This window comes from Hetaerina americana, unplaced genomic scaffold (assembly GCF_022747635.1).
Source record: "Hetaerina americana unplaced genomic scaffold, ioHetAmer1.1.p SCAF_5, whole genome shotgun sequence".
Classification (NCBI taxonomy): domain Eukaryota; kingdom Metazoa; phylum Arthropoda; class Insecta; order Odonata; family Calopterygidae; genus Hetaerina; species Hetaerina americana.
The window spans coordinates 38,338,597-38,462,737 of record NW_027287095.1 but is presented as its reverse complement, the minus strand read 5'-3'; the positions used below and the strand labels follow the sequence as shown (position 1 = coordinate 38,462,737).

General features: G+C 37.4%; 4 protein-coding genes and 1 long non-coding RNA gene across 5 annotated transcripts in view; 3 read left to right on the top strand and 2 right to left on the bottom strand.

The window, feature by feature from the left end:
* The window catches only part of Ir25a (ionotropic receptor 25a), a 25,969-nt gene extending 13,018 nt beyond the window's left edge, over positions 1–12,951 (top strand). Inside the window, exons 8-15 of the mRNA XM_071591858.1 lie at positions 1,848–2,075; positions 4,017–4,268; positions 6,263–6,601; positions 7,357–7,607; positions 9,423–9,622; positions 10,170–10,302; positions 10,626–10,753; positions 12,614–12,951. Coding sequence (XP_071447959.1) covers positions 1,848–2,075; positions 4,017–4,268; positions 6,263–6,601; positions 7,357–7,607; positions 9,423–9,622; positions 10,170–10,302; positions 10,626–10,753; positions 12,614–12,951 — 1,869 coding nt within the window. The remainder of the gene's footprint in view (positions 1–1,847; positions 2,076–4,016; positions 4,269–6,262; positions 6,602–7,356; positions 7,608–9,422; positions 9,623–10,169; positions 10,303–10,625; positions 10,754–12,613) is intronic.
* A 61,315-nt stretch (positions 12,952–74,266) lies between these two features.
* LOC139693765 (uncharacterized) lies at positions 74,267–91,267 on the bottom strand. Its single transcript, XR_011702068.1, has 3 exons — positions 91,211–91,267; positions 77,421–77,546; positions 74,267–74,347 (listed from the first exon to the last, which is right to left on the bottom strand). It is a non-coding gene; the product is annotated as an uncharacterized lncRNA (long non-coding RNA).
* A 225-nt stretch (positions 91,268–91,492) lies between these two features.
* Positions 91,493–94,919, top strand: LOC139693764 (nuclear receptor-binding factor 2). The gene is made up of 5 exons (XM_071592037.1): positions 91,493–91,651; positions 91,776–91,960; positions 92,423–92,548; positions 92,735–92,972; positions 94,352–94,919. Exons 1-5 carry the CDS (start codon positions 91,628–91,630, stop codon positions 94,730–94,732), a joined length of 954 nt encoding a protein of 317 aa, XP_071448138.1. The 5' UTR covers positions 91,493–91,627; the 3' UTR covers positions 94,733–94,919.
* A 4,049-nt stretch (positions 94,920–98,968) lies between these two features.
* Positions 98,969–106,872, bottom strand: LOC139694028 (transmembrane protein 127-like). The gene is made up of 4 exons (XM_071592420.1): positions 106,192–106,872; positions 105,951–106,118; positions 105,722–105,856; positions 98,969–101,690 (listed from the first exon to the last, which is right to left on the bottom strand). The coding sequence occupies exons 1-4, from the start codon at positions 106,481–106,483 to the stop codon at positions 101,491–101,493; spliced, it is 795 nt and encodes a 264-aa protein (XP_071448521.1). The 5' UTR covers positions 106,484–106,872; the 3' UTR covers positions 98,969–101,490.
* Positions 106,873–106,985: 113 nt separating this feature from the next.
* Positions 106,986–113,505, top strand: MED28 (mediator complex subunit 28). The gene is made up of 4 exons (XM_071592199.1): positions 106,986–107,059; positions 108,157–108,336; positions 110,936–111,352; positions 111,799–113,505. The coding sequence occupies exons 1-4, from the start codon at positions 107,000–107,002 to the stop codon at positions 112,078–112,080; spliced, it is 939 nt and encodes a 312-aa protein (XP_071448300.1). The 5' UTR covers positions 106,986–106,999; the 3' UTR covers positions 112,081–113,505.
* The last annotated feature ends 10,636 nt before the right edge of the window (positions 113,506–124,141 follow it).

Genomic DNA, 124,141 nt, shown 5'->3' with positions numbered 1-124,141 from the left:
CAATCCGAATATAGTAGGCAGAACTGTATTCCCTAAGTTTTTATTACACATTTGTTTGTTGGCCACCGAGTCATTACGAAATTACGGTATCTCATGATAATAGCGATTCTTTTTCACTACTTATTCAAATTCCTTTTCCGCTTTCTTTAACCCTGCACTCTTCCTCCTATCGATTACTTTTTGTTTTCCAATCCGCACATTAGTAATAGTCTGGGACATATTAAAATATTACAATAATGTATTGTAATATTTTAAATGTTCTTAAATACTGTGTAAATTAATGCAACTCTAGCTACCTTAAGAATTCAAAAGGGAAGTGAGCATTTTGTAGGTATCCCCAAAACGACCTATTGTATAAATAACTCTTGTCAATAAAGAAATTACTGTTCAAGGTAAAAAAAAATCCAAACACCTACTTATTCTACTCCTCCCATATCATTCTCCTCTCTCGATTACCCTCCCTATCGCATTTACAGCGGATAGGACGAGCATTGAGAAAGTAGAGGAAACTACTTCATTCAACAGGTCCAATAATTACTGCATCCTAAAACGCCACCAAATCTAATAACGAATCACTCGGGTTGGAAGCACGGCAGAGATATTCCTGTAAACACACACAAACAAAAAGCGCTCTACTCTCGTAACCTTAAGAATAAAATACTGGGCGGTATTATAGATGACAACCCCATTGCATTTTTTGTCTTACGCTGTGGAGTTACAAGGCAAACACCTCTCCGTAGAGTAATTAGATGGCATGATTGGCGAAGCAGTTACAGACAGTGTAGCCAAAGCTGCTGTTGTCCAGAGCAAACATTTTTAATGTGCGTACAATGACGAAAACCAATCGAAAATCGCCCTAGCATCAATGAACGGATGGATGACGCAAATATGCATGGCAAGCAATCAATAAAACAACTGCCTAAAGATAACTAATCCCCAGAATCGGCATGGATTCCAGTGCGATTACTGTTAGTTGGCACCAGCAATTACACCCTTCCTATAAAATGTAATCAATAAGTCCTTAGCGGAAGATAAAAGGCCGCAATACTGCATTTCTGGAAGATAGCCCACACCTTTTCCATTTCTAAAAGCGGAAATAAACGGGAATCCGGAAATAATAGAACGATATAATTAACATCCCCCTCATGTACGATTCTAGAGTATACGATATACTCGTATACTTGTGAGCAACCTCATTTTTATTCATATACTACATGCTTTACTAGGAGGAATTACGTGAATAGGTACGCTTATCCTTCTCTTTTTATTACGTATCTTTCCTAATCTTTAAAAACTACCTTCGGTTAATATTTTATTACACGATCAGCTAAAATAGAAACTGCAATGACGTTGGATATCATGAATCATTTAACCCTTAGAAATCCGTTACAAAAACACGATCAAGTATCACGCGCAACACTTTGAAGAATTGGATAATAAAGTGCATGTCTAATAATGCCATGACACCTCGAAACTGGCACTGCACCTAAATAAATGACATGGGAAATTATTGTCTTTTTAATCCTAAAATTATGTAAATTATAGGATAATTTCAACCCTACAAAGTTACATTGGAATCAACTTAATTAATTCAAATGTTTACAAAATCAATAGCATGTGCAAAATATCGTACAACTTATACTCGGATTCCAATATCTTATGCGACTTGTTCAAGCTAAGTCAATGCTAATTACCTAAACGTGCCTCAGTCTTTACATTAAATATATATCCAGAACGTTTCTAAAAAATAAACTAAAATGAATTATTAAATCACTTTTCTCAATAATTTTATTTCTTATCATATGAATGAAATCTTTGTGATAATTTTCATGTGTCTCCATTTCTAGGCGGAAATCAGTCCATCTTATGCTCCCATGTCAATTGAAGGCAACGGTCAATCCCTAATGGAATTCTCAATGAAGCTGGAAAAGGTTTCCATAATCAACAGCATGGCAGTGAGTGCGGAGAGTGTCGGCTCTTGGAAAGCCGGACTTAACAGCCCAGTCAACATCAAAAACGCCAAGAGCCTTACAAATTTCAGTTCTGTCAAGGTCTACCGCGTAGTCACCGTGGTGGTAAGGCTACTATTGTTTCTCTTTTTGTCGCACTGAGTGAACAGCAATATTGAAGTCCATTAATCTAACCAATTGCAAATGACATGCAAATAATTCAAAATTCTCACTCAATCATCACACTTCAAGCACGGTGTGAAACATGAGCATGGTTGTTTTTTGCCAAACTGTGAATCATACCTCTCAAGTGTACGGGAATGAATTAAACGCATTTCCATTACCTGTCATATGTCACGGGCGTAGGTTCTGCTGACGATTGTAGTACGAGGGTGATTCGAAAAGTAAGGTCTCCTATTTTTTTCATGAAAAATCGAATTTATTCTCAACTTTTCGTACAGCGTTGGAAAGGTTAAGCATTTAGCTATTTTTCTACATAGTTGCCTTGACGATCAATCACTCTTTGCATCCTTGTAAGCAGCTTTTTAATACCTGCGTCGTACCTTTCTCCCGCCGTGTTGCGAAGCCGACTGACGACTGCTTTTCCGATATAAATTCGTCGCCATTAAGTGTAAGTGCACGGTGAGAAGTGCATGGACATCAAAAACGTGCGGAAGTGGCGCAGGGAGTTTTACGGTAGCCGGGAAAACGTCCACGGTGAGCAGCGGTCGGGGCGGCCGAGTTTGCTGGAATCAACGGTGGCTCCAATTGACGAGATGGTGCGCAATAACCGTAGAATTACCCTTCATGAGACAAAGGAAGGCCTTAATGAAGAGAGTGGCTACTTCTCCGTGCAGAATATGGTGTCGGAGGTCCTCGGCTAAAACAAGGTGTCTCATCAAAGGAGTATGTTTGCATCATGACAATGCACGTCACATGCCATATGTGTCACATCAAACGAACACCCTACTCAATGAATTCGGCTGGGATATCATCAGCCATCCTCCTTACAGCCCGGACGTTGCCCCCAGCGACTACCACTTGTCTCTCTCTCTCTCAAAAACACCTTGGAGGATAGAAATTCAAGTCAGACGAGGAAGGGCAAGAAGCAGTCGTCAGTTGGCTTCGTGACTCGGCGGGAGAGATGTACGACGCCGGTATTAAAAAGCTGCTTACAGGGATGATAAGAGTGATTGATCGTCAAGGCGACTATGTAGAAAAATAGCTAAATGCTTAGCCTTCCTACGGTGTACACAAATTTGAGAATAAATTTGATTTTTCATGAAAAAAATAGGAGACCTTACTTTTCGAATAGTCCTCGTTTTTTGCAGATTTGTTGTTTTAAATGACATTGTAAATAATATGACAGCACTTGTTACCATAGCTCTAGAAATATCATATTTTGAATTGAAGTCCACTCATAAATATAATTTACTGATAATAAAATTTCGGCTGTTATTGTATTTCCTTCGCAGAGTTTTGATATGCTCAACTAATTATAAAATGAATTATAACATGTGCGCCACGAAGATGGAGTTACAGGTGCATGGGCTTACTCCACTCTTAAACGAAACTCCAATTAGAAATGTATTCTCTGACTAAAGGAAAAAATAGAGAAGGGAACTGAGCTGAAATGACAAAATTGGAATAACTTAAGTAATACCGACATTTCATTAAAATTTAACAAACAACATAGCTGATGTAAAAAAAATATTATGCACTCGGAGGATACCCTTTTTACAGTACATTCTCTAAAAGTACTTTAGCCGGTAGCCGCCAAAACAATTAAAAATGCATTAACAATGAATATTAGTAACTAAATTGTTCCAAACAATATCCAAAATTGTTATTTTGTGGCTAAGACAAATAATAGTGTTCTCTGAATCTTTATCTTTAGACCCGTCTGGAACATAAAGTTGGTATTTAAGCAACTGCTGCAAATTCATCCACGATGCCCAACAAAAACTGAATAATCTACTAACTCATTCAGAGCATCCCTCTGCAAGGGTGAAAAGGAAACAATTAATATTCTCTCCCACATAATCCTTGCCCACATTTACACTTCAGCAACATCCATTCGTCATGCTCAACGAAGACGGGGATAGACTGGCGGACGACCAGGGCGCGAAACCCCACGAAGTGGAGGGAAAGCCAGCTGTTGGACAGCGCAAGTATAAAGGATATTGCATAGACCTTTTAGAGGAAATCAGAGCGATAGTTGGATTCGAGTACGAAATATACGAAGCCCCGGATAAAAAGTTCGGTTTCATGGACGAGCAGGGCCAATGGAATGGAATGGTTAAGGAACTCGTCGAAAAGGTAATGAAAAAATAGTCCAACAAAAATAAGTATGCTTTTTGTATAGTGAATACAGCTATTTATAGTGAACATATAGTATAAAAGCTTATGACACCCTCGAATGTTTTTAGACAAATGCTTGCACATACTACCTTGATCAAAAAGTTCCCGGAATAACCACCGTGTGGCGCTTCCATCGTTCCGATTTGAGTTCTGTTTTTTTTGTTAAGTTGGTACATCTGTTGTTGATATTCCCTTTAAATCTTAGTGTCATAACTTGACATTTGCAAAAGTTACGTAGCCAAGAGTACATCTATCTCTGTGTGTGTTGGCGATTTTTTTACAATTTCAGAAATGGATTTAAATTTGCAACAACGAACTTGTATTAAATTTTGCGTAAAAAACGGATTTAGTGGCGCACGGACGTTGGAAATGTTGGAAAAGTGTTTCGGCAACGATTCTCTAAAAAAAACGGTCGTTTACCAGTGGCACGAGCGGTTCAGAAGTGGTCGTGAGTCAATCGAAGATGATGAACGCAGTGGCAGACCATCGACATCGAAAGTCGGTGAAAAAATTGATAAAGTAAAAGAAATGTTGGTCAATAACCGCAAATTAACCATCAGAGAAATAGCGGAGGACTTGAACATTGCCTATGGATCCGCCCAAGACATTGTGGTTAATGATTTGGGTTTCCGTCGTGTAGCAGCAAAGTTGGTGCCGAAAGACCTCAATTTCATGCAAAAAAGAGACCGTGTTGACGTCGCAAAAGACATGATTTGCGAGGCTGAATCCGATCCCACATTCATCAAAAGGATCATTACTGGAGACGAGACGTGGGTTTATGAGTACGACACGCAATCCAGACATCAGGCAAGTGAATGGCGTTCACCAAATGAGCCGAGACCAAAAAAACCACGTCGTTTTCAGTCAAAAAAGAAGGCAATGCTGATGGTTTTCATGGATTACAACGGTGTAGTGCATCATGAATTTTTGCCAGAAGGCCAGACAGTAAACAAAGAGTATTATTTGGGCGTTATGAGACATTTGCGTGAAGCAATTCGCCGAAAGAGACCAGAAATGTGGGCAGAAAACTCGTGGATTTTGCACCATGATAACGCAACGTCGCACAGTGCTATCATTATTCGTAATTTTTTGACGAAAAATGCAACAAATACCATCCAACAGCCACCGAATTCACCTGATTTGGCTCCCTGTGACTTCTTTCTATTCAATCGAGTTAAAAAACCATTACGGGGAACGCGTTTTAGCAGCCGAGAAGAAGTAATGGAAAAATCGCAGGAAGCACTGATGGACATACCGAAAACCGACCGTAACTTTTGCAAATGTCAAGTTATGACACTAAGATTTAAAGGGAATATCAACAACAGATGTACCAATTTAACAAAAAAACAGAACTCAAATCGGAACGATGGGAGCGCCACACGGTGGTTATTCCGGGAACTTTTTGATCAAGGTAGTATGCCAAAAAAGTGTATAAGTTACATAGAATTATTGTCTTACCCAGGGAACACCACAGGGTGTACTCCCTGGTTTTACCCATTTACAGGTATATGTCTAATTACTAAATATTTTATGGTAAATATTAAACTGGACTAAGGTCTGGGCTATTTATTCGTAATAAGTTGCATATTAAACATTTAATTAAATTATTTAAAAATGTAAAAACAAATTTTTAGTTTCACGCCAAAATATAAAATTAAATTTGAAAATTGTTTTGCTGATGTGGAGGGAAACGGGTAGTACGATCGTGAAAATATTCATATTAACAATAGAAAACCAAACTGGATTCTGGAGCAAAAAAATTTAATACCTATGTAATTTGAAATAGCTTGAAAACCACCGTTTATAGGATTTTTTAAGCACCACCAACGTCACTTAACATATTAATATATGCTTTCAAATTATACATGATATCGCTTGAAGTTTGAAAAGAACGTTCTTTAATACATCGCTAAGTCTTGCGGGTGATTTCTAATGAAACTAATGCCTTACAGAGGGCAGATATCGCTTTGTCATCGATGGCTGTGATGGCGGAGCGGGAGAACGCTGTTGACTTCACCGTCCCGTATTACGACCAAGTTGGTATTACGATACTCATGAAGAAGCCTCAAACAGAGACGTCCCTGTTCAAGTTCCTCACCGTCCTCGAGAAAGATGTGTGGCTGTGCATACTCGCAGCCTACTTCTTCACCAGCTTCCTCATGTGGATATTCGATCGATGGAGCCCTTACAGCTATCAAAACAACAAAGATAAATACAAGGATGACGAAGAGAAAAGGATGTTCGATCTCAAAGAATGTTTGTGGTTCTGCATGACATCGCTGACGCCGCAGGTCAGAGTCGTTTTCAAAGTTAATCAATTAATTTTTCACCATTTAACATTTTGACATTTAACGTGTTGTTAAAAAACGGAGAAAGATTTGGCGAGGCACTTTTGATATTTTCTCATAATATCAAGGATTGCACAGGCATAAAATTATTTCCGGCAGGAATATTTGCATTTGCAATACGGAGGACTTCCGCATTTGAACAAATAACTCTGCTACCTAAAAACTCCCCACAAATATCCTTTTCAAATCTGCGAGATTTGGTTTCTGCTAGTTGCCCTTATATTTTTTTTATTATAGATTACTCGCCAAGTCAAGAGCGACAAGGCTCTGCCTTATGTTACACAAATGCATACTTTTTTCTTGCCGAAAGGGGTCTCCGATAATTATTGGAATCATAAAATTATTTTGAGAGAACGTAGGTCTTCCATTTTTACCTTGACCCCAATCTTAAAAACTTAACTTCTGCTTCCATTGGATTTGTTTATCCAAATAAAAGTGTACGGCATTCATGCAATTCCCTGAAAGTCACCGCAAGAACGTTTGAACCTACGCAAGTTAATATTGAAATGATTGTAAAGGTAAAATATTGACATTCTTAAAAAAAATCCTTAATGATTTAATAGATAGATCAATGCAGTAGATCCTCAAAAAGCTAAAGCAACAAAAAACCAAAAAGTGAACGACCACAATAATTACATTTCATTCTGAACTTACACCATTTCTCCTATCAAATAATACTTCCTCCGACGATTTTACAGGGGGGTGGAGAAGCACCGAAGAACTTGTCTGGACGCCTCGTAGCTGCGACGTGGTGGCTCTTCGGCTTCATCATCATCGCGTCTTACACTGCTAACCTGGCCGCCTTCCTCACCGTTTCTCGACTCGACACCCCCATCGAATCACTCGACGACCTGGCAAAGCAATACAAGATACAATATGCTCCAGTGAATGGCTCTGCTGCGATGACGTACTTCCAAAGGATGGCGGATATAGAAAATAGATTTTACGAGTAAGACAATGGCAAAGTAAACCCTATTAGTCATAAGTGCGGGACTTGATGCACTGAATGGTTGAGGCCTTAACTTTGTAGAATTCCATTTTTAACTTAGGAAAAATAATAATATTATCTTTGCTTTCAACAGAATATATTCTGTAGAAAGCAAAGATAATATTATTATTTTTCCTAAGTTATAAGTGCGGGAGTTAAAAAATAAAAAAATATATACTACAGGCAGAAGCTAATGGTAAAAGAAAATTATTCCTATCTTTCTAATACCTGTACTCCTACTAATTTGATGCCAACCTATGAGATAAGTTGTTTTAACCATACAATATGCTCTGTCCATCGCCAAAGTAGTTAGTTATGAAACCAATATGTAACTTCTTAGCCCATTAGCCCTGAATGAAAAACATCATTTGATATTCGTATTTTTCTCAATGACAATTCGAATCTGCTAACATAGAATAAATTTGGAACAAAATTTTGAAATGTAAAGAAATAGCTGTGAAATTCATCCTTTATATTCAACCAAAATATTTTGACGATACATTATGATTCAAAGAGCTCATAAAAACAGCACAATGTTACTTTAATTGTGCCTTATATTTCCGAGCACTTAATTTTATTTCGAACTTATTCACACCTTCAGTGCATAGAACTCTAAGGCTACCTTTTCATTTTCTCAAAGATGTACCTCACCCACTTTACCTCTCGATCGAAAACTAGCCGATAAACGCAACAATTAATGCAATCATTATGAGCATTCCCGGAAGAGATTCTTCAAATATGGGAATTCATTAAAAAGCTTGTCATTTGTTAAATACACGAGAGCAAACTTTAAATTACTTTCCAAAGTTGCTGCTTTAACAATGTTGTCTCCTAATTTATTGGAGAATTTAAACATTCTTTTGTTTACAGAGACTCAGTGGTCTTGCCTGAGATAAATTTTTGTATTATTACATGAACAAAGTTTTAAAATAATGCGAGATAAGTGCGAGGGACCTTTCTTTGTGTGTACCTTTATGAATAAGATAAATATTCTCAAATTTTGCGCTCCAAAGCGCTTACTTTTAAATAGTTTTACGGTTAGAAAAAAAATCCTTAAAAGCGAATTTAATATTGCGCTCATTATTTCACTCTATTTCATTTCCAAGCTTCACATAAAGTGCATACAGAACAACGCAAAAATTATTTGAATCCAAATCAACAGCAATAAATATGAACCAATATAGAAACAGGTACGTTTGACATTCTCTCATCACAGTAAGTTGCGAAAAAGCCAGGAAAATACGGTATTCTTTTCGTCCAGAAAAACTGTTTAAAAATATTTCAATTATCAACCTTCAAGAAGTAAAAGTATAACGGATTTCAAGTTTTCAAAGTAGTTTTACTGCGTTATAACAAATTATTTTAAACAATATATCAGCAACTGATGCATAATTTTTGGTTTTATATTAATTTTTGTGGGTAAAACACTTCAGGTTATCCGAAATAGTTTCAGAAGACCTGGAATTTCCACTACATAACTATGTATTAAGTTTTCTACAGTTAAATTAGACAAAATTTTACTTGCACGCAGCTTCCTCAAACTTTACCGAAAATTTTCAGGATAAAATATGGTACAGTTTAGATAACTGGTGAAATACGTTGGGAATGGAACTATTTTTGAGATCTAAACTAAGCTAAGGTTTTAGAAGTGAGTTTCTGTTGTGTTGAGTTCGCATTTACACGAATGAGTTTGAATTAAGCTCGACAGACATTAAGGCCGTGTTTTTCCTCCTTCCCCTTTATTTCATCTCTTCCGTGCTTATGTCCTTCTTCCAGAATTTGGAAGGAGATGAGCCTGAATGACAGCCTTAGTGACGTGGAGAGGGCTAAGCTGGCTGTATGGGACTATCCCGTGAGCGACAAGTACACGAAAATGTGGCAAGCCATGGAAGAGGCGACCCTACCGGGCAGTACGGTGGAAGCAGTCTCCAGAGTGAGGGCATCCAAGTCGTCCAGCGAAGGATTCGCCTTTCTTGGTAATCAAACCAAATACTCGGCGCTCCTCAGAAACACACATATCCACAGAAAGGATACGGACACCATGTGATCCCGAACAATTACCAACGGATTCATGAAATCAGTCTAGAAAAATATTTACGTTAATATAATTTAATATAGAGGACTATGTAGATACGAATAAAAAAATTGGCTGGCCTCCATTTAAGTTAAAAAGGTCAAACATTTTCGTCGCACTCATGATTGCATGTTAGCCCCAGAACTGTCATTATAATATTTGCAAAAATGTTCACATTTTCCGTTCGGTTAGTGAATCGGCTCACATTCCAACAAAAATGACACTGGTTCAAATTTTGTAATGGCCATGAACTTGTCACAATGGTCATCGTGATCTCACAAGTCCACCAAAATAGGGAATACCATTATAATTATTAATATTTCTCAGATGATCAATAATTATTTTCTGTTGCAGGCTAAATGAAAACATAGTATAACCTAATTGAAAAAGCAAAAATATAAAGCATGTTTCATCACATGAAATATTAAGTTCAAATCTTTCTTTCGCAGGAGATGCCACCGATATTCGCTATCTTACCATGACAAACTGCGACCTATTTATGGTGGGTGAAGAATTTTCCCGAAAACCATATGCTATTGCTGTTCAGCAAGGATCTCCGCTCAAAGATCAGTTCAACAGCGCGTACGTAATTTTTTGATTTTAAGATAATACGGCTCTCCGTATTAATTTGAAATTGAAGTTTATTGTACGATGAGAATCTAAAATTCTTTTTAAGTAAAAACATTACAAATAATTCATTTATATAACTCCCTTACATAAATCACGTGCTGCCGAAAATCTTTCACTGCATTGACCTGGAGTAAAGGATTTCCTTTTGAGTTCATTCTTTAATTCATTATCACGTAAAGTAATAATAACAAACCACTTTTTTCATTATGGGGATGGAGTAATTAAAAATGTTTAATTTAAATAATCAAGGACACACATAAGATAATCTTTTTCAGGATCTTACAACTCTTGAACAAGAGAAAACTAGAAAAATTAAAAGAGCTTTGGTGGAATCAGAACCCCGAGAGAAAAGTTTGTGAAAAACAAGACGAACAATCGGAAGGAATCAGTGTACAGAACATAGGTAAGTCCAGGGGTTACTTTTTCAAAGTTTCCTATCAAATGCTATTCTATAATATGAAACGATTACTACTGCCCTCTTTCTTTGTTTTGATCGAAACATCGTTCTGTGATGTAAATGGCATTTTGTCTGTGCGTCACATTTACTGCATACCACATAACGTAGGAGAAGAGAAAGCACCGGTAAATTCCCGCAATGGGTACTTTTTAGCGACAGACAGTGCTTAATGGACATGTGTAAATGATATTATCAATCCAAAAGTACAGTTACCAACCCGAAGGTTGACTTGATAGACCTGGATAAAGCTCACCTAGTACTAAGCCCAACGGCGTGTGAAATTCGCACATCAGGATAGCGGAGCCAGTTCCTTGCCTTGTGCGACCTGTAATTTCCCAGAAAGATCTGCTGTCACACATTCCTCTCCGGGAATCAAACCCGGGTCGATCGGCCAGCAGCCCAGCGCTCTACCAACTGGACTGCCACGACCCCTGCCTTTATCAAGGTGAACAATATACAACAAGAACTCGCTATCGTATATGTATTGCTCACCTTGATAAGGAGATACTACGCTGGCAACCTTTACGGTAGCTAACAATGAATCATTGTGGAAATTTATTAGCGATTTCTATTCTCCTTGAACACGGATATAAGGTATGTTCTCAAAGTTACGTCTGTAACTGTTCCATACGTCATTGCATACCTTCACACGCGTAGGGCTTGGTAAGAGGTGAGCTCTATACTCACATACCAAACTAAATTTTGGGTTGATTCCCGAGGTTTTATGCACGAGACAAAAATTTTTTTTTTCGAAGTGAAACGGTGTAATGAGTTCATAAATTGTCAAAAATAAATCTTCTATCGTGAATACGGAATATTAAAATTTCGAACATTGACAAATTCTCTTAAAGGATAAACGTAAAACCTAACTTATTACTTCTTATCACGCCTGAAACGTCTCTTTTTTTTCTAACTTATTACGTGGAGATCATGTACTAATGGAGTGTATGATGTAAAAGTAAGAGGGATGGGGTGAGTAGGTCATGAATGGGTGTTGAAAGAATATGGATGGATGCTCCGGCAATAGATGAGTATTAAAGAAGTGTAATTCGCCGGCTTAGTCATATTGAGAATCAAATCACCAAACGGACACGAGAATTTGAGAGGAGGAAGTACAGAGAAAGTCACGCGAGAGTGCGTGATCTCAGACTCGAGATGAGGAATTTTAGAAGTCTCAGGGGAGTATGAGCATGCATGAAATGACGTATGAGTACAGCAGAGGCGAATGAAGCATGGAAGGACGGAGGGCAGTTTGAAGGAAATCATAAAACGTAATTAAGTGCTCTCACATTTAAACATGAACTTAGGCGTATTTCTTGGATGTGCCTACCCGGAAAGGAACTGCGTGAAAGGTATGTAGTATGCCACCATAGGGTATAGAAATCTAGCCATTCTTTGCTCTATGATGCTACTCATACATGCGAATCCAATTGCAAATACTGTTCGGTAAGCGACGTCCATCCATCCTGTCTCAAGTTCATACAAGTTTGAGGCTCGCCTAGGGCGCGGGTGGTCCTGCAAACTCTAATGATTCGCCCCTTGCAAAACTTATAAACAGCCTATGCCATTGATATGATTGACACAGTACAAGTGTAAAAGACTAGAAAACAACGTGAAATATATAAATTTTATTCGCTCTCAAAGCATATAAATTGGGTGAAAGCAGGACCGATCCTCATCACTCCTTTATGCCTTATGTCTTTTGGAATCAATTTCATGTTGAGAATTCAAAAACGCATGTTAGTCGCCGCCAATTCATATGGATTTCAGTGACTATTAGAAATTTATTTTCTTTCTTTGCCGCAGGTGGAGTCTTCATTGTCATCTTCGTGGGAATTGGTCTAGCGTGCGTGACCTTGGCCTTTGAGTACTGGTGGTATCGGAGGAAAAAGGAGGACGATGTGGACGACGTGGGGATTGAGGTGCCGGAGGTGGCCGAAGAGACTTCCGCGCAGCGGAAGGATAGGAGGGAGAACAAGAGAAAGAAGAAGCGGTCGTCTGGGGAGAACAGGAGGAGGGTGGCTCCCGAGAATCTGTTCAGGCATGCAAGGGAGTTCCGGGGAATTGAGGCACCGTCAAACGCAGCGAGCTTCAGGTACATACATCGCTTCGCAGATGCCAGCATGGATGGTTCTCATGGTTAGAACGTTCGATGCCCCGATTAATTGAATCTAGATCGATGATATATTTTCATCCCATATATGCGGAATGATTAGGTTGCCCAATAGTAGATTCAATTGATAGCGACAGCATGGATAACATAAAGGTTTTCTCCGTTTACCAACATGACTGAGTGCCTTCGATGATGATCTAATTGTTTTCGATTGAACGCAATCGAATTGTTTTCTTGGGCAAACGATCATCGAAGTTTGATATGAGGTTTATATCCTCGAAAAGATTTAGTCCTAGAAAGTTGATGATACTCATGGGGGATCTGTCGATTTTCCCCGAAAGATTATCCTAAAGTTGTCAGGACGAAAGTTGTCAGCATTAATTCTTTTAATTTAATATTCAAATGAGTCACGCGCCCGCCTGCCTACTCATAAGTCTCTGGAGCATGGGTATTTTGTTCCCTGGGTAAAACTAATACGAAGCCTTGGGTGTTTCATCTGATTCCGAGAGAGATAATGGAAAGGATGATAGGGAAAATAATGTGAACACCAAAAGAAACTAATAAAGCACTGCGATAAGTGCCCCACGGGATGGCCCCGAGTGACCGAGTCATCGAAAGATATTGAACTTGATACTAAAAAGTATTTATGGTTAACACATCATTATAGGGATTCTAGGTGAAATACATTAAACGCTTATGAGGGTTAAAAGAAACGTAACATTACCACCAAAAAGATTTAATATTTCACGACCATGGTTTCAATGCTGAGCATCATTATCAGGTGATGCGCAGCATCGAAACCATGGTCGTGAAATATTAAATCTTTTTGGTGGTAATGTTACGTTTCTTTTTACCTTTATAATGAAGGAATTCCACAAAGTTAAACCTGAAACTTTAACGTTTACATTAAAAGCTATCACTGGCGGTAGTCTAAAATAACATACACGTAAAATAGTCAAATCGCATGAGGATTTTGAACTCTCATTGCGCTCATTTTCATTTCTCTTGATCAGATGATGATAAATGGATCCGTTAACTGATGGGATAATTAGGGCGATGATAGAAATTCATTCAAAACAAACGCACAGAACTGGAAATCAAAATGTCTTCGTCTTTTTTGACCGAAGTTTATTGCTCCCGAAAATTAATACCAAGTTTTCTTTTACTTCTGGTTTCAAGATACTGAGTCAGTCCGATTTCCATTTTTTCCCCCATACGGAAATTATTATCGACTAGCGTAGAGCAGTATTCGGTTGAATTAATGCATTATTTTCATTATGTGCATTAATGCATTCATTAATGCACAAGGGCATTCTTTTCTTCGTTGCTTCTGGATTCTCAATATATTCCGCAATATAACACCATTGATACCCATTTAAGGCTTTCCCTGTAATTTGAAAAGATCTTCAGATTCCATGATTCTTAATTGCACGAATGACGAAAAATGCATCAATGGACACCAGTCCAGATTTTAGAAAAATAATGCCTCGACGCTTAGCATTTTTTTCCAGAAACGAACGACTGACATTTTTGACCCGCTAGTATTTCCACTCCTCCGACACGTATCTAAAGAATAATTAATTTCTCTTACAGATTCCACTCAAGAACTGGAGATACACTTGGGAAACCTACAGCAGAAGTAAATCGTTGGTGATGGCAGCATCACATAGGATTGAGATTATTTCAGGAATAGAAAAGTCGTTTTCACATTTTCACCAACCACTACGCTTGGTATCATGTGTACTCGCGAGGCTTTCAATGCATCTGGCTTATTTCATTCATGCTCCTGCATCACTCTGAACATTCACCACAGAGGAGCAGAATCTGGTGAAAAATATTGTAAATATATTAATTACACTAAGAAAAATTTATGCAAAATGGGATACTTTTCACCATGATTTCTCTCAATGTCCGCTTTCCACATATGTTACGATGAAAAGGAAAAAGGATTTTTGAAACAAGCTTTGAAAAATATTAGAACACTCTGTCAGAGAATATTCAACGAAATTGTGTACATTTTCATGCTTTTCACGATTATTTTCACATAAAGTTAGTGTTTCACACAGATATCTCACTGATGTGAGATAAATTTCATATAAAAAATTTCACATGTGTGGGAATGAAAATATGTGGTCAGCACTACTAATGGTGTAGAACCTGGTTCAAATACAATAGACTAAATAGCTACAGGTATAGATTATCACCAAGCTATGATGAATTTACGGTGTAGCCTCCAAGCCGTCTACTGTTAGGGCTGAAGCAAGGAACAAGATCTAATTGTAACATATCCACCATGAATGTAAGTACTGGTACCCCTTCTCTTGTAGAGAAGTGTAGTCATGAATCCATTAATGCAGCAAAGTAAACATTCACCACCTGCCCTATTACCAAGGGTCCAAATATGAAACGGCGACAACGGGGCAATAATACTTAGAATTGCTATGAATGATCAAAATGCCAACGGATACAGCAGATTGGAAAATAAATTGTTTCCAAAGGAGCACCTATTATATCCTAATCAGTTTTTCTACTTATCTCAATGTCGGTCAATTAAAAAAACGAGTTGTCGTTTCATCACATTATGGAATTATATGATGATTTTTGTCTGTGAAAAATTAAGATTGACACTTATGATTAATTATGCACTATTATAAAAACTAAACATTAAGAAAAATTTGAAATAAATTTCCTAAACGCTTTTCGAGCTTTAAATTCATTTGTAATAGCAATAATGAGGACATTAGAGGAAAGGTACAGAGTACAACAGATTTTATTCGTATAATTCGTGTATGTTGATAAGGCGCGCCACAGAGTAAACTGGGTACAATTAATGAATATTTTACACAAGAGAGGAATGGACTGAAGAGATGGACGATTTATCCGGAACCTTTACAAGTCTCTGCATGGGATGAACAGCTCTGGGCAAGGAAAGAAGATGGTGAAGTACATACACGGAGGAAATGGTAAGAGAGATATGGAGAGGGTTGAAGGGAAAGTAGGTGCGGAATTCTTCGAATCAATTACATTTGCGCATGAGTAAGCGTAATTTAGCCAGTCAGCCAAAGGAATACAATCATTACTTAGCGCATTGTAGAGTCAGCGATTGGTTGTACATGAGAATTAATCATACATGTAACAAAAAAAGGAGGGTAATGAGATTTTCCCGTAATAGAAAGGCTAAGATAAACATTAAAGATGGGGGACTGAAGAATTTCGCCGAAAAAGGAAGTGTTTTAAAGGTGGGTGGGCAGAAAGAAGTGGGGACAGTAAAAGTAGAATTGATCTGAGAGATGGTTGACATCGAAAATTTGTGGAAATCAATTGGTAAAGCACGAAGAAAGAATCAAACACTTTCTTTCCTGTGGAAACGCAAAGTCTTTGATTCTTTCCTCGTGCTTTGCAAAAGAAGAATTACGTTCGGTAAAGAAGCGTTTACAAAGAGGCCGCCTGCCGATGATGAAAGACACCGTCAGCAGAGATACATAGAAAATACTAGTGAACACTTTCATAGGGAGCGTAGATCTATATAGTTTAGAAACTGGTAGTTGGGGCAGGAGGATAATGGTGGATTGGAAGTCTTTGAAAATTGGTTTTGAAGAAGAATGGAAAAAATGAAATGGACGGAAAATCAATGAAGAAGGAGGAGAAAGGCACAGCTGTTGGGAGGCATTTGAAGAAGATAGGGCGAGTAGATGCAAGAGACCGAGATACAATGCTGACGCTACAGTCAATGATAGAGGTAGAGTGCTAGGAAAGCGCTGTCAAAGGAGGGAAAGAATACGTATTGGATTAAATCATGAGAGTAGAGAAAATATGCAGAAATTCAGAGTTATTGTAATATTTTGTATGGGGTTTTAGAATAGTTTTTCCATGTTTCTTAAGGCTTAGCAGTACAGAAATGCACAGTGCCAGGGTCCGTCAATAACTTACCCTAAGTCAGTAAACTACTACTAAATATTATTACTAAACATTATTTCATATAATATCACTTTGGATAAGGTTAGTGATATTAATTCAACATCTCCGTCACTTTGTGCACTTTAGGTCCATTTTTATATTGATTTTCATTGACTACTCTTAAAAGATCAAGCAGTAAGTAATGACACTGTGCTGTGGTAAGAATGACTCTATTACACGATGTAGGACAAGGAATGGATTGTTCAAATACCCATCAATATGCGTTGCAGCCTGGCAATCGGGAAATTGTTCTATAAAACACTGCATATTATTTGTAGGAGTGTTTTCTATTTATCATTTGATTACGTTGTAACTCATTTACAGCAAAATTCAATGAAAACCTTCCTTCGAGAGGATAAGGTTTTTTCAACTAGTAATACAGCTAAGGTACAAGTAGATTTTCGAAACTTGAATAGCGTGAGGTTCCTAGCCGATAGATAGGCCCTACTCCGTAAAATCTTTCAAGTATAAAGATATAAGTAAATTTTCAGATGAACAAAAAATGAGCGTTAAAGGTACCCGGAAACCCGTTTCATAGGTGAACAATAGTAAACTATAAGGTAAATTTCGTCGCTTAATTGAGTTAGTTCTATTAAACGATTAGGGAAAGAACAATTAGACTCGCACACCGGAATAAAACTACTACGGAAATGGAGCAGATATCATATCGTAAGAGTCACACGCATAAGAGTAATCAAATGGAAGTATTGGTCGTAAAAGAATTAGTCGGACGATAGGACCGACCGCTTGGGCCCAATGTCGACAGCATTAGCAACGGGGAGATTGTGAGTAGCTAGGGGAGACGTCTAAAATTGAGCTGGGGATGCTGTAAAAAAAAAGTGGTCACCGACGAAAAACAGGGACGGATTCCTAATCATATACTTAATTACATGGTATCAAAGTCCCAAATTAATTAAGTAATATATTAATGACAAAATATATTTTGATACGAAAAACTGAAGGTCACTTTAATCAAGGTACATGAATTCACAATATTTTCATTTTTCAAACAAAACGGAAGTAACGCGAGCTTTAAAATTTTCACCTAAATATTTGACCAAAATGAAATACGAAATTTTACCTAGATTTCCTTTTTTCAATAAAATAGAAATTTATAATTTCTTCCAGATAAATTTCGTGGGGAGCCGGGGGGAAGCATGAGATGCATGTACCTACGAATGCTCACCCGGAGGGAAATTGCAAAAAATAAATAAAACTCCAATCGTACGCAGTGAGAATACACTTCCTGAATACCGATTTCTTCAACTTCAAATAATAAATAACATTGAAAATATAAATGTAATTCGATTAGAGTTCATACGAGATTGAAACGATAATTCAGTCGATAAAAATGATTACAAAAACTATCACTAATACCGGAAAACAACGTTTCGCACGGCGCATCGAAGGGAGTAAATATCCTTACATCTAATTAGCGATTCAAATACATAGCAGATAAGTATACCAGTAAATCGAAATATCGGCACATTTCGTTCATCACTATAAATACCATACTTCATAATTTTTCAGGTCCCGATGCACGTGTGCGTGAAGTCGTGACTTGGAGAAAAACGTTTTTTTATATCCAACGAATATCACACAAGCCTCGTGAAGGTAAGCAAGTGGAACATTTTTTCCTCGGTGCACGGAAAGAAATTAATACTGAAAGTTGAAGCGCAGAAATCGATTTAATGCGGACGAGCAGCAATGTGTACAACATCCGTTTAAAGGACTTCGGTTTTGAAGACTGCTGAAATCCAACAACACCCCTTTCACTGTTTACAATGGAACTGTGTAGAAGTGGAAAAATAGTAAAAAAGTCATGAATGCAAACGTAGGAGCCAATAAATCCTCTCCAAAATTTGAATCACTACTTTGAAAAGATTTTCACCCGGTAAAATAATCTTTGAACAAAACAGTAACTATGGTAACTAAAAGCAATCAAACAACGCTGGTAAAATTAAGATCACTCCCAATTATTTCATGTTATTAAAACAATACTAACGAACTCAAGCGATATAGAAATTCGCAGTGGGTTAAAATTTCACGATCATGTTCGATTGAAGGCATTCAAAGTTCACATTTACCATGAAATTGAAGGATAATCCGATGGCAGCGATAAATGATAGACGAATTATTTTAGAGGTTCGCCAACAAAAACATTGACCGTAACTAGCGTAACAATATCAACTGAACCTACCAACAGAACCATCATGCATTCCAGCAATTGAGTATCACTGCACTTACAGTTCGAGCGTGAGTTCTGATATTTTAATTCCATTCAATTGAAAATCATAGACCCAGAAATTTTTTCAGCAGGGTCTCGAACTAGAGCTTTGATGAAAAATTATCCCTCCAAGTCGATTCAAGTGCAGCATGGCCGCGATCATTAGGGCAGTTGTATTTAAACCTATGATACAAGATTTCTTGAGTAAAATTTGAAAAAAAATTTCGCCTTGAGGAAGGGGGAAATTAGTCTGAAGCGATGTCGTCCAGGGTTTACGTACCTTGACGGCACCCGGGAGGGCAGGATAAACTGGAGAGACGCGGGATCCGAGGGAACCGCGGCCTTTGGATTGCACTGCGGAAAGATTATCGGAATCGGAAGCTCGGTGATAATAGAAGGTGGCCTGGCTCGAGGGTGAATTGCGAATTCCGACCAGTTCCCGAGGGTCGCGGATCGAAGGGTATCCGAGCTGAGGCGCGGCCGGTGGTAGCTGAGAAGGGGAAGGTGACCTCGCGCAGACCCAAGAAAAGCGAAGCCCGCGGCGGGAGTCGCGCCAGTGCTCCACAGCGGCAGTCTCCAGGAGGCATCCAGGTGCAATCCGCGGAGGGTATCCGGAGAGCAAGAGAGCTCCGTGGCTTAGAACGGAGAGATTTACACGGAAGAGAGACTCACAACTGCAAAGATGGGGATGAAATTCATAATGGTGAGTGTTCTCCGGAACGTATTGGGGAATCATATATATATATAAATATATATATATATATATATATATATATATATATATTTATTTATTTATTTATTTTTTTTTTGGACAAAGTTGAGTCGGAAAGTAACTTACCTCCGTGTTTGCAGCGGATGTTGATCCCCGAGATTATAAGGCTCCCAAAGGGCAAGGTCATTCACCAGACATATGGCCCTAATTTTTGAAATATTTGGATTTTTAAAAAGAACCACGTAAAATATTTAAATGAAGGTTCATCCATTAATTACATCACTCCGATGTTTCTTTAGAATTGTGTATGCCGCATATAAATATAACCGCGAGACGAAATGGGACTTAGCTCGCAGCCCACTGTAGGTAACATTTCGTTTCCCTTATCTGAGTGCTCACTCGTTTAACGCCTCCATCGCTTAATGGCAAGTAAATAAATTTTTTATATTTTTTCTTGTTTACTTCCTTGCGCGTTCCATACCCCCCTCGAACAATTATCCCGAAAGGTTAAAAATGGTCCAACATATCACCAATAGCTCTTCCCGTAGCTCTTATCTGGGACACTTACAATCCAAATATATGTAAAATTCATAGATTGAGGTATGTTTCCATCAGAAATGTATTCATTTCGAATAACTTCTTCATTTTTAATTGTAACTACCTTTATTTGACTCTTAGAGAAACTCGATAAAACGTAAAGGATAAGCCAGGCTGTGGTCGTTGATTGAACGGGACAAGGGCAACACGCCAACACACAAGCCTCCATTTATGTATTCGGCTTCATATGTGCCCTCTAGCACTACAGCGCAGCCAATAGTTGAAATTGCAATTCGTCCCACTCCCTATAATTTTGAATACAGACGTATCAAGGAACCAGGGCTATTCTGTTATTGTGTCCAAGCATTTCCATCATTGTACTATAAAGAGGAAAGGGGTAACTGTACATAGAGGGTGAATATAGCTCAATGGGTACGCTGGGTTAGGCTTCAAAAAATCTTAAAATCCTTAGTTAAAAATAAAGTGAAATTTTACGGATGGTACCAGACGTATAGTTTACTATATGGTATCCGTGGCCGAGGCTCAATTTCCCACAAGAATTTTTCAAGGGTATTTCTTACTAATATAACTGACCTTTTTTTTACTTGTTGTCTGGCCTAATTTATCATGGGCATCCATGGAGTAGAATGTTTAGTTATTAACATGAAAATTTATGAAATGTAATAAATATTCATAGAAAAATGTTCAACTTCGTCATAATCTCTGCATGTATTTTTTTCACCATGTATCGGGAATTACAGTCATCCCTCCACGACGGTTTAAATGACTTTTTGACAAATATAATAATAGTTGATTACTTTGTTTCATTATTTTAAATCTATGTATATTTCGTGTTTTTTCCTCGACAGATTCGAGGAATAAAGTGAAATCCTACGACACAGAACCTACCAATAAACCGAGATAATTATTAAGGGTAGCTGTGAGGAAGGATAATATAAATGTACCCCGAAATGAACAATAAAGTGATTGATTTATGAGGAAATGTTATCATACCGCAATGAAGTTTTTCTTAGTCACTGCTCTAAATTTGGCATAGGTTAGCCGTAGATATGGAAATAAATTTAGAAATTCCTAAACTGGAGCCATGTCATCGAGCGAGCGGTAATTCTTTCATACCCCCCGGGTGTAAAAACCTCACGCCATAATGACAGTTTAAAGTTGGACGCCTGAACTGAGACGGGTCGATAGAAAGAACTGTCAATTACTAACGCGTGATAGTTTTGGGTGAACGCAACAACTATCACCCAATCACAGTTTGTTCGATTGAAACAAATTATGGACCCTTACATTAGTTTCCTCTCATATGTTCTTCAGAAATGAGTAAGATATAGCGAGAAATTATCTTTCATAAAGGGGGTGTATGGTTGTTGTCCTTAAATACAAATAAATTATTAGTCTCCTATTTTTCCACCTTTGAGCTGAATAATATTAAAATGATACTTATGTATTATTGTTCAAATACATAAAATATGCTAAATACGCTATTTTACAGCTTTACTCTTTAGTTTCTCATACGGTATTTTACAGCTTTACTCTTAAAAATCTGATTCCTTGCAAGTAATTTTCCACCAATTATTTCTTAAATTAAAGCCAAATTGATCCTTCTACATCCTGTACATTGAACAGTTTCTTTTTCTAATACATTCACCGAGAAGCTATCAAACGCATACTAGTGGCCGTGGAGAGTTTATTCATAGTATTGACAGATAAACGGATGTATAGGATGATTATCTTTTAGATTATGTATATTTTATTCACGAAGGTGCGGAAGTCCGGCAGAGTTCCGTTTTTACCTATTCTGGCGCACTGGCAGAAATAGGAAGAGAACAGAAACCAGTCTTACTTGATGTGTCCTCCACCACCACTCAAGGCTTTGTGATCAACCCACTATAGTTTCTCTATTTATGAATTACTATTAGTTCCACCGTAAACTGCAATAATATACCTGCCCGATGTGGATAATATTCAAATGTCCCTATTGTCTTTCATAAGAAACAATAGTAGATTCAAATGACGGCTAAATTAACAGGAAGCACTTAATGATTAAAAGTAATTGATAACAAAAACACACTCATCAGTATGGACCCTCAGCTTTAGTTCAGCTTTCAGTATATTTCTCAAATTAATGTCTACATGCCCCGTTTTTCGATCCAGTGAGCAATATTGTTGACAATAAACAAAAATCTAACCTGAAAACAGAGTTGACAGAAGTTAATGCTTCTGAGTATAATAAGTCGGCCAAACATTTTGCCTATGAACTCCCGTGAAACAGCTGGAAAAGAAATAGTTTCAAGTTATTTCGATAACTCCCATTCTAAACATATAATAAACAATTAACGAATGAATTGGGAGATTCTCCAACCCCGAAAATATATTGGTGGTATTCCCAAGGGAGCCTAATATTGTATTTACTGAAAGTTTCAGAGAAATTATTCCACAAGGTCAAAATATTTCATTGATTTCGAAATAACTTCCTCTGTAGCGGCAAATAAAATTTGTAAAATAAAAATACATGAACTGCTGTTAGCAGTAGTAATCCCATTTATTTCAACGTTGCATAACATGGATAGTTCCTGATCGTGGATATTAATTATTTTTCCTTTAATACTTTTTATATTTTTCTTCCCTATATCATACCTAACGACGGAAGAACAAATGACATTGAGAGTCATAAAAAATGTTCCCACTCTTGACAAGACAAAATGAATTATCTTATTCTCATTACAAAAATACCGTCGAAAAGTTCGATATTACAACAAATGAAGCAAGGGTCGATGAATTATGGTCTGTATACATGTATACATTTGAAGTACATATCTCGCTATGATTTGGTTCAATAGATTAGAACGTGGTGGTTGAATTATTTCCAGAATAATGCCCATTAGTCGCTCATGTTATTATGCGCATGGAGACCACTTTTCCACCGTGAAGCTAGACAGGCCACTTTTAGGAATACATGCGGTGAAGGAATTTGACCATTTCTTCCCAGTTATACATACGCCATAAATGTATTTTTCATCCTTCCTTCGAGTGGATACTCGTAATTGGCGTCTTTAAGGACGCTTAGAAAACAAGTTTCCAAGAACTTGGCCCCGTTAGAGTTGAAGGTTGCGCGAGGCAAAGAGAGGGCTTAGAAGACTGAAAACACGGATGAATCGTTCGTATTAAGAATATTTTTATTTTATACTGAAATATTTTACGTTGCTACATCAACGTGTATTACTATCGAAAGTAGATGATATGGAATGAAAATAAAACTGGATGTTTAGAGTCTTTTCTTTTATTCTGTTTGCAACGCTTCGACCTATTGGCCACAACTTCCAGCTCTCATTTGTGGTGTTAATAGATATTCCTATTTAGGCATTACAATCTTCCGTGGCACTCAATTGTATTACCCGAGGTAGGACTTCTATTACCAAATTCTCATTTATATTTATTATTTGTAATATTGCAGAAAGCTACAATTGCGGATCAAATTAAACCTTATTTCCTTGGTGACTCTCGTGTAATGAATTTTGTTTATATAGGATGATGCCCACGCCCATTACTGATAAACGTTTGATAATGCCATTAGCATATTGGCAATACGTCAGTAGGGCACTTAAATGATCACTCTATAAGTAACTACCAGCGTTAATTATGCAAGGAAAGTAAAACTAAAATTAACGCTAACGAATTGGAAATACGGAAAACGTAAGAATTAAGTAAATATTTTATATAATGGTTAAATTTAAGTATACATAGCTGTGCAATTTCATTTTATTCCCAGCATAGTTCGAACCTCATCAGTCATAAAACATCACGTTATCAAGTTACTGCTGACTCTAGCTTGATGTAACATATCATTTTAATTATGATCTTATAGGTGTTTGAAATACCCAGTATGCCAGCAAATTATCTACAATAAATAATTCGATTGGAATGAAACATAGGCATTAAATATAGGATCAATGCATCGGCAATTCTTTTACAATTAGGGGCAGAATGTTAACTGCATAGCTGGGGAGCACTGTTATACCCATGCTTTCCAGGTTAGCCGAAAAGAGTAACTTATTTTATACTCTAGAACTTATAACACAGCAAAAACAACAGTGGGGATTCAAAACAATTCAATGCGGATACCACCATGTTCACATAAAAATGTCTTGCATTGACGGATGGTTTTCCATCTCCTATATTTAGTGCTAACAAGAGCTCATGTTTTGTGTAACGTCAAAAATTACCATGAAAGGTGACATGTAAACACTAAAATTCTACTCCCATAAATTTACTGTAAGCTATACCATCGCAATAAGCAGAAGAAACGTTTCCGCGAGTATGATAAACTCGAAGTCAATTTCGAGAAGAGATTTTTATTCATCTTGAAAAACAATTTTAGAATATTTATGTAATCAAGCAGGACAAAAATACTCTCGCTAGGGACTTATGCAAATATAGTAACAGATTTTATCTAAATCCGCCATTCAGTGTATGTTACAATGTTTCCTTGAGCGTAATAGTCAATTTGATCACGGAAAGCGGAAGCGAATACAGGTAACGACGGCATATAACACTAACCTAGACATTTCCATGCATGCAATCAGGATAGACTTATACTTGTATGTATACGTGTAATGCATGCGAAGACTACTTTTTACGGTTGCAAGACGTGAATAATGGTAGCAGTAGAGAGGGAAGATAGGAAACGATGGAATTTAGTTCTACAGAATAATCATGAGTATGGAGAGCCTTGCAATGAAGTCTGAAATGAAGCGATGAGGAACGGACCCATTTGAATGAAGGGTGAACAGAGAAGAACACGAAAGACCCTGAAAGAAGGAGATAGAAACTGATTCGATGCATGATGAGGCACAACAATTTAACTACCGTACATAAGGCTAAGAAAGGTAAGGTAACTTCGGAAGAAGGCCAAGGATGACTTGTAATAAACAAGCTATAGGAAACGTACATGTAATGGCATATAAAAAACCGAAGATATTTTCATGAACAAGATAAATTTCTTGGTAAGCTACGAAAAAAACTAATCATGGGTAGCCAATATATGATGACGCTTAATTTCAATGATGACGGTGTATTTCAATTTCATTTTGAAATCCTTACGCCGCTTAAGAACAAACTTAAAAATTTCATGAGCTGATTCGATTTTTTTCGTTGATTTTCACATGATACGAAAGATGTTAACGAGATCAGGTTCTTTTAAGAATAAGTACGAATGGTTGTGCGTAATAAAATCCACGAAATTCATTTCCTCAAGGTTACATGCAAGGTTACATTCGCAGACTATTTCATTCTTTGAAGTTTTATTTTCTTGAGAAATATTCTTGGAAGCCATTTACTATACGGCGCGTCAAGACTTCCCCCGGCTAGCCTTTATTTTGTTTTGCATTCATTATGCGTGGCGTGAGTAGAAAAAATAAGCTTTGATACCTTACCTTTTACTGCTTGAACGGAAATGATTTTGTAAAACTTCTGCTTTACAGAGTTCAAGTGAAACGAAATGTCAGGGTTATTCCAATAGTTTGAAGCCAACAACCCACTAAATATTGATTTCGAATGAAAGTGCACGCGGGGCAACGCTGCACGCGTGGATCGTCAACGCAATTTGCCCAATCTCAGTTTTGATGACTGATGATTTGCCAAGTAAACAAATTGCTTGAAACTGGTTCAGGGGCTAGCAGACAATCCGTTATGTAACATAATAATCACCAAACCCAGAAGCTTTACAGGGTCGCTAAGGTACGCCTTGGGCAAACAATACATGAGCTCAGACTTGGCAACTATTCCACATATCGAGACATGGCTAATTATATTCATCATCGAACTTTTACTCAACCTAACAGTTAAAAAATATCAGTTCCACTTGCTCACAGAAAAACCCTGAAAACAAACGAGTATGTTCATCGAAAGTTCTCAGACACCGAGACTATAATCACAACTAAAATCAGCGGTAATTGTTTTTCGAGTTTTTTTCCAACTTGAGAGTAAGTGGTAGAACAGACGATGTTGGGAGTTGGAGAACTGTGCAGAGAATCGCGTGTTCAACTCCAGTTTCACACTGAACGCCTAAAGCTTCACCCAAGCTGTTTTTTTTCTGTTTGCTATCAAACAGAGGGTGTCACGTGGAAAGAAACATGTCACCTTATCCTGAAGTGTGAGCATTACCTGCTCTTAACGCGAAGTGAACTAGATCCTCGCCTAATCATATCGTAGGCATCACTACGGTGGTCCGGGTTGAATCAACGTGGTTTCGTAATCGACATAAGACCGCGTTAGCGCAATGACCTCCCGCTAATATTCACGTAACAGTTTTATTGGCTTGCGATTCTTCTCACTTCCTCTACGGCGACTATGACCTTTCTTATGAGTGATTCGAACCTACACACCCGAGTCGCCAAAAGGCAAAAATTGTCTTTATCGACCTTCGGAGGGAGAAGGGGGTGAACCGGAAGGCCCACTGTGCCAACCTACCACCTCGCACGACTTCGCGAAAACGACATGTGATCTCTGGCAACAAGTTGTAGGGAAAGGAAAAGCGGTCTGAATGTAGGTCATTGAATTCCACCCGTTTACGGCGCACCGTAGCGGTGGAGAGGAAGAGACTCGAGGAGTGCCACGATAAGTCGGAAGGGCAAGGATGCGGAAGGAAGTGGTAGCGAGCAAGCAGCGGTGATTGTGGGTCGCAGTCTGGTGACGGAATCCCCAATCGCGGCGATTATAAGAGGTTAAATGCTCCCAGGCGGAAATCATGAAAAATTCAGCATTCCCGCATTGCATCCAACGCGACATTGAGACTGCTGCTTCTAATGAAATGCACCCATCAATGGATTCGATATGCACGCGTTAAGTTTACCATTTATCGTAAGAGAGGTCTTCCTCTTCGGTGGATGATACTGAATTTTAAAAAGCCCCGTAGGTTTTCGAAGGTTGGAAATAATCCATTCGCAGTGCTGACCCCTCGCACTCGGAAGGCTTAAGGTGCCCTCGCTAAATAACCTGAAGGCCGTGCGTTTGAACCTCGCAGCCTATTTTTGTGTAATGTATCCATCTGTCGGATTTTCTTTCACTAAATGACAAATCCATCGTGAAACTCAATCGCTGATAATAATACCAGTACCTTTGAATTAATCATCACGGAATTAGTGTAAGTTTTCACCGGGTTTATAAAATTACATTCGACTGAATATTAGGTTATATCGATATTTCAATACTATGGAATCAGCATGAGTTTCGAAAGAATGTCACACTCAGTTATTAATCAAGAATATAAGGGGAATTCACTCATGAAGAGTTACAAAATGCCACAGAATGGCGGTGAGATAAAAATTACTGAAGTAAAATGAATCGAAAGCTATGTATCACTTAATAAGTACATATTGTCCATAAGAATTCAGTGTATGCCGACCTTTTCAACTGTTATTAAATGCACGATTAAACAACGGGGTATTAATATAAGACTTCTGTATCCTTATTACGAACTCACGCGATAAATCTCAACTTTACACTTTCTCCCAATTCGTATTTTAATATATAAGCAAACAGATGTCGACACTCTTAAAGTCTTGGGTGTGTAAACAATGACACAAAAAAACTTTTTCATCCATATTAAGAAACAACTTGATTATATCGACTCCTCACTGCAGATGAAAAACTATCAGTATAATAATTAAATGGAAGCACAAAGGAAGCTAAACTTCGGGCAGTCCAATAAAACTAATAAAATATTATAAACCAAAATGAAAGCGCTGACAAAAAAGCCAGTTATGAATGAATGACATTTATGAATGAAGATTGGGATCATTAAGTGCTACTTCGGCTAAACTAGTTGTGGCAATTTTCAGCGCTTAAGATAAATATCTTGTGCATAAGGAAATTTTAAAACGTTACAATTGCTGCCAGGGTCGGAAGGTTTGATCATTTCACATATTAAAATTGCATTGTCTAATACGGTAGTTTACCAAAAGTCATGTTCATTCACGTAACTAGCGATAGGTTGTTAATTTAGAAGTTCGTGGAACTTTGGAATTAAATGTAGTATTGTGTCGTCATTAACCCGCTATAAAATACTCCATTAGAAACGAATAATATTATCCGATAGAACATAACTCTGAGTAGGTACTCTCTGACATTAGGAAGAACAGTACAGCAGGAAAATCCTCCAACGCCGAATTTCGAAGCCATACCACCGTCCTAGTACCACATACTAAATGTACCAACCCGATCTCCTCCTTAATCAGTCAAAGGACTCGGAAAGTGAACTAGGATTTGAAAAGGTCGCATTAATGGAACAGGCGGAACAAAACTCACTTCCTGTATTTTTTTTCTTTGCAGAAGGAAAACCGGAGGAGTAGTGCGTGGCCTTTGAGTAGCTGGGAAGCAGTTGCTGTCTTCGGCTTCAAACTAGTTGCCCTTTCGTGCCTAGCACAAAGTAAGGACATGGGACTTATTACCGATTTTATAGCAACATAAAACGAAGTCTACCGGATGAGAGGTTTTCTATGCTCCATCGTGATGGCATTGCTATATAATGGAACATGTTTTCATTACTTTCATTGAAATAAAATTAAACTAATGCATTATTCAAACGAGAGTTGGTTATTATTACAAATGTATGAATATGAGCAAATTTAAATGGTAAAATGAATACTGGTTGGATTTGAAAACATTAAAAATTGCAATTCAAACGTTTCGTATAACAAAAATGGATTATACTAAACAATTAAAACTCTTCCGGGCACAAATCAATTGATCCTCAAATGAAGGATTACATGAGGCACGCTTTGACTGATTCCGAGTTTACGATCTTTTCCTCCAGCTGCTCTGTGTGATAGCAGGCCTTCCCAAGATTCCAGTTCAATGCTTACGGATTTCTTCCTCACCACTACCGCCCCTTTTGATGCCTCACCAGATGCCAGTGAGGCTTGCAGGCGAGACGCCAAAATATTCCACAACAGTCTCGCGGACCTCGAAATGTGGGCCGTAAAAAGTAAGTTGAATGCACGAATAATTTTCCGAATCCCGAATAACGTGTATTTGTCATTTTGGAGTGACTTCAGTTATTAATTGTAGTCATATGAAGCACATTATCTAATTTTGTTAAATAATGTCCTCGGAGAAAATATCATATGCAGAATGTGCGCAGAGAAATTTGCAATACCCGCTGAGAGTTGCTCACACTTTAAAATATCCAAATTCGCGCTTTCCTCATACAATTATGTCATATTCAGGGTATTTTTACCAGTATCGTTTACACAGTTGAAGACGTTGCTAGCCAACTAAAACGAAATTCCCGTGTAAGTAAAAGCTGAAAGTTACCGAATTCATTTCTAGAATTTCGGTAGTTCATAATTCGGTTGCCGAAGATCGTTTCCTTACCGAGTGAGCATGTACTAGGAGCTAAATTGTAGCTTCATAAATTGGAGATGATATCCATAGGAACTATCAGTCAATATAAAAATTAAATATAATAGCCTGGAAAAATAAAATCGTTATAGGCAATCGGGAAGCCGATGGAAAATATATTGCCTAGTAAAGGCAAAATATACCAATCACTCGAGTATCATGAAAAAATAATACAAAAAGAAATTCTAAGAAAAGTACTACATTCAAATTTCCTTTATCTCTACTTTTTCTTCACCTTGAGGACTTTCAAAGAGTCAGCTACTCCAAGCGAGGAAAATCTATTTGGAACGATGGATCAAAATTCGATATTTCCAGATCAACCAGCATATTCCATAAGTTTCCCCTATTTTCAGAAGTCGGAGGACATATAAGGATTCAGTCGCTGAAAATCTTGAATACCCATAGTGATAATATTTCTAACTTATTATTTTTTCACATTGATATAAAAGTGAAAACCGGTCACGGTTTCCAAAGAATTTCATTTGCAAGGGCAAACATGACTTTCTTTATTCTGAATGTTTTCGTGTAATTTTCAAGTACGCATACGATTTTTTTTTAATAATCGTGATGATGTAGCGATTCAACGAAATCCTAAGTAATCGTAAATGAAGTATTAAACGTGAATTATTTCTATAATTTCGGAAGGATTTCATAGCTCGAGTCCCCGACAGTATTTTCTTCCTGGACCAATAAATAAGAATAGTGATTTTTTCGTCAATTAATCGCCAAATTAATATTTTAAAGAACTGCCTATTTTTCACACCGGTAGTCATTTAATCAAAAACTGACTTAATTTTGACATTAACTGTCAATATCAAGAAAATACCTACTAAATCATCATCTTTTTTTATATTAAATATCACCTGCCAAACTGACCTTCTGGTTGATAAATGTGTTTATGGTTAATGTAAAAACTACCCTCTCACGTTTAAATGTCTGGACCAGATATGACTCTTCAAGACTTGCTTCTATCACGAGGCAGCGGCTCAAAAACGGCTTACGATAACCCCCCACCGGGTGTTACAAACAGCTTCTATTACGTTGGTCATGTTTTTACGGATACAGATTTCAGTATGCAAGTACCAGATAAAGACGAGTACCGAGTATTTGACACTTTGCGACTGGGAAGTTATGCCGACAAAAGTTAGGCGTCTTCTTCGTTTTCATATGACCGTCTGATCTTATCCGGTGCTGACAAACATGATGCATTCACTGGTATGAAAGGATCTCCGCACTTCGACTAAAAGAGCGCGTTTTCAAGTTCCTTCAGTTTTCCTAAGCTGCCATAATGACAACTGGAGAACGGAGGCCGAAAAACTTGTCGATAGCCGAGAAAATCGCAGAGTTCAACAAAATTTCAAAAGGGATTAGACTTAAACATACTTTTAGAGTTGCTGCGGTAGAATTATTTCAGTGATGATTTGTAAAAATCAAATGATCTCGTTCATTTGAAATATTTGTATTTTCTCATTATTTGTATTTATCGTTCTAAGCCAGAGGCAAGGAAGTAGGGTCCACCTAGGGTTACAATTTATAATGCCATTAATTACAAAGTGTGTACAGTACGTGGGAATTGGGGCTCAGTTTACACAATTAAAAAATAATAAAATCGATACTTACCATGTAAACTCCAGTCACATGCCATAAAAGTATGAAGGCTAACTTATTTCGCAGTATTGGCATTGGTGAGATCCATTAAATCACAAAATCTCATGCAATAGACCACATTTTGTCGTTCTTTTATATTCACTAACTTTTCTCTTTCTTTTGAATGCAATGACGTTGGTCGTGTCCTAGGCAGGTGACATCATATGGCAGAAAAGCTCTGATACATTCATTTCGTAGCAATGGGCACTTTCGTTCGCTGAAAACAGAATAGAACGCTCAAACCAATACGCGGTTGCATTGCCTTTGGCATCAGACTCAAAGCGTGTGCATTACGTGAATCGAAAAAATATTATGAAAATGCACGCGGAAGATTTATTCAAATTCTTACGCAGCGCGGTAGTCGGCCTATTAAAAACCGTAGTGCAAAATCATCACCGGCAACTTGCTGCCCACCCCTATATCAAAGCAATGGCGAAAATATTTTGTTAAATTTGATACTGAATTAGTGCTGAGCATAATGAACGCATCGCAAATAATTACTCCACAAATAAGTTGAGTACTTGATATGTACTAGCATCTTTTATTATTGTTTACTTTTACGTCTACAATATCTCTTTGACCACAATCTGGATAAATGCTTAATTTGTTCATAATTTAATGACAATATTTAATTTCTTAAACATGAACCCATTAGGCAGGTAAAGACCTAGAAACAATTTATGATTTGCTTACTTCTCTTTACATTAGATGCATACAAACAATGAAAAGTATCTACCGCTAAATACTTCTCATATTTAGGGTGTGATCCAACATCAACAAATAATGCGTTAAGTCATTGAGTAAACACAAAATATTTTTGGTGACACCTTTTGAATTCTGGTTCACCCTTTCATGTTTTATTCAATTCGCATAACAATACGCTATAATATATAATAAGGGCGTTACTATACCACCATTTAGGACTAATCTACTTTCGTCATGATATCTCTTAATTCACAAATTCTTTCAAAGTTGTCATACTTCTTTTAGGAGAATATTGCAATATATTCCTAAAATTACTTGTATTATCATCCTTACAAATTTTTATCTCATGCGAAATTGTCCCACAGAGCTGTGATATTGTTATGAATTACTATTGTGAGAGACCAGTATCAGGATCAACATCTGAAACCCAACTTTTGCTTTTGCAGTGTATGATTCCGCTGGTAAGCCCCAATCCGGAATTATAAGAGGCAACACCCACCAATTTGGCGACTATGAAGAATGCATCGAGGTACAACGGTCAGGAGAAGCTCAGGGAAAACGTGAATCTTTATCAGGCCAATATTGCCTTGTTAACCTGTTCGTGGAGCAGGTCAACAAGAGGCCTACTGAAAGGTCGCGAAGGATTGAGACTCTCCTAGACAACGTCCTTTCGTATTCAGCCGTCAAAAGTACATATGAAGATGTGAGTATTGCCCATCCATATCATTCCTGAAAGAAGTTATCTAATATCGCGCCTTGGACGATTAGGCATCAATTAAAATAGCTTCAAAATGTTTAGATTTTTTTCACTGTACTTACAACATAAGTCTGGATATATTCGATATTTTCAGGCTTAACTTTGTGGAAATCCATTATCCATGAACTAAAAATGCCAACGTATCGTTCCACTGAATTTTATTGGGTAGAACTAGTTTTGACGCATCGGCGTCAGACTCAGATACAGAGTTACATATACAGGTCGGTTATATATATATGTATATGTATATATATATATATATATATATATATATATATATATATATAATTGGTGGGGGTGGTTGAGGGATTGTTGTATGTCTCCGTACCTGAGGATGACGCCGATGCGTCGAACTAGTTGTAACGAATAAAATTGAGTGGAAAGATACATTTTTATTTTTACTTCAGTGATAAGTTTGGAACATACATGTAACTGGATGGAGAAATCATATATCATTTATCCAATGATGCATAATAATATTATATCATCATGGTTTACGGTTGAAACTTAACATAACACTTCTTTTCAACTATCAAACAAAATGTAAAATCTTTCGGTATGGGAATCAAATAATGGACACATTGTCCAACGCAAATACAGAAATTCTGCACTAATGTAAAAGGTTTAAACAATTCTGGCGGTAGGTCAAATAGAACATAACATTATTGTATTAAACTTCCATAATTTTTCATAACAATTCCCATAATTTAAAACAGGATCAAATAAAATTTTACCGCATAATCATATACGTTTAACACACTCTTAGTAGCCTCTTCACAAGGCTCATTAAACCAACTGTACATCATAAACGACTTGAAATTGTTAATTGGACTAACATCTTTCTTTGCACGGCTGAAGACTCCGAGTTTCTTCCCATCCTTTACTCCCATGTCTTGGGGGTTATGCGTCCCGTCTTCGTGCTCAGAGTCAGACGTGGCAGCTTCCGTTGCCTACAGGCTGTCCGCCATTAACGCTTCTTCGGGTGGCAGTGATCTCAGCTTCCGAGTCAAGATCGAGAAGGGAGCCTGCGAAGTCAAGAAGGAGAGCAGCCTGCGGCCCGGATCTGTTTACGCACTGTGAGTTCTGTTCCAAAGGGGCCGCGTGGTTTTTCAAGGTCTCCACGGCATTTATAATGAACAACACTCGATACTTATTAGAATTTCCAACTAAGATCTAAAATACTATACGATTAAACTAAATTAAGACTCTCCTTCTTCCCGAAGAGCCCTCCTCACATTATTAGAATAATATAATGTTCAGTATTGCTGTCTACTTTTTTTATTTTAGCACGTTGTATCTTATAAAAAAATGGTTATTTTTATAATCGTCCAAAATCATGGGGATCGGGTTATTTCCAGATTTACTGGTCTAGAACGCTAGTGGTGCCAGAATTTTACAGTAGTATCCCGATACCTACTTAAGGTGCTATATGGAGAGAACTTAAAGTGGAGTGCACAGACAGTCTGATGATACGTTAAATGTGTGTCTTTTTGGAGCTTTTCGATAAGAGTAGGCTAATGCCGACACCGGGTTTCTCTTCACCTTTCCCCAATTCCTCGAGAAACCTACATACTATATACCACGTTACCCAACCATCCCTAATGTCGCAAATGACCTCAACTGTCGTTCACTTCCCATAATACGTGACTATTACAACTTCAAAAACGCCCTCTTTTAACACTTGTTCTGATAGTAGACGGTGCTTTTGAGACAAAATAAAATATGAGTGCGTCGCTGGATTAACCAAAGATATCTATTCTCTTTAGATGCACGGAACATATATTCGCATGGCTACATTCAACATAAGTGATTTCCGGAATTTCTCACACGTGGCTCCACGCTCCTCGGTTTGAATGTTCGCAAACAAGAAAAATGAAACCGTACGTTGGGAAACTATTCTCTTTGACACCACCGGTCCGCAAATGTCTTCATGACAACTTGAAAGGCTGCTGACAGAGTAAATATAAAAAAGCACATTTTTCTATCGTCAAAATTGAAACACTACCCGAAAACAAACTTTGAGTTATTGAAACTCAGAAGTTACTGAATTCACAGCATATTAAAAATGTTAAAAATATTATCAAATTAACGATACTGTCACTTACTCATTAGAGAAAAACAAATTATGATAAAAATACTTTCTACTCTTCGTTAGTTCCTAAAACACTGATCAATGCTAAATAATGAAGCAGTGAACACTCATGCAGTATTTATATTTGCTTTCAGGAGCTTGTTAGCTACAGTGCTATTATTTGCATGCGCTGGCACAGTTTATGACATAAAGACAACTAAAACAGGTAAGCTTCTGATAAAACCATGTCATATTATACGTATAAGATAGTATGAATCAACTCGAGAGTTGTACACATTAATAATAGCAGTACTTTCCAAGCAAAATATATTGCACGTTTTTTACGTGACTCGTCGCTCGTACCTTTCAGTAAATTGTTAACTCTATTTTAAGTTCTTCTCTATTTTGAAGTAAAAATCACTCGTGTTTCCTAAAATCAAAATGGTTTTTCAAGGAGATTATTGGGGAGACTCTTTGGATGGATCAAAGTTACTAATGATTCCTACAAAATTATTATTTTACCAATTCTATTTGCATAATTCATCGCACTGTTGCGAAAATATTAGTAATATCAGACGAAAACGAAGCACTAACCAATATAAAAAGGAAACTTTTCGCTGAGTCAATAAATACAAAAGAATATAATAGCAGCTTTTATCACGGAGAGTGGTGATGTTAGAAGTCACCAGTTAATAATTGACTACTTGTGGATTCAAAAAACAAACATTGCGGGAGGTTAAATACCGAGCGGGTTTACCTTGAAACGCTTTCGTCTATCGTGATGACAATTCATAATTGAAAGGGAGTGCGCGTGCATGACCCGCTTTTTTACCATTGACAAACGTTAATATCAGCTTACTAGTTTCTTGAAAAACATTAACTGTAAGATTATATTTCCACAGCTGTTACAAGGAGTGTAGGAAGCCGTGTATTGCTGGCGTATTCAATACGCCGCAACCTTAGAGAGCTCTTCCGAACCGAACAGCCAGCTGGATCCCGGCCTTCACCGGCCGATGACATCGGTTGTCTCCATGGAATTCGAGCCATATTCTCGCTCAGCATATACACAATCCACAGAATGGTTTTCGGCCTCTTCATCCCATTCACCAACCGAACGTATGTGGCAGAGGTAAGAGAACGCTGAACCGGTAAAGCTACTCATTATTCAAAAGGCACACAATGATGCATTTATTTGCCTCTCCTTGCAAAATACAACCTAACATTCGACAATAGAATGAACCCTTCCTCAATCCCACATACATCCTTCCTACCTTCATTCCGCCCAACATACTTAACCTTTCCCCAGCCATTCCTCCTATCTTTCTTCCCTCTCCCATCAGGCGCCAATTCAATTGTAAATGAGTTAGTATGAAATTGAGCTGACTGAATGAAATTATTTTCTTGTGCAATGATCAGTGGCTTCATCCTTTCAACTTAAAAAACGAGTCCCTTAAGTATCAATTAATATAAAAATGTAATTCATTAGCTTTCAAAAGTATTATTCGTCATTTTACTTTAATATTAAGAGTATCTAATTTAGTTAAAGACTGCACAGAATATTTAATTCACTGATGATATATCCAGAAACAGTATTTATCGAACGGCATTATATTCCTTAGAATCGTTCGCTGTGCTCTCATTGCACATAGCATGTCCCAAACGTATCGGACCTCGATTTTTCCTGTGCACAGTTGTATTGCTATGGTGGCGCCACTTTGTACAGTGAAAGACGACAGCTTAAGATGCATACTTGCATTTTTACTCCGCCTTCGAGTACGCCAGTAGCTGCCTGCCGGCTTCCGAACGAGGTGCTGTTATACGCGTTCGATTTCTCTCAAGATGAATGAACGAGTTGAGCGCGGAACTACTGGAGACTGAAGGATCTCAGGTTTTCCCGGCGTATGGTATTCAAGAAGTTCTCTCGGGTTTCCCACCGGGTCAGGTTTGCAGTACACCGACGTTTCGAAGGCTGACTCTGCCATCGTCTTCAGAATGAAGTGGGTCACTTCACCCTGAAGACGATGGCAGAGTCAGCCTTCGAAACGTCGGTGTACTGCAACCTGACCCGGTGGGAAACCCGAGAGAACTTCTTGAATACTGGAGACTGCCAACACTGATACTGGACTCCATTTATCACGGTGTTCAGAAACACCGTGATGACTGGAGATGAGTCATGGGGGTACGGGTACGACCCGGAAACAAAAGCATAGTCGTCGAAATGGAAGCATCCCGAGCTCCTTGAGTCTAGAGAGAAATCGAAAAGCGATGAACACGTATGAAAACGCGTCACTCTTCCGGCCAGCGTGTAGCGACTGGCCCACTCAAAGGCGGAGAAACAAATTCAAGCGTGCGCACTAAGCTATCCCTTTCCATTGTGCACAATGGCGCCGCACAAGCATCACCATTGTGCGTGGGAAAGAAATGTTCAAGGTTGGATACTTTTTTTGACAGGCCTCGTATTCCTCGTATTTTCAGTCAATGTGCTCCGTCATGTGATATCACACAGAAAATTGTAGAGTCATTCCGCTTATAATTTCACTATATGATTAGACAACGTGATGCGATAAAAAAAAGTTCCTTAATGCCCGTGTCATTCCACGTCTTTAAACACTTCGAGCCGGTTCGACCTTCTCATGGGTTAAAGCCATTTCCCTAAGTTTTTTTCCCTGCAACACAGGTACAATTCCCAGGAATGATGTCCTAAGCCACTAAGTACCAAAGTTCACTTCTGAATGGTTTTGCAGGTTCAATTAATGGAAAAATATCATTCCTTGATTTACAGGCGCTCATATCGACCGTTTAAAGGGGATTTAACAACGAGCTCATCGCCCATCTCCGAGCTAGTAATATCACCGTATCTCAGATTATGATTAAACGATGATGATTTCGATTTTTCTACGCCCAATGAATGATTCGCCTATTGATAATACTATCGTGATAATTTGGCTGAAATTGACAAAGCTGAACACATTACCTACATCACTCTTCCCGCACTATTTTATACCTCGGTTGCCTACGATCCCCATTAAATTACAGTTCAATACCCCTCCCAATATATATATATATATATATATATATATATATATATATATATATAAACACAGATGTAGATTTTTAAAGCATTAAGACACAAAGAAAGGAAACTCACAATATGTTGTTTGGACGTTTCGACGGCTTGGCCGTCGTCTTCAGAAACAACATATTGTGAAGTCCTTTCTTTGTGTCTTTATGGTTTAAAAAAATCTACATCTGTGTTTTTATATATTTGTGCGTCGCCGAAGAGCGTTCCCTTTCGAATATATATATATATATATATATATATATATATATATATATATATATATATATATGGTAATTCATGAGTATTTCTTCTGAAAATAAGAGTATATGTACTTAACCATCCGACTCAAATTTGCTCATTCAAGAATATCAATTTGTTTCAGCTTCTTGAAGGAGATTGGACGATGATTTTCAGAGCCTTCTGGAACAACGTGGACACTTTTGTTATCCTCAGCGGTCTGCTCACGTCCTTTTTTGCCATTAAGAAGCTCCAAGAAGGCAAAGGAATGAACATACCAAGAATGTACTTGCAGCGGTACTTCAAGTAAGTACCAGGACTGACGTGAACCCTTTAGAATTTCCAATTTTCCTTCCTTCTCAAATGAATTTCTCTGATGTGTTCAATGAGTAGACGATTCCTGCGGAGAACAAAATCTCAATAACTGAAGACGCCTTGCACTTAATGAAGTAGAGAAATGGGTGCACCCACACCTCATTTCCACGATGGAGATTCGCGAGGTGAGGGTAGGGAGGGAGGGATGGTGGAGGATGAGGATCCTGTTCGGTTAACCTTATGTCACTGGAGGTACCATTTAACTATGCTTCGTCCGTTACAACTTAACTAGCTTTCCTTTGCATTAAGGCAAAGCCTTCCATTGCACAGTTCATAAACGGTTTGTGGAATAAAGGAACAGAAAATAATTTGTGAGCGTGACGTACAAATCAATACAGAATTTCATTATACATTTCGTGGTTCTTAGAGAACTATCAGGTTTCCCCGAAGCAAAAGATTATGTTTTATTCCCCATTATATTTTGAAAATTTTGATCCCCGAGCAATTTTAGTGTTTTTTCTCTCTTCCATTCTACGGCGCTAGAAAATGTCTTCAGGACGCCACGACTTCCGCACGAATGATGAGGAATTTCGACCCTCAGGCTTGGGCAAAGATTTCCTTCTAAATTATTGATGAGGGACTTATGAGAGAAGGGAGATACCATTCAGTGTTGGGGGATGTCCCGCTCTTGCGTGACGGTGTTGCGACAGGGAGGAAGGATTGAAAGCAGCCACAAACAGCATTACGCTACTTATAGACAGCGTCGCTTCACTTGTATACAGCAATCAGCTTATTTCCTCCGCAGGTGTAAACGGCTATCGTACTTTGGAAAAACTCTTGCACAAGGCACAGACGTAATTGGAAACCTTTGTCAGTGTGATGGTGTATGGGTTGAGATTAGTGGAATGACTGTATTCGGTAGTCGACCCATAAATATTTTTTGTCAATTCTAAAAAAAAATTCTCTCGTTTTTAAATCATTTTATTGATCAAATTGAAAACACATTTCTATTCAGCGATCATTTCACCAACATCGCATTGTTTTTATTTACCCTTTAGGATTATCAAAATTTTTTGAACCTACTTCAATGGTTCTAACAATATGTTTCTGGTTTCAAAGGCTAAGTCAACTTTGCATCATGAATTAAGACGTAAGTTTATATCCATACGAACGAACTGCACACATTTAATTTACGCGAAAATCATTCTTGCACTCATGGTTTTTCTTTTTATCACTCCGCTTTCACTCAGGTTCACTCCGATTTTCCTGGTGATAGTGCTATTCGTCGGTCAGCTCACAGAGCACACTGGCCCCCAGGATTTGAGAGTCATTAACCACTTCGTGAAGAACTGCCAAGGACCGTGGGTCATCGCCAAGACACTTCTGTATGCAAATAACTTCAACGGCATGGAAAACATGGTGAGTTTCTATTAGAGTGAGAGCATTGAAAATTGAAAGGATAATTGTCAAGCGATATTGTAATATCAAGGAATAGGAACGTACGAAAGAATTTTTAAGGAAAATTATGACCAATCGTACCCTTTAAAAAATGCGCTCCGAGTGCACATTCTTGGATACAGATCGTGCTTCCGTCAAAGAACGACGATCCGTGCCTGAAATGTACATTGACTGCCCGAACGGGCAGGTATAAACCATCCCGGTGAGTGAAGTCTCACCTTTACCGGTCATTGTACATAAGGAACGCAAGGCACTGAAAGAAAGAAACATGGCTGAAGTGGAAGGGTGGTTTGCGAGGAGAAACTTAGTACTAGGAATAAGATATGAAATCTTAACCCAACAAGAAAGGAAAGCCAACAGGGAACGGCTATTTACAAACAAGTACAAATAAGAACATCAGTAACAGCACTAACTGCAAACCGGCGCAATCTGAGCATAGAGCAGTATAAAAAGGAAACGGGCAAGGAGCGCCCATTTCCTACAGCGGAGAATTACACTTGGCCAAGGGGAAGAGGGTGATAGCAAGAAGGTGAAGCGGGTAAAACAATACCAAAATAACATGGAGGATGGAGGAAGAGGCACGTCGGGCCGCGAAGCGGCTTATTGATATGAAGAAAATTAAAAGACAAAGGAAAGACTCATAGGCGGGTAACGTCATCAGGTAGCGTATCCGCGTGTTTCTCTCCGTGATTGCAGTCCCAGATGGTTTGTAACAGCGGATTTCAAGACGGTACGAGGCAGGATTGAAATGACGCGACTTGCAAGCGAATAAACTCCGCGACGGACGGGAGTTTATGCGCCGCTCGTGCGTCGGCTATTCGAGTTAATCGACTCACTTGGAGCGACGATCCGTGCTTGAGTACCTGTAGAGCCTTGAACGTAAAAGGTTTGACACCAAAGAAATCAATAAGATTCCGATTTTTGCATACTAAATTCCGAAGTCACTGAGAATGAGGCGTCGTAACATGGATTTCTTTTCGCGACTGGACGATAACCCCTCAGGACAGCAAGGCGGAAAGAAAACGGTATGTGCTACAAATAAGATCTGATTTGGTCGATATGAACGATTTTTCTCCCGTTGAGTAGAAAGATAAAGTTAAAATAATAAGTTTCTCCATTATAAAAACTAAATGATGGGGTGTCACCCTCGGTAAATCATCCAGCAGCTTTTACTCTTTGCAGAAGGGGGAGGGGGGATGTATCTTTTTGATATGATGATTCGATACATATTTTCTGATGCTCGATTAGAATATTTAACATGGTGCTATATTTTACTTGTGCGATTATCGTTTTATATATTCTTAATTGCCGATCATTAGATTGCATTTCTTTAATTGATGGCTATTCCGAACTAGAATATATCTGACTTCATTTCCTCTGAACTTTGCAGTGTTATCCACCATCCCATCAACTTGTCACGGACATGCAGATGTACCTCGCAGCACCTTTTTTCATTCTCCTCCTTTGGAAATGGCCAAAGAGAGGACCAATCGTTCTTCTTGCAATTGTCGCAGCGTTGGCGTCATACAAATACGCAGTAATCTACACATCCAAGTTAAACTCAGTCATTTTCCACGGAGTGTCGTAAGTATTTTCAGTTGATTGCTAATGAATGGATTCAGTCTAACGAAAAAAAATATACCTCGATTCATCAGGTATAACTTATAACTTCTTCTCTTTTAATCTCGTATTTATGCTTACCTTTAACCCAATTGATGAAGACAGCAGTCTGGGGCTTCATTCGCTTTTATTTTTCTAAATATTGTTTTCTTTTACTGCAAAAGAAAAATGAAATTTTTGAGTGCTTGAAATTGGGTTTTATATGTGAAAAATATCTGCCGCTATTTACAGAAAAACTACACTTTCCCAGCCATTTTAATTCGTATGTTATTTTACAATCGAATACACAATGAGCACCATTGAAATTCCCTTCGAATCAAAATATCCCCGGAAATCCCCGGAAATTAGAATGCCAATCTTCAAGCCTCCAACTCCATACAGTGCAGTCCCATGAAGTGATAAATTCTCATCTGTAACCGTGAACGCCTAATATTAGACAAAATCTGAACCAATTGGCAACATTCTTTCATTTGCCTGCTCAGCAATACGATGGTCAGGTTTATGAATACATGTGTAGAATACACAGCCAGTTCAATGAAAATCAAGGTTTTACTCAAGTAAAATCTATTCTCAAGCATTTATCTGAACGTCCACTCGATAATACAAGATACCCTCTCTAGGTACTTATTATAGGCCGTGCATATTATGTGTCGGGCATACATAGAAGTGGTGAAGGTCCACTGAAGCGCGAATACGAGTCGAGCACAACCGAGCAAACCTTACAGAGCAAACCACACAGCCGATAGACTTCTAAATAAGGCTTCCTAGGAGACCAATATATATGAACTGCTGGTGCCTCTTGTCCTTCCCAAGTAAAAGTCTAGGCAATACTCTCATTATCCCTTTCTTCCGGTTGCTAAAACCATTCCATTCGTAGAGCTAATTGTAAGCTGGGTTTATGAATCACGCTCAGACCAAACAGAAGAAAATATTCAATGATCAGCCAGAATATATTTTAACAACACTTCAACTACAAGCGATATTTACAAGCTACATTTTATCTTCATTTTACAAACTATATTTTAACTACATTACACAAACGACTTTTAAACATTTAAGGGTTTGAAGCATTAGCACAATATTAATTTCACAGCAGGTTTTCACTCTTGAACTGTGAAGATAGGTGACATTCCATGTATGCTAAATATGACTAACCGAAGCATTAATAATTATTAGCATCGACGGTGTTGATGGCATAATGCGGTTATGGGAGAATCGTATTTGATTATCTGATGATTATCATTTCCTTTTCATCACCTAAGGCTTTCTGAGATGACCACTGCAGCGAGACTGGTCTACCTCAATCCCATTCATCGACTGACGCCTTATCTTTTCGGCATTGGGCTAGGGTATTTGCTCAGGAAGACGAAAGGTGAAACCACCCTTGGGAAGGTAAGTCCGTCTTCCTACATGAAATGGACTGAGAATATAGTTTACGCAAAACACAAGAGTAAATGAAAACTTACACGCGTTAATCATATTTTCCAAGTTTTGTACCAAATGAACATGGTAATAGCTTCTATGCAACAATTTTATAAAAAGGTACAAAAGTATACATATTCATAAATATATATATATATACATATATATATATACATATATATATACATATATACACATACATATATATATACATACATATATATATATATATATATATATATATATATATATATATATATGTATGTGTGTGTGTGTGTATACGAGGTATGTTCAAAAAGTATCGTGAAGTTTGAATTTCCGCGGGTTAAGTATATTTGATTTTTGATTTTTTTGTAGCGTTATGTTGGTAATTGTGTCTTTCACTTTGCAGTAGAAAAGTTCGGTCATTTTAAATGTTCAGCTAATTGTTGACAGCTGATTTGCTTGGACTTGTTTTGGCTTGTCTTAGATTTTTGCTTGTTCCAAAAAATGGATCAAAAAATCGATATCAAATTTTGTGTGAAATACGAAATTAAGTGCGCAAACGCATTCCCAATGTTCAGTGTGGCGTATGAAGAAGCTACCTTGGACCGAAGCAACGTTTATCGTTGGTTCAATATATTCTCAGAGGGCCGAGGAAATGTGAACGATGAAGAGCCAGAGCCCGGACGCCCGAGCACGTCAACAACAGACGAAAACATTGATGAAGTGAAGAAAATAGCATTGGCCAATCGTCAAATCACCATTAGAGAAGTCGCTAAGAACATAAAAATATCAATTGGCTCGTGTCGTTCTATTTTTACCAATGATTTGGGCATGACACGGGTCGCTGCGAAATTCGTACCAAAATTGCTCAATTTCGACCGAAAAAAGCAACGCATTAACATTGCTCAACAATGCTCAACGCTTAACAATGACTCTGTCCACGACGACCCAAATTTGCTCCAGAGGGTCATAACTGGTGACGAATCATAGGTTAATGGTTATGACGTGGAAACTAAAGCTCAATCATCCCAATGGAAGCTGCAGCACGAGCCAAGACCGAAAAAAGCGCGCCAAATTCGGTCGAATGTGAAAGTTTTGCTTACAATTTTCTTCGATTGCAGGGGCATGGTGCATCATAAGTTCTTGCCACAGGGTATAACGGTAAATAATGAATATTACTTGCAAGTTATGCGCAATTTGCGCGAAGCAATCCGCCACAAACGCCCAGATTTATGGAAGATCAAAAATTGGCTTTTGCAACATGAACGCCCCTGCTCACATATCGTTGCTTGAGGGCGAATTTTTGGCCAAAAACAACACACTAATGATTCCGCAGCCACCGTATTCCCCAGATCTGCCCCCCAGTGACTTTTTCTTGTTCCCGAAACTGAAGAGGCCCATGAAAGGACGACGCTACGCCACGATTGACGAGAAAAAGACTGCATCGAAGGAGGAGCAGAGCAAGATCAAAAAAAATAATTTTTTTAAGTGCTTCGAGGATTGGGAAAAACGTTGGCACAAGTGTATAATATCTAATGGGGATTACTTTGAAGGGACAAAATAGATATTCATGAATGAATAAATAACAAACAACACAAAAGTCGCGATACATTTTGAACAGACCTCGTATACTACAGATAATCTACCGGTTAAGGTAGGTTTTGGATGGACAAAACTACCAAATAATTGTTTTTGTAAGCAAAATACAAACAAGCATCGTACTCTACAACAAGCCCCTCTTCATCTCCGTATACTTTCTTCCTTCAGTCCGTCCGACATCCCTATTCTATTCCTATCCCTTCCTCGTATGCCTAACATTCTCCCGTCTATCACGATCTTCAACATCCCACTACCGATTAATATGCTATTCTTCCTTATTTCCTGTATCCTTATGATTTCTCCCAGCAATCCCCTCCCCCCAACCACCATACCTAGCACCCATTTTTCCATAAATTGAGATAGTTTCTCCAAATAACGAAATGCCGGAAGAATACACTAAGTGGCTTGGGACGTGTTTTATTTCACATCGTTAAGACGATTGAAAAATCTCTTTAACACATAAGTTAACAAACATCTTGTATTGAAGAGATGTTATTTCACGCAAACATTTGCTCCATGAATGCTTATTGGTAAAAGAACTTATTCGTCACGTCATTAGTGTGATTACAAGTTACTTTATATGGTGTAAATGAGACTCGATTCCTCAGGGTCAACTGCTGGCTGGTTGGTGTATGGCACTTTACGCAGCGTACTACTCCTTCTTCGGTGCAAAGGGCGCAGCGAACAGAGGCTACGTTCCTGATATTGGTGCTGCGTCGTCATTCGGTGCTCTTCAGCCAATTTTATGGAGTTGCGCCTTGGGGTGGGTCATCTACGTCTGTCACGTCGGGAAAGCTGGTAAGGGACTACATAATTTATATTTATTCGGGGGAAGTTTTAAGGCTTAAAAGCCAAGGGAACAAGGAAATTATTTTATTAAAGAAATCCGTCTTCGAGTTTAGAAGAAAAAGATGTGAGAGTAAACTTTTCCCCGGGGTGTGCATATTTCTCTTGCTTCACAAGCACGTACTCGTATTTTACAATAAATCAAATCATGACATCGTCCAAGATATTCATTTCCTCATCTTGACCACCGCTCATAGTTTTCATTTCAAGCTGCTGATGGCAAGACCTTCCCCCTTAATATTTACGAATGGTGTACGTATGTGCTTGTTTGATAATAAATTTGATAATAATTTGCATTGCTGTGCCCCAGTTTTTCAGATATTTTATGGTGTTTTTAAATTGGGATCTTCATAGCGAAATAAACATTAAGTGCAGAGAAAAACTTATGCATTCACGCTCCCCAATAAAGCAATGGCCTTTGATTAGACAATTTTGACCATTAGATCATTACATGAACTATATAAAAACATGGGATCTAACCAATGAGAATGCAAACATTTCCCTACCTGATTTGATGTGAACCTGAAAACACAATCAACCACACACAAAATTACGACAACATTCTAAATAAGCACGCCTTGTTTCCATTTCAGGAATGCTGAACCGTTTCCTCAGCTGGAAGGGTTTCGAAGTGTTCTCTCGTCTTTCCTACTCCGTGTACATGGTGCAGATCGTCGTAATCTTCTTTAATATAGGGAATGTGATGACACCAAATTATTTCAGCATCGGGAAAGTGGTGAGTACACCGTCACTTGTGATATTGATTTCGTTAGCTTTCTCGATCGGGTGGCTCACCAAAACCTCATGGGGTTTACGCAACCGGCCACAATTAGGAGGAAGTGGAAAATCGACTTATCGACGACAAACGCTGTGGCTCGATATCTCTCCCCAGTCCAAGGCCGTGGCCCCAAGCAATGTCCCCAAAGTTTTTCCCGAGGGTTTTGAAAGTTTTTCTATCTAAGTATTACTACATTCACCAGCATTTTTGGTCGTCAGCTCAGAAAAACATTTGAACTCACGCGCGGTCACGGTAAGTACTTTAAGAACTGCTAAGATCAACACTCCTCCACGAGTTCAAAGTAAAAAAATCATTGATTACCAGCCCACATACACCGCAGAGTTGGGAAGGAAGGGATGATTTAAAGCTACCTCGGTAACGGGTAGACAAATACGACTATGAACCAGTTTCTCAAAGCTAATATTCACCTTTCAAGTGTTCATAGAATGTTAACACAAAGTGTTTACAATACATTTTTCCCAACACCTTTAACACCTAATTTTTGAACAAAAGAGTCTTTTATTCAAGACTTTTTTGAGGATTTATACTTCGACTTGAAGAATTGAAAATCGTACCCCGAGAGGTTGTGTTTAGCTAGAGAGTAATACTGGAGTGCACATCAAGTAATGAAAAAGCGCACATCAAGTAACGAAAAATCGAGTGCACTGACTACTATTAAGTGGATCATTTCCTGTTATCAGAAGCGTATCCGAGGAAGGCTATCCCCCACTATTTCCAATACAGATTGCTTTTGGCTTTAATAAAATAAAACAATATTACTCATATGCCCAATATTAGATACTATTTCTGAAAGCATATAATGCCCCGGGCATGATATTATCTACTGCAAGATGAGGCGGGTTCTCTAAATTAGGGCTATTATTTTCAAATTTAACCTGATATTTCATTATTCTCCGTTCACCAAATGTTATAAAATCAATATTTATTTTTACAACTGAAGAAATAAAAAATTTCTGAATTCCTACAGACACCAAAATGTATCTCACTGTAATCAACCCTGAGTTTGGTGTGGATTTTACTGTAAATGTAAGGTTGCCACCATTCGAAGAAACAAGGTATTCATTCTTTAGGGAAGAAAATCAGGGATGTGCAGTTGCAAGTTAAAACATTTACCGAGACACGGGAAGAATTTACAATTTAGTGTGTTCAATCTGGTTTATAACTACTTACACTTAACCTATGAATGCTAATTCGTTTAACGGAGCTAACCCATCACCCGAAATGAGGGAGACATCTGCTAAAACTTCTTGTTAATTTTTCGTTTCAGGTCGACTTGAACGAAATCGCAGCCGTTCTCTTCTTAGCCGTTGTCCTCACCGTCCTCTTCCTCATGCCATTCATCGAACTGTGGAAGATCATGAATGGAGTAGGTGAGTTGGTATAACTCCCTCACGGGTGGAAATCAGAAAGCGCTTCAGATACGTACCTATTTTGTACTCGTGTCAGGAGAGGCGCTACGGGCGTAATCCTATTGGCTTATATACGAGTGATATACTGTCATGCTGCAGGATTTTTGGCACCCCACCGCGTCAGTTGTCTCTTTGAGAAGACAGTTTCGTTCACGTTCCTGAGAACACCTTCGGGTCGTAACGTAGACCCTTCGACCTGAAGAAGTCCCCTACAACGGAAACGAAACTAACACGGGGGACTACTGAAAGTGTGTAGAAACGGAACACTTAGGGAGCCTTCGCCCGAAATTTACATTATTATTCCTTCGAATGCACCGCTTGTGGAAATATTCCTTGAGGTATAAGAACAAATAAAACCACGGGTTAACCAAGAGCAGATGACAGTGTATTACTATAAAGTGTATCTCATGGAAAGGCGGGTTTTAATTTAATAACGATTATCCAAAGTCGCGCATAAAATTTTTACGCAAATAAAATAAATGCATAGCCGTCTAATAAATAATCAATAAATTTTATCATTTTTTTAATGCTTTATCAGTACAAATATAGTATTATAGCACGATGTATAGAGTTAATCAATAGAATTTAGAGCTATGGAGTAATCAATTTCTCCCTTTCTTGTTCTTATGTAGAAATGAGCATTCCAACCCCCGCAGCGGGGACAACGGAGAAGGCAGAGTTAACGAGGAAGGAGAAAGCCTCTGACAATGGAATTATCGCAAGGAATATTCGTGTGTCATGTGGCCTCACGGAGAAGAACGAAGACGAAGGTACGAGAAATACGTGAAAAACACAACGATAATTCATTCTGAGAAAGACAATGTGTTGGAACACTATTTATTTATCGACTTTACTCGTTGAAAAACAATCAGAGATGCATCGTGAACATTAACGTTGATGACATCACATAATGTTATGCTCCAAGATAACAGTCAGTGCCGAGTGACATCGGATATTATCCACTCATTGCCGGAAAGAAGATTTACCACTCTCCTCCATTTACCCGGACGATATATACGAATTTACAGGGTAAGTTGATCTTTTCAGCGGTAATAAAATAGTGCATCCGAGTGGTTGGAGGTAAGATGCACCAGCTTTAGATGCCTCACTTTCATAGTAGAATGTTAAGAAAACAGTGCAATTGCAGGGGAAGTGTTCTTGACCATGTGCGTTTGCGGGTGAGTGAACATTGTATCGCCGTAAACTTTTCATTCATATCAAGGACTCAAATTGCTCTTTTGATTGATTCAGTTACTATCTACCACAGACGGTGGGTTGCTCACAATACTGGACCAGTGACGCGAACAATGAGGAATTCGATCTTTCGAGTGTCATTCCGTGTTCGTTTACTGAAATAGCAGTTCCGCTGTAGGAGGAATGCAGCGCACGTGATCGGAAGAAACCGATTGGAACGCCGCTGAAACTGACATGGTTTAAATAGAAAAATGAACACAGAATGACTATCAGAAGACACACCTCTTCGTCAACATTATCTCAACTTTGAAGCCTTCATTAAAATTAATGAACTTGCACAACTATCTCTCTGACGCCGGCGTTTGCATACATCAAGTAAGGAAGTGCAAGTTAAGGTGAAGGGCAGTGGCTTGTATATCACGGCATTTGTCCAGTGGATCTCGTGAAGTAAAAGTTTGTTTTTTGGCTGTCGGACATGTGATACCAAAAATACACTCAAGAAGGGAGTGCCACTTGGAATTCACATGCAAACGAAGAGAGTGCGTCAATTTTTGATAGTTCCTTGGAATGCTCATCCGCAATGCCTTGAAAGTAATTCCAAAGAAGCTAAGCTTCCGTTCGAGGATTAATATGACGAAAACCAATCGATTTGAAACGATTTAAACTTTCAAAATATATTTATATAAGCAAATGAAAGCTTTTATTGCTAATTATTTGGAAAAATATGTATTTTAAAAAATCATACTTTTTCTGTCTTATTTACTTCATGTTCATGTGAACTATTTATGAATATCATTATTGAATAAACGATTACTATTATTACTTTTATTCATTTCCTACGCTCGCCTCTTATCCATTAATTAATATATGTCGTACCTAAATGGGCCAGACTATATGGCAACGAAAGTATGAAGGTAAGTTCACACTCAGCGTTCAATTTTCATTTTTCCGTAAATAATCCAATAAATAACCTTATAAATATTCAAGGTTCAGAATCTTATTGCTCTGTCTTGAATACATTTATTGAAAGTACAGTCGATTGAAAAGGCATAGAAATGGAAATATGATAGTGGCTCATTGATACGAATATATTGGGTAGTTTTTAGCTACAATACTAAATATTCCAATAACCACACAGAACATTATAAAATGATTAATCGAACCTTTAAAATTGTAGTGCTTTGGAGATATAAATATGGGCTATAGTCGGAATTCACGATTCCTTCACGCAGAGTTAGAGGAACTCGATACATTCCTGTTAGGATTAAAGTGTAGGAAGGTTACTTATAAGATTCTTTTAGTGCGGGTGTTATTGCTTAACTTCATTCATGGACGGCTGATTCAATATCTGTCCAACTGTCGCAATTTTTAACCAGCCGCCATAAACTACTATCGCCAACCACGAACAGAGATCAATTACTAAAATCAAAGTCTTGAAAAGTATTTCAGCACCGGCTGCCAACAATCAGCGTTGATGACCACAATCAAAGCCGTCTACCAAACTTCAGAAGTTCCAACAATTCAGGGTCGGTTGGCGTAATTCAGTATCAAGTTTAAACGATCACAACCAGCGTTCATCATCTGCTGCAAAGATTATATACCTTACTGATTTACTAGGTTATTTCAGAGACTTTCTTACTTTTTCTGATTTCCTCCATACAGTCTTATCCTGGTATTCTTCTTGCAACTATCTATCAAACGTAAATTGTTTCCTAAATTCTCTTCTGCTCCCAAGACTTCTAAGATTTCTTGTTTTACGACTCCCTTCATCCAAATACTCCCGTGACTTCCTTAGTCTTCCAAACTATTTACTCCTCTTTCAAATACAACAGTCTGGGGATTAAACCTTCAGCAACTATCGTAACATGACCAAACCAGAAAAGTATACTTCTCTCTAAATTCATTTACAACCTATTTCTTCCTCACCCCGTGGGTTACAGACACACACGGCACCGAAGACGCAGCTCCTTAATTGTTCCAGTGAGCGAATTCACCAAAATCGGTCACTTCACAGTTATAAGAGGGTGTAGGTAATCTGCAAGTGAAGTATTGAATGTTGAGCTGGTGTGATTTGTGAAAACGTAAATGAAGCCTGGAGTGCTATCTAAATAGCTATTACAAACGATGGAAATCTTAGACTACGTTCCTATCTAGAACAAAAAAAATTATTCATCCATGTTCCATTGTTAAGATAAAAGAACTAAATATGTAAGTGCATACTACTACTTACTACTTATTACTTTTTACTTTATACTTATTATTTTTTATCGGCCATTGCATTTTTTTATGATTTTATTTTGCTGTTATAGGGTAGTGTAATGTGCACCGTTCCCCTCAACATGATTAAATCGCCTTCTTTCTTTTTCCTCATTGATTTTTTTCTTTTTCCAACATTTTTTTCTGTTCTCTTTTATTTTTTACTTCCATATCCTTCCAATTTTTATCATGTTTCCAGTTCCAGAGCTTTTCTGCATCTATCTATCTTAACATGATCCATTTTACTTTAATACAAGTTTTAACTTTTAAACACAACCAAGCTCGCTTCCTTCCATTTTGGGAGGAGTACTCTCTAATTCATCAACAGTGTTGTAACCTCAAACAAACACTCTTTTTTTTATGCATAGCCCATATACTATCAGTAACCTCCTTGACAGCCATTTTTCGTAAATATTCTGCCGAGATATACAAATTCATTCTCTGATTACACTATTTCGACCTTTACACACGTTGAGTACACACTCTTCCAAATTTCCTTATCAAACTTGACTGCCTTTGTTTTGATCGAACTCGCCACAATTTCATTTTGTCTGCTACCACACCTAACGCTACCTAAGGCTCTGTATGCATCTATAGGGTACGACCATCAATATTGCGTCTTTATTTATCATAACAACGTTTTACAATTCCAGCTCCTCTACGCTGTACGCGATCCTATTCGGTTGCTTGGCTCATGTTTGGCTTGACATTGTTGAAGTCCATATTTGTAAATAAAAGATACTTTTAAATTTTCCCGCGGTCACGTTTCATCCACCGCGGTTGTAACATTTGCAAGTAATTTTCAAGGGAATCACTTTCAAGAAAATTGTCTTGAAAATGACAATCAAAGGCTGAAACCTCGTTCGAAGGTAATATATTGTCGCGCGAAAAATTACAGTGCCTTTTATTTACTGTCAGTCAAGGTCCCGTTCACTCATACACTTGCTCCATTACTTTCGAACATTGCTTTGATAGAATTCAATTCAGAGATGAATTTGCTTAATCATTCCATAATATTTCAAAACCTACCACCACTTTCCTCCGATTACCATTATGCATGTCTACTCTAAATCAATAAGTGGACAACGATCTTTCTCTTGCAAAAATTTATTCACTTCTCAAGTTCATTTCTCCATTTCAGAGGTGAAACGCATTACTAAAAAAGTGAATGTTCCATTGCTGTTGCAAAAGAAACATTTCGACACCATAAACTGCAATTACCCAAACAATGCTGACACCATATACTGCAATTGCCCATTCAATGCTGACTCTAAACTACGTCCTTCAAAAGCAAACCAATTAAAATATGATCAACCAAAGGAGAAAATAAGCAGTTGGATGACACGTCCGTAATTCAAAATTCAAGCGTTCGGCTTATCCTTCAATCGCTTATTCTTATGCCAAAATGCAGCTTCAAAGGGAAAATGTGACGGCAGACGTATTACATTCATATAAACATGATCATGAAAGTTCTTATATTCATCAAAATAGATATTTGCTCGACCAACACCTTAATTTCAATACGCGAATGAATTTTAATAGATGTCGACTAGTCTTAACTGAGATAGCTGGAATGATTAATAAGGATATAATTAGGAATGATTACTTTTCCAAAGTTAACACCTCGTCAGTTGCTAATTATATTTAAAATGAGTAAATTGGTGAATCCAATTCCCAAGTGAGGTTAAATGAAACGAAATCCGCGGTTCATTCAGGAAGTATCGCGACTTTTGTGTTTTTTTTCAAAAATTATTTATTTATTCATGAATATCTTTTTTGATGCGTTCAGGGCAGCCATACGTACTCGTAAAACCACTTTTTTATATTTAATGATATTGATTTAATATAATGTTTCATTGTTTATGGTATAATGTTTATTTGAAACTTCAAATAAACATTATACCCGGGCTCCCCATTTATTATATTACTCCTAAAAATACATTTGCACTGACGAAAGATAAGGTTCCGGAGTATTTATTAAAGAATGATTATATTCTTCTTATCAACATAATTTTGCTCATCCTCAAAATTTTGATGGGCCTTCTCCAAGTCCCCATTGAAAATAATGCATAGGTTACATATTTTTTTCCAGTCTTTCAAGACATTTTGGCAGCCATTGTTTGATAGGTCCTTCAAAAGTGCCGCAGCGGCCTTCATAACTAATTTTGATGATGAAGAGTGCTTTCCATAAGGATGCTTCTTCACTTAGAGGAACCGAAAAAAGTCGCATGGGTCTAAGTCCAGACTATCCTCCATTTACAGTTGTGTGCACTGGTATGACATGCTGACGCGCCATTTCCTGAGCATTAAAAAATGACATGACCATAAATTCACCTGGAGAAGCCACCACGTTGTCTTTCTTTTGTTTTGATTTCCGCACAGGGCTTCCGGTTCCTTCTTCATTTGAAATTGATTGTTTCCCCTCTTCAAACATATTAAACCATAGTGAGCCGCAGCGAAGAGCATACTCTCCCTCCTTGCTGTAGCAATACGTGCATATAGTACACCGCGGATGAAGATTTGTTTGGGTGAAAACAAAGGGTCAATGCCGTATATTGCTCGTCGCGTTTTACTTCCATCGTTGCCATAGGCGAGCTGGGCATGTTTTAACTTCAATGGCTGCTGCTGATGCAATGCTGGGATCGAATAAATGAAAAGTGTCCCACATACTATGAATTAAGCATTAAGCTAACGATATGAAATTTTTAATCCATACATTTATATAATTGGTAAATATATGGTCACTATTTATTGAGAATCTCTTGTTTATTTTTGTGAAGAATTTTATTATTTTTAATTCTCAGTTGCATATGAGCTTGCTGAATACCAATGGTGAATTCATGAAATTTGTTTTGCATTCCTTATACATGTACACGTGAAGCATTTTCTTTTAATATTCACGATTTGGTGTTGTTTGTGATACAGGGTGCTTTTGATGCAATTAGTGTTATTTAACAGGGGCTTAAATAGGTGCAAATTACAAATTGACCCGTTATAATTGTTTTCCGAAGTAATCAAGTGTTTGCTCCCATTAAAATTATCATTTGGATAATCATTAAATGCACCAGTAGAATATTTGGCTTTATTTGCTTTCTCTGAGACAGTCAAATGAAGAAGAGATAACTTTAAAAGCGACGAGCTTTGTCCAAACAATTAAAATACTCAGGTACTCACTCTTGAGGGCCCAAATCTTCATTTCCTTGAGGTCCTTCAGGAATTTCAGGCCGTGGTTCCTGCATTCGACGTTTTTTACCAAGTTGTAAGTCGGTGCAAAATGCTGCGGAGGAGCCAGAGGGAAGGGGAGCCGTGAATCGCTGTCTCTCGCCTCTAAACAAGTGGCTGGTAAGAAGAATGGAAATTATTGCTAAAAAATTGAACTGTTTATATTAAAACCATCAAAAGTTTTCTCAATTTCATACATTTCGACTCTCTTGATAAAAATAACAGTTTTTGACGCAGAAGAAGCTGATATAGTATTCATTGTAAGGATGGTGTTTACTGATTTTGTAAGCTTTGCATTCAGAGGGATTTGAGCAGGATAATTATAAATTATGATCATAGATATGGATCCAGTCGTATTGGAAATACGAGGGGGTATCATAAACTTATTACTACAAAAATAATCGCGATAGAAACTTCATTTTTATTAGTTATTTTTATAGACTTCTCTACATATTCACCATCCAGAGATATACATTTCTTCCAGCACCTCTTTACTTTTCGAAGGCCGTAATTGTAGAACTCAGCACATACGTCGAGAACCATTGTTTCGCCTCTTGAATGACCTCATTTGTGTTGTAAAATCTTCGACCCCGCCATTACTTTTTGAGTTCTGAGAATAAGAAAAAGTCGCTTGGGGGGAGAACTGGAGAATAGGGCGGATTTAGCAAAATTTCAAAGCCACATCGCGTTGATTACCGGTCGCGATTGCAGGTCGCGCCGTGTTTGCTTCTGAAAGGAGTCGGTAGTCGTGGAACCCGGAGTGCTGACACCTTTGACATGCGCAGTTGTTCGTGAATAATTTTCCACTTTCCGCCGTAGCTAAGATCAGTGTCATTCATGATCATTTGGATGGTTGCCCTTCGGTCATATAGGACAAAGTCCTCCACTTTCTTTGCTGTGGTAGCATCGTCCATGAGTGATGTTCTTCCACTTCTTGGATCGCCTGTGAGCGGTCATAGTGAGATGTGGCCAGTTAGAAAATATGTTTTCCACCTCAAAACTTTGTCATATTACGGGCCATCATTTCCATGAACAACCATAATATTATCGTAGATTTGCCGTTCACTACTTAATCTCACTACGAGCTCTCCATAATGGGAGTTACTTCGTTCTATGGCTTCCTGACAAAAAATCGACATTAGTAGTTTCGAGGGTAAGTCAATGAATAACTCGCAAAACTGGATAGAGGCGATAAACATCAAAGTAACTTCCTGAACTTTATTTAAATTTAATTTATATTGACCCTCTGCATTCAATCACTTATCCCATCTCTTTACAAGTCCTTAATAGACGGCAGCAAAGAAGTATTCTGTTCGACGGTTGCAGCTACGAGTAATCTTTCGGGCTTGTGCACCATCATTTTCAAAACGTCGGCCACCCAAATGATTTTTTTGGGGCCCAGGCGGTTAAAAATCACTGAGATCTAATTTGGAACTTAACAGTGGATATTTCAAGCGTTCCGAATGAAATGTTTGTGGCAGCTTATAGCAGTTTGTAAGAGATGTTTGCGACTTTTTTGACTTACCCTCGTTAACCACTGTATGTACATAAGGATCAATTGATTCGCAGAATAAATTAAATCCAGTTATCTCGGTTATTTCTTAGCAATGATTATTTAAAAACGGTGCCCCGACGTAGGCGGTTGACCAAAGTACATGGTGGAAGAGTTTCACGGAGTCATTTCCGAACCTGGTATCCGGCAGCCTTATGGTATCGCTAGGAGGGAAATACATCATGTTTCAAGCTTGGACAGCCTGAAAACTAATACAGCGTCACTCTGGACCACGTGATCAAGTTGGAAAACACAAGCTATTTTTCCACTGTAAAAGCTTTTGGTTGACGAAGGAAGAATTCAAGATCCGGCTGGAGAGGAAGAAATGTTAATCGGGAACCTGGATAACCTCTTAGCAATGCCTGGAAATCCATTATGAAGAACATCGAGAAATCAATAGAAATGCCTAGTGCAATCAAGAGGGCCCGAATTGCAGGACGACCAATCAGAAGACGCCTGGCCCCTGGCAAAATGTCTGTACGAGGGTAATCTGAAAAGTTGCAGACCTAGTAAATAAATGAGACATTTTTTCTTCAAATTTATTTTTATTAAAATAAATGAAAAAGAAACACTTTGTTCCAATCCACCAATTTGGTGGATTGGAACAAAGTGTTTCTTTTTCATTTATTAAAATGAACTTCCACAAAGTTGAGGCTGAAACTATTGAACTAATTTATTTTTATTGTTCAATATAGTTTTCTTTTAAGTCGAAACACATTTTTCAGCGATGCTATAACTTTTTTCATCCTCCTAAATAGATGCACAATACTTTCCCGTTGTTAGTGTTACTTTTTGGAAGATAATAGATTAACACAATTCAATGAATATCCCAAAAAACAGTCGCCCTCACCTTCCCGGCCGATGGAACCGTCTTCGCCTTTTTTGAAGCAGGTTCACCCTTTTTAGTCCACTGTTTTCTCTGTTCTTTCGTCTCAGGAGTGTAGTGGTGGATCCAAGATCCACCTGCAGTTTTGAATTGATACAAAAAATCTGACTCGCTTTGCTTAAACCGCTCCAACAGGGCCTTGGAAATGTTCATTCGAATGTATTTTTGGTCCATTTTGAGAAAACGCGGTGGCACCCAACGCGTGGATAGCTTACGCATGTCCAATTCTTCATTCAATACCAGTATTATATATGTATGTCTATGCTCGTACATGACAAACGCGTTAGTTTGATATACTCATAGCCTCTGTTATTTCTCAAACCTTAATTTGATGGTTGCCTGGTACCATTTGGTGAGCTTTTTCGATGTTATAGGTGGTTGCCGCTATTTTTGGCCATCCCATCATCAGCTAAGCTGATACGGCTACGTTTCAATTCAGCTGCCCAAAATTGCACGGTCGTAAATTATGCTAGAGTCCCCATACGTAGCGTTCAACTTGTCTTTGATTTTTGTGAGCGTATTTATTTTCGAAAGCATGTAATTAACGACAGATCGATACTCAATTTTGTCCATTTTCACAAAACCTCTCACGACTCACTCGAACGAGTGTCAAATAACAATGGAGTGTTCTTAATGGCTGAAATTTTATTAAATATCTTTCAACGCATGCGCAAACACATTTTCTAACTTTTGTTGAATAATACTACCAGCTTCATGTTGAGGTCGGAAACTTTTCAGATAATCCTTGCAGGCCAAACTGAATATTACAGCATTTAGTCCTGAGGATGTTGGACGACTTGTCTCACGAAACGTCGGCAGGAATGGAGCAGTGGACCGGCGGAGATTCCGTAAAGAGTACACCATGATCAGCCCCGTGCTTTTGTTATTTTTAAAGAATCCACCATGTTGGACGGACCCGTATAGCTTACATATCTTGCCTACTCAATTTTTCTACAGTGGAAACTATTGTGTCAATACTTCAGACGCTCATGATCATAATTAATGCAGTGGTTTGAAAGGGTATACTCCTCCGAAAATGGAAATTTTCAAATACGAGGGTGGTCTGAAGTTTCCAGCCTCAAAAATTTCAAAAAAATTCAGAAAAAATGTGTTGTATCGTTGTTAGATCGGAAACTTTTCAGACCACCCATGTACTTCTAACGATATTGGAATATTATAAAGCATCTTCCCGGAAAGGCTGAGCTCAAATAATTCACCATCCATCCCCTTTAACCCGACTCAATTTTAACCATAATGGAGATTCCCAAGAATTTTTCAGTGATAACCATTAGGAACTATTGGCCTCTATGAACGCAGCATGATCCACTCGTAGTTTCGTACGGGTAAGCATCAGCGAATGGTCCACTCTCAATTCTTACTCTGCATGGGTCCCTTTAACAATAAGTGGAGTCACGTGATAAAAACGCTGCGGTCCAGTGATTGAATGTAAACGGATAAGTGTCGCTATCGTTTGGGCCACCACTACCTCCTGTTTTCCAAGGAGAAAATCTCACTTGAGAGATACGAGGAGAGAGAGCCTTCGATCACTCACTCGGTCTGTTCGCGGACCTTTTTGCCGAGTTCAGTGGGGGTTCGTGTGGTCTTGCCCGCTCTTTGCAGACTCCACAAATAAATAAGGATGAAAAAAGCTTGGCAGTTGACGACGTTGTAGGGACAATCAAATTCATTGCTCCGACCGTCCGACACGCAAAAATGATTGTATTCCAACCCTCCTATGTCAGTGACCCGTCAATCGCACATATGAATGCAAAATTATAAAACGGGTGTAACGAAACAGAAATGACTTACGTAAACAAGCAATCACTCAATTACTCAGGTGTATTAGACCTTTGTGAATCGCATTTACACACACAATTAGGGTTTACAAGGATTTCTTCTATGCCAGTGACCCGTCAATCACACAGATGAATACAATATTATAAAACGGATGTACGCACTCTTTCGCTCAATCACTCAATCACTGAAGTGTGTTTTCGAAAACAGGGGCCTTTGCAATTCACAAGTACTTACTCGTACAGGGTTAACAAGTATTCCTCCTATGCCAGGGACCCGTCAATCACACAGAAATAACTAAACGAAACAGAGAGGACTTACGTAAACACGCGATCACCCAATCCCTCGGGTGTATCAGACCTCTGTGAATCTCAAACACTCACTCTTTAAGGGTTTACAAGGATTCCTCCTATGCTAGGGACCCGTCAGTCACACAAACAAAAAATAAGGAAATAATATCGGGGGTAGGTAAGTGCCTAGAGAAAACTTGACACCAGATGTTTCGCCGGCCAAGCAGGCCTCTTCAGAGAAGAATTCTTGAGACAGAACATTGAACGCTTTCTTTCACTCTTCACTATTTAATTTACGAGAAAATAATTATAATTCTCTGAAATTACAGGCTTTACTGCAAGATTCCAGGCTTTACTGCACGATTCCAGGTTTCGCCATGATTTAGTTAAGGTTTTTCCAAATCCCAGCTTTCAAAGTTACAAGGATGGTTGACCACCATGTACAGGTATGTTTGTGTATTTATTCACTCATATACACACACGTAAAAATGGATGCGTATGTGTATATGGGTACGCTTGAGCCAGAAAAACTCACATGAAAAATTACCACTTCCGTCAGCTGACGGGTTGGCATACTTACATTACAGAAGACTGATTCATGTGTGCAGCAATCGATGACGTTGCGGAATGTTTGCTCAATTACAAATGTTTCCGTCCCTTTGCCAACCAAAAAATAAATTCCCGCCCTCGTCGCTTCGAGTCATTGAATGCAAATTAGAACTCTCACTCTCTACCTCGAGCATGTCACGGGATCACTCACAAAAAAAGTACAGGACAGAAGGATCGCGGATATAGGGGGGGGGGAGGGGAGAAGAACGCAAATCCCATGCGACGAGGAAAAGATGACTACAAAAACCCAGCGCCCTTTTTGTAGAAGTATTCCTTACATCAATCTTGGGAAGGTTTATGAAGAAAGGCGTTCCAAAGGTGGAAATTACCCACGCAATGAAGAATGCCGAGATGCAGAAAAAATCTGCACGGGTGCAACACACGAAAGCGATTATGCACGTGCTTTAGAGGGAAGGACATTTGCATTCGGAGTGTTGCAGTTTCGGCTATTACCATATAGCACCATAAACGCCCATGTGTCAGTGACATCGGGTTTTTCTATTTAATCATACCTAATCGCACGTTATTTGAGTCAACAGCGGCATAACTTCAGTTTCGGCCTGTTGTACCACGTGTGCCAATTCAATGTATGCCCGCGGAAAAACTTATTCGTACATTTTAGCTCTTCTACATACACACGTGGAATGTTCAAAGGAAAATTAATTAAAATAATAAATTATTTGGCATTAGTATTCGTTTGCTATCTCTCTCAGCGTATCCTCGTTGACCTCTTTTGACCCTCCGGGAGCAAAAAGTCCGATAGCGAGAAGAGAGCAGCTGGAGGAGGCCCACATTGGAGGCGAGGGATCGAAATTTATGCCGGGGGAATGTTGGTGAAGGTTGTCGATTGCGGACATTTTGACCTTCTAAGCCCATCTGCCCCTGGAGCTACTTATAACGCAGCAGTTTGGAGAATGAAAGGCTTTCTCATCATTTCCATCAACTAATGAACCCACGATCGCACAAGTCGCTGAACCGCCGAGTGGAGAGCCTCAGTGAGAGTGCAACGAAGAGACATCGAGATGAGCCGTTTGGTCCTCCTCCTCTTCTGGGTTCTCCACGCCGGTGAGTACCAATCAACTTCGTGTCCGCGAATCACGCGTCCCACCCACGGGGAGGCTCGGAAGATTGCAATGCCACGGGGTTGCCCGTCAGTCTCAACAGTTGTGGAATATTATTTCGTTCTTTTAGAGATGTTTTAAAAAACAACTGGTTCTTTTCTCGCAGTTCATTTTGAAACTTGAGATACTCATTTTCACGGTCAATTTTTACTTATATTGCCTTCTTCTGTGTAAATTTATAGGGTCAAAGCTCTTAAGGAAGAAAGACTAATCAGTACAGAAGCACTTAAGTGCCTTTATTGTACGGCTCGCATTTCGGCTGACTCAGTCATCATCAGAAGAAAGACAAGTTTCAAGCCTGAAAATTTGAACACAAAATCGTAATAAGCAAATGATAATGAATTATTTCAATCATATCCCCATTAAAGTCCTTTCATAACGAAAGCATTCACCTATAGCGTACTCTCAAGTCCGAAAACGGGTGGAGCAGGGTACTGCAGGGTTGGCCGGTGCTGGCATAGTACCAGCCAAAGCCTTACGGTGATAGTACAGGTGGAATGACCCCGACGAGGGAAAATTTAACATTCAGGATACTTCATAATTACCTCCCAGTAAATTCCAAGAAAAGATTAATAATCTGAGTGGAAGAGATGACGTAAACTAAATGGTCTTCTGGATTGGAATACAATCATTTTTGCGTGTCGGACGGTCGGAGCAATGAATTTGATTGTCCCTACAACGTCGTCAACTGCCAAGCTTTTTTCATCCTTATTTATTTGTGGAGTCTGCAAAGAGCGGGCAAGACCACACGAACCCCCACTGAACTCGGCAAAAAGGTCCGCGAACAGACCGAGTGAGTGATCGAAGGCTCTCTCTCCTCGTATCTCTCAAGTGAGATTTTCTCCTTGGAAAACAGGAGGTAGTGGTGGCCCAAACGATAGCGACACTTATCCGTTTACATTCAATCACTGGACCGCAGCGTTTTTATCACGTGACTCCACTTATTGTTAAAGGGACCCATGCAGAGTAAGAATTGAGAGTGGACCATTCGCTGATGCTTACCCGTACGAAACTACGAGTGGATCATGCTGCGTTCATAGAGGCCAATAGTTCCTAATGGTTATCACTGAAAAATTCTTGGGAATCTCCATTATGGTTAAAATTGAGTCGGGTTAAAGGGGATGGATGGTGAATTATTTGAGCTCAGCCTTTCCGGGAAGATGCTTTATAATATTCCAATATCGTTAGAAGTACATGGGTGGTCTGAAAAGTTTCCGATCTAACAACGATACAACACATTTTTTCTGAATTTTTTTGAAATTTTTGAGGCTGGAAACTTCAGACCACCCTCGTATTTGAAAATTTCCATTTTCGGAGGAGTATACCCTTTCAAACCACTGCATTAATTATGATCATGAGCGTCTGAAGTATTGACACAATAGTTTCCACTGTAGAAAAATTGAGTAGGCAAGATATGTAAGCTATACGGGTCCGTCCAACATGGTGGATTCTTTAAAAATAACAAAAGCACGGGGCTGATCATGGTGTACTCTTTACGGAATCTCCGCCGGTCCACTGCTCCATTCCTGCCGACGTTTCGTGAGACAAGTCGTCCAACATCCTCAGGACTAAATGCTGTAATATTCAGTTTGGCCTGCAAGGATTATCTGAAAAGTTTCCGACCTCAACATGAAGCTGGTAGTATTATTCAACAAAAGTTAGAAAATGTGTTTGCGCATGCGTTGAAAGATATTTAATAAAATTTCAGCCATTAAGAACACTCCATTGTTATTTGACACTCGTTCGAGTGAGTCGTGAGAGGTTTTGTGAAAATGGACAAAATTGAGTATCGATCTGTCGTTAATTACATGCTTTCGAAAATAAATACGCTCACAAAAATCAAAGACAAGTTGAACGCTACGTATGGGGACTCTAGCATAATTTACGACCGTGCAATTTTGGGCAGCTGAATTGAAACGTAGCCGTATCAGCTTAGCTGATGATGGGATGGCCAAAAATAGCGGCAACCACCTATAACATCGAAAAAGCTCACCAAATGGTACCAGGCAACCATCAAATTAAGGTTTGAGAAATAACAGAGGCTATGAGTATATCAAACTAACGCGTTTGTCATGTACGAGCATAGACATACATATATAATACTGGTATTGAATGAAGAATTGGACATGCGTAAGCTATCCACGCGTTGGGTGCCACCGCGTTTTCTCAAAATGGACCAAAAATACATTCGAATGAACATTTCCAAGGCCCTGTTGGAGCGGTTTAAGCAAAGCGAGTCAGATTTTTTGTATCAATTCAAAACTGCAGGTGGATCTTGGATCCACCACTACACTCCTGAGACGAAAGAACAGAGAAAACAGTGGACTAAAAAGGGTGAACCTGCTTCAAAAAAGGCGAAGACGGTTCCATCGGCCGGGAAGGTGAGGGCGACTGTTTTTTGGGATATTCATTGAATTGTGTTAATCTATTATCTTCCAAAAAGTAACACTAACAACGGGAAAGTATTGTGCATCTATTTAGGAGGATGAAAAAAGTTATAGCATCGCTGAAAAATGTGTTTCGACTTAAAAGAAAACTATATTGAACAATAAAAATAAATTTGAAGAAAAAATGTCTCATTTATTTACTAGGTCTGCAACTTTTCAGATTACCCTCGTACAGACATTTTGCCAGGGGCCAGGCGTCTTCTGATTGGTCGTCCTGCAATTCGGGCCCTCTTGATTGCACTAGGCATTTCTATTGATTTCTCGATGTTCTTCATAATGGATTTCCAGGCATTGCTAAGAGGTTATCCAGGTTCCCGATTAACATTTCTTCCTCTCCAGCCGGATCTTGAATTCTTCCTTCGTCAACCAAAAGCTTTTACAGTGGAAAAATAGCTTGTGTTTTCCAACTTGATCACGTGGTCCAGAGTGACGCTGTATTAGTTTTCAGGCTGTCCAAGCTTGAAACATGATGTATTTCCCTCCTAGCGATACCATAAGGCTGCCGGATACCAGGTTCGGAAATGACTCCGTGAAACTCTTCCACCATGTACTTTGGTCAACCGCCTACGTCGGGGCACCGTTTTTAAATAATCATTGCTAAGAAATAACCGAGATAACTGGATTTAATTTATTCTGCGAATCAATTGATCCTTATGTACATACAGTGGTTAACGAGGGTAAGTCAAAAAAGTCGCAAACATCTCTTACAAACTGCTATAAGCTGCCACAAACATTTCATTCGGAACGCTTGAAATATCCACTGTTAAGTTCCAAATTAGATCTCAGTGATTTTTAACCGCCCGGGCCCCAAAAAAATCATTTGGGTGGCCGACGTTTTGAAAATGATGGTGCACAAGCCCGAAAGATTACTCGTAGCTGCAACCGTCGAACAGAATACTTCTTTGCTGCCGTCTATTAAGGACTTGTAAAGAGATGGGATAAGTGATTGAATGCAGAGGGTCAATATAAATTAAATTTAAATAAAGTTCAGGAAGTTACTTTGATGTTTATCGCCTCTATCCAGTTTTGCGAGTTATTCATTGACTTACCCTCGAAACTACTAATGTCGATTTTTTGTCAGGAAGCCATAGAACGAAGTAACTCCCATTATGGAGAGCTCGTAGTGAGATTAAGTAGTGAACGGCAAATCTACGATAATATTATGGTTGTTCATGGAAATGATGGCCCGTAATATGACAAAGTTTTGAGGTGGAAAACATATTTTCTAACTGGCCACATCTCACTATGACCGCTCACAGGCGATCCAAGAAGTGGAAGAACATCACTCATGGACGATGCTACCACAGCAAAGAAAGTGGAGGACTTTGTCCTATATGACCGAAGGGCAACCATCCAAATGATCATGAATGACACTGATCTTAGCTACGGCGGAAAGTGGAAAATTATTCACGAACAACTGCGCATGTCAAAGGTGTCAGCACTCCGGGTTCCACGACTACCGACTCCTTTCAGAAGCAAACACGGCGCGACCTGCAATCGCGACCGGTAATCAACGCGATGTGGCTTTGAAATTTTGCTAAATCCGCCCTATTCTCCAGTTCTCCCCCCAAGCGACTTTTTCTTATTCTCAGAACTCAAAAAGTAATGGCGGGGTCGAAGATTTTACAACACAAATGAGGTCATTCAAGAGGCGAAACAATGGTTCTCGACGTATGTGCTGAGTTCTACAATTACGGCCTTCGAAAAGTAAAGAGGTGCTGGAAGAAATGTATATCTCTGGATGGTGAATATGTAGAGAAGTCTATAAAAATAACTAATAAAAATGAAGTTTCTATCGCGATTATTTTTGTAGTAATAAGTTTATGATACCCCCTCGTATTTCCAATACGACTGGATCCATATCTATGATCATAATTTATAATTATCCTGCTCAAATCCCTCTGAATGCAAAGCTTACAAAATCAGTAAACACCATCCTTACAATGAATACTATATCAGCTTCTTCTGCGTCAAAAACTGTTATTTTTATCAAGAGAGTCGAAATGTATGAAATTGAGAAAACTTTTGATGGTTTTAATATAAACAGTTCAATTTTTTAGCAATAATTTCCATTCTTCTTACCAGCCACTTGTTTAGAGGCGAGAGACAGCGATTCACGGCTCCCCTTCCCTCTGGCTCCTCCGCAGCATTTTGCACCGACTTACAACTTGGTAAAAAACGTCGAATGCAGGAACCACGGCCTGAAATTCCTGAAGGACCTCAAGGAAATGAAGATTTGGGCCCTCAAGAGTGAGTACCTGAGTATTTTAATTGTTTGGACAAAGCTCGTCGCTTTTAAAGTTATCTCTTCTTCATTTGACTGTCTCAGAGAAAGCAAATAAAGCCAAATATTCTACTGGTGCATTTAATGATTATCCAAATGATAATTTTAATGGGAGCAAACACTTGATTACTTCGGAAAACAATTATAACGGGTCAATTTGTAATTTGCACCTATTTAAGCCCCTGTTAAATAACACTAATTGCATCAAAAGCACCCTGTATCACAAACAACACCAAATCGTGAATATTAAAAGAAAATGCTTCACGTGTACATGTATAAGGAATGCAAAACAAATTTCATGAATTCACCATTGGTATTCAGCAAGCTCATATGCAACTGAGAATTAAAAATAATAAAATTCTTCACAAAAATAAACAAGAGATTCTCAATAAATAGTGACCATATATTTACCAATTATATAAATGTATGGATTAAAAATTTCATATCGTTAGCTTAATGCTTAATTCATAGTATGTGGGACACTTTTCATTTATTCGATCCCAGCATTGCATCAGCAGCAGCCATTGAAGTTAAAACATGCCCAGCTCGCCTATGGCAACGATGGAAGTAAAACGCGACGAGCAATATACGGCATTGACCCTTTGTTTTCACCCAAACAAATCTTCATCCGCGGTGTACTATATGCACGTATTGCTACAGCAAGGAGGGAGAGTATGCTCTTCGCTGCGGCTCACTATGGTTTAATATGTTTGAAGAGGGGAAACAATCAATTTCAAATGAAGAAGGAACCGGAAGCCCTGTGCGGAAATCAAAACAAAAGAAAGACAACGTGGTGGCTTCTCCAGGTGAATTTATGGTCATGTCATTTTTTAATGCTCAGGAAATGGCGCGTCAGCATGTCATACCAGTGCACACAACTGTAAATGGAGGATAGTCTGGACTTAGACCCATGCGACTTTTTTCGGTTCCTCTAAGTGAAGAAGCATCCTTATGGAAAGCACTCTTCATCATCAAAATTAGTTATGAAGGCCGCTGCGGCACTTTTGAAGGACCTATCAAACAATGGCTGCCAAAATGTCTTGAAAGACTGGAAAAAAATATGTAACCTATGCATTATTTTCAATGGGGACTTGGAGAAGGCCCATCAAAATTTTGAGGATGAGCAAAATTATGTTGATAAGAAGAATATAATCATTCTTTAATAAATACTCCGGAACCTTATCTTTCGTCAGTGCAAATGTATTTTTAGGAGTAATATAATAAATGGGGAGCCCGGGTATAATGTTTATTTGAAGTTTCAAATAAACATTATACCATAAACAATGAAACATTATATTAAATCAATATCATTAAATATAAAAAAGTGGTTTTACGAGTACGTATGGCTGCCCTGAACGCATCAAATCATACCTAGATAATGTGGTGAAAACAATACCAATTATCCTTGGAATACACAGAAAACCATGTCGATTCTTATTACCCTATATTATCGCTTACTAGGTGTGATCAATAAAAGACCGGACCGATTTTATTCTGCACAAACCGTTCAACGAATCGAAACGAGAGAGAGTGCGCCATCTAGCGACACATCTGACGACTAAAACGAAAGGTGTGGCGTGTGTTTAGGTCGAGTCGTTACGCAGCAGCAGCGGTACGTGTCTCTATCTTTTTGTCGCCGCGCGCAACGGCAGCAATGAAGGAGGTAGAGGAACAGCGTGTGTGCGTGAAATTGTGTTTCAAACTTGGAAAAAGTGCTACAGAGACATTTGGAATAATTCAGCAAGCCTTTTTTAATGAAGCTATGAATCGAAGCCAGTGTTTTGAGTGGTACAGTCGTTTTAAATCGGGCAGAACCTCGACCGATGAAGATTCGCGAACGGGACAGTCATGCTGGTGTGTTTCTTCGATTGGCGAGGATGATTCATTACAATTACGTCTCCCAAGGTCAAACCGTCAACAAATATTTCTACTTAAAGGTTATGAAGAGGCTGAGGGTCGCCGTGAACCGAAAGAGGCCTGAAATGTGGAGAAACGATGCATGGCGTTTCCACCACGATGACGCGGCGGCTCACACGGCGTTGATCGTGACAGAGTTTTTCGCCAGAACCGGAACTTCCGTGATCCCGCAGCCACCCTTAAGGCGGCTTACCAGGCAGGGTTCGAGAGCTGGAAGAAACGTTGGCAAAGGTGTGTCGTCAGCCAAGGCATGTACTTTGAGGGCGACAAGTTCGATTAAGCTGTATCCGTCGAAATAAACTAGTCATAAAATCAGTCCTGTCTTTTGATCACACCTTGTGTATTAAACCATTCTTATATTAACTGCCCCAAACTTCCCTTCTTAGTTTCTCCAGTTACTAATTATATTTGAAATACGTAAAGCTAATTAAAGTAATTGGAGAGGCAGATGCCTCTTACACTTACTGCATGAAGCAAAATAATAATGGGAAAAACAGGAACATAAAAACGGAATTTCCGTGCATGATTAATTGCCTTTGGAATAATTACTGACACGGTCTCTTCTATATGTGAACAGTGTACGACTCCTCTGGTAAAGTTTCATCTGGAGTGCTTCGAGGGAATGTTAAGTGGTTGGGAGACGACAAGGAATGCTTCAGCGTCGCCTCAAACCCTGGTGGAGAGGATGGCCATGAGGATAACATACGTGGACAATACTGCACCGCAACCATCTACGTGGAGCCTACGTTTCCCATAGATGCCAAACAGAGCACATCGCAGCGGGAAATTCATGAAATTTTGTCCATGATACACTCGAACAACGCCTTTCGCTCCAATCATACCCAGGTACGTCGTTAAACTAGGCGGCAAAAACTATCGCTCACTTATTATGAGTCTGTAACTCTCAAATGGGTTTAATTGACGTTTTATTTTGTCTTTGTAAGACATCAGTGAACATTACACAGGTTAGAGTATCCATGGGGTCAAAAATGAAAATTATTTACATTATATTTGCAATAGAATTCAATTTATATTTGATTTAATGTGTTTAATGGATTACGTAAATCACAAGATTATTGCTCCAAATATTGCCAAGAAAAACACACGATTTCCGGCGCTCTCTCTACTCTCCTTGCGCGATTTTCGTCGGTTATAATTTAAAACCACTGTAATATTAAATATCTCCCCCATTGGAAAATTAAAATAATTTCCGTTAGTTTGACTGCATAATTCCATGCTTGAAATATTCTATCCGTCCGGCACAAATAACTAATATCGCACAATGTCTTAACTTTCTAGACAGACACTCTGTGACCTGATAATATTCGAATGAAGAGCAAAACACACATTCCAAAAGAGAAACGGCTGACACCCTAACCTTAGCACCAATATAGTTAATACTTGTATGATGTACGTAAAATCATCGATCAAAACGTAACTAAGCGTTAATTGAATGAATATCCTAGGTGAAATAAGTCGGGAGAGTCAGAAATGCTATTCCGTGTACACAGGGAGTCCTGAAAACGTCTCATTAATGATCCAAGCAACCTTACACGTCACTCTGATATTATGTAGCCACTCAGGGGTAGCTGAGCAGAAAATCGACTATGAAAGGGTAACACTTAAAGATATGGCATTTTTTCTCGATAGACTACGGGGAACGTTTACAAAGGGGAGGGCACCGCCGTTGGACAATTTTTGCACCCCATTGAGCCGGTGTGAAATCGGTGCGAGATCTTTGAGGCTAGATGTGTTGCTCGTCCACCTCTGATGTGATTATTTAGGTTTCTATACAAGCAATTAGTACTCGAGTGAAGACGAACTCTTCTTCAACTTCTCCCCCTTATGACTTCTATGTGCCCAAACTCAGAACCCGGGAAAACTATCACGTTACAAAATAGCTCAAGCGATTAAATTTGATCATGACGTCATACATCTTCATATCGCGCTATTAGATAATATTGTACTACTCATTCTATCATACTTTTTGTATGTAGTAACATTGTTCTGAGTTTCATTGTCTGGACATCGAATACACCCAGCGATTTCATATTAATCCCCTTCTCTTGGGTGAAACTCCTAAAACAGGTATCCTATTGACGCTTTTATCCACACAATACTTCCCTAGGTATCCTTTTCCATTTGGTGGTATCTTCTACCTCTTTCCACGTCCCTCAGTCTTCGTTCTTAACTTCTCTCTCTTCCTTACTTTCCTCATTTTTCCCCTCCATTTGTCCATTCATTAAATAGTCATACCTCAGAATATGGTGGACCCATTTAGCCTTCTGGCTAGTTCAAGGACTGATCGAATAGGGTGGGTTTATGAATATAATGAGGATATAATATAATCTGTGTGAGTTGATGGGACTGCTTCTAGATCCATTTAACCACGATGTAATTAAACTGGTACCAACCTACTTCTCCTGGCATTTTCCATGTTTACATATACCTTTGGTAAAATTTGGAGGAGGTGTTAGATATAATCAAATCCCTTCTCATGCAGAACTTCCTCTCCCTGATCATTCTTCATTCCTAAATTATTCTTCTACATATCTCCTTTTGTCTACAGCTGGATTCCAATACAGTATTCCTATTGCCTGTTTCCTTCCTTGCACGTTTTTAACTATGTCTTGTCATTGTTCATACCAACTATATACTTCTTCCTTTTAGTGACTACTTTTAGGCGTACACATCTGGATTTCCACTAGATTGGTCCGGTCTGCTTTTATCTCCACCATTAAAATTAAGCCTTACTGCTACTGCACATGAATTGGCCTTAGGGCTGAATCTTATTGCCCACACATTAAATTATTTTGTTACCACTGTTCTACTAACACTCACTCTCTTTTCATCTCACCTCAAACAAACCCAAAATACTCATTTATATTTCCTTTCTACATTTCTCCCTGGATGTTTTCTAATTTCATATTCCTTCACATTGTCCATGTCCATTGAATTACAAGTTTGTGTCATTACCGTTGCAATTCTGAGTCATATTTTCCATTGCTTTTAACTCATTTTTGCAAAGGTTTTGTGTGGTGATGTCCACGGAGGCTTTGTCTCTCCCACTGCTAGGCACAACACTTGGGCCAGTAGGAATACGCTGCCAGGATTCATTATCTGTTTATTACTATATAGCATACTGTTATGGAAATGGTGATACAAGTGGTTTCCTATACCTTCCTCAACAGAGTTTTTACGTGACACCAATGCTTACAAGGCTACCCAACTGGCATCAGATACCTTTGAAGCTGCTTCACCAAGTAACAAATGCTGCATGAGCTACCCTCCATCTGGCTCTCACACTAGGCCAATCTGGCATGGGTAACCCTCAAAGGAACAATTATCATTGTCCCTGCCAGGAGGTAGATCTCTACCTACTGAATGACTTTACCTACGGAATGTGCATGCCCTTTCACCATGTGAAGTTCGTAGGCTTGAAGGTTTCATGAACTACTTCCTAGTACATCTGTGGTAGCAGTAGTATTTAGGGGAGGCAACCGACAGCACCCCCATAAGGGATGGACAGGAAAGGATGAAGGGTGGAGAGAAACCCAGCATTGGCATTAGCCTACTCTTTACGAAAGGCGCAAAGGGGTCCGCAGCTTAACATCCCATCTGATGGATGGCATACTCACTCTAAGTGCCCTCCATTTAGCACCTCAAGCAGGGATGGAGATACCACTGAAAAATATTCAACACCACCAGGATTTGAAGGTGGGAAGTTAGTACGATAACCACCACACCATCTCGATCCCCTAGTACATCTGTGAGGACAGCTATGGCCTCTTCATAGAAAATTCCTCCTTAGCTTAAGCTATTCTACACTTGACATCAATAGAGTTTCTTATATCCCATGTCATGCTAATTCTGAATTACATGAAAGATTCCACTTGTTTGGGCTCCTTTTGATGGAAAATCTGCCTGAATATTCTCTTTTCCACATGGTAGGATATAAGCATTTTTTAGATTTGCTTTTATATTACCTGTGTATTTCTGAAGAACTAAGTCCATTGTGTTCAATGAGGATTGCAGATCTTCTGGATTCTCTGCTATGACAATAATATTGTCTGCAAAATGGCCCCTTTTCATTCCTTTCCAATTCATCTTCAGAATAAGAATATATTCAGATTATCCCATTAAAATAGCTAATAAAACTTTTTGAGGGTTGGGCACAAATATTATTTTAAAAATGATTAACCATTTCCACAAAGTGACGCTTGAGACCACTCACTTTTTCTGTTTTAGCTTAATTCCTTCCGTACCAATTCACTGTCACCTCTTTTATCACCTCTCCCAAGCATATGCTGGAAAGTGCTGAAGAGAGTTTGCCTCCTAGGATAACTCCTTCATTTATTTTTGCTGCCATTTTTCTTTCCTCTTTCATTTGCAATTGGTGCATTGGTTCTCATGCAGTTGTTCCATCATTCAACTGTCTCTGTCTGTTCTAGAATACATATCAAGTGTTTCCAGGATTTGAGCATCATGTTCTGCTCAGTAGAGCTATATGCCCTCTCCAATCCCATAAATAACACATACCATGGCATCTTGATTTAATGATAAATTAATGATCGTGTATATCCAAAATCAAACAAAATTTCATCTTTTGACAGCAAAAATATTTTTATGAAATGGATATCTGTTAGTTTCGTTATGATAAAATTTGCTAACGATATCTACTGTCTTGGAGTGAGCTGAGATCTGGGCCAACGATGGGAAGGACTGGATTTGCTTCTGAGTGATGCCACCCTCACCTTTACCAAGCCATGCGATTTTTTGGATACCACATCTTCCTCAGAAATCATAGTCACCACAAAGACGGAACTTGACCCTAACCCAGACATGTGAATTCGGCATGCTGTATAGGGCACAATGAACTCTTGTACTCATAGTACAATGGGAACCCTGATATTACCTAGCCAACCATCCTCTTGAGTTGTTTACTGTAGTTTTTAGTCTATTGTTTAAACTAATAATAATTTAAGGTATTACTCCAATAGCCATCAAGATTAAATTAAAATTTATATTATTAACACTTTTGTTAATGTCAAATAAATCAATCTCATATGCTCCATTGACAACCATATGAGACCATTGGCTATCTCACTAGGCACTGTCTACTGATGCCAACTCTTGCACAATTGATCAGTGAAAATGCGCAATAGTGACTATGCACAACAGATCTGCAAGTGCATTTTGCTCCTAGTAAATGATTGCCATATGAGAAATGAGATAGCCACTTTTGCCTAGTGAAATTCTTTAACCACTATGAATGTATGTATCCACTGATCCAGATTTTCTTCCCCCAGAATAACCAGCTCTTTCCCAGCTTCAGCACCATGGACATTGGGCTTTGTATACCTCATACATGCAGGCCATCAGACTTGAGAGTTGCCCTCTCTGAATGGCTTTTTCCTGGTAACACTTCCCAGGTATTTGAACTGGACACACACATTGTGGTTGGTGATGATGCCTGTATGACAGAGCAACTGAAGATGTCAATGAAAGGGAAACTTTTCTTGTAAGAAACATTTCATTAAACTGGAATTCTTTTTAGTTTTCAGTCACTTGAAGTCATGAGTAATTATTTTTGGCTGAGTCCAATCTACCTATTTTAGATTATTAAGGCTCTTTGAGAGCAATTTTCGAAAGGTAAATAAATTGTCAAGTGGTGTTCTCTCAGAAATATATTATTATACGTGAAAGTAATAGCTCCGGATTAAGGTATCATATGCCTAATAAGATATGTGGCTGAAATTTCAGGTGTTTTTGTGCTCTATTTACCGCTGTTGGGATTGCAGGCTACTTCTATGATGTAAATTACAAAAAGCGGATTAAAGAAGGAGAGGTGATCAAAGAAAGAGGTAAGTCCATCTCTACATGAACAACATTAATTAGTAGGAAAAAAATACAAACATTCAGAATGGTACACCAAATATCACCAAAATTCCTTCAACAGTGAAGCATTTGTGAACATAACAATAGAGAATTACTTCCAGCAAATGTTTCATTTGCTGGAAGATTTACTTGCAAATTTTTCATTGTTATTTTGATAAATATTCACCATTTCTGTTGTTACCCATTCATGTTTATTCGCAATATGACTTTATTTAAGTTCATTTATTTCTAGGAAATTTTGAATGCATATTGACTATATTCTCATAAAGTTTTGGCAGAATATTTTTGGTAGCACACTCATAGCATATGGTGGCACAAAACATTGATGTTTGGGTAATGTAACAACATGTCATTTAAACTTGAAATGTCTAGCGTAAAATTGATTCTATAGATAACTTAAAAAAATATGTTTTTCATCTTCTGCAGTAAAGTCAGTTATAATATTAATACTGCCCTATCTGTCCACCAAGAGATAGCAGTTCTTTCTTTCAGCTCAAAAAACCTGGAGGATGCATGTAGGCATGGTACCTACTAGTATGTTTATCCAGGAGGCATGGTACCTATAGGATAGAGCATGGGTGTGTTGACAGGATAGTTTGTTTAAAATCCAAGTTATGCCCTCAAACATTCAAATAAAACTAGACTATTTAACTTTCTCTGCTCCAGAACTGTTTGAGAAACCAAAAACGACTTAGGAAAAGAAACTGCTTGCAACCCTGATGCATATATCATAGGTGTCAAAGGGTATATTTTTCATAGAATACCTCTTTGTCATTTCATTAGTTCTTCATTTTCTGAATTCTTGCCTCGGCAGTTGGCTTTATATGGTAAATTTACATAGCACTTAAGGTAGGTAATGTCTTTACCAACTGAAGTCTAGAGCACTAGCAAAATCATTGTATGAGAAAGCCAACGATCTCAAATAGAATCTGAAAAATGAAGATATCACACCGTGGAGCCTAACTCTATTCTCATTCATCAAAAAAATTTTTGGTTTGATGACTTAAGAGAGGATGGTTCCAGAGCTCAACATGGGATCTGCTGCATGATGTCATTCCATCTTTATCATTCAAGTAATTATACTGATATGTACCTGTTTCCATTCTGATATCCATAGGGATCATGCTGCGTATATTCCTGGCCTTTTCTTTCCGAAGGACTCTTCGCCTCTTGCTGGACACAGAAACCCCAACAGATGAATTGAGATGCATACATGGAATGAGGACAATTTTTAGCCTACTCTTGTATTTCATACACAAATTCTTAGTCACTCTTTTCATACCATTAGCCAACCGGGATGACTTAACAATGGTAAGCTACTTTTGTGTATATTTCCCTTAAACTATATCCAGTATCTTTGCTCACCCATTAAAAATTATTTATCATTGCAGATTCACATAATTAAATAATTTTAACATAAATGTATGACAATCATTCTAAATTTTCCAAAGCATGGTGGTGGGAATGGGCATACATTTGATTATGCTTGCTTATCCCTGTTGAGTCCAATTCTATAATAATTGTTTGCATTGTTAATTTTACTTCCTGAAAGAATGATTAACAACAAATAAGGCATTTATGTTAACCAATTATATGTTTCCCAGGATAGTGCAATGTTTATTTACCAACTGTACATCTTCATGCAATACTATTTCATATTTCATTTGAGTTCAAGTGGAGTCCACTTATAAAATAAGGAAATCTAATTGAAAAGGTATAAATTATAAAGGTTAGCATGGACATAAATATTTCATTTTATGAAGAAATATCTAAGTCAAGGTAGGTATTTGATGGCTTGTAAGATCTACACTTCTAAGCCTTACCTGATACAACACTACTTAAATAATTATTGGGTAGTCTAGGTTTATGGTAGGTTTTGGAAGGACACAACCTTAATGCCTCCACAGTTCTTAGTCTTGCCTAAGTCACCACCTAACCCTACGGAACAATAAACCCTTTTTCAATTCCGTGTACATCTTACCTCCCTTCATTCTATCCAACGTGTCTCTCCTTTTCCTTTCCCTTTTTGAATGGCCTAATGTTCTCCCCTCTAAGACAGTTTTCTATACCCCGAATCCATCTTTACTGCTTACTTTTGATTACTCCAAAAAATCACCTCTCCTCCCCCACCATGCTTAGTACCTTCCTCGTTTGCTTTCCTTTCTGCTCATTTTACCTTTTCCATCCTTGGCATGACATCCTTCCATTCTTGACACCCAAATCTCAAATGCCTCGAATCTATCTAACACCTCGCTTAAATGACCAAGTTTTTGTGCTGTACAAAACCACACTCTGTATTAAAGCTTTCACTAGTATAATATTTTTTTTTGCAAAGTCAATTATTTCATTACATTTCAATATTTCACTAGTATATTCATAATATTCTTACTCAATGTCCCTGTCATCAACCTCTTCCTCCAAATGAAAGCCTATTTGCATAATATAATTCTTCTCCTGATGTCCCTGCTACTATGAACTACTTGGTCCAATATTCTTCCATGATAGATAAATTGTTCGACCTGCTCTAGGTTCTGGCCTTCAATTTTGATGCTTAACTTATCCTTCTCCCTTCTTGAAATTTTATTTACAATTATCTGAATCCCATACCTATCACATTTATTTTCTAATGCCCCCAGCAATGTTTGTGACCCCTTGGCTGAGTGGCTATCTAAAGCTTGATCGTCCACCAATCTAGCTCATTTTATGAATTTCCCACATACTTTCACTTCAACCCTTCCCATGCATCCGTTTCCATTACCTAGACATATATTGAAAAGAGCAGGTGATAGAGGTCATATGTGACTCACATCCCTGCATAGTACTGCCCATCCCAACTCTCTACCTGAAACATGCATCTCGGCAGTCTGAGACTTGTACAAGGTGTGGTTAAGTCGCCTATCCCTTCAACCTGCTGTTATCTTCTGTAATTCATTCATTAATACTATTCAATTACTCTATAGAGTGCCCTCTAAAAATGCACAAAACACCAACAATAAATCCTGATTGTATTCTCATGTTCCTTTCTATCAGTAACCTTATTACAGTAATAGTATTATGTGTGCCTCTCCTGTTCCTGAATCCAAACTGATCATTTCCTAAGTAATAATTTACCCTCCTCTCCATCCTCTTCCCATTACTTTCCTCAATAATGTTTTCAATGTGACACAACCACTTAATAGCCACCCCACTGAAGACAGATGCCTTACCAGCTGCTTAGCTGAAAAAAAACATATGCTGCACGAACTACCTTTTATCTGGCTCCTATCCTTCAACCTATCTATCATGGACAACCCTAGCGGGAACAGTTTTCATTGCTTCCACCAACACAGCTCCTCCACAGGTCCTCAGAATTCCCAAGCTCTTCTAGATTTTCAAGGCTCTCGATGCATGGGGAAGGTCAAAATAGACGAGTGCCCCTAACAATGCATTATATCTATATTCCATACAACATTTCTATTCTTTTCCTGCCTCTACCTCATCTACCAAACAATATACAATCTATGACAGTCTTCAACAGTCCATTGCCATTCAATATGCCTAGCATCCACTTTTCATGTCTTGCTTTCAATTTCCTTCAACAACCATCTCTCCTTCCCCACCATACCTAGAACTCCATTTTGTTTTTCTTTCCATTCTCCTCCTCACCCACACCTCAAGGGACTCCAGCCTATGCCCAGCCTCTTGACTCAATGACCATATTTCCTCACCGTGCAGTCCATTTGTGAAAAGGTGAAAAGAGGTACTGGTGAAAATGCCAACTGGTTATTTTGGATAATGATTTATGTCAAACAAAGAAATGATGGCATTGAAATAATGATTCGCTATTGAATTAGAAAGGATAATAAATGAGAAGCCTGAGCACCACCAAACAACCACTTATATTGCTGCTTGAAACTTAAGCACTTAAAAATTCTAATAATACTTATTTTGAGATTAAATGTGCTACAACTTTGGCATTGACCAAGTACTTTGGCAAGTACCAAATTGCCGAAGGCCAAACAATTTTCAAAAGACTAAGCATATTGCAAATCAGGAAATTGAATAGCTACTGAAAAGTATATAAAAGAAAACTGTGTGTTTAAGGAAATAATATATAGAGATTATGTGGTGTGCTTAATCCTGCTGCCATCTCAGCTCTTTTGAATGGTGAGAGGTATGATCCATAAGTAACCACGACATGACCTTCCTCAAATAGACTCTTTGGTGGAATAAAATTTGACTTCATTTTACAAAATTACAGAATTACCTGTGACTTTCAATAGTGCCTCCTACATCCATTGAAATTTTGGTAAGGAAATAGGTGAAGCCAGGAGAGGTTCTTGGTATTCTTCAAGGGGTGCATCAGCACTCACTAAGCTTAACTTAGAAACACCTGTGAACACAAAATTGTCAGACATTAAGTATTTAGCAACATATTTATTTATTTCTAATGGCATGACATCTTAACTTCTTCCAAATCATCTTTTAGTACATATCAGGATATTTCAGCATGATTATAAGATCATTTTGGGGACATGTGGACACTTTTGTTCTACTGAGTGGATTCCTGACAGCATATTATTCTTTTAAGAGACTGGAAGAACACAAGAAATTAAGCATCACACAAATGTATCTGAGGCGATACCTCAAGTGAGTAAAAATTCATTGTAGCATATTTGCCACCATGAGGTAACTTCACCAGAGCAAGAGTTTTCTATTGCAAACTAAATTAACTGAAAATGTAAAACTTGTAATAATAGATTATAAAGAAACTGAGATCAAAGTGATTGCATATCAATATTTTCCAAAACCAAAAACTTATTGTGGCTAATATCATATCATTTTACACAATTATGTTTTTGTAATGAAAAAATATGAGACTAAGGATTTTTATTTATTTATTTAACAGGAATAACCCTTTTACACAAAGAAAGGCAAAAAACATATTTTGGTTCCACAATTATGAAACCAACATTTACAAACGGGTACAAATTACATAAAGTTACATACTCGTTATTGAGAATTAAAATATAATTTAAAATCAATGAAGAATTTTGATTTGCGATACATGAAAGACATTTTCAGATGGTATACACATACGCATTTGTTACAAGCCAGATGATGCTACAAAATGATAAATGGTAGAAGTAATTATTACCTAGATCTTGTGGCATCGATTAAGAAAATTTTCCCAATGGGTATTAGGAACAAATTATTGACACGTACAGATATCCACATAGCAATAATTAGCATTCTAAAATTTTTCAGACATTGTTTTTAGGGGTCCTGGTAATGGATACAAACATTTACTTTTAGATGCATCAATGTTTACTAACACTTCTCTTAAGGTTGAATCTATGATGTTTAGCTGACAATGTTGAATATTTTAACTTGAGATATCTGATTACAGATCTGTAACTATTTTCTTAAAAGTTCTCACCTCTCTTATACCATTTTTACTCTTCAAAAAAGTGACCAAATCTTGGCTATGCTTATCGTAGTTACATATTTAGTTAATTACGCACAATGAGGATGCTGATATAATTTTTATAATACTAATTGAGAAAAATAAATATGCCATATTTGAGGCTATCTAGAACAACTAAGTAATCCCATTCTCGCTTGGCTGTTTCTTTTAAACTTAAAAAGAATTCCTCAAAAATATTAAACTTAATCCCTGGCAGCAGGAGAGTACATTGTTTGAAAGCTAAAATCATCTAAAATAATGAGACTTATGGAAATGCATGAAGGAGTACCATACATGTAGGTATCATGGTGAGGTGACTATAATAAACTAAGAGAACATCTATATTTCCTTCAGTGACCTAATTTTCACAAATTGAGCAGTGGATGCTAAATATTTTAATGATATTTGGAGGAATTCCAATCTTTAATTTTATTCTCTACTTTGTTTGGCCATTTGTAGGTACTATATGCCAGCACACTACTTGTCAAAAACTTTTATTATTACATTTTTCCTATATTCATTTAATTTCATAAATTACTGGAAGCTTTATCAACTGATTTGTCAAGCTTTCATTAATGCAAGAGTCATTATATTCACATTTTTTTCCAAAAGGTACTTGTAAATTCTATTCTGAAAAAGGTTCAAGTTAATCAAAATTCTCACGTTTGTTAGTGAGAAGGATATTTTGCCATATTTTAAGTTTCACATTGTGCATAATGAATTCCATTCACAATTTTTTCCAGGTTCACTCCTATCTTTGCCATTATTGTTTTATGGAGTGAAAGCATAGCAGAACTAATGGTTACTGAGTCACAGTACATATTTCTGGTTAAACACTTTATAGATAATTGCAGGAATAAATGGTTTAATATTTTGACCTACACCAACACACTCCAAGGCATGAATAAAATGGTAAGTGTTCTTTTGTCATTCAAAAAAATTATTATTTAAAGTAGGCCCAAGAAACTTGAGAAAATTTGGCCACATGATATAATTTTGTTTGGGCTGGAATACTTTTGAAAGATAATTATTAATTTCACCAATTTAAGTTAAGGATAGCAATCTTATAACGTAAGCATACACAGTAATTTGCTATTCATAATATTCAATCTTCAAGCATATTTTGATATGTTCTTGGTATTGAAATAAGACTGAAGTTACTCCAATATGGCACCATACATTCATCAAAATTATGAAACAATTTCCATTTGATAAGAACCAATAAACCATAGAAAAACTAGGGATGAATTGCATCCTTACCACACAAATGAGGAGAGGATAAGGAGAATTATTCAAAATTTAGGGAGTTGACATAAATACTTATGAGATCATGCCTATGAAATAGTAATAATTTTTGTCATTAGATGGTGTATACAATCCACAATAGGCATCATCGAGTTGAAGTAGAACATAAGAGGTACGTACAACAATGTATTGGGACTGGTTAGCTGTAGCCTCAATGGTGGATGGGGGTCCGACCAGTCAGCTCAGTAGAGGAATAAGTGATAATTGTTTGCAATTAAGTCATGTATCTGCAATTTGAGCTATTAAATTTCCCGATAGCTTTCATAATATCATTTATTGATATTATTTCCCACTTAATGTGGAGTGATTTACTTTTAGAATTCTGACAAAATCACCTCAGGGTTCAAATCAGATGCATTTACATGGCTAAGAATATAATCAAAAGTTGAGATAAAATAGTGATTAAATTTATCTCTTTTCATTGGATTGATGCTCTTTTGGGTTTCATTTTGTATCACTTTCCACCCTACCTGGTATTTGTTAAGAGTTTGAGATAATAGATTTGTTGACATATTTTTCCTCACTAGTTATTTTAGATCAATATATTCTTTTTGAATCTTTGTCAAAATTCATTAAGAATGAAGTTTTATTCATCTTAAAAATTGACTGTAGATGTAAAACTTGTACTCTCGTTGACTCCAATTCATCATTAAACCAGTTTAATTGCCTTTTTTTTAAGTGACTACCTTTGTTGGCAACTTTTGACGAAAAAAATTCCTCATAATACATAACAACAAGAGCTTGGATATCCATTTATTTTTATTTAGAAAAATTACAATAGTTATTCTCCATATCTGGAGGCCATTTTCTAGATTTTGGACTCCTGTGGGTATTTTGCAATGATATGCACCTTTAAAATGTCTATTGATTTCTTCAAGATAAATATGGTATAGGCAATGTGAAAATTGGCTTGTTATACACAAAAATGGCAACAGATTTTGACTACTGATTAGCGGGTCAAGATTCAATTCCAGGTCTTAACTCTGGACAGCATTAGCTAAATTCAAGTTTCGCGACATTTTGGAAGAGAGTAGTCTCTTAGAAACCACAAGTGGCACAGGGATGGGAACCCAAAATTTTCCTTTCAGATCAACCCTGGAGATAACTTTAGACTGACCATATTTCAAGGCTGGGGTATCTTAATGTATTTCAGGAAAGATAAGGGGTAAAGCATATTATTTGTGAAAAACAATGGAAGTGTCATGCCTGATGGGTATTAATGATATTGATTGGGTTGGTAAAATAGTGTGCCGCAATTCAGAATAATGCCACAGTTAGAGGTAAAGTTTGAATTTTAAATGAAATAAAAACTTAAAGATTATAATCATGTAAGCGCATATGGTCATATTAAAGAGGGTTCGGTATTGATATGTTATATGCTTGGATGTGCATTTGGTTATTTGCGCAAATGGTTTGTACTAGCTAGGTTAAATAGATTATATTATTAAAATGTTATGGTTTTTTCCAGTGTATTCCTAATGCACATCAACTAGAAACAGACATGCATATGTACCTGCTTTCACCATTCATTGTGATTTTCTTATGGAAAATGCCAAAAATTGCAATGATTTCCATGCTGGGGACTTTGGTTTCACTTTCCTACTTAAAATATAGAATAGTGATGACTGGAGAAGCAGCAACAGTTTTGTACCATGGCATAGAGTAAGTTTTACATTATTAACTGCTTACTTTTGCATGCTTGGTAGGCAGTAATCAGTTACTCACAGCCATGCAATCCTAACACTCAATATTGACATAAACTCAGTTCTATATGGTGATTTATGGAAGGAGTATCCCACACCAATGATCACTACAATGTAATAATTAAGACTTCTGGTTGGCACTGGCATGACAATATTCCTGCAAACAACCACATGTGGTTGTGTGTACATCCTGGTGTGATTGTTTTTTCATGTTTATTTGTATGCAATTCCAGGCATGAGATACTCTCTCCATGAATCACCACATAGAACTGAGTGTATGCTGGAATAGATTGGCAATGAACAATAGTATGATTGTAAGATTTTAGATGCTTAATTATTATTATTATTACTTTTTATTTGCCCAGAGATCACAATTCAAAAATACCAGGTGGGTGGTGTATGTGCATGATATAAGGCACGTCAAAGAGGAGCAAAGACACAGGCTCAGTTAAGATACATAAAAGAAATGATGCTCATAGTTACTTAAGTGTTTGGTACAAACCCATGAACATTGGCTGTAACATGCACATGCAATATCAAATTCACAAAAATCATTGATCATTAACATGAATCAGACCATGACCATTGCTAGAAACTAAAAGTATGAACTTACTGGTTGGGAATATTGTTGAGATATTCATCAACAGAGTAAAACATATTGCGCTGTAGATATCTTTTTAATTTATGCCTGAATGAAGCAGTTCCCTTTGTATCCTTGATACTTTTGGGTAGTTTGTTATATAATCTGATGCCCATTTCATTGGATCCTAATTTCAATGCTTTAGTTCTTATATTCCCATAATGGAAGTCATTCCTGCCTCTGGTGTAATGATGATGATAGGCAGAGTAATCTTACTTTTTCAGTTAAAAATATAAATTACTATTCAACAACCGTACATACATAACTGCATAAGCAAGTACATGCCCACATCATTTTAAAGATAATAGTAGAATGACAATTAAATTTTCCACAAGGAATTCTGAGCCATATCCTTGCCATTATTTACTGCTTCTAAAGATACCCCAAAAAATACAGAAAACTGAATTATGGAAAACAGCATTTCACAACACTAAAAATTGCTATGAAATTATTATTACGAAAAATTGAATATTAATGCATTAATGTTTCCATTTCCATTATTTTGCATTCACTTTGAATGGAGGACAGTTAAACACATAGGCTTCCTAACCATTCAGCCATCCCAACTTTTTGGAAAATTTAACCCTACAACCTCTAGAAATCTCTAATGAGAAAATTTTATTAACCAAATGGTTTACATGGTCATATATCCCTCAATCCAGAACTATGTTATTCTTTCAAGTATTTTAAGCAATAACGTCGCTATTTATTTCATGAATCCCTCGACTATTTTAGCCTTACTTGAAAATATTAACTAGCAAAAAGATAAACATAACAGTTTCAAATTCCAAAGAAACTATGGGAGATGCCGCAACAGTAACTTTTAACGGAGTCATCCGCTAAAAGAGCCCCAAAATTTAAAAAAGCCCCAAAATTTCAGAGTTTAAGAGGACGCCTCGGTAGCTTAAGTGGCTAAAGCACTCGACCGGATATTGAGGGATCTGGGTTCGAATCCCAGTCAAGGCGAATGATTTTTACACTCTGAAATTGTCGCATTGAGATAACAGTTTCAGGTTAACTTTGTGGAATTCCTTCATGATGAGGGTAAAAAAGACACTAAACTTCCACGTTAAAGATTTAATCATGGCCACGGTTTCGATGCTGTGCATCATCATCAGGTGATGATAGGGGATCCAGAGTTTCAAGGTGATGATGATGCACCGCATTGAAACCATGGTTGGGAAATATAAAATCTTTATTGTGGAATTGTTAAGTTTCTTTTTTACCCTCATCGTAGCAAAAAGATAGTAATAAGTGAAAATACCATCATGCATGCACAATTACCCTAGAATTAACCAACATTTTTATTTCAGTACATCCACAATATCGAAGAGTGCTGATAAAATATATCTGAATTTTCTTCACCGTCTTGTGCCATATTTTTATGGCATTCTTCTGGCATATTACTTAAGGATTCGGGACAAAAAGAGGAAATTATCAAAGGTAAAAATAATTGAAATATTTATAAATACATGAATCACTCAAGAACGAAGAATCTCTCTTGGATGTGAATAGATGAATTTTAAAATATTTCAACAAAGTTTATAGCATGTTTTCCCAGTCTAAAGTCACTTAACAATATATCTGTGGACTACTAATGATATGTATAACCCGCATGTCAGAAAAATTAAAAAAGCCAGCTTGTGATTTCATTTAAGTAAAAAAGTATAGCATGATTTCTTTGAGTTTAGATCCTTCCAGGAATTTCATTGATATTATGCACCTTCTCTGAACTTAAAACATTAACTATGAAACGCGCAAACAATCTCAGAAATGTTTATACTTTCACAAATTCATTGACAAGCACTAGTGTTGACAAAGAAGGTTAAAAATACAATTTCTGAATTTATCTTACTTTGAATTCTATTCTCATAGGTGTCCCTGTTAATAGGAAGTGCTTTTGCTTTGTGGGGTGCATATTACTCATTTCTAAGTATGGAGCACCTATCAAGACCTGGCTGTACCCATGATGTCTCTGAGGCAGCAATTTATGGTGTTTTACAGCCTTTCACATGGGGTTTCGCTCTTTCCTGGCTGCTTTACTTATGCATCACTGGGCAAGCTGGTGAGATTAATTCAAATATGGTTTTTTTCACTCTGGTTAACGCTCAAGCAACTCCATCTTTCATTACTTACCTAATATTTATATATCTATGTAAATTCGTAGTCAAATTTTAGTATCCAAAATTAATTATTTATTGAATGAATTGCAATGGCAGGGATCCAGAGTTTTAGGCAACAATTATTTGTAAGCACTATTATAATTTGCAAATATCTAATATCTTTTGGTCAGGTTCTTTGTGCTTAGGACCAATTAGGTAGCTCCACTCCAAGGAGGTGGTGGAATGCTTCCAATGGTTACAGATCAAATTCAGTGTTGGTACATGTACTTTATTTCAATGCCTGAGGTTGCAGAGAAAACTGCTTGATTATTAATATTGTAATATTCCCAGGGGAATGGTACATATAAAGATGCATTTGCCCACAGTTGAAAATGCAGCAGTTAAAAAACAACACGGACAGTTAACACTGACAAGCAACAATGGATATCATATTTTGACCAAATTAAGCATAGTTGAAATTTGATAAATGCCAAATCCACATCTATCACCAGATGATATTATTTGTTAACTTTGTGCCACACTTGAATGAAGCCTATCAAGTCAGCATAAAAGCTAGCAGCAAAGGTTTTTCTTTTTTGCTCTTTTGCTTACTTTCCTTCATAGCTATACTGATTTGGCCATTTAAGAACTGCACCTAAAAGAGAATCCTCTCAAAGGCTTGGCATCTACCCAAGGAGGTGACCATAACTCCTTTAGTAGATGCCACAATTGGGTGGGTGATTTAGCATAGATATCATGCACAAAATTACACTACCTGCCTATAAACCATATCATGAGAGATGCCAACAGTTGTGATTATATTGGCCTAATTTCTATTTCAACAATATTCCTTCAAAAATGTTCTTAAAAATACCTGAAGAATTTTAGAATGCTAATTATTGCCGCGAGGATACCTGTACATGTCATTAAGTTGTTCTCAATGCCCATTGGGTAAATTTTCTCACCCAATGCCACAAGGTCTATTTAATGACTACAACTCACATTCATTTTGCACCATCACCTGGCCTGTAACAAATACTTAATTTCTTATATTCTGTTTCAATTTTTTATTTTGATTATTATATATTTATATTATTATTATATTATCTATTTATTATAATCTAACTGGGTATGTATTGCTTTCCTGTACACCATTTGAAAATGTCTTTCATTTATTGTAAATCAAAATTCTTCTTATATTCTCAATTATAATTCCATTCTCAATAACAAGTAGCTATGTTTATATAAGTCGTACTCATATGCAAATGTTTATGACTGTGGAACTAATCCATTTTTGCCTTTCTTTTTGCAAAAGGGATATTCTCGTCAATAAATAAATAAATATCCAGATCAGGGCTGCTGTTCTGTGAATAAAATATAAAAAAATACTTTCTTTAAACTTGTCCAACTTTTCTGATAATCTTTTCCTAATAATATTTCACTGCATCTGAGTGTTACCAAATATTCTCTTGTATTCCAGAATCAATCAACAGACTTTTAAGTTGGAAAGGATTTCTCATTCCGAGTCGCTTATCATATGCATTCTATCTATGCCAAATGGGCATAATTCTAACAGAAGTTAGTGCAAAGTCAACTCCATTAACACTGACACCAGGGACATTGGTAAGTGAAAATTATTTGCATAATTAGCAAATACCAGTTACTGCATGCATACACAGCCACAACTCAAAGTTATAATGAACTTATTTTGATCATAATTTGTTGAAACCCGTTAATGTATTGCTAGCATACAACAAGCCTATAAACAAACCGCAAAGAACTTGACAAAAAACCACACAGATCATGATCAGGGTGTTTCTACATCGGAGTCAGAGTTGCAATGCTTCCTGGCAACAACACTCCACCCACAGTAATAGCCTGAGTTCATAGGGTAGATCTCACCTAATGCTACGCCACATTTGGCATGTGGAATTCACACATGAGGGAAGTAGTAGTAGTAATTTTTATGGGAAGCGACCAACAGCTTAAGTCATTTGCGCCATTTGGATGCAGGGTGGAGAGAAACCCGGCAATGGCATTAGCCTGCTCTTAACGAAAGGTGCCAAGGGGTCCACAGCTTATATCCCATCTTACGGACGGCGCACTCTCTGAAAGTGCCCTCCACAAAGCACCTAATGTAGACATCAGGATACCACTGGAAAATATGTCGTCGCCGGGATTCGAACCCAGGCCCTCGTGGTGGGAAGCCAGTATGTTAGCCACCACACCATCCCAATCCTCCACATGAGGGGAGGGGAGCCTCATGCCTTCAATGGTTTCTGAGGAAGATAGGGTATCCAAAAAATCTTACAGTTTTGGTGAATGTAAGGATGCCCAGAGGCATCTCCTGGAATCAAACCCTGGCCTTACAGACATTAATCAATAACCCTACTCACTGGACTTCCACATCCCTTGTCCCCAACACAGGTGCGTTTTCCAAGTTATTTTTACCAATACGGAGGTTTCTTAAGTGTCATAAGCTAGAAAAACACCCTCACTCAATTGCAAGATGCGGAAAAGTATATATGACATCGTTAAATGATATTATATGGGTATCATGTTTGTTAGTGCTTCAGAGTACAGTACTATGCAATCCCAAGAGTTCATCAAAAACTTCCTCAATGCCAGTTGACGACTACTAATAATAACAAATAATATGGATGGAGGATTTACTTAAACCATTGTGCATAGAAACTAATATACATGTTTAAAAAAATGTTTTGATGAAAAATTGTAGCACTTTGCTCTTTGATTAATTTGAAACAATGATCTTTGCAGTTTGATATGAACACAATAGTAAAAGTTGTTCTGGCTTCCGTGTGGCTGACACTTCTTTTCTTCATACCCTTCAGTGAACTATGGGACATTATGAACAAAGCATGTAAGTGATGCAACAATATCAGGAAATTGTAATTGAAAGGTTTCAGTTCATGTTTAAAAGGACATCAAATGATTTAAGTAAACAATTCATACATTGAATTAATAACATTTTCCATTGAAAATTACTCAATTCCATTCTACATTTAAAATTTAATCCAAATAAAAAAACACAAATTAAAACGGATGGTTATCAGAAATATCAGAAGAATGACAGATTGAATATGATATTCACTGCTGAAACATTTCAGCGACCATGTTTCCATTACTTTTCCTTATTCCTAAATATTTTGAGAGCTCTTGAAGCTATATATTCTCTGATACTTTTTAGATTTTAATCACAATACCTTCTTTTTACCTCAATATCACAGTTCATTTAAAATATATGGCCAAAAAATGTGCTTTCTTCTATTTCAGCAAAACCAAGTACAAAGAATAAAGAAGACTGATAAACGTACCAAGAAAAGCATATTGATCACAGTAAAAACATTTCTGTGTAATTTGTTTTCACAATAACCTTCAATGTCAAAAAGTCAACTCATATTTGTACATCAATATGTGGTGTAAAATAATGTATCCTGCAATATATTTTAATTTTATTCCTAGTTAGACCTTTGACTAAAGCATTATTAATTGATGAGGATCCATTATACACCAAATTTTTTTAACTAATGATTCCCCCTTCCCTTCAACTCTCCTTAAGTCACACTTTTAACAGTAAGTTTCAGATTTTACATATAATCAGATAGCAAGAGCTAAGTTTCATAAGAGGAAATTGTTATTGCTTTTGTTTAAGCCCTTTGTGTGTGAAACAACAGGTAGGTACCTACAAGTCAAGATAGTTTACAGTAGAGAACATTTCAAGGATGTGACTGAAAGTCACTTTCCTTTCACACTGAAACAGCTTGAATGTTTTTGTCTTCACTAAAAAATGATGATTAAAATTCACTGAAAACGCATGATGATGATCCCAATCATCAATAATCAATTTGCTGAAACGCAAATGTATGCATCCAGAAGTGGTAGCAGGGAAAGAGCCTTCAAAGCCTCTGCTTCCTTGCTCACACTGTACAGCATTTCATGCACTATTGCATTACCTATCACAATTCTATAGAAATCATTCACCCTTAAATAAAAATAGTAGCAACCTAGTCTCATCCCTGGAAGATATAATGGATGTGTAACCATGGACCTTGGGACTCTCATCCTGTACAACAGCCATTTGTTTATTGAATACACAAGTAGGATTGAAACAGACTCAGTTCAATACCTACTCCCCATAGTATTCCAATTTATATAGAAGAATACCATGTATGACACAGTCAAAAACCTAGCTCTTCTTTCCTTAATTCGTGATGGAAAATTCGGATTTCTATTTATGTATTATCCTTACACTGATGCAATCCGCACAGCAAACACGTAAAACATGTTGCATCACACGAAAGTCATTGGCTAGCAACATTTTTTATAGTAAGTCTTCAGTTTGTTACAAGTTAGATTAATATGACCATCAACACAAAAATACCAACAGTTTTACAAGTGTGGTTTTGAGTATTTTATATTTGGAGAGGAATAAGGTTAACTGAGTAATAATTACTTTTGAAGAAACCACTACTGTGTAAACCCATGTGAAACTAAAGTAATATTCAAAACTGACTCGATCCAGGAACCTTCACAGTTAATCCTGAAGGCATTAAATTGACGCCAACTTGAACAATTACATTGGAATCTGATGGCTTATTTTCAAGAGTTTTTTTTTTAAAAACAAGTACAAGGCTTTCAAATGCATTTAAATTTCATAAATATAAGCTACTTTTGAGCAATGAAATTAACTTTTTCATGGATATATTGTATATACAGCAAGATAATGGCTACAATTCTGTGAGAGATTATGTGTTGTTTTGTTTCTTTGAAATGCAAGATTTTCCCAAATTTCTACTCCAATTCTCTTCATCTTTGATTGCCTTCACCAATCAGAAAAGGCAATCATCATCTGAACTGTGTTTTTGGATAGCTGACTTGGTAACAGAAAGGTTGGACACTGTTACTGAACCTTTAAAAGAATGCCTGACATAACCACCCACAACTTGTTTTTGGATACCTGACTTAACAGAAAAACTGACAGGAGAACATAATATATCCCTGCAACCTTAATGTGCTGGAAGGTATTCTGCATTCTGATGGCCATTAGATCTGTTCAGATAGGTACAATGATAATTGCTCCAAATTTCTATCATCTGCTAAATATTTCCACTAAGACTACCCATAGAATTAACTATTTATTTATAAAAAACATTTCTGCGCACAATATTTATGTACACATAAGTTGATAAGCAAGTGTCAATGAAACACTTTCTGAATCTTCCAGAGACCAAAGAATGTTCATCGTTAGTTGGATCCTAATATGTGAGGTGCCGGCGAAAGAATGATTTTTTTATCATGTAAATAATAGAGTGCCAATTTAACTGAGGCCCAACAAATTAAATATTTCAATTCTATTACAGAGATATGAAATAATTATTTTTGGAACCACTGCCCCAGATTTACTGAGAATTTGGCTCATGTAAAAGTGCATGGATTGTTGATTATGCTGTAATAGACAAACAAATTCACCTTTTTCCAGTTACTTTGACTTAAGTAGTAAATTAAGCCCATAATCTGTCTAAGGACGACTGAAATTTGTTACCTCCAACGTGACTTTATGGATTTTACATAACATATTGCAATGAAATAGTAACTTTGTAATTCTACACACACCTTATTTAGAACACGACCTAGGTTTTGATGTTGGACATCATCATCAGACTTGACAATGACATCCAACGTCAAAACCTAGGTCGTGTTCTAAATAAAGAGTGTGTTGAATTACAAAGTTACTTATTTCACTACAGATGATTACTTCTTGGTCTAGACTTACCCCAACTTAAGCTCTCATCTTTTATTTTTATCTATAATCTGGGACTATAATACTATCTCCGAGGACTAAAACACATTGATGCACATTAAAGAATCATTTCTCTCAACAATTTAAAATGAAAATACCATAAAACAGAATTGTTATAGAGCCAAACTATTTTCGCATCTGAAAAACTTGAAAGGTCAGCCTCACTCTTTAAAATTTTGAAGTGGCTAGCATGCTAAATTTTAATGCCCTTGGAGAATTTGAGGTCATATATTTCTGAGTGCTTATTGCCAACTAATCATTTTTTCATTGAAAACTAATTTATTCACAACATATCAAGACACTTTCCAACACCTTGGGTTAAAATTTTCTCCATAATGAGTGTGATTGCAAGAAAAATCAATATGTGTAAAAGTATAGCTTTTTTGTGATTTTCAGCATGGTGAAGCACACAAATAGTAACAATCTACATTAATGTACATGACCGATGACATGAATATTTTATCGAAACCAATATTCAAATTTAGCTTGAGACTTTTCCAATTAACAGATGAACAGTCTCTCTCAAAAGCATCCTACAACTATTCCCTTAACTTTCCTTGCCATCATATCAGCTTAGTTAAACATGATAATGGAAAACCCTATGGTTCCACCCTTATAAATGACATTAATTACGTTATTTCTGTTCGGATTCTGATTGAAAATCGCATCCAAAGATTTACAAATATTTTATTAAAGTTTTCAGCCGCATCAAAATTGAAGAAATTGACTGCAAAATAGATTGTACTTAGAAGTTACTAATGTGTTGCAATTTATTATATTTTAAAAATATTTGTTCGATAGCGATTATCTATATTTTTAAGGAATTAAATAAATCGAGAAAATGCTATTCGTTAACTTGTACGCCTGTTTTTATATTGTTGCACCTGCCTGATTAGCATATTAGGCCCCAGACGATTTGCAATTATATGATTCAATCACACTTGAGTTAAATTAATTTTCAATTTTGAATCATTAGTATGACGTTTATTCAAAAGTTCAACTAAAATATGTCAATTTACCTTGTAATGCATCTGCAACAGTCGGGAAAATCATTTTCATCCAAATATTTATGTTCATCGAAAATGGATTACTCCATCTCAAGCCATTTCATGCATTAAACAATAAAAAAATACGCGGTGAATTAGCTACATTGTAATTTCAAACAAAGCCATAATTGTAAAACCCCATTTCCGCGTTACACTGAAAGCATATCGCCATACCGCCTAACCATGTCTCGCGGTACTATGCGCTTTTACGTCCTCAAATATTATATTTTCTCTGATTTTCGCAATCATTTGTATTTGGCCATGGGCGCCTTCTGAGCAATATTGAACGTAGAGTTTATTTTTGTTGCGTGACGTTGAGTTCTTTGTGTTCATACTATGTATTACGCGTTTAACCTATTGATTTAAGTAGGACTTCCACATATAACCAGCATGGAAACCTCTGCTTTAAATTTGGTAAAATCACTCGTTTAGATAAATGTCAAGATTTAAGCTAATGCTATTGTGATCTACACAAAATTATCTGTCACCTTACTTTAATTTGATTTTATTCTTGATATTAATGAATGCATTTTGTTAGGCACATCAGCAACATAGACGTGCTGAAGCGCATTTACGTTATAGAAGGTTCGATGAAGCAATTAAGTGCCATAAGGAAGCGTCAAGGCTACTGGAAGAAGCTATGAAGCTTACTAATGTTGCAAAAGCACTCGAGTCATTGACTTTGCAAAGAGATTATCATATTCAGCAGGAAAGCGTAATAAAGTAAGTTTGCAAAAGTATTCAATGACATGATGACTTATCGTATAGAAAATTAATTTCAAATTTGTGTTTTCGACGACGTAATTTTCATTTGAATATTTATTTTATGTGATGTTGTTGGTCAGAATCAGCAGTGTGTTTTCCTTAACTTGTCAATGAATTTCAAATGCTGTCGTTGAGTATCGTGGTTTTTATCTTAATAGTTAATGACATCTGTAATAAGTTATAAGATAACCAGAAAGTCAACCACATATATATGATTAATTTACGTTTTAGTCATGGATAATATAGTTATTAGACTTCTCAACAAATACGTTAATAGCCACTGTGATTTCCTAGGACCTTGTGCTTAGAGCGTCATAAAAATAACAGCTACCTATTTATAATGGAAAAACAGTAATTTGACATTATTGAATGAGTTATTTTGTGCATATAGCTGTATTTAAAGGTTAATTTTTAAATTAGGATGAAGTCAAATTGTTATGAGAAGCATTTAAAAAGTGCTGCTTGTGATCATAAAAAAATAATTAATCCTGAGATTCCAGTACAGCCTGAGAGAGAAAGTCACCATCTTCAGGCGGAAATATACAAGTAAGCTTGTCAAAACTTAATTTCATGAGTTAAATAGAACAGAAATGACTTAAAATAGCGTTGTGCAGTAAAGTTTCATAGATATGGTTCATAGGAGTGTACTCGTATGATCGATTTATAAAATGCTTCATTTGTTGCAAAACCTAGATTTAGCCTAAATTAACACTTAAAATTCATTTTTTTTAGGACTATGGAAGAAGCAGACTCCCTACTTCAAATTCTTTTAAAAAAAGGTACATTAAGTAAAGAAGTTTTGGGAAACAAAGAAAACAACCTCCCAGAAAATACTGTGACAGAACAAGAAGCTGTTGCAAGACTCGAGCCAAGTGAATGGAAGCCTTGTATGTCGGGTAGTAGGTTACCCAAAGATGATCAGACTGTGATTGAAGAATTGAGAGTTGTGAATGAGCAATTAAGGTCTCAGGTTAGTTAATTTTTAGTTCTATTTTTTAACCTTCTAGATAAAATAAAGCAAGGCAGGAATTGCAATCTAATGAGGAAAGGAAAGAAAAAATTGGGAGTGAAATGAGGTATTGAAAAATCATAATATGTACCCCAACCATTTTGATGGCTAAGTCATCTTCATCTGGCTAAGGGAATTTAGCAGACTGGATTGAAGAGTCACAAAATATTAGTGCGGAGGTTACATTTGAAGGGGAGTATAGGGGTGAGGATGGAAATAAAGGGAGGGGTACCTTAGTCAGGAGTTTAAGATGGGTGAGTTATATTTAACAGATGTGCTGTGCAAGCCTGAATGTCATTGTTGACATCGCTATCAAATTGAAATAGGTCCTTGGTAAGGTTCAAAAAAATCAAATTAATTGAATCACCTTTATGGAAATTCAAATGATGTAAAAAATCGGGCCGGAGACCTGGAGTAGTGTATTGCAATATAGAATAGTTTCCAGTACATTGCAATGCAGGTTTAAATCTTTGCAGATAATTACTATCTCGGCTACATTGTTGAGCTTTCAGTTAGGGGATCAAGGAGAAAATTTTGCCGCCGGTGGAGAAAAACAGAAATGGGAGGAATGCATTGGATCAATCGATGAATCATGTATCTTTACCGCAATTTTTGAGCGAGTGATGTTAGTGGATTTGACATTTCCGTGGACATCAATGTTAAGAATTAAAATTTACTCGAAAGACCTGAGAGCTCCACATGTTATGTTGATTGAAGATACGAGAGGAAAATATAAGAGTCATGTGAGTTTTTTGGTGGAAGCAGTGGTATTTTTATGCAAGTGTCAAAGTAGGTCACCCTCAGAGTGTAAAGTATTCTTGTATCTTGAATTATTTGTCACTGTTTAACAACAAATACAAATAGCTTAGCTGAACATTCCATTTGATGCAAATGAGTATTTAAGTTACCCAAACCAAGAAGTCTTGAATAGAATGCCAAAAATCCTTGTTTGGCATTGTCATGTTTAATAGATGTTGATCCGTTATTTTGATAGGTTGCATTTAGGACTTAATCTCTTGCATGCAATGTGTAATTGTAGGGATAATTTTCACAAATATGCATTGAAGCCATCGTACATTTCAGTGTATTATTATATAAAGCCGTTGGTGTTGCAGCCAGTCGTCCTTTGTTTATCATTAATTGATCTGATTATAGATTTTTGTGTTCAGCCTTGCCCAATAGGGTAATATACAACTATGATATTGCAACATCTAACAACCCCTAACCACTACAATGGGCAACACCTAGTTGAATATTTACTATGTGAAAAGGCTGCACAACTTTAGTTTCAAATGAATAATCATTTCAGTAATATGTTTATCATTTTCATTATTTTATAGGTGGTTCAGCTCTTGGAAGACTTGGACTTGTGCCATAAAGAAAATGACCATTTAAAGAGAAGAATTCTGCGTTTGGAGGGCCAGTTTGGTAAATACCCAGTTGTTGGCAGAGGCAGCACAAATTCTCATTTGCCCATGTGTGACATGTTTAATGACTGCATTTTACAAAGAAAGGGTAGTGAAAACAATCCTGTTGGTCCAGCTTCGTGTCTACGTGTTACAACAGAATCATCACCGGGAAGTTCCCCCTTTGTTCTGTCTCCATGTAGTGAACTTAGTCCAGATGGTGGTAGACAGTTACCTGCTCTAGCTCCCCTGGAGATGCCTGCATTTGATTTTCCCGGTCTTCTTCCTAAACAAACAAGTGAAGAAATAAAATAACTTTTAATGCAAGATATTAGTTGCTGGATTTTTTTCAAACACTGCCCCCCGGGAATGCCATGGCAATAAATAAAGAGCATTTTGGCCATAAATTAATCAGTTTTGGGATTGTTTATTTGTCACAAGACTGTTATTTTTTTGTATACATATTTATTGCTTGTTAAAATAAACCATGTTGCATATCCTAGATGTCTTGATATAATAACCTAACCACCATTTAACCCACCAATGCATACGCATAATGAGTTATTCCAAATGACATACACTGTAGTTGTGCTGTTGATGACTTTGCCTTTACTTAAACGTACCATGGAGGAATGCAATTTATTGTCTAGGATTCCACCTCTATTCCTTGACATATTGTTAGCAGAGTTCAAAAGCATCTGGAGAAGGGCTAAGAAGTGTATGCAAAATATAAACTGATTTGTGACATTAATGAAACATTTACTGGCCACGATTTTCAGAAGTGTGGAGAGGTGCCATTGTTTAAGAATGTACTAGCCAGTAAGTAAAACTATCACACTACAAATGTAATTTTACATAACCTGAAAGTTCTGAATGTCATTTTACAACGAAGGTTAGAAAACATATTTAAGGAACAGTTATGGTACAAATTTAGATTTAGCAAGGAAAGGAAACCATAGAAACACAGCCTTCACTGAAACTTGAACTAGAAAATAGTATGAAAAGAGAGAACCTCTTAGCATTGTTTTTGATTAGTGAAAAAGCCTCAAATAATTCAAAGTGCAACTGTTTATGGTACTGCAGGAGGGCTGTAATATATATTTCAATGAAGATCAATTTGAACCCAAGTAAGGATGAAAAGACAATTGTAAAATGTGAAGAATCTGAAGTAGGGGCACCAACAAAGTAGGGTGTAAGGTAGATTGCAATCTCTCTCTTCACCTGTACATTCAAAAAGGACTGGATGAGACTAGAGGGGTTAGGTGAGGATTTTGGGGCTAGAAAGAGTGAAAATACAGGGGTACGGATAGACATGATTGAATTGAGGTTTTGGCTTAGAATCCTAGAAAGCTTGGTTAAACCTCATTGAATGACAAGCATAATATGGAATTAAATATGTAAAGACAAAGATCCTTTGGGTTGAGAAACACCTTGCTGTATGAAGATAACAATGTATGGGGAGTTTCATGGCACGTGAAGGCAATTATAATCATTGAAATAATGTGTTACCTTTGGTATTTTTTTGCTTTCCTGGGAAACTAAGTAATATTAGGCAGCTTTTCTGAAAAAATCTGTATTTAACAAAAAGTTCCTTATTTTTAGATTTGAGACTTGTTAAGTGAATTAATCATTTGCACTCCACTGAGTATTAAAAACAAACAGTTACAAGGTTTCTTGCTGCAATAAGATAACCAGAAAGTCAATTATAGAGTTTTTTGTAAAATGAGTATGGATGAAATTTTCAGTTTTAATTATAACACTGATTTACTCCTTGAGCCAAAGGCCATAACATGAAATTTTACAAGCCTTTTTACTTGAAACATTCAGATGTAAAAGTGCCTTCATAAGAACTTTGAAGTATGAAAGACAATGAAATGAGAAAACAGAAACTTTAGACAGAGATCATAAGGCCTGTTGAAAATCCATTATTTTTCCTACATACAACTGCATTCTAAATTAAGTCATCGTAATTTCAGGCTTGACTTTGTGGGACTTATCCATTTTGGGAAGAAAAATACAGCTTTGTTAATTCTGTTTGATGCTAATCTTAAGTTTAATGCTTTAATCTTATGAGCATTACAATGCATTGAAACCTTGGTCATAAAATTTAAACATTAAGTGGCATTAACAAAGTAGTTATTTCTATTTCCTACATTACGTCAATCTTACAGCTGATTAACATATGTGGCAGTGCCAGGGTTGTGAACTTCAAAGTCTGAATCTAGGTCAAAGCTCAGCTGTCATTGGCTAGGGTGTGGGTTTTAGCTCATGGGGTGTTGTTGAGAATTCACATATATGTACAATAGTGTCTGGACTTTGCCGTAGTCTATTAGCTTTGTCCCCTCAAAGCCTTATTAAAGACATTTGAGAAGAGCACATCATGGGGACGAGATTGCTCTGTATGTGAATGAGTTCACTTCATCTCAGTGCTAAACCTGCTCCTCAAGTGTGTTCAGACAATGAAGTCTGACATGGTCCATGTCTGTGGCCACATTACAGCATCAGTGGGAACAAAGGTCAAACCAGACTTCTATTGTAATGTCATATAGCCTACCTCAAATTGAACATGATGCTCAGTTTCCCAAATCCTCTTAGACATAACTCTTTGAGTCACCCAAGTGGGTTTCATGCAGACATAGCCATGAGGATGTGTCAAATGCCATGTGGCTCTGGCAAATTGTTCTCCTGTTCAGTTCACCTAGTATACTTGGTGCATGCAATTGGGGCAGTTCTTCCATTAGTAAGTGTCATGGCTTTCATCTCCCTTCCACCTGAAGAGAAAGTGATGTTGAATGAGCATGAAGGCTAATTTTAAACCATTTGCTATTTAAAAAAAGTTATATATAGGGGCAATAATTTTCAATGAGTATACAGAAATATGCATGTGTAAACCCTCCATAATATAGTAGTGCAACCAGGCTGAATACAAGTCTGGTAGAAAGTTACTATACTAACTACTAAGAACAGCTCAAATGATCAGGATACAGTTACTTCCGTGAATTTGCTTCAACTTTCACAAAAAAATATACATATGCACGTCTTAAAATATTGGGTTATGTTAAAAAATAGTATATTGCTACTCCAAAAGACTCATTTGAACTATTACAGTTTACTATTTTTTGCATTTGTACTTACAGATTCTCATATTCCATTTGCTCACAGGTCTGAGATACTCCAGGGCCGTCCCTAATAGTTAACCCTTATTTGGATGATGAACTTTTCTCATTAGACCCTGCCAGGATTATCAAATAGTACTATTTTACCTGTAGAATTCCTTACTTGAGAAATTCCATCACAATTTTCTTAACAAAACTCTGAGGGAAAAAAGCTCATGAGCTGAAGGTAAAAACATGATGGTTTTATGCTGCCTTCCACCTCTGTATAATGGCCTAGAGGGCAACTATTAGTATACTTACAGTGAAGCTTCACCAATCACTTTCCTTTGCATTGTCCATCTCGACTTAAATTAAAAAGAGCTGTGGTCCTCTACTTTTAATGATTTGAGATATATTTGTTAGCACAATTTAACTGCAGAGTATTGGTGTCTCCTTGGGATTTTGCAGCTAGCCCCTTAATTTATAGGTCAACATATCACTGACAACCTAGTCCCCATGCACCCAGGGGCTTAAAGCCAAAAACTAAACCAGGCCATGATTTTCATAAATAAGATTAAAATTTTAAGCAAATTTTGACAGAATTATTTTAATTTTTAAAACAAAAACTGCATCACACTTTATGAGAGTAAAAAAGAAACAACACTTCCACAATAAAGATTTAATATTTCACAACAATGGTTATGAAATGTTTAATCTTTATCGTGAAAGTGTTGTTTCTTTTTTACCCTCAAAATGAAGAAATTCCACAAAGTTCAACCTGAAACTATTATGCTCAGCACATAAACAATCTCGCATAGTATCTTAATTTATTTTGCTTTGCTGGTGTTTCCTGAGCTCAATATTCTGCTCTTAAATGAATTTCATTTGTGATAATATATCCCAGAGAGTAAACCTTAAGTAGTATAGGGCAAATCGCCTGCCCAACCTGATTTGTGGAGTTCATATGCCTTAGCGCTTAATTTGGGGTGAGCTTCAGTTGCCCACAGGTATCACCTGGATTTGAACCCTCTCATCATTAGCTGAGCACTCTACCCAAGAAGCCACCATGGTACGAATTGATCATTTATCAAGTGTTAGAGGATGGAATGCAGAATTGGTTCAAGTATAGACTGCAGAATAAGCTTCTCCTCAGAAACCTCTGCATGTATCAAAATCTAAAGGGAGATGGGTGAATGACAAGAATAGACAATGATATGAGGTGCTAGAGGGTGATCTGTTATCACTCACGCAAAATCCAAAAAAGAAATGTTAACAAAGGCACAGGAATGTAGGAGTGAAAGGAACTTGTTAAGTCAATTATAAAATCTTTAGTTAGTCAGCCAAGAGATTTATGTAAGATTGAACCATAGGATCAATATGAGATGAAACGAATTCAAATGAAAACCAAGGTCATCAGATTATTAATTTAATAAAAATTGAGGCATAAGAGCCCGAAGTAAAATATTTAAGTACAATGCCATACATTAGACTTCACATATTATTTGGATTTTAGATAAAACTGGTCATAGTAATGAGGGATGCACATTATGGAAAGAACTGGACAAATCAAGGAAGGTATTAATTAAAAAAAGGAGGGGATTGATTCCCAGAACTCAGTAGAGACATGAACGTTAGTCAAGACTAGCATACATAGTATTGCATGGTATTTCTAAGGAGCATGGTCATTGAGAAGAGTGAATGAAAGTAGACCAGGTCTTTAAATAATGAGCAGGATATGAATGGGGAAAAGAGGAAGTTAATGAGTTAATCTCAAAGGCAGAAAGTGGATGGAAGAACTATATCACTACGTCAAAGGATTGAATAAAAAGGAGAATATTACGAAAAACATCTTTTGAAAGGACTTTCATTACTTGAATAAACATTTTTCCCTTCTTGAGCACACGTTCATCCTCCTTTTCAACTGCACTTTTATTTACCCTGGTAAATTTCTTACACTTTATTCAAATCCATGTGACTGCTTCCATCTAAGCTACTGCAAAACCTCAATACTTAAGTGGAACAATAATACAGTAATGTCACTGAATTACCCTCATAATCAGGTCACCACCCCATTAATAGCTGCAGGTCCAAGGAACTAACAAAAGACAGTTTTTTCAAAAGTGGAATAAATTGAACAATTTACCATTATCCTTTTTGTTCCTTAACCTCTCCATCATTCCACTTCTTCACTCACCATGCTTTTAACGAAATTATAGGTCATTACACTTCAATAGAAATATTCAATAATTCCTGGACAGTTTCTCCATGTAACATATTAGTTTTATGGGTAACTGCCAAGAAAGCTACATACTGCTGTTCGCCTTATTGCATAGAATTTTTATTAAAATTCACTTGAAGGTTTCTCTCTGAAATACTGGTTACTTGTTAATATTCTTCTCCGATAGTGAACAAACTTTTCATTTCAATTTTTTGGGAATTAAAAATTGGCGAAGCCATACCAACTATCATCAATGAAAGTTCAAACATAAATTAGGGTTAGCTATAATAATTTGCATCATTATGATAGAATAATTACCATTACATTATTTTTTAAGTTTTTTACCTTTTAATAAAAGAATAATCAAAGAATATATTCACATCTTTAAAATAGATTAATTCTATAGGAGAGCATAGGACAAGCAATCACTGCTTACAATCAAACATGGAAACTGTTTGTATCTACATATTCACATGTCTAGAAATTCACTCTGTACATACACTGGTATCTCAAAGATATCTTTTTTAAATAAACTTCTAATTAGAGACAATGGAAATCTTATTACAGCAAAGATCAAGGCAGGTAGCAAGAATCTGGTTCAATCAGTAGAGAAGCACTTATCAAATGAGCTACATATGACTCATCACACAAAATATAGGTAAAAAATATATAACTGTTAGCTGATGCAGAAAAATGCTGGGATTAGAGTTATTCATGATCATACAGATTTAGTTATCAAATATTTCCATTCAATTTGCACATTGTGAAATGCTTTGTAGCCTCTTAACAAATCTGCAAATTTTCCTCGCACCCTGAAATATTATTTCACTCTATAAAAACTGAAGACATTACTGAACCAAAAAAGTTTTCATGCCATCACTGTCCTGTAACCTCCCCTCACCTCAGTGAAAGCAGGCGATCAGATCATTTCATATAACATACAGGTATCTACAGAAATGTATTCATCATACATTTCTAAGTCAGGAAATGCAAAATGATGATGGTATAAATACTGTTGTCATTATGATAAAGACAAATACAAGGTACCTACAAGCTGTACAAGACTCGGTCCAATTTGGACCATGGCTAAGGAAAATTGCTTTAAAAGGGCAAAAATATAACATCAAATACACATAAATACCATATTTTGGAGATAAAATAAATGGCTTTCATGATTGTAGTGATTTAACAATATTCTAAATGAAGTCACTTAAAAAATTTAATGAGATAAATAGTGCCATTAGGTTTAAATTTTGTTCTTATTGGACACCAGTACAAGGTCTGTCCCAAAAATAAGTACTCTTTTTTGACTCAAAAGGTTTTATCCACAAAGAGCTTGTGCCTCAAGAACAGACAGTGAACGGTAAGTTTTATGCGGAAGTCCTCAAAAGACAGCACCGCGACAACCCACATTGCCTTCCTTGTGACCGAGTGCCTGGCCAAACACAAGTTGGCAATACCACCCCAGATGTGGCACCACAGGAGTTCTTTTTGTTCCCAAAAATAAAAAGGAGCTTGGGAGGCAACCATTTTGGAACGCTTGATAATGTCAAAGAGGGCGTGACGAGGTGCCTGAATGAGATTCCCATGGATCCCTTCCAGGACACAAAGCATGACTGGCAGAGATCCTGGAATTGGGTGTGTCGAGGCACAAGGGTACTATTTTGAAGAATTTTAGTAATTTGTACTTTGATCTGCAATTGAGTTTTTTTCCAGATTTATTCTACTTATTTTTGTGACAGACCATGCATGTCCATTCATCACGGTGTGTATGGAGGGGGAGGGGGAATGCTCTCCAGAGGTGTGTCTCCATCAAACAATCGCTGAGGCCCAGCCACAGAAAATGTTTCCGCTTCATCCCAATCGTCGACCAGCCTCCTATGCTGAAGAATTACTTCTTCAGACTGAGGAGGATGAGGACGGAGTAGATTACAAGCTGTGGCAACATTTGAGGCAGCACCTGGAGTTTTAAAATACACACATCATTTGAAAGAGTGAAATAATGCCATCCTCTTCTCAGCTACAAAAATCCCTCAGACAGGTTGTAACCACAATAACATATGCAAATATACTCTCATTTACAAAAAAATTAACACATTTCTGAAATAACCCTTTGGTGTTTCAAGTACCATTCTTCTTATGGCAATCTTGCAAATAAATCAACAGTTAATTTCAGGTTCTCCCATCTTTTGTAAGTAGCCCATCTTTGATCTAGATCAATCTTCAATTTCTGCAGTACAAATGTAGCTTCCCTATGCAGTTTGAAAAACATCTTACAATGAGACAAAGAGAAAATCAAATAGAAAGAGGAAGAAACTAATGATGAAATCAAAAACATAACCTTCTTTACTACTAGTGGAATAGTGAGAAATCTTCATAACTGCAGTTCCAGAAATCATTCTGGGACTTCGAAATTACTGTACCCTAAGAAGGAGAAAATGTAGAGGGTGAGTTAGGAGAGATGTTGAAGGAAGGGACTATAGTTTAAAAACAAGGAATGACTGTCGGGAAATAGCTTAGTGCTAATAGTGTAATGTCAGACTCGAGAAAAAGATAGGTGAAGAAATGAAATGTATCAGGGAAAGACAGAAGAAGATGACGGAGAGAAGGAAATGGAAGAATGTGACCGCAGAATTAGGTAGAAGAAAGTGCAAAGGGATTAATAAAAACATGGGCAGAAAACTAATATAGTGAAAGAAGCATGGATTACGATGCGATACAAGGAAATAGATAGCTTACAAAGGAAGGGCGAAATGGGTATGCTGTACAAACACATAAGTGAAAGATCTACTAGGAAATTAAAAAGGAAAGTCCTTGCCCACCATTTAAGATAAAATGGGAATATTATTACTAAGCCCAAGAAAGATTCATGAGAAATGGAAAGAATACATATGGTTATGATATTAGGACCTGGGTTCGAATCCTGGTGGCATAGAATTTTTTCAGTGGCATCTCGATCCCTACTTGAGGTGCTCTGTGGAGGGCACTTCGAGTGAGTACGACGTCTGTCGGATGGGACGTTAAACTATGGACCCTTGCGCCGACAAGAGTAGGCCAATACCGACGTCGGGTTTCTCTCCACCCTTTAATCTTTCCTGTACATCCCTAATAGCACAAATGACCTTAGCTGTCAGTCGCCTGCCTTAAATACTACTACTAATTATATTAGGTCAGCAATTTTAGACATTGAAAGAGAATATTCATAGATTAGGATGGCTTACGTCCGGGTATACTTCATCACATGACCGAAAAGGCATTACAAGAATTGAAATCTATTAAGGATGTAAAGATATATAACATTCCCAAAAACTACTTAAGGGTCTTGAACAAGGTGGAAGGAAGAGTTCTTAAGGGCTAATTTGTATCATTTATAAGGAAGGGATTTGGCCAGAAGATTATATTAGATCAGTGTTAGTTTCATCCCAAAAAAGGGAAAGGCTATGTGATGACTATGTATGTAAGAACTATAGAACAATAAGTTTGGTACTGAGCACAACTGTGGTTGTGCTAAGAATGATCAATAAGGAATGGAGAGCAGGGAAAATGAATACTGAGAAATGATCAGGTTGGGTTTAGGAAGAGGAGAGGCCCATGCGATGCCATAGCAGTAATGAGGTTAATAATAGAAAGGAATACGGGGTACAATTAAAATGTATTTGCTTGTTTTGTGAATTTTTAGAAAGCATTCAATACAGTAACTGGGTAGATCTTATGAATGAGCTACCAAAGATAGGAGAAGATTGGAAGGATATGTGTCTTATCCGCAACCTGTACACATCTCAGACGAGTGTGGTGGATAGAGAGCTGGGATGGGCAGTGCTGGAGAAGGGAGTGAGACAAGTATGCCCTCCACCACCTGCTCTTTTCAATTTATATCTGGAGGTATAGGCAGAGGAGGTATGAAAAGGGATGGAGGCAGGGGTGAAAGTACAACGGGAAATCTATAAAATTGGATTAGTGGTTAATGAAGATTTATTAGCCAAACAGCAAGAGGTTAAAAATCATTGCTAAGAGTATTAGAACATTAGTGTGATGTGTGAGCAAATCAAACAGTTTACCTAACTTGGCAGAGTTTTGGACGAACATCGCCAAAGTAGCAGGGACATCAGAGGAAAAATTGTATTAGGTAAAGAATTTTTCACAAAGAGATAGATACTCATAGATAGATATATAGATAATCGTCTTTATTTTGGGGCGAGATTGAGACTATGGAGTCTTTTCTACTCCCCAAACCCTAATTAATAAGCAAAGAGTTACTAGGCAAGGTGAGGGAGGAGCAATGATTGTTGGGTGAAATCCAAAGGAGACAGGAAAGATGGATGCAGAGCATTTTAATTGGAAACAAGATGCTGAAGATTGTGATAGAGGTTGGAGAGATGAATTGTTAGCCATACCTGGAAGGCACACGAATTGGATAGGCATATTGGACAGAATGAAGGGAGAAAGGAAGTATGCTGAATTGAAGAGTGGCTTCATGTAATGCAGAATGTCAGGCTGTGTTTTGTTAAAAGATGCAAGGCAATTATTGTTCCAGCATTATGCAGCCTGTGTCCATCCAAAATTTACCTTAAACAGTAGGTTGCGAATGATAATCATGCCTTCAATGTTATAATGTTGACACGCATGGCAAACAACAGTCTTTCGATACTGAAGCCTTACAAACCGTAAAATTATATTATCTAATATAATGGTGTAATTTATGACTAATAAATTTTTCCAGTTCAAGTTCTTCAAGAAGCATTTGCTTACATTTAAATCCATACAATTGTTGTCACACCAGTGGAAGTGTCTTAAGAGAATCAGGCAGAGTGGCAGATCCTCCCATTTACTACTAAGTCAGGAGGTGTGTTTTCAAATCATCAATATGAATCACATTTCATAATGTCATTATGTGACCAATTTCATTAATAAAAAGCAGAAAGGTGAAGATCTGAGCTGAGGCTCATATGGTGAAGTCCAAGGGGCACTTCACCAAGATATTTTCACAATACAAACATATTTTATAGGAAAGTTTACTACTTATTCAGTTGAATATGTTCCAATGTTGCCATAGGCATTTAGTTTTGTTGAAAGGGGCTGTATTTCTACATAATACCGGCACAGGGAAAGGAACTGGCCCCCCTACCCTGATGTGTGAATTTCACACGCCGTATAGGGCTTAGTTCTGGGTGAACTCTACCATCACCTACTAAACCGACCCTCGGGTTAATTGCTGTGTTCATGGTTTTATGGTTACGAATGGCTTAAACCACCAGCCATCTTGCCAATTTATGCCTAGTTCAAACATTTTATAGAAATCTTTTGGAAAAACCAACATGTAAATAGCAGTGGATTCACCTCTTTTTGAACCATCCACAAGGACAATGTCCATAGTGGGGCTGAGTTTAATTGTCACAAAGACTTTAGCACAAACAAGACTAGATGACAATTGGTATGTGATTGAAAATGTCTTTTTTAGTTGTGTTTCTTATGAACAGGATTAATAACAAACTGAACACCTGAGTATATATGCCAAAACTCAAGGGTTTGTTGAAGAGTGAACAAGATGGACCAATGAATCACAGCAATACTTAGAAATTAAGGGGAGACATTGAAATAACCCTCTCCCACGTCAACAAGAGAAATCAATTACATGGCACAGTGTCCCGCATGGCAGATTGAAGGAGCACATACATTAAATGACTTGAATAACCTGCATATCTTTTCATACTAGATAATAATACCCATAACATTTAATTCAAGGGAGCATATCACTCGGGTAACCTTCGATGTTGCATGGTTAATAATTATGGATAATGGTTGTCAAGGAATAGTGCTCAGTTCATTTTGCCAGCGCGTGCATCAAACTTGTAGCATTACTTAAGTGTACTGAAATATTTTTTTCACTCCTGTTCTACTTTGCTAAGAGGCACTCTGTGAAACGATGAAATACAGCTGTGTATACATATCCTTCATTTCATTAAAGTATATGAGCAGAAAAAATCATTTCACCTGCTGCAGTTATAGTGTAGCAACCATACTCGTATGTAACGAATACATTCGAATTTGGATATTGGCTCTGAAGGGATGACTCAATAAGGATGGTGATGTAGTAGCATACACCAATTATCCCGACCACCCATAATACTGAAAATATATAAAATAAATATTATGCCCTAATACAAATATTTTGTGGCAAATACTCATTCAAATGCAAAAAATAGCCAATACACATACTAACCTGTTACAATGCTAGGCAATGAGTTTCTTTGAATGAATTGAAGAGATTTCTTCGTAGGCCCGATTATGTCAAGGAAGAAGCCAAAGAGGGATGATGCCATGGCCAAAAAGCACATGACAATCAAAATCCTCATCAAATTGGCTATTTCTGGAGTAACACATGGCAAAGCTGTGAAAGAAGGTAAACAGTCAGGGGCAACTCTTTAACAAAAGCATGAAAACTCCAAATAATAAGCACTTACTGCCACTAGGAGAATGGTACTGCACAGTAATAGGAGATGACGACACCTCACTACTTCGAAAACTTAAATCTGATTGCGTGGTACTCGTGTCAAAATAACCAAAACTGAAGAACTGATAAACGGCCAAATGAGGTACACATTTTCCGCCAGTCAGACGAAACCATCCTAATTGTGCTAATGATGTACAAGTAAGAGCAATTGTTGCCATGTGAAAAAAAGCTGCTGCAAAGTTTCTATCCTGATCCTTGAGGATGTGCCATCGTTGCCGAGGATAGTAGCTGGGATTATACATGTTTTCTTATGGCGAAATTTCCAAACAACGAACTCACTTCAGTAAATAATTGAATCTCATAGTTAATTCCGAGAGACCCTGTGTCCGTTCAGGTTTTTAAATTAAAATGGATCACAACAAACAAAATGCGTAACAGCGGAAACCTTAAATTAAATGCACGGCATGACAATATATGGGCAATTATTCTTCAAAATCAAATTTAATGTACCTCTTTACGTTGGGTCCTGATACTCCAACATATATCATGGACCATTGCGCCATTCGTTATTCATTGTGTTTATTTTCCCAAAAATATATGCATAAATAATCCACACGGCTCTTTTACTTGAAATTCATATTAATAAAAACATGCCATGAAATTTTATGCCTTCCTCCCTGAATACTTTAATTACAATACCGTATTTTAGCTTCGTCTTCTATCGATTTGTGGACTAACTAGCGGTACCAGCCGTCCCAGATAGAAAACCCTGAAAAACACAAGCACGCTGCCTGAGCGTGTGAAGCAGTCTAATAGACATGGCGACTACAGCTAATGGTAATGGCAATCTGGTGGATGAATTCGAAGAATCTTTTCAGGTAAATAGTAGTAAAGTATGCTTCTGTATGAATGAAAAATAAACCATATTTCTTTTGTAAATCATCCTAGGAATTTTCCACCGCCAGTAATTTTGGAAAACTATTTGTAATTGATGGTCATTATATTTAATTTTTTTGACGTGGTAATTTTTGTATATATTTACTGGGTTAATATTTCCCCCCTAATGAGTTACGTTCCATATTTTAATTTTAATGTCATCAAACTCTTGAGATTTGTTCAAAGGCTCCTTTCAGTGTATTGAATTTTCATCTACCCTATTGATATTCCATAATTTTTATGTTTGTATGAAACCTCTATGATGTATTATTCTGTTTGTAGATAAATAAGTTTTGTATCTTAAACAGGTAAACACAACCCTTGGAGTGATAAGGGCATCGTGTTACCAAAAATGACAATCTATGGAAGCCTTGCTTGAATTTAGGTTTTCAAATATAAATGCAATGAGTTCTTTAGAGTTAGAGGAAGAAAATGAACCTGGATTCTAAAACTGAAGTTACATGTTGATCAAGTCAATTCAATAGTTGTTTACGTTTTTAGTTTGCCGTCCTGTAGGATTATTTTTCCATTCTTTGCCCCCTCTAATTATCAAATAACTTGCCAGAACCTTTCCATAGCATTTTATTTCGAGTGTTACTGTATGTAGAATATTTCTTTCTTATTATAATAAATCAAATTAGTACTAACTAGTATAACAGTTTATTTCAATCAATATTCTACTGACTGTTTAAGGAATTAGAAATGGGGAAGGTTGCATTTTTGTAATCATATAATTCGATTGTTCAACAGACCACATTCAGACATGGGAATTCATTGAGTCCTGGAGCCACACGCCTTGGCGGTCAAAAACAAATGTAATCATAGTAAAAACCTTATATCCTTCAAATTACTCCCATTCTCAAATTTTAAATCAAATTTGATGTTGTGAGCCTTTGTTGGAGAGTCTGTCATGGTCTTATGACATGCTAAAAATCATGCAAATGAGACCATAGGATGCCTGTGTTTTTTTGCAGATGAACACCCCTCCATGAATGAAGCCAGTACATTTTGTTAATCAGTGGCTGGGTTTATTTTCTAGGCCTGCCTGAATGTTTTAACGAAAGATGACACCCTTCACACAATGGAAAAAGATGAAATTAGAGTTGAAGTTGATCAAAGTCTTTTGAGATTTATTGATTTGGCTCGACAAATGGAAGCATTTTTTCTCCAGAAAAGATTTCTTTTGTCAGCACTGAAACCAGAACTAATTGTCAAAGAGGTATGGCCTTATAATGTAGTCTTTTTTCTATTTTATAATCTTAAAGTTTAAATACTGCATTATCTCTCAAGTTGTGTAATCCAAGAAATTTTAATAATTTACGGTAAGGATTTGTAGAAATACATATTTATGTATATCTTTTATTATGTCTTGTGAGGATACGTTGTGCATATTTTCAAGTGATAAAGGTTAATAAATTAATGTCCCACCTTTTTTTGTGTCAGTTGTTTCACTGATTATTCAGATGATTCAGTTTTAATATCTACATATGTCATATGTATTATTTCTTCTGATGTAAATATATCTTGAGGCTGGTGTCAACTGGACAGTGACCACTCTCCTTAGTTCTGAGCTCTTCTTTCGCCTTTTTCTAGTTTATTTCTTTTTTCCTCCGTCTATTTTCCTATCCAAAATCCTCTCTTAGGAAACATTCCATGTCGATTTTGTACCCCAAACAAGGTGTTTTTCGTCTTCCCTTTAGTCTTCATGAGGCTTATCTCCTCTCACTCATCCCCAACACCTTCCTGTTTCAAAACCAATGCATAAAGATGAACGTTGTTAAATGTAAGTTACTCTGAGGCATGTGTATCACTTACTCACCATCCCCCCTTTTCTATACATACATCCTATTCATGAATTAAATCAAATTTAATGAAATAGCAAATATTTTGATCTCAAATTGAGTAGCTTCAGGCGTGATGTGGTGGAAGTCGAATATAATGAATAACTTATCGTAGCACTTTTCCGCCTGATAAAATTTTTATTTTACGACCGGTTTTGATTTATTACATCATCATCAGGTAACAAAATGAAGTTGTGTGCCGTCTTAAATGCATTTAAGATTCCAGGAGGAGGGGAGAGGATGTGGTAGCAAATGAGGGGAGGGGGAAAGAGAAGGGAGATGTTTACAACGGATAGTGGAAAACAGAGTTTTGACCTTTTTAAAAACAGCACACATTAGGGTGTGAAGTGGTCCACTTGGGTGAATGGTGACAGTCACCAATAACCCATCAGCAGCCGGGACGATGCCAGTAGGCGTGCCGAGGGTTGGAGTTCAGGCCAGGGGATTAGGCCCTTCTGGAAGGGTAGCAGTGGAATACCCCACACTTAACTCACACGCTGGGGGGGGGGGGCACTCAAGGATGGGGGCGGTTGTGTGTCATGTGTGGTCAATGTTTACCAATGAAAGTTGAGGGAGAAAGAGGAATTGAACTGCATGTCATTGAGGAGGTGGGTGTTCTTCTTTATTCTTTGGACAATTCCCAATTATTCCAACACGTCTATTTTTTTGCATGTATTTGACACATGTAGCCCTTTTGATTTGAATTCACAGGTGTGGCTGATCTCGAGTAAGTGTTTGGTTATCATTGATGTGGCGTTGCCTAAGATTGTGCATTTCTCCTGTTCTTTGATTCGGGTGGAGAAATTCCTACCCGTTTGGTGTATGGCTTTGTACTCACACTGTATCGCATTCGCACCACTCTTCCTTGTATTGTCAATGGCATCTTTGTTTTTGCAGAGGAGGTTTGATATGTTGAAGGGGGTGTATAAATAGACTAAATATGTCCTTCGGAAGTGCATTGGCTAACTAGTACGATGTGTAGTTGATGAAGGGGATTTTGCACCATTTTCAGGTTTCCGTGGTCTGTTCCGTTTGTAGGGAGGTGGTTATGTTGGTGGCAAGCTTTGTCCTTTTCTTCCAGAGTAAGGAGTTGATCAAATCCTCCTTGTATCCATTATTGACGGCAATGCGTTTGATTGTATATAGTTCATGTTCAAAATGTGGAACACTTTAACTCTCGAAAAGCGATGGTAAGGTCAAGAAAATTTATTCTCCCTACAACTCCCGGCTCCATGGTGAACTTAAAAGACTTATGCACTGTGTTTAGATATTGAAAGAATTTTTCCTGTTGTCTATTGCTCCCTGTCCAGCAGTATAAGATGTCATCTACGTATCTGAATCAATATCGATTTTTGTCCAAAAGTTTTTCTTTAGAATAGAAAATTTTTACTTCTAATCTGTCCATGAAAATTTTGGCCAAAAGTGGGGAAGTGGTGAGCCCATGGCTAATCCTTCCTTTTGCTTGTAATACCGTCCATTGAACAAAAAGTAGTTTTGGTCAACACAAAGTTGGAGTAACATGCACATCTCGGTGTTTATTGAGCCGTTTGCATTAGCGTTGAAAAAGGATATCTTGGGCGTAAGATAATGCCTCTTGTTTCGGGATGGAGGGGAAAAGATTTTGGACATCAAAGAAAACTTACTTGGCATTCGGGGCCCGGGTAACGTTTTGGGGCTGTTCCACTAAAGACAGCAAATTTTTTATACTGAATTTTGGTTTGAAATCAGTTGGCAAAAGACTGAATTTAGTACTTACGATAATTTATGAGTGGACCGGTGTGCAATTTTTCCATAATAGTAAATAATTAAGACTTGAAAATTGATGTAGCTTTCGTCAAAGGACCTTATATGGATCCCCATATAGTGCATATTTTAGATATTACATATTGAACTGTATTTAACTCTAATTTATGTGTCAATATTTGTCATTACTGTGGTTCGTCTAGTCCTAGTCATCTGCTCTGGTTTATTTGACAGGATGTCATCGATTTGCGGAATGAGTTGCACCGAAAAGATGAGCTCATCAAGAGACACTATGAGAAGATTGTTGTTTGGCAGAACTTGTTGGCTGACCTGCAAGGGCCTAGGGCCCAAGGACCATCCCTCTCTGGCAACAGTGTTCCCAATCAGCAGCAGCAACAAGTCCAGCAACAGCAGCAACAACAGCAGCAACAAGCCCAGCAGCAACAGCAGCAGCAAGTGCAACAGCAACAAGTGCAACAGCAGCAGCAACAACAGCAACAGCAAGCGCCGCCCCCACAAGCCCAGCATCAGGTGCCTCAGATGACCCAGAATGCCATGGTGACCCTGCAGCAGCAACAGCTACAGCAGCAGCTTCAACAGCAGCACATTCAGCAGCAAATGCAGCAACAGCAGCAGATGCAACAACAGCAGGTTGGTTTATTTTTAATCACAAGTCGCGTTTACGCAAGGGAAAACAATTCATTCATTTTTCCCTTGGGTATCCAAGATCGCATCCATGCTTGCGAAACATCTACAATTAATTTTTTTATGCACTCATTTTATCCCTAAATTCGAATCTTTTCATTCATGCATGTTTTTGTCATCATATTCGTTTTCAAGGTTTTGTTTCTCCTTAAAAAATTACTCGGTCGACTGTACATTTTCATAATACTGACATTCAGTCACTAAGACTGCACAATCACTGTGGTATAAGTAGGCCATTTACTAGGCCCAAAGCATGGAAAACGGTCTTCTGCCTAGACCTCAGTTCCTGGTACACTAGCACAAGACAGCTTGAAAAAGCAATGGTTGTAATAAAACGGTAATGTGGAAAAAATATGTTCACTGATGACAGCTATACATTTTTGTATTGACAGGGTCCGCCAATGCAACAGTCTGGTGGGCCGATGGGTATGCCATGTGGTGTGGGAGGTGGTGGAATGAACCCTCAGGCCATGTTTATGCCTGGTGGTCAGCTTCAGGCACAGCAGAGGTCTGCGGGCAGTGGTGGAGGGGGTATGGTGGGTGTGGCTGGTGGGTTTCATCATGTCCTGGGAGCTGGTCAAGGGCAGGGAGGGGCAGCTGGAGGCCTGCAGGGTCCCTTGGCATACCTTGAGAAGACCACGTCAAACATAGGAATGCCTGAGGCCCGCAGGTGACGCGGGCGAGGCAGGGGGCGGGGCCGTGGACGGGGCAGGGGACGAGGGAGAGGAAGAGGTCTTGACTACGGCACTGCTCCCTGAAGGGAAGGGAATATATGACTGTGGAGGAGTCCTCCATTGCATCCACATTAAGTGGATGCACGTGACACAGTCCTGGGGTAACTGTGCTGTATTGTAAAATAGACGCTTTAGGCATGCACATTAGACTTTAATACAGTGAGGATCCAGTGAGTTAATGAATTAACCAAAGCTTTTATAACTCCAGCTGAAGGAGATGGTAATTTTTATGTGAAAAGTTGCTATTTTTGTACAGAAGCATTGAAGAAATACTGCGATTGTTAAGTTGTCTTTTGTGGTCTGTGACCCAGTTTTTATGGCAATGCTGTAAAATGACTGTGGTTGCCTGATTTTATCGTGAATTGGAGGAAGAATTCATGATTGACTAAAATTTATTGAAAGAAATGTGCCTTTCAAAATTTGTTCAATTTGTTTGAAATATTTTCCTTCGTAATTGGTGAAGATGAATCTGTCATGAAGACATGGTTATTCTAACAACAGTGGTTGTCATCTATAAATTCCTCTTTTAACTGTACCATATCTTTTATTTTGACTTATCGCCTACAATGGTTCATTATAAGAGTTTATATGTAATATTGCTTGTGGTTATTCATCTCTGTATTATAAAATTTGACTTCCATTAATACTTTCACATTATATTTTTATTTATTTTTTCTCATTATTGATTGTTGCTTTTCTCTAATAGTTTTCATTGTATTTTTCGGCAAATAGTTGTTGCTAGAATGTGTAAGCAATTTGGGAAGGAATATTATTTTTAACAAAATTATTGAGTATAATTTTGGGATGTAATATAAAGACTATTTTGTGTTGTAACTATATATGAAGTGACACACAAAATCAAAAGCATAAAACCATTTCTGGCAATCTGTAAATAGATGGTATCATGAAATTTGCAAGATGCGTGTTGTTTGTATAATTGGCCATATTATTTCTATGCATTATTTCTTCTTGTATTTTTGGAAATTAATTGTGTATAACTTCATTCTTGAGGCAGTTGTTTAAGCTTCGGACAAGGGACTTGTGTTGATATTTGTATGCCTTTGGTTGCCTTCTCTTGTATTCATTCCAGTTACATAGTATTTATTGGGACTGTGTACACTGATAACATAAATTACTGATTACATGAGATGTTCCTTCTTATGTCAATGGACTTGAAGTGGTTCAAATGAATTCCATACAATGTAAATATTTTCAAAGGCTGTGACTTGAAATTACTTATTATCGAATAAAGAAGTATCATTTTGCAAGAATTATTTTTCATCGTTAGCCATTGTAAATCTATTGTCTTGTAAAATGATGATACATTTCTTCCTTATAACTTGATAAGATTTCTGGTAGTAAAAAAATGAAAAGTAAAAAATACTTATTTGAAAACAATGGTTTAAATCATCTGCTAGTGCTTATTTCTCCATTCAAAGTTATTTATGGAGAGGTAATACTTAATATTTCATGTGAAAAGCATTTGATCATATTGATTATTGTGAAATCATGAAATAATATTTATGGTGGCAAGATAAGCCTTATAATAAGGCTGTTCTTAACACATGAAATAAGTAATTTTGTTTGATATTAACTGCCAGACTATTAGATTGTATAAATCGTGAATTTTGAATTGATTTTTCTATTGCTGACTTACATATTTCTCTCTTCTCATTTTAAGAATATCTTTATGTAGTATGGGTATTAGTAATGTATTCCTTGTAATAAAATAGTTGTTTATATTCTTAACTCTAAATTATGTATATTAGTGTAACAATTATATCTGCACTTCGTATTTTGAAAGTAGTAATGGAGGTTAAATCATCTTGCATGTCTGGAAGTCACTTTTTTATATGGAAAAAATTCATTTAACTAAGTCAAGGAAAATAATAAACTTCCTCATTTTCTCATTAGAGCCTAAGACAAATTGTATGTGAATAGAATACCTTCAAAATTTGAAGAATATTGTCGATTCATAGATTACTAGATAGTAAATATTTTAAGTAATTTTCCTATTTAACCGTTAAATGTCAAAGAATCTAATATCATTTGTGTCAGCATAATAAAAGTACACATTTGGCAAAAATAACACTTCAGTGATGATTATAAACACATTTGCAATAACTATGTACATGCATATTGAAATGAATACACAGCTGTACTGAACTCTGAGAAATAATCTAAAATCCCAAAAACATTGTCGATGATATCTAAATGTTCTAATCTTTTCTTCACTAAGTGTAGTTTACTGCATTCACTCTACATGTATCATTTCATATGAGTATAAAGGGAGGTTAGTGTTCATAGAGAACAAAACATGTCCCTATTGATAGGTCTTCAGAATAAGTATTCATTCAGTAACAACATTTTCAAGTGTTTTTTAAAATGCCTAGCCAAACAAAATATTGTACATGTCCTATCTCAATGTTATTCATATTGTGTATGTTCCATTGTGTAATGGTGTGTTATTTCTTGTTACATGTGTATTAAACATTATAAAGATGTGGAACATTTTCTTCATTTATAAAATTTTAAATTGCCCATTATAACAGCCAGAGCTAAAGCTTGACAATAGATCAATATGTTCAGTTTTTTCTCATTACAATAATCATGTATCATATTCTCCTTATTTTGAATCATATTGATTTGATCATTGAACGGAGAGCAATGAATATTTCTCTGGCTGTGGTATGTAGAGTTGAAATTTTTGCTTTGGTGGCTTCATCCGATTTGCCGAGGAGATGGATATTATGTTGTCCATTTAAGTAAAATGCCCAACGACTATTTGTAATTCCTAAATATCTGACAGTATGTAAGAAAGTGCCATTATTTAATGTGCCTCTTTGAACAAATACATTTATTATTCTGAAAGATGTACAATATATCATACCCAGGGCAATAGGTTCATTAAACTAAATTTCTTGTATCCTGGACACTTGTACTTGAATTTTCCGGGTTGTGACATTAGTGGCTTGCTCCCATCTTCCACGAAGCAAGTATATTATAATTTGAGGAGTGTATGTTTAACTATCAAAACATCAACTGAGCAAAGTGTTAAATCATAACTCTCCTTTATTGATAAGGAGTATTATTTACCACGTTGACCTAGTTTATTTAAAGATTATCATTTCAGAAGAAGCCGGTGTGTTAACAGTTAATGTACTTCTACAGCAAATGAAAGGTCAATTTCCAGTCTGGCAGGGTCACTTATGCCAGATATGTCAAAGAGTAGGAGCCAGATAAAAGGTAATCCATACTGTATCTGTTCCTCCATGAGGTGGCTACAGTTATGGCAACTACAGGATTCGGACCAATCAGTATGTGTTGTCCCCAGCAGCAGAGGAGGCAAGGGTTCTCCAGTTGTCATCTCATGAAATCCTTGCTAAGCAAAAGTGATGGCAGCAGCGCAGAAGATGTAGAAAAGGACAAATGAGTAAGAAGAAGAACTTGGAATGTTAGGACGATGTTGAGGGCAGGGAAATTAGAGGATATAAAGCAAAAGATGGAGAGAGGAAATACAGATGGGTTGGGGCCCTGCGTGGTCAGATGGAAGGATTACTGGAGCAATAATTATATGGTGGATGGGAGGGGTGGCAATAATATTGAATATAAATGAAGGGAGAAGCATAGTTAGAATAGAGAAAGCAACTGATAGTATATTACTGGTAGAAGTAAAAGCAGAACCTAACAATCTTTGTTTATGTTCAGGCAGACATGCGTCCAAACAGTCATAGGGAGGAAGAATTCATTCTAATCAGTTAAAGGACATCATCATGGAGGGAAACATTTAATATTGATGGGAGATTGGAATGCGACTGTAGTCAAAGGAAGAGATGATAGTGAGTTGGGGGACTACAGTTTAGGAAGAAGAAATGGCTGATGGAAGAAAGCAACAGTGTTCTGCTGGAGATGGGTAAAGCATAACGAATACATGGTTTAGAAATCGCATAAGTACACATGGGAAATGCCTCAGAATTCAGGAAAACTCTATTATGGTTTGGCACGGATTTAGGAACAGCGTGAATAATTTGCAGTTTCCCAGGAGCAAATGTGGACTCAGACCATGTTTGGTAATAACGAAGTGCAGCATCTGATTCAAGAAGATAAAACAAGGAAGATGGTTTAGGAAATGGAATTTGAAAGCATTAACAGGAACAACCAGAAAGTAGTATTAGGAGGCCTAGAGAAAATGAGTGAAGACAGGGAGCTGGGTAATATAGAGGAAAAATGGGAACCAATAAAATAAAGGGATATCAAAAGCCACAAACGAAACTATAGGCACTGTATATATGATAAAGGAAAAGTACTCATGTATAGGATATGGACAAGAAAGCCATGGATTATGTAAGAGATGATTATAAATATAGGGAAGGAAATAGAAGAATGTAAATAGACTTACGTAGAAGGAAGTATAGAACTAAATAATAAACTGAGGTGGGTGACAACTAAAATAAAACAAACATGATGGAAGATGCATTGCAAGGATATGGAAAGATTGTAGAGAAAAGATGAAATTGCTGTGCTATACGGGAAGGTGAAAGCACTGTTAGGAAGTAAGAACAAAAATCTGCCAATAATAAATCAGGAAAATTATTAATGTACCCAGATAATATTCAAAAGAATATATAGAAGAACTGTATGGCAAAGACAGACCAGTGAGGCTAGACAGACAGAGAACATGACGTAGATGAAGATAACTTAGGTCCAGGGTCTACAGCAAGATAAAAAAGACACAAAGGAATTAAAATCAAATATGGCTGTGGAGGTAGACAACAATCTCATGGTACTACTTACAGGTTTAGAAGAGTGGGAGGGCGATTGGCCTTTCTCTTTCTGGAAAATCACATTACTGTTGTTTGATTTATATTGATTCTCATCCCATATCTATCACACTGAATTTCTAATTCACTCAGCAATGCTTGCAACCCTGACAAACTAGAGCTTGGTCATCAGCAAACCTACCTGATTTCTAGGATTCCCCACCGACTTTCATCTATCTCAAGTACCTCCCAAGCCTCTTTAATCATTTCCTCTACATTTATGTTGAACAGTACCGGTGATAATGGGCACAACCCTGCCTTACACCTCTATCTTACACTGTCCATCCGGACTTTCCATCCCCCACTCACACCTGAGCAGTCTGAGATATGTGCATGTTGCAGATTAACCCCCCAGTCCCTCCAATTTATTCCTATTTTCAGCAATATACTCTTTGGTTTTTCCAATTCACTCAAAAGAAGATTTTTTGAAATTTACGGAACAGAAAAATAAGTCTTGATTGTATTCTATATTCCGCTCGATTAGTGACCTCATTACTGTAATTGTATCGCATGTGCCTCCCTCCTTCCTCAACCCAAACATCATCCCTTAAATAATCATATACTCTGATGAATAACTGATCGCAGCACCTTTCCACTAGATAATTTTTTATTTTACGACCCGGTTTCGATGCATTACATCATCATCAGGTAACAAAATGAAGTAATGTGCCGTATTATATACATTTAAGATTCCGGAGGGAGAGGAGTGGGTGTCGTAAGAAACTCGGGGAGGGAGGGAGAGAGAGAGGGGGGGAATAAAGGCGGAGCAAAGGGAAACATTTACAAAGGATAGCGGAAAAACAGAGTTTCGACCTTGTTAAAAACAGTGCATATAGTTTTAAAGTGCAAAGTGGTCCACTTGGATGAATGGCGGCAGTCACCAGTATCCCATCGGTAGCCGGGACGATGCCAGTAGGCGGGCCGAGGGCTGGAGTCCAGGCCAGGGGATTAGACCCTTCAGGAAGGGTGGCGGCGGTATACCCCACACTTAACTCACACACTGGGGGGGCACTCAAGGACGAGGGCGTTTGTGTGTCACATGTGGTCAATGTTTACAAACGAAAGAAGGAAAAGAGGGGGGGAGGAGGAAGTGAACTACATGTAATTGAAGAGGGGGGTGTTCTTCTTTACTCGTTGGACAATTTACAATTGGTCCAACGCGTCTAATTTTTTTGCTTTCATTTGACTCATGTAGCACTTGTAATTTGATCAGTTATTCCTTATGTTCAACTTCCACCACATCATGGCTGAAGCTACTCAATTTATCCTTATCCTTTTGTGGATGACCCTGAGAACCTCTTTAGCTGCGTGGGAAATCAAACTTTTTATTTTGTATTCCTCACATGATCTAGCCTTTACCTTTTCCAGAATAGGAACTAACAGTGATCTCAAAAAGTCTTCCTGCCTTCAGATTCCTTCCTCATAGATGCTACCAATTAGTCCATATAGACTCTTCCTCCCACATTTTCCTAAACCTTTTAGTAGTTCCGTTGGAATGTTGTTTGCCCCCACGGCCGTATTTAATTTCATTGCTCTTAATGCCCTTCCTACCTCGCCGTCGAGTGTGCCTGGACCTAAGCTATCTTCCTCTACGTCATATTCTCATTCAATGTCTAACCTTGTTGGCTAAGTTTATTACCATACAGTTCTTCTATATATTCCTTCCATCTATCATAGATCTTTTCTGTTGGAGCTATTTTCTTACCCGACCTATCTCTAACAATTAACACATATTCCTTCAGCCTAACTCAGTGTTTACATTCTTCCATTTCCTTCTCTCATCTTCTTTCTAAACATCTCATCCATGATCTATGATTTCCTTGTACTTTTCCGATAAACAGTTCTTAAAGTTTCTTTTGCGGCTTTCGATATCCCTTTTTTGATATATTTCCATTTTATCTGGATAGTTATCAGCTCTTTTCCCTCACTCATGACTTTCTCTTCAGCCTACTGATACTAATCCCTTGTCATTCCAGTCAATGCTTCCAAATTTCATTTCCTAACTCACCGCCCCAGCCTTATCTTTTTTGAATTTTACTCGGAATCGGAATGAATTTTTGTTGGGATAGATGGGGGAATTGTTGCTGTGCTATTTGATAGCTTGGGCCTATGCAAACCCTACCTTAATCAGAAGATTACCGATAGTAATAATACTATTTTTATAATGAGTAATCACGATAATATTTTTTCCGTGGGTGCAACAAATTTCTGCCTCCAGAATACGCGATCTGAAATTATCCCGGGTTCTTCTCAATTCTCTTTCGATTCCCCAAAATGCTGCCTACCCCGAATTACTCGCACGTGTTTCCGTCTCGGTGAAGTGGTTGCGGACGTCCGCCGGTTGGCTATTAACCCGCGAGAAAGGTCTAGTGGTTTCGGTTTCTGCTTTCCAGGCAAGCGGGAATGGTCGCGTGACAAATTTTCTGCGTATCCATTCTGATTTGGACGCCAGTACCTTGACAAACTTTGCAGATAAAGTTTTGTGTGATTTTTTCCCATTCGTAGGATATGAATGACATATTGCGATTTATTAGGCGCGCAGTAAAGGTTTCATGCGGCAGAATCTACGCCCCCCATGAATGTTCTTTGCAGTTGGGAGAAAGGGGAATTGGCTAATCCTGACGCCAAATCCGGTATCTTTGAAATAATACTTAAAAAATGTAAATTACCGACATTCTCCCATCCCAATGTCTGGCCAAGACATCGATGATGTAAATTGTAGGTATGATATCCAGCTCGAGATTGAAAAGATTTCATAAATTTATTCACCATCTTGTAAGGCAAATTTGGTTCTTTTTGCGTCTTTTTAGTGACTTTTAGACCTAGCGCTACAAGAGAAATTAAGAGAATACCAGCCTAGTAGATACCCAATTCCAAATGATACGATTTCTTGGTCTATTCCTTGTGTCGTCGATCCGCTTAGACACAACTTTTCTCGCCACTCAATTCTTCTGCTAATTATTCCTACATAAATGAATATATTTCCTAGTATGAGTAGTTATCAGGTCATTAGTGCAAAAGGAGAGTGGGTTGAAAAGGGGCCAAAGCAGCTAAACTTCGTTCATGACCATCACCATTCAGGTGCGTAAATATTTTTTTCTTCTTTCATTCCTGTTTCCTATGCATTTATTAGAACACTTAATATGCCGCTCCGGGACAAATACATCAATACATACAATACATCGATCGTATATTCACAAAAACACAATCCGATTAGTTGGGAGTATTTGGGGATGTGACTCCAATGATTGGGATCACATAGTGATCTCCTTCAGCTCCCTCTAACGCAATGCATGTTAGCTTCTTTGAGACCTCTGTATCGTAATTTTCGCCCCATAAAATTTTCACCGACAGTGGCATCTTTCAATATCTGAAAAACCGATTATTCTCGTGACGAGGCCTCCACCGTAGCCAATTGCTTTCGTTCGAGTATTATTATATCCATAAAACATGAGCACTCTCGAGGTGAAATTCGAACCCTCGGTCTTTTAGTTATATGTACATTTGCATTTAAGTCATTTCGAATGCAATTGCATTCGAAAGTCATTGCACGAAGTCATTGCATTCGAAAGGTCGAATCTGGAGAAGCATTTCCAGTGATTATGTTTTCTTCTTTTGCTCAAATATTAGCCAATATATTCATCCATAGATGCCACACTACTTGGATACTGGCGATTTTGTGCCCCCGTATAATATTTTTTCTCGATTGCTGTACTGTCTGTGGATCGTTGTCAGCCACGCCGACATACACTGTTTTTTGAGAGGTGAGAGTAGCAAAAGGCATTTTTGGTTGACAATGGCGACAATATGCAAATGCCAATATAGCTACCAGGCAAGGTAAGACTGCTATTTATATATTTTTAATTAGAGAAAAACAACACGAAGGTAATCTTGGTTAGTCATTGTGAACAAGATGCTATAAATTCCATGGAGGAATATGCTGTTTTTAGTATTTGTGGATTAAATATATGACTTTATAAACGCATTTTCCGTCTCCCTTTTTTCAAGGGGTAGACATAAATATTGCAATTACTGTACTAACAGTACTTTCTTTCTTTCATCTTTCTTCAATCTTTAGCTCTAGCAGATAAGATATAAAATAGAATTGCAAAAGCACACCTATGGGAGCGACTCTAGGTTCACGAAAGTCCTTATCCAGAAGAACCCTCAAATCTAAAAACGCTTATCTAGATGCGAAAGAATCTTTTCCACTCATCTTGATAAGGACATTACAAGCAAAGGACCTCATTCTTTTCTCTTTATTCATAAACATATATTTGTCTTATGTAGCGATAGCAATGATGAGAGCAAGTGTAAACATAAGTTTTAATTGACATAATGTTGAAAAAGTTGAGTATTTTTTCTTATTTTTCCTATACTCTTTTTACCCATTCTAGGTAAAGGAAGCAGACGAAAAACGCTATTTAGATAACACTCAAGCGCGGGCCAGGGAATGGAATGACAAACTACAGGAGAGCAGAAATCAATGTGACGGTTACGCTCTGGCGCCCGGGGGCATAGACTAATTTTTCAGCTCTAGAAGCAATTTCGCTCCTGCCTCTGCTCGCTAATTTGACATTTTTGTTGCCCCTGAGCATGTCACCCGAGCCCCTATCCCGCCCCCTGCCACGCTCTGGGAGCAAATGAAAGATTTTATTTTGCAAGGTGAAACTGATGGTATTTATTCGTGGAATGACGCATTTGGTAAAGGCTGTAGCGCGTTCGACGGGTTTTATTGGAATATTTTTCAAATGAAACGGAAGGCGGACACGAAAAAACCTATACCGGTTAGTTATTTCTAGAGACAAGACACCCATCGCGGCGAGGAGAAGGTTTTGAATTTCACCGCAGTCATCGAACTATTTAATGTTTAACTTTAGCTGAGATAACAACAACTTAACGACAGGACATTTTAATAGCGACCGGAATACCTAAAAACCCAATTAGTTTCTAAGCATCGCTACTTTATTTCTTTTTGTTGTCAATTCATGGTTCGGTGAGGTGGAGTTGCACCAGCGTTAATTGCAACTAAAACTGTGCATTCTACAAAATATTGTTCCATAAATAGGTGAATTTTTAGTAAAATAACAGGGATATCGGAAAAAGGGGATACAATAGCATCGTGAGGACCGATGGGAATTCACTATATGGGATTTAAGTGAGTCGTTTATTTTGCTGGAGTCTTGTGATGAGACGGGGATCGTTTGTGAGGAATCGGGAGCAAGGTCATAGTGAGCTTTGGAAGCGGCGAAAATCACCTTGCAGAGGCCCCACTAAAGCTGACCTGTCTGTCCTAGCCATACTATATATTATAGAAATCCTTCAGGCCATCCATAGGGCGAGGCTCTCATGAGCTAATGAGTGCCGAGTCAGCCCCCTGTGCGAAAACAATTATGAGTAGCGTGATATGTCAATATCAATGGAGACTTCTTATGATTATATCAATATAAAAAATGCTGAGTGAAAACGATAGCTCTACGCATTCGCTTGAAACGGACGATGAAAAGCATATTTGTTTTGTGAAGGGCGTATTCTTCAACTTAAAATTGAAAAAGAACATTCAAAGGTGTCACTAACTCAGTATGTACTCAGTACTTAATGGCAGATGCGCATCCATGGGCAGAGTTATAGACCCAGACGTGAATATAAAGACAATCAAAGATCCTGCGGTATCGTCACTAACGATCCATTTCAACTCGCTTCCGGTGTCATACCTGACCAACCATTTCCATCCCGAAACATATTGATTTCAAGAGAGAAAGTTTAGAAGGACTTACACTCGGTGCTCTGATTGACGCAAAAAAGTTCCGTTTTTTCCTCCCGCTAGAGACGCAAACATCCACGATACACTTGGGTGAAATGAATATGGAGGAACTCGAGAGGATCTCCGAGAGAAATATTGTATCCCAGGATGCTACCGACGTCAGAAACTATAAAATTATCCTGAAACCAAAAGAGTGAGAATAAATTTTAAGATTTCAATACGATATTACCCTTTCTCTCGGTATGGGAACAAGTCTCATGGAAAAGAGACTCAAGGATCGAATTATCGGTGGAGTTAAGAATGTGTATTGAAAAGAAACTTTCAGCTCCCCACAAACCCGATTCAACATTTTCCGAAGAGAAAATAACTTTTTAATGGGCGACGGTATCATATTTCTTAGCTTTTCTCTGAAAGACCCGAAAACTTTAAATTAGCTACAAAAGTTTCTTATCCACTTAGGTATATATATGTGTGTATGTCTGTGTGTGTATATATATATATACTATATAAAAATATATACTCTCGACCGCAGTATGTATGCGCGCGCGTGTGTCTACACACACACACACATACATACACACACACACACACATATATATATATATATATATATATATATATATATATATATATATATATATATATATATATATATATATATATATTTATTTATTTATTTATTTATTTATTTATTTAATTTCAAGATGATTTCACAGTGGATCTTAGCGTCGTAGTTGATGAATACGCATTATTAATTCATTGCGTAGACAAAACCATGCGATGCGATTAGTCGTTTAACTTATAATTAGCGAGTAAGGAAATGTGCTTATTTTTGGAATATAAACTCTGCAATTTTTTCCAGAAAGTGCATGGATTAATTATCGATAAATTATAAATACATTTGTTTCTAATTTTATAAAGTAATCCACTCATATATGTTCGAAGTGTTATACTCCGACTACACAGCATACAAATATGATATTCATACTAAAAAGAAAGACTCGTACTTTTCCACAGATTTTATTATACGGTACAACGCGTTTCACCGACTTGCGGCATATTCTATGCATGCTACCACGCACTTATTTTGAATACTTATATGTCCTTTTATTTATGTTTATATTACCAGGGTACACAAAATTTTATGTTTGCACAATGAAAACAATTTCATACAGCATCACTTGCAAATTACGCATGAATTCCGAAGGATATGAATACCTTTTATGATTCACCTAAAAGCGTGTGGTTACTACGTGATTTCGCCTCAAATGAATCAGCTGGTGAACGCGACGCAGCAAGTTTCAAGAGTTGATTGAGAGCGATTTCCTTTGCGCACTCATACATTACCAATATGCGATACAGTTCACATCAGTGCCAAGTATTTTAAAGAGATTTTTCCAGTATTATTACACCTTTT

Coding starts and splice junctions, on each gene's coding strand:
- LOC139693764 (XM_071592037.1), top strand. CDS start 91,628: ATGGAAACCTCTGCTTTAAATTTG. Junction 91,652..91,775: donor AAACCTCTGCTTTAAATTTG/GTAAAATCACTC, acceptor GCATTTTGTTAG/GCACATCAGCAACATAGACG. Junction 92,549..92,734: donor CTTCAGGCGGAAATATACAA/GTAAGCTTGTCA, acceptor CATTTTTTTTAG/GACTATGGAAGAAGCAGACT.
- LOC139694028 (XM_071592420.1), bottom strand. CDS start 106,483: ATGTATAATCCCAGCTACTATCCTCGGCAACGATGGCACATCCTCAAG. Junction 106,119..106,191: donor GTACCATTCTCCTAGTGGCA/GTAAGTGCTTAT, acceptor CTTCTTTCACAG/CTTTGCCATGTGTTACTCCA. Junction 101,691..105,721: donor CTACACTATAACTGCAGCAG/GTGAAATGATTT, acceptor TTAAAACTCCAG/GTGCTGCCTCAAATGTTGCC.
- MED28 (XM_071592199.1), top strand. CDS start 107,000: ATGGCGACTACAGCTAATGGTAATGGCAATCTGGTGGATGAATTCGAA. Junction 108,337..110,935: donor CAGAACTAATTGTCAAAGAG/GTATGGCCTTAT, acceptor TTTATTTGACAG/GATGTCATCGATTTGCGGAA. Junction 111,353..111,798: donor AGCAGATGCAACAACAGCAG/GTTGGTTTATTT, acceptor TTGTATTGACAG/GGTCCGCCAATGCAACAGTC.